At 47.8% G+C, this 141678-nt stretch overlaps 4 protein-coding genes and 1 pseudogene across 39 annotated transcripts; 4 read left to right on the top strand and 1 right to left on the bottom strand.

Moving 5' to 3' along the window:
- Window positions 1-58385: 58385 nt before the first annotated feature.
- Window positions 58386-59309, top strand: LOC108593637 (small ribosomal subunit protein eS26-like; annotated as a pseudogene).
- Window positions 59310-63558: 4249 nt separating this feature from the next.
- On the top strand, window positions 63559-74372 carry JPH4 (junctophilin 4). 2 transcript variants are annotated; one of them, XM_002753645.6, is made up of 7 exons: window positions 63559-64204; window positions 64371-64496; window positions 64744-65294; window positions 65912-66683; window positions 70819-70937; window positions 71996-72528; window positions 73433-74372. In XM_002753645.6, exons 3-7 carry the CDS (start codon window positions 64916-64918, stop codon window positions 73514-73516), a joined length of 1887 nt encoding a protein of 628 aa, XP_002753691.3. In that variant the 5' UTR covers window positions 63559-64204; window positions 64371-64496; window positions 64744-64915; the 3' UTR covers window positions 73517-74372. The 2 variants fall into 2 exon arrangements, with proteins under 2 accessions (XP_002753691.3, XP_078190702.1); XM_078334576.1 differs by lacking the exon at window positions 64371-64496.
- Window positions 74373-75079: 707 nt separating this feature from the next.
- Window positions 75080-131545, bottom strand: THTPA (thiamine triphosphatase). 25 transcript variants are annotated; one of them, XM_078334590.1, is made up of 7 exons: window positions 131111-131455; window positions 130652-130769; window positions 128132-129727; window positions 86514-87065; window positions 84722-84862; window positions 81615-81691; window positions 75080-77738 (listed from the first exon to the last, which is right to left on the bottom strand). In XM_078334590.1, the coding sequence occupies exons 4-6, from the start codon at window positions 87058-87060 to the stop codon at window positions 81657-81659; spliced, it is 723 nt and encodes a 240-aa protein (XP_078190716.1). In that variant the 5' UTR covers window positions 87061-87065; window positions 128132-129727; window positions 130652-130769; window positions 131111-131455; the 3' UTR covers window positions 75080-77738; window positions 81615-81656. The 25 variants fall into 25 exon arrangements, with proteins under 25 accessions (XP_078190716.1, XP_035116039.2, XP_035116044.1 ...); XM_035260148.3 differs by lacking the exon at window positions 130652-130769 and having other exon boundaries at window positions 129574-129727; window positions 131111-131545; XM_035260153.2 differs by lacking the exon at window positions 81615-81691 and having other exon boundaries at window positions 129574-129751.
- Window positions 75402-83978, top strand: AP1G2 (adaptor related protein complex 1 subunit gamma 2). The gene is given in 24 exon segments (XM_035260160.3): window positions 75402-75451; window positions 75867-76071; window positions 76511-76635; window positions 76778-76919; window positions 77036-77132; window positions 77304-77380; window positions 77495-77590; window positions 78001-78081; window positions 78866-78964; window positions 79139-79194; window positions 79360-79473; window positions 79651-79791; window positions 79868-79922; window positions 80000-80054; window positions 80057-80121; window positions 80901-80990; window positions 81075-81202; window positions 81422-81526; window positions 81847-81952; window positions 82034-82152; window positions 82154-82167; window positions 83137-83300; window positions 83514-83612; window positions 83710-83978. Coding segments are annotated over 23 exon segments (2334 nt in total). The 5' UTR covers window positions 75402-75451; window position 75867; the 3' UTR covers window positions 83812-83978.
- ZFHX2 (zinc finger homeobox 2) lies at window positions 87882-122946 on the top strand. Of its 11 annotated transcripts, none has more exons than XM_078334573.1 (10): window positions 87882-88052; window positions 108528-110614; window positions 110815-111332; window positions 112189-112429; window positions 113725-113799; window positions 114127-114185; window positions 116031-116231; window positions 116857-116983; window positions 117159-120632; window positions 120895-122946. In XM_078334573.1, the coding sequence occupies exons 2-10, from the start codon at window positions 108577-108579 to the stop codon at window positions 121872-121874; spliced, it is 7713 nt and encodes a 2570-aa protein (XP_078190699.1). In that variant the 5' UTR covers window positions 87882-88052; window positions 108528-108576; the 3' UTR covers window positions 121875-122946. The 11 variants fall into 11 exon arrangements, with proteins under 11 accessions (XP_078190699.1, XP_035116034.3, XP_078190697.1 ...); XM_035260143.3 differs by having other exon boundaries at window positions 108525-110614; XM_078334571.1 differs by lacking the exon at window positions 87882-88052 and adding an exon at window positions 92140-92181 and having other exon boundaries at window positions 108525-110614.
- Window positions 131546-141678: the final 10133 nt, after the last annotated feature.

Below are 141678 nucleotides of genomic sequence, written 5' to 3'. Positions count from 1 at the left end.
ACAAGGAACGTAAGGGACCTCTTCAAGGAAAACTACAAACCACTGCTCAACGAAGTCAGAGAGGACACAAACAGATGGAGAAACATTCCATGTTCATGGTTAGGAAGAATTAATATTGTGAAAATGGCTATACTGCCCAAAGTAATTTACAGAATCAATGCTATACCCATCAAGCTACCATCGACTTTCTTCACAGAACTGGAGAAAACCACCACGAACTTCATATGGAACCAAAAGAGAGCCCGCATAGCCAAGTCAATTCTAAGCAAAAAGAACACAGCGGGGGGCATCACACTACCGGATTTCAAACTATACTACAAGGCTACAGTAATCAAAACAGCATGGTAGTGGTACCAAAACAGAGATATAGACCAATGGAACAGAACAGAGGCAACAGAGGCAACACAACATATCTACAACCACACAATCTTTGATAAACCTGTCAAAAACAAGCAATGGGGAAAGGATTCCCTGTTCAACAAATGGTGTTGGGAAAACTGGCTAGCCATGTGCAGAAAGCAGAAACTGGACCCCTTCCTGACACCTTACACTAAAATTAACTCCAGATGGATTAAAGACTTAAACATAAGACCGAGCACAATAAAAACCCTAGAAGGAAATCTAGGCAAAACTATCCAGGACATAGGAGTAGGCAAGGACTTCATGACCAAAACACCAAAAGCATTGGCAACAAAAGCCAAAATAGACAAATGGGACCTAATGAAACTGCACAGCTTCTGCACGGCAAAAGAAACAGTCACTAGAGTGAATCGGCAACCAACAGAATGGGAAAAAATTTTTGCAGTTTACCCATCTGACAAAGGGCTGATATCCAGAATTTACAAAGAACTCAAACAGATTTACAGGAAAAAAACAAACAAGCCCATTCAAAAGTGGGCAAAGGATATGAACAGACACTTTACGAAAGAAGACATATATGAGGCCAACAATCATATGAAAAAATGCCCATCGTCACTGGTCATCAGAGAGATGCAAATCAAAACCACATTGAGATACCATCTCACGCCAGTTAGAATGGCGATCATTAAAAAATCTGGAGACAAAATTCCATTTGACCCAGCAATCCCATTACTGGGTATATATCCAAAAGACTATAAATCGTTCTACTATAAGGACACATGTACACGAATGTTCATTGCAGCACTGTTTACAATAGCAAAGACCTGGAATCAACCCAAATGCCCATTGATAATAGACTGGATTGGAAAAATGTGGCACATATACACCATGGAATATTATGCAGCAATCAGAAATGATGAGTTCGTGTCGTTTGTAGGGACATGGATGAATCTGGAAAACATCATCCTCAGCAAACTGACACAAGAACAGAAAATGAAACACCGCATATTCTCACTCATAGGTGGGTGATGAAAAATGAGAACACATGGACACAGGGAGGGGAGTACTAAACACTGGGGTCTATTGGGGGGAAAAGGGGAGGGCCAGTGGGAGGGGGAGGTGGGGAGGGATAGCCTGGGGAGAAATGCCAAATGTGGGTGAAGGGGAGAAGAAAAGCAAAGCACACTGCCATGTGTGTACCTACGCAACTGTCTTGCATGCTCTGCTCATGTACCCCAAAACCTATAATCCAATAAAAAATTAAAAAAAAAAAAAAATCTGGAGACAACAGATGCTGGAGAGGATGTGGAGAAAAAGGAACACTCTTACACTGTTGGTGGGAGTGTAAATTAGTTCAACCATTGTGGAAGTCAGTGTGGTGATTCCTCAAGGCCTTAGACATAGAAATTCCATTTGACCCAGCAATCCCATTACTGGGTATATATCCAAAAGGCTATAAGTCGTTCTACTATAAGGACACATGTACACGAATGTTCATTGCAGCACTGTTTACAATAGCAAAGACTTGGAATCAACCCAAATGCCCATTGATGATAGACTGGTTTGGAAAAATTTGGCACATATACACCATGGAATATTATGCAGCAATCAGAAATGATGAGTTTGTGTCATTTGTAGGGACATGGATGAATCTGGAGAACATCATCCTCAGCAAACTGACACAAGAACAGAAAACGAAACACCGCATATTCTCACTCATAGGTGGGTGATGAAAAATGAGAATGCATGGACACAGAGAGAAGAGTACTAAACACTGGGGTCTATTGGGGGGAAATGGGGAGGGCCAGTGGGAGGGGGAGGTGGGGAGGGATAGCCTGGGGAGAAATGCCAAATGTGGGTGAAGGGGAGAAAGAAAGCAAAACACACTGCCATGTGTGTACCTATGCAATTGTTTTGCATGTTCTGCACATGTACCCCCAAACCTAAAATGCAATAAAAATTTTTAAAAAAACAAAAACAATAAAAAAAGAAAAAAAAGAAAGTAAACAGTAGTGAAGATAGGCAGTTTCAGTCATTATAGACCCCAACACAAGGCAGTGAGGCAGCTCCAGCCTGAGCCACATCCTGCCTGTCCTGGGCAGTGATGATGCTGGCCCAGGCTTACCTGACTGTGTACTTGTCTGTCTGGAGCGCTGGTCAGGAGCGCTGGTCAGGAGCCCTCTGTCAGGCAGTCTGCAGCTGAGTGTGAGGATGTGAGTGAGCAACAGGCTGGGTTTAAGGCTCTGCAGATTCTATCTTAACAACTCAAAGATTTCTAGAATATATGGTCCCAGAATTCAGAAAGATGGGAGGAGTGTTTCGGAAAAGGCCTCACCCATGGCTAGGGAGGAAACCTGGGGAAAGTGCAGGACCTGTTGTCTGAGTAATATTCTGCAAAGTGCTGCACATACTACTGGACAAGCATAACCAGCAAAAATGTCCAGCTTTTTGCCACTTGTGCAAAGAAGTCAAAATGATAATAGTTATAATAGGTTCCCAGGAACAAGATTTCTTTACTATCCATGCTAGCAGGGGAAGAGTGGAAAGCAATTCCACTCTTCAATTTGTGGAGGGAACATAGGGGTTTTCAAAGAAAGGGTTTGGAATGCAGAATATGACTAGTTACATAGTATTGATAATATAATAATTATTAAATTATTTAAATCATTATCACTAGGCTCAAACACATTTTTAGTAATCAAAATAGGAACCATTGCAATCAACACATTTTTGCAAACAAGAAATAAGTTTGTTTATTCCTGTTGCATAAAAATTCATGTTTTGGGAATCAATGAACTCTTGGAAAGCATTTTCTGCATCCTGCTGGTTGTGGAAGTGTTTTTCCTGCAAAAAGTTGTCGAGATGCTTGAAAAAGTGGCAGTCAGTTGGCGAGAGGTCAGGTAAATATGACAGATGAGACAAAACTTCAAAGCCCAGTTCATTCAACTTTTGAAATGTTGGTTGTGCAACGTGTGGTCGGATGTTGTCATGGAGAATTGGGCCCTTTTGATTGACTGATGCCTGCTGCAGGTGTTGCAGTTTTCAGTGTATCTCATCAATTTGCTGAGCATTCATCTCAGAAGTAATGGTTTTGCCAGGATTCAGAAAAGCTGCAGTGGATCAGACCAGCAGCGGACCGCAAAACAGTGACCGTGACCCTTTCTTGGTGCAAGTTTGGCTTTGAGAAATGCTTTGGAGCTTCTTCTCAGTCCAACTGCTGTGCTGGTCATTGCTGGTTGTTATATAAAATTCACTTTTCAGGCCGGGCGCGGTGGCTCAAGCCTGTAATCCCAGCACTTTGGGAGGCCGAGGCGGGTAGATCACGAGGTCGAGAGATCTAGACCAACCTGGTCAAGATGGTGAAACCCCATCTCTACTAAAAATACAAAAAATTAGCTGGGCATGGTGGCATGTGTCTGTAATCCCAGCTACTCAGGAGGCTGAGGCAGGAGAATTGCCTGAACCCAGGAGGCAGAGGTTGCGGTGAGCTGAGATCGCGCCATTGCACTCCAGCCTGGGTAACAAGAGCAAAACTCCGTGTCAAAAAAAAAAAAAATTCACTTTTCATTGTACATCACAATCCAATTGGAAAGTTAGTTCATTGTTGTTGCATAGAATGAGAGAGGATGACACTTTAAAACAATGTTTTTTGTTTTTATTTTCAGTCAGTTCATGAGGCACCCACTTACTGAGCTTTTTCACCTTTCCAATTTTCTTCAAATGCCAAATGTAGAACAGTCAGCAACTTCTAGTTTCGTTGTAAGAGGATCGGCTTTAATAAGTGCTCTCAGTTTGTCATTGTCAACTTCCAAAGGCTGGCCACTGCACTCCGCATCCTCAAGACTCATCTCCTTTGCAAAACTTCTTGAACCACCACTGCACTGCACATTTGTTAGCAGTTCCTGGGCAAAATATGTTGTTGATGGTGTGAGTTGTCTCCACTGCTTTATAACCCATATTGAACTCAAGAAAATCACTCAAATTTGCTTTTTGTCTGACATCATTTCCATAGTCTAAAATAAACATAAAATAAACAGCAAGTAACAAGTAATTAGAAAAAAGTGCAAAGCAAGAAATGCACATTAAAATGATGTATAACATAAGTACATTTATTTAAGAATGCATTCCAATATCAAACAGCAAATTTCAACAATGCAAAAACCGCAATTATGTTTGCACCAACCTAATAATTGAGTCACTCTTCAGCTAGGAGTGAGTTCTGTCTTTGATATAATCTTTTTTTTTTTTTTTTTTGAGATGGAGTTTCGCTCTTGTTACCCAGGCTGGAGTGCAATGGTGCAATCTCGGCTCACCGCAACTTCCGCCTCCTGGGTTCAGGCAATTCTCCTGCCTCACCTCCTGAGTAGCTGGGATTACAGGCCCATGCCACCATGCCCAGCTAATTTTGTGTATTTTCAGTAGAGACGGGGTTTCACCATGTTGACCAGGATGGTCTTGATCTCTTGACCTCATGATCCACCCGCCTCGGCCTCCCAAAGTGCTGGGATTACAGGCTTGAGCCACCGTGATATAATCTTTTGTTTGAGAGAAAATTCCAGACCTTTCTGTCCCTATCAGGGTCTGAGCCTTGAAGCTGTTAACACTAGGGAACATATGAGCCACATTGCACCAAAGTATGTTAGCAACAGCAAATCCATATGGGTCTGCAGCAACCTCAGTTTTTGCCTCCTCAGAAGAAAGAATTTGACTGAGGGGCATAAAGCAGAGTAAGAAACTGAGGGAACTTTTGGAACAAGAGTGAAAGTTTATTTAAAAGCTTTAGAACAGGAATGAAAGGAAGTAAAGTGAACTTAGAAGAGTGCCAAGTGGGTGACTTGAGAGATCAAGTGCCCGGTTTGACCTTTGACTTGCTGTCTTATATGTTGCTGTGTTTCTTCTCCCTGCGTTAATTCTACCTGATTCTTCCCTTGGATTGGGCTGTCCGCCTGCACAGTGGCCATCTGCAAGCAGCACTTGGGAGGGGCTGCATGCAGTGTGTTTACTGGAGTTGCACACATGCTCACTTGAGGTGTTCTTCCTTACCAGACAAGTATTCCTAGAAGAAAGTCATATACTAAACTCCAATATTTTGCCTCTTGATGTGCATGCTTCAGCCCACTCACCCAACTCCTGAGGTCTTATCAAGAAGCTGCTGATCACCAGCTTCAGGTGTTTCTGTCTGTTGGGAGACAGCCTTTCCTTGGCACCATCTGTGACCAATTATTATTTTAGAGACAGCATAACAACTGCATGACCATCACCTGATGCTTTTCTGACATTCCCAGGTGCTTGGGGAGGGGGAGCTCTCCTATCCTGTTCATGTCTACCTGACTACCTACTGTAAACATTTCCCCCATCAAGAGTCCAAGACTCCAATTCTTTGGGGAATTGGACAAAGGCCAGTCTTCTGTAGCTACCTCCTGCTGATGGATGGGCAGTGGTGGTGGTTCTGTGAGTCTTGGCCTCTTGCTAGCTGTGAGGGCAGGGGGCTCTGTGGGTTGGTGAAAGCAGTATTCAGCCAGGTCCAAGGGAGACAGGAGCAGAATTTTGCCTCTGTTGTGTCCCACTGATGAGCAGTCTAGGGTTCCTCTTTAGAAGGGTGACTCCTGAATATCAAGAGGATGGTATTCCTCACTGAGAATCATCTGGAGCTTGATATCCCATTCCTCTTGTTTCTTCTGAGCTGCAGCCAGAGATCACTGGTTGGTCACAGGATAAGCAGGGTCAGTCTAAATTGCAGGGGAAAAAAAAACCTCAAAAGCAATTGATAAGACTAGAATCTAATAACAGGTGTACCATTGTTCTTGAAACATAATTTTTCTCTCTCTAAACTCCCATTTTTACTAAAAGCAAATCATGGGAAGACTGATTTGTTTACAAAATAAGCTTTAGTCTTATTCTTCTTGGCCTGATTATTTACATAAAGTACAGCAAAAAAAATTATTTGCCATATAGTCTCCTTTTAAAATGGGCTTTGATGAAACTTTGTTCCACAAGGAATCTCAGATAAGACTTTTTTTTTTTTTTGAGATGGAGTTTCGCTCTTGTTACCCAGGCTGGAGTGCAGTGGCGCGATCTCGGCTTAATGCAACCTCCGCCTCCTGGGTTCAGGCAATTCTCCTGCCTCAGCCTCCTCAGTAGTTGGGATTACAGGCACGCGCCACCATGCCCAGCTAATTTTTTGTATTTTTAGTAGAGACGGGGTTTCACCATGTTGACCAGGATGGTCTTGATCTCTTGACCTCGTGATCCACCTGCCTCGGCCTCCCAAAGTGCTGGGATTACGGGCGTGAACCACTGCACCTGGCCCACATAAGATTTTTTTTTTTTAATTTTTTATTGGATTTTAGGTTTTGGGGTACATGAGCATAGCATGCAAGACAGTTGCGTAGGTACACACATGGCAGTGTGCTTTGCTTTTCTTCTCCCCTTCACCCACATTTGGCATTTCTCCCCAGGCTATCCCTCCCCACCTCCCCCTCCCACTGGCCCTTCCCTTTTCCCCCCAATAGACCCCAGTGTTTAGTACTCCCCTTTCTGTGTCCATGTGTTCTCATTCCAAGCCATGGGTCTGGGCCATCAAATACCTGTATGAGTTGGGTAAATTCCTCTCCTCTAGAGGTCTGAAGAGAACTTGAACCTCCTGGACCTGTCACAAAGTGGCAGTCTTTGCTTACCACAGTCAGGAACCCTGTACAGGAACTGTGTAGACTAGCTGTCAGGGAAGTGTTCCCAAGGGGCTTTTTTTATTGCATTTTAGGTTTTGGGGTACATGTGCAGCACATACAAGATAGTTGCATAGGTACACACATGGCAGTGTGATTTGCTGTCTTACTCCCCTTCACCCATATCTGGCATTTCTCCCCATGCTATCCCTCCACAGCTCCCCGCTCTGCTGTCCCTCTCCTATTCCCCCCAATAAACCCCAGTGTGTAGTGCTCCACTTCCATGTGTTCTCATTGTTCATCACCCACCTATGAGTGAGAATAGGCGGTATTTCATTTTCTGTTCTTGTGTCAGTTTGCTGAGAATGATGTTCTCCAGATTCATCCATGTCCCTAGAAAGGACACAAACTCATCGTTTTTGATGACTGCATAATATTCCATGGTGTATATGTGCCACATTTTCCCAATCCAGTCTATCATTGATGGGCGTTTGGGTCGGTTCCAGGTCTTTGCTATTGTAAACAGTGCTGCAATGAACATTCGTGTGCATGTGTCCTTATAGTAGAATGATTTATAGTCCTTTGGATATATACCCAGTAATGGGATTGCTGGGTCAAATGGAATTTCCATTTCTAGGTCCTTGAGTATTCACCACTCTGTCTTCCACAATGGTTGAACTAATTTACACTCCCACCAGCAGTGTAAAAGTGTTCCTATTTCTCCACATTCTCTCCAGCATCTGTTGTCTCCAGATTTTTTAATGATCGCCATTCTAACTGGCGTGAGATGGTATCTCAAGGTAGTTTTGATTTGCATCTCTCTGATGACCAGTGATGATGAGCATTTTTTCATATGTTTGTTGGCCTCATGTATGTCTTCTTTCGTACAGTGTCTATTCATATCCTTTGCCCATTTTTGAATGGGCTTGTTTTTTTCTTGTAAATCTGTTTGTGTTCTTTGTAAATTCTGGATATTAGCCCTTTGTCAGATGGGTAAACTGCAAACATTTTTTCCCATTCTGTTGGTTGCCGATTCACTCTAGTGACTGTTTCTTTTGCCGGGCAGAAGCTGTGGAGTTTGATTAGGTCCCATTTGTCTATTTTGGCTTTTGTTGCCAATGCTTTTGGTGTTTTGGTCATGAAGTCCTTGCCTACTCCTATGTCCCGAATGGTTTTGCCTAGATTTTCTTCTAGGGTTTTTATGGTGCCAGGTCTTATGTTTAAGATTTAATCCATCTGAAGCTAATTTTTGTGTAAGGTGTCAGGAAGGGGTCCAGTTTCTGCTTTCTGCACGTGCCTAGCCAGTTTTCCTAACACCATTCATTAAACAGGGAATCCTTTCCCCCCTTGCTTGTTTTTGTCACGTTTATCAAAGATTGTATGGTTGTAGATATTTTGTGTTGCCTCCAATGCCTCTGTTCCATTCCATTGGTCTATATCTCTGTTTTGGTACCAGTACCATGCTGTTTTGATTACGGTAGCCTTGTAGTACAGTTTGAAGCCTGGTAGTGTGATGCCTCCCACTGTGTTCTTTTTGCTTAGAATTGACTTGGCTATGTGGGCTCTCTTTTTGTTCCATATGAAGTTCAAGGTGGTTTTTTCCAGTTCTGTGAAGAAAGTCAATGGTAGCTTGATGGGGATAGTGTTGAATCTGTAAATTACTTTGGGCAGTATGGCCATTTTCACAGTATTAATTCTTCCTAACCATGAATATGAAATGTTTTACCATCTGTTTATGTCCTCTCTTATTTTGTTGAGCAGTGGTTTGTAGTTCTCCTTGAAGAGGTCCCTTACATTCCTTGTTAGTTGTATTCCTAGGTATTTTATTCTCTTTGTAGCAATTGTGAATGGCAGTTCGTTCTTGATTTGGCTCTCTTTAAGTCTATTATTGGTGTATATGAACGCTTGTAATTTTTGCACATTAATTTTATATCCCGAGACTTTGCTGAAGTTGCTTATCAATTCAGGAGATTTTGGGCTGAGACGATGGGGTCTTCTAGATATACTATCATGTCGTCTGCAAATAGAGACAATTTGGCTTCCTCCTTTCCTATTTGAATACCCTTTATTTCTTTTTCTTGCCTGATTGCTTTGGCTAGAACTTCCAATACTATATAGAATAGGAGTGGTGAGAGAGGGCATCCTTGTCTAGTGCTGGATTTCAAAGGGAATGCTTCCAGTTTTTGCCCATTCAGTATGATATTGGCTGTTGGTTTGTCATAAATAGCTTTTATTATTTTGAGATACATTGCATCAATACCAAGTTTATTGAGGGTTTTTAGCATAAAGGGCTGTTGAATTTTGTCAAAGGCATTCTCTGCGTCAATTGAGATAATCATGTGGTTTTTGTTTTTGGTTCTGTTTATGTGGTGAATTACATTTATAGACCTGCATAGGTTGAACCAGGCTTGCATCCCCGGGATGAATCCTACTTGATCATGGTGAATAAGCTTTTTGATGTGCTGTTGCAATCGGCTTGCCAGTATTTTATTGAAGATTTTTGTGTCTATGTTCATCATGGATATTGGCCTGAAGTTTTCTTTTCTTGTTGAGTCTCTGCTGGGTTTTGATATCAGGATGATGTTGGTCTCATAAAATGATTTGGGAAGGATTCCTTCTTTTTGGATTATTTGGAATAGTTTCAGAAGGAATGGTAACAGTTCCTCTTTGTGTATCTGGTAGAATTTGGCTGTGAACCCGTCTGGACCTGGGCTTTTTTTGTGTGGTAGGCTCTTAATTGCTGCCTCAACTTCAGACCTTGTTATTGGTCTATTCATAGTTTCTGCTTCCTCCTGGTTTAGGCTTGGGAGGACACAAGTGTCCAGATATTTATCCATTTCTTTCAGGTTTACTAGTTTATATGCATAGAGTTGTTTGTAATGTTCTCTGATGATGGTTTGAATTTCTGTGGAATCTCTGGTGATTTCCCCTTTATTGTTTTTTATTGCATCTATTTGGTTATTCTCTTTTCTTTCTTATGGGTTTTTCGTGTCTCTATCTCCTTCAGTTCTGCTCTGATCTTCGTTATTTCTTGTCTTCTGCTAGGTTTTGAGTTTTTTTGATCTTGCTCCTCCAGCTCTTTCAATTTTGATGTTAGGGTGTCAATTTTGGATCTCTCCACTCTTCACATGTGGGCACTTATTGTTATATATTTTCCTCTAGAGACTACTTTAAATGTGTCCCAGAGATTCTGGTATGTTGTGTCTTCATTCTCGTTGTTTTTGAAGAACTTCTTTATTTTGCCTTCATTTCATTGTTTATCCAGTCAACATTCAAGAGCCAGTTGTTCAGTTTCCATGAAGCTGTGCGGTTCTGGGTTGGTTTCTGAATTCTGAGTTCTAACTTGATTGCACTATGGTCAGAGAGAATGTTTGTTATGATTTCAGTTGTTTTGCATTTGCTGAGGAGTGATTTACTTCCAATTATGTGGTCAATTTTAGAGTAGGTGTGATGTGGTGCTGAGAAGAATGTATATTCTGTGGATTTGGGGTGGAGAGTTCTGTAAATATCTATCAGGTTTGCTTGTTCTAGGTCTGAGTTCAAGTCCTGGATATCCTTGTTAATTTTCTGTCTGGTTGATCTGTCTTGTATTGACAGTGGAGTGTTAAAGTCTCCCACTATTATTGAGTGGGAGTCTAAGTCTCTTTGTAAGTCGTTAATAACTTGCCTTATATATCTTGGTGCTCCTGTGTTGGGTCCATATATATTTAGGATCACTAGATCTTCTTGTTGTATCAATCCTTTGACCATTATGTAATGATCTTCTTTGTCTCTTTTGATCTTTGTTGCTTTAAAGTCTATTTTATCAGAGATGAGAATTGCAACTCCTGCTTTTTTTGCTCTCCATTTGCTTGGTAAATCTTCCTCCATCCCTTTATTTTGAGCCTTTATGTATCCTTGCCTGTGAGATGGGTTTCCTGGATACAGCACATCAATGAGTTTTGGCTTTTTATCCAATTTGCCAGTCTGTGTCTTTTGATTGGTGCGTTTAGTCCATTTACATTTAGGGTTAATATTGTTATGTGTGAATTTGATACTGCCATTTTTATGCTAGCTGGCTGTTTTGCTCATTAGTTGATGCAGATTCTTAATTTTGTTGATGCTCTTTAGCATTTGGTATGTTTTTGGAATGGCTGGTACTGGTTGTTCCTTTCTATGTGTAGTGCCTCTTTCAGGAGCTCTTGTAAAGCAGGCCTGGTGGTGACAAAATCTCTGAGTACTTGCTTGTTTGCAAAGAATTTCATTTTTCCTTCACTTATGAAGCTCAGTTTGGCTGGATATGAAATTCTGTGTTTAAAGTTCTTTTCTTTAAGGATGTTGAATATTGGCCCCCACTCTCTTCTGGCTTGTACAATTTCTGCCGAGAGATCTGCTGTGAGTCTGATGGGCTTCCCTTTGTGGGTAACCCGACCTTTCTCTCTGGCTGCCCTTAGCATTTTCTCCTTCATTTCAACCCTGGTGAATCTGACGATTATGTGCCTTGGGGTGCTCTTCTTGCAGAATATCTTTGTGGTGTTCTCTGTATTTCCTGGACTTGGATATTGGCCTGTCTTGCTAGGTTGGGGAAATTTTTCTGGATAATATCCTGAAGAGTATTTTCTGGCTTGGATTCATTCTCTTCCTCACATTCAGGTACACCTATCAAATGTAGATTAGGTCTCTTCACATAGTCCCACATTTCTTGGAGACTTTGCTCATTCCTTTTCGTGCTTTTTTCTCTAATCTTGGTTTCTCATTTCATTGAGTTGATCTTCGACTTCTGATATTCTTTCTTCTGCTTGGTCAGTTCAGCTGTTGAAACTTGTGCATGCTTCGCGAAGTTCTCGTGTTGTGTTTTGCAGCTCCTTCAATTCAATCATATTTCTCTCTAAGTTGTCCATTCTTCTTATCATTTCCTCAAATCATTTTTCAAGGTTCTTAGTTTCTTTGCATTGAGTTAGAATGTGTTCTTTTAGCTCATGGAAGTTTCTCATTACCCACCTTCTGAAGTCTGATTCTGTCATTTCATCACACTCATTCTCCGTCCAGCTTTGTTCCCTTGCTGGTGAGGAGTTGTGGTCTCTTGTAAGAGGCAAAGTGTTCCGGTTTCAGATGTTTTCCTCCTTTTTGTACTGGTTTCTTCCCATCTTTGTGGATTTATTCACCTGGTGTCTGAGTAGTTGCTGATTTTCCGATTGGGTCTCTGAGTGGACATCCAGTTTGTTGATGATGAAGTATTTCTGTTTCTTAGTTTTTCTTCTAACAGTCTGGCCCCTCTGCTGTAGGACTACTGAGGTCCACCCCAGGCCCTGCTTGCCAGGGGTACACCTGTAGCAGCTGCGGAACCATGATGGTTGCTACCCGCTTCTTCTTCTGCTATCTTTGTCCCTGAATGATGCCTGCCGAATGTCAGTCTAATCAGTCCTTTGTGAGGTGACTCTTTGGATATACGGGGGTCAGGGAGCTGCTTGAGGAGACTGTCTGTACTTTATACTTGAGGAGACAGTCTGTACTTTATAGGAGCTCAAGAGCTGAGCTGTGAGCTCCATTGTTCATTCAGGGCTGCTAGGCAAATACGTTTAAGTCTGCTGCAGCAGAACTCATAAAGCCCCTTTTTTTTCCTCAGGTGCTCTGTCCCAGGGAGTTAGGGCTTTATTTATGAGTATCTGTTGCACTGTCCTGCCCAGCAAGGAGGCAGTCTAATCACTGCTTGCCTGTAGTGGCTATGCTGAGCTGCCATGGGCTCTGCCCTGTTGCCGTGGGCTCCGCCCTGTTTCTGTGGGCTCCACCCTGCTGCCATGTGTAAGTCTCTGTAGTCCTGTTTATATGGGTGTGGTTAGAGCTACTGTGGTGATGATGGCCCACCTCTGTAGTGGCAGACTCTCTCTGTTATGGCGGGTTGCCTTGGCAATGGCGGGTTGCCTCAGCAATGGCAGGCTGCATCAGCAATGGCAGTGTACCTCCATAGGGGTTGAGTGCCTCGGTAATGGTGGATGCCCCTCCTCCTTCGAGCTGCACTGTCCTGGGTTCAGCTGTGCTTGCCATGAAACTCTCAATCCCGAGTGTTTCCAATTGCTGTTTTTTGTGTTGTTTTTTTTTTTTTTTGTGGAGGTGGGACCTGCTAAGCCTGATCACCTGGCTCCCTGCCTCAGAGCCCCCTTTTTTTTTTAAGTTGAACAGTTGACTCTCTCCCAGGTGTTCCAGTCGCCTGCTGAAAGGGTGCCGGGATCTGTGTGATTTCCCATGCAGCAACCCACTGCACTGGCTGGAATCACGTTGCTGCCCAGGAATCTCCTGGCCTGGTTTTCTGTTTAAGTCCCATTTAATCAGATGAATGTGCTAATCTGCCTTCCAAAATCTCCAATTGCCAGTTTAACAGGGCAACCAAACCAGTGTACTTTGTACAGAGTGCCGCTGCACTGTGGCCCCAGCCCAAACATCCATGCCAGCCAAACAGCCAGGCTGGCGGCCCGTGCGGCTCCTACATCTGGGAATCTCCTGGTCTGTGGGCAATAAAGATAAGTCTGGAAATGCGGCATCCACTCACCATCTGCGGATTCACTGGGAGCTGAAATCCTGAGTTGGTCCTACAGCGCCATCTTCAGCACACCCCCAAGGGGCTTTTATTGGCTCTGTAAGTCAAATTTGATTCCTTAAAGGAAAGCACACCATTCTAGTCAAAGTCTTGGTAAATAATAATTTTCTCCAATTGTATCCCGTTGCAAAAGGAAACAGATTCTTATTGTACTTTTGCAAATAACAATATTGCCATAACTTAAGAATGCTCACAAATAATTTCCAAATTCTAAAGAAATGAAGTAGAAAGAAACAAATATTCTCCATATTTTGTTTTTAGGAGTATATTTTACTTAATTGTTAAAAGCTGTAAACAGCTCAGACAAAAAGTTTTCTTGGCTCTGAAAAACAAAGGATCAGCAAAGTTTTCAGCAAAAGTCACAAAAGGATTATTTTAGTCTTCTATTAGTTCAGCCCATGCAGTTAACTCCATTCTGTTTGATATTCATGAACATTTCAGCTCTCCATGAGAGTCTTGAAAGTTTTTTCTTCTATTCTAATGTCACAATCTCCAAAGTTATTAGAAACCTGCATTTAAGAGCACCTGTTATGGTCCTATAGTGATTATAAAACCACCTTTTACAGAGGTTCAAAAAAAGATAATAATGGTCTGTAAATAACAAAAAGTCTTAGGCAGCCATGGCCAAAGGCACAATTGACAAGGGAATTTGTTATCTCTGTGGCATAATAATTACAATTATATTAACATAATAATTAAAATTATCATTGGTAACATATACTATGTCATATCAGTTTTACACAATTTTGGCCAAATATTACTTTTGCATTAGTGTACTATTGATGTTAAATATAATTCTTTTAAAACCTTTTAGGTAAATCTGTCCAATCTTAATCAGTTTGACCATAAGTTCAGATTTTTATAAACCTTTTATAACCCTTTACAATTTTCTGTTAAAGAACAGAACAATGCTCTAAGAAAACCATGTTGTACTCTTATTCCAATGTCCAATTTGTGGATAAACTGAATAATGTCCCTTTAATTTTTAGATACTATGTTCATACACAGACTTTCTTTTACAAGATTAGTCTTTCACAGACCTTCTACAACTTGCTCAAAACTTCAGTTTTATTCTGTCTAACTTAAAACCATTATTTAACCCTCTAAACTAGGCAAAAATATCTATATTCCCATGCCTTCTTATAATGTTTTACCAAAAGTACATTCTATTTTCCTCATACACCTTGCATGTAAAACTGTTTTTCAGCCAGGGGCGGTGGCTTACACCTGTAATTCTAGCACTTTGAGAGGGTGAGGTGGGTGGATTATGAGATCAGGAGTTCAAGACCAGCCTGGCCAACATGGTGAAATGCCTTCTCTACTAAAGATACAAAAAAGTAGATGAGCATGATGGCAAGCACCTGTAATCCCAGCTACTCAGAAGGCTGAGGCAAGAGAATTGCTTAAACCTGGGAGGCAAATGTTGCAGTAAGCTGAGATCACATGAGCCTGGGCAACAGGGCAAGACTCCATCTCAAAAAATAAATAAATGAATAAAAGCATCTGCTTTTCCAGACATCTTACACAGTTAACTCAGAAACTTTTACTTTTGGTAAAAATCCTAGTAAGTAAGCTATTCTAATTATGTGCTAGGTTTGAAGCCTAGGACACCAGACAGAAGTGCAGATAAGGTTTGACTTTCCAGCACAGCTAGGGGGCATGGCTAATTCTGTATGTCAGCAGAGCTTACTTAGAATTCAATAGCTTTAAAGCAGGCAAGTTGTACAATTAAGAGTCATAGTAGTTGCTTATGACTTTAAAGCATTTAGTAGACCTACTAACTTTTTAAATTAGTTAACTTTTCTTTCATAAATTTCCTTTCAGAAATCTTTTTACAACTCACACAAACCATTTACAACATTCTTGGACTTTCTGACTCATCCTAAATGTCTCTTTTTCTAAACAACAAGTCATCTTACAAGATGACAAGAATTTACCATACAAGAACCTTTCTCATATAAAATCTCTTTTCTTTATAACCTTCCTCACCAAAAATACCTCTTTATCTTTATAACCTTTGAATTAAACAAAAGTAATTTTCCTTTGTTATAAAGTTAACGGTTGTACTGCATATTGCTGCATGAGTGCCATGAAAAAGGAGCAGATAAAAAGATTGTCTACATACTTTAAAAAGTTATCCCTCTCAAAAGATTGCTCAGTTAGATTTTTTTTTTTTTTTTTTTTGCTAGGGCTTGTTTCAGTAAGAGAAGGCTATTTCTAAACCCCTGAAGTAGAAGTGTTTAGATTGAAGTTATTGGTTAAAGATTTAGGTAGCTTTTTTGGGATAAATAGGGCTGTTAGAGGGAAAGATGAATTCAAAGATTGAGTAAATATTAAGACATCCACCTTGGAAAGTATATTTTTGCCCCAAGGAGATGTGGAGTGTTTAGACATTACCAGAGATTGGTGAGAGAATGATAATTGGTCCCTCAAGTAGTATAAACGTGTGTGGATCCCAACAGGATTTGGAGAAGAGTTGCTTAGAGAAGGAGATTAGTACAGAGTAGTCAGCTCTTAAACTCAAAAGGGAAACTTTAAATTTTACTTGCCACCTTCAGAGTTGCCCTTGGCTTTGTCCTGCTGTTGACAATGTCTGATCTGGAAACCAGCTGGAGTGGAGATCCTTTACAGCTCAGGGCCAACAGGGGTTGGGATTCTGTCTCAGGGGCCCTTCAGCCTTCAGGACAGTCCCATCTCCAGTGGTCAAGCTTGTGGCAGACAGATCAAGACATGTGGGCCCTTTTTCCCATTTATCCCATTGAGGCAGTTTGCCTTCCAGTGACCTGGCTTTCTGCACCAATAGCACTTACCTGGAGGAGTATCCTTAGGGCGATCTGGAGGGGACTGGTGGGCTTGCAAAGCAGCCAGTAGTTGAGCCTGCCTCTAGTCCCTGCATTTCTCTTTCTCCCTAGCCCTATTCTCCTTATTCTGCTCTCAGTTATAAAAGACCGAGGAGGCTAATTTGAGGATTTCCTGCATAAAGGCACTAAGTTCTAAGGCTGACTTTTATAATTTTCTTCCAGTTTATGTTTAGACCAAACAATATTATAAAGAAAAACTAGGTTTTTTTGTTTTACAGCTTAGGAGAATGAAACTTTTTCCAGTTTGGCAGATGCATCTGAGGGGCATGTCCTGTGGTCTGGAGACACAATTACCCATCTGCAAAGAGAAAAAAGAGGAGGAAAAAGTAAAAAGATGGCACCCTTTCTTACTTTTCTATTATCCTGAATAGGGTGTCTCCCATTTGTCCTTAGGGTTCTGGAATAAATTGGTCTTACCATGTACCCTTAACCTTGGTCCCATCTTATCACAAGTACCCACTTGTGAACAGAGGAGATACTGGAGTGAACAGGGGCCCCCTGTTCATCTTTGGGGTTCTGGAATGAACTGATCTTACCATGGACCCCTAACCTTGCCTTTGTCTCTGTTCTAATGATAATCTGTTAGCCTAGGACCAGCTTTCATCTATGTCCTGTGGGTCTCTTGCTCCTGCAGTTTTGGGCTGGCCTATATCCTTGTCTCATGACCTTATAGTGACTCTTGCTCAGAACATTCCAGCAAAAGAATGATTATCTCTTTTCTCAGACTTCCATTTCCCATGTTCTTTAAGTAGACGGGAAGCCTGGTTTTCAGCTAACTGCTACAAGGGGCTGGACTTCCCTCCCTTTGAATATGACCTTGAAGGTCTTGATATATCTTGACAAGGGTGTGGATGTGATTAGAGAAATGGAGGCTACAGGAGGAAGTAGAAGGAAGCGAAGAATACTCAGGGAAAGCCTTTTTATGTTCACAAAAATATCAGCCCTTGGATTTGAGAGGGCAACATTTATTTGCCCTCTTGACATAAAAAAGTAATCCCCGCAGGACTTGGAGCTTGGGGTAAGAACATATAAATGGCAAAAGAAGAATTTCCCTCTTCCCAAAGGAGTGCTAACTAAAAAAAAAAAAAAAAAAAAAAAAAAATGCAGGCAGACAAACCAGAAAACTTGGCCCTGGGGTGTAAAAGGAATGGAGAGCATATGGTAAGTCATAAGGAGCTGGCAGAGCCAGAGTTCCAATTAATGTCTGTCCCAGCAATGAGCTGGCAGACAGGGGAAGGGTTGGAAGTCATCTGTGCTGGTAGAGTAAAAATGAGTATAAATCTCAGAGGATAATCACAAAGAGAGCCCATGTCTTTGCTGCTGCGCAGTTGCAGCAAGAGCTGGGGGCACACAAATAACAGGGAGTCTGTGTTTTAAGGCAGAGAAAACAGTAACATAGCATACGAAGTGAAACCAGAGAAGAGACAGACTTGCCCCTGAGGCGGACAGTCAGTGGGTGTGCAAGGCCATTTCAGAATACACACAGGAAAAACAGGAGAATAGACAGTGCAGATTTTTTTGAAAAGAGTGGATTTTAGTTGAAAAAGCAGAGGCAACCCCAGATATTGCACAGTTTCAGGCTTTAGCCCTGCCACTCTTGTGAGCTTCCTCTCCAGGAGGGTCATTACTACCTCAGATCTACTCAGTGCAGACTCCAAGGACCTTCCCACTCCCTCGAGCCACCCGTCAGGGTGAGCTGAGAGATCAGCTGGGGTAGCAGAGCCTCTGTGGCTGAGAGGAATCATTCTGAGGGTTGGTTAGTAGGCAGGAGAGTGAAAGGAGAGAAGGAAACAGGGGTTGAACACCTCCAGCTGAAGAAGGTGAGATGTAGAGATCTCTTACCACTAGAGAAGGTAACAGAGCCACATGGCACCAAATTATGTTAGCAGCAGTGAATCCATACAGGTCTGCAGCAACCTCAATTCTTGCCTCCTCAGAAGAAAAAATTCAACTGAGGGACATAAGGCAGAATGAGAGACCAAGGCAAGTGTTAGAGCAGGAGTCAAAGGTTTTTAAAAAGCATTAGAGCAGGAATTAAAGGAAGTAAAGGTCTCTAGAAAGAGGGCCAAGTGAGCAACCTGAGAGATCAAGTGCAAGGTTTCACCTTGGACTTGGGTTCTTACTTATTGATATTCTGCAGGTGCAGTGACCTCCCAGCACCTGGGAGGGGCTACATGTGCAATGTGTTCACTGGAGTTGTATGCATGCTTACTTTAGGCATTCTTTCCTTACCAGTTGAGTGTTCCTAGAAGGTCGTATACCAGTTAAACTCTGCCACTTTGCCTCTTGATGTGCTTGCTTGAGTTCACTCACTCAACTCCTGAGGTCTTATCTGGAAGCTGCTGATCACCAACTTCAGGTGTTTCTATATACTGGGAGATGGCCTTCCCCTGGCACCATCTGTGGCCAATTATTATTTTAGAGACACAGTGTAACAACTGATATTTCTGCTGTGGGGTGGGGAGTCCTCTCCTCTGCTCACGTCTGCCTACCTACTGCAACAAAGCTTCTAAGGAAATATATGACCAGATAAGAGAGTATGGTGTGTGCTTAACAAGCATTTTGGTAAATAAATGTGCAGTAGGCATGGGAGCATAGCATGGGAAAGGAAAGGGAGCTGAGGTTCACAGCACATTCTGAGACTGTATTTCCAAAGGAAAGGTAAAACATATACAGTTTGTCTCCAAGTTACATCTTGAGTCTGGGTGGAGGAAGAGGGAAAGGAAAAGAAGGAAAAAAGCACAAAGCACAGTTTGAGGACCCATTCTTGGCAGTCTGGCTGTTCCTAAAGATGCTGTCACACGATGGAAACAGATGGACCCATGAGTCCACAGCCCCAAACTCAAGCAGGCTCCAGACTGCACTTCATACTAGGCATCCAGTACACAAAAATAATGAAGACATAGTCCCTACCCTCAATAAGCTTATATAAATAAATAAACATCAGCTTACCATCTAATGTAGGAATCAGATAAATGCAATGCAGGGATACATGTCAAAATAGAAGTAGGTCTAAGGTTCAGGGGCACCCCAGTAAAGCATAGTAAAAGCCATGGAGATCACTATGGGATATTTCAGAGGAAGTACCCCTGCAGTTGGATAAATAGTTCTGGAGCTCAAGACTGACTGATAAGTAGAATGATTTGGGGATTATTGGTCATAGGTAGAAGCAGCCTCATTAAATGGATGAGTGCTCCCAGGATCATGAATAAAGTAAAATGAGAAGAGAACCAGGATTTGGAACTGTGGGAGCCAGCCTCTAGATGGCTGCTATGATCCCTGCCCAAGGGCACTCACACCCATGTAAGCTCCTCACACCACACCAGAGTTGCCAGAGGTAATGATCCATCAAGTCCGAGGTTAGGATGTAAGAAAAGGAGTGTTCTGTGCTGTCTCTCTTTCTTCCTCTCTCTCTCTCTCTTTCTCCACTCTGGCTCCATATTGGGAGCATCCCTATTGCAAACCCCTGTGGCAAAGACCTCAGTCCTCCACCCTACAGCCAGCGAGGAACTAAGGCCTGTTTGCTCAGTCATTTGAGTGAGATTGGAAGCGCATCTCTCAGCCCCAGTGAAGTATTGAGACAACTACAGCCCTGCTGACAGCATAGTTGCAACCTCGTGAGAGATCCTAAGCCAGAGCCACCCAGCTACACTGTTCCCAGATTCCTGACTCTCAGAAAGTATGAGATAACACACTTTCAAGCTGTTAGGTTTTAGGATAATTTGTTATGCAGCAATAGATAACTAATATAGGAACCTTGGGGAGAGGTAACCCATTGAAGAGACAGAGCAGAAAATTCTAAAACATGAGACATTTTAAAAATAAACCAAGCATAATTAAAAGAGTATTGTACTGAGACATGAATAAACACATCAAAGGAACAGAAAGGTGGCTCCAGAAATACACCCAAGCACACTTGGGAATTTAATATATGATAAATGTGGCATTTAAACCAACGAGAAAAAAAAGATACCTTTATCAATAGGTGATGTTGAAACAACCAGGTAGCTCTCTGGGAGAAAATAAATGAAATTAGATCTGTGCCTTTCACACACTATGCCAAAATAAATGTCAGGTGAATCCAATTTAAATATTTAAAAAACTAAAAGTACAAAAATTCTTTTTACTCCCACATGAGGAAAAAAAGTACATAAAGTAAAAAAAAAAGAACAATTTATGTAAAGTTCTAGGATAGACAAAACTCAGCTATAGTGACTGATTCCCAAAAACAAGGAATTTTTGCTAGAGTGATGAAAATGTTCTATATCTTCATTGGGCAGTACACCTCAATAGAGTTGATTTTTAAAAGAAGGAAAACTGAGAGCAAACACCAGTAGTTCTGACATTTTAAAAAAGCAAAATCTCTCCCTGAGAATTAAGAGCCCTGGATCCTGACCAGCCCCAACCACTGACTTCTCCAATAGTGACCTTTCCCAGCCTCCCCTAAGCCTAGATATTCAAGTCTGACTTCCTACTGCAGGAGGGACTGTCTTCACAGAGCTGAGGTCTGTACATGATACAGTATTACTTTGCTTTGGTCTCTGTACCAGTTTCAAGCATTTCTTCCGATCTTTGTCTCTGGGATGAGTTAGTTGACTGACTGAGTAGCTGGCTGATTGGCTGGTTGGTAGATTGGTTGGTTGGTTCACAAATTGGAGAGATGAAAAAGCAAGAGATTTCTCTATGGCAAAATTTGAAAGAGAGAAAAGAGGTAAAAAACTAAGGAAAGAAGAAAAAATCCTAAGAAAAAAAAACTAAGGGTTTATACATTTGAGGAAGTATTGACTATGGTGAAATTTCATAAGACAAAAAAAGTGTGGAAAAGCAAGAAGTGGGGGAAATGGTGTATGCACATCTCCCTGAGGGGGAGAAAATAAGGTGGGAAAAAAGTTCGTGCAATAACCTTTTACCAACTCAAGAAAATAGTAGCCATGAACTTTGATAGCCATGGAGTAATGTAGAAAGATAGGGGCCTATTAGAGCCCAGAAACACAGGAAATATTACCAACCTTATGGTGGCTACAGGAGAGTTATGCAAGCGTAACTCCAAGGGTTACATTTTGTGCAAGACTTGTATGTGTTTAAACACAAAGCCAAATGCCAATTGCAACATTTCACAACCTTCCTCCAACTCTATCCCCACTCTCATTATTATAATATCTCACTAACTTGACCAGCCACAGAGACATTGATGAGGAGAAAAGTTGGATTGCCAACATGACTTTGCCCCCAATATCCTCCTGACAGAGCTTCCTTATCCCCTGGTGAGCTCTGGCTGTCAAAGGTGGCATATGACACACGTTGGTTAACATCAGCAAGTTGCCAATGGATCTGGGTTCTACTCCACATCTCAGCACAAAAGCCCCCCTCCATATCCCCTTTATAAAGTTGCCAGGCATGCAAATCGAAATACAGAATGCCAGGTTAAATTTGAATTTCATGTACACAACAAATAACCTTTTTGTACAAGTATGTCCCCAAAATTGCATAGGGCATACTTATACAAAAACAAAACAAAACACCTGATTTGTGTTTTATTTGCAAACTTAACTAGGTATCCTATATTTTATCCAGCAACCATACTCCTTTTCCCTAGTAAGGATTCTGCAGAGAACAATAACAATTAATTGATCTAAAAATATATCAAAATTATATAAATTTTGTACATCATCCAGAAGAAAAGTGAAGACAAAATACCCTTTATGAAATAGATTTAAATGACATCAGTAATACTAAGTACATTCTCCTTGTAACCATTTAAAAAATGTAGATAAAGCAAAAGTTATCCAACATTAAGTCAGCAGATCCCTGTACTCTTCCCAAAAGTAAGCACAGTTAATAGTGTGTTCTTCTAGACCTTTTCTATGCATTTGAAAATATATATATATGTATGTATATATATATGTATGTATATATATTTATATATGTAAGTATAGAATATGTAGGCTTGTTCTGTGTATATCATACTGCAAACACTGTTGCATTGTTGTACAACTTGTGGCATGTCAGTATACATCTACCTCATTGATTTTTAAAGCTGTGTAACATTCCACAGAATAAATATTACCCTTCTTTTTTTTTTTTTTTTTTTTTTTTTTTTTTTTTTTTTTTTTTTTTTTTGAGACGAAGTTTCGCTCTTGTAACCCAGGCTGGAGTGCAATGGCGCAATCTCGGCTCACCACAACCTCCGCCTCCTGGGTTCAGGCAATTCTCCGGCCTCAGTCTCCTGAGCACCTGGGATTACAGGCACGCGCCACCATGCCCGGCTAATTTTTTGTATTTTTAGTAGAGATGGGGTTTCACCATATTGACCAGGATGGTCTCGATCTCTTGACCTCGTGTTCCACCTGCCTCGGCCTCCCAAAGTGCTGGGATTACAGGCTTGAGCCACCGCACCTGGTCAATATTACCCTTTTTTAACAGTTATCAAAGTGTGATTAGGAAATCCCTTAGGGAACCCTTTGTAGTGTTCCAAGAGGTCAAAATTATTTTCATAATAAGAGCAGGACATTATTTGCCTTTTGCACCCTCACTCTCTCTCAAATGTACAGTAGAGTTTTCCAGAGGCTACTTGGCAGGTGATGATGCCTCTGCTCTGACAGCTAATGAAATATGTATGTACATGTTGTTTTCCAAAGTTTTCTAAAGAAGTAGATTTAGGGTACAAATATATGCATGTTTGGAGATAACTCAGTTTCTTGCATTCTTACTGTGTTCTTCTTAGCTATCTTCATTTATACTTGCTATAACTGCAATACTATCATCCAATTAATTTTTTAATATATTTTATTGCATTTTAGGTTTTGGGGTACATGTGAAGAACATGCAAGATTGTTGGATAGGTACATACATGGCAATGTGGTTTGCTGCCTTCCTCCCCATCATCTATATCTGACATTTCTCTCCATATTATCCCTCCCCAACTCCCCAACACTGCTCTCCCTCCCCTACTTCCCCCCCCACAGACCCCAGTGTGTGATGCTCCCCTCCCTGTGTCCATGTGTTCTCATGGTTCAACACCTGCCTATGAGTGAGAACATGTGGTGTTTGATTTTCTGTTCTTGTGTCACTTTGCTGAGAATTATGGTTTCCAGGTTCATACATATCCTTACAAAGGATACAAACTCATTGATTTTTATGGCTGCATAGTATTCCATGGTGTATATGTGCCACATTTTCCCTGTCCAGTCTATCATCGATGGGCAATTGTGTTGGTTCTAAGTCTTTGCTGTAGTAAACAGTGCTGCAATGAACATTCATGTGCATGTGTCCTTATAATAGAATGATTAATAATCTTTTGGATATATACCCAGTAATGGGATTGCTGGGTCAAATGGAATTTCTATTTCTAGGTCCTTGAGGAATCGCCACACTGTCTTCCACAATGGTTGAACTAATTTACACTCCCACCAACAGTGTAAAAGTGTTCCTATTTATCCACATCCTCTCCAGCATCTGTTGTCTCCAGATTTTTTAATAATCACCATTCTAACTGGCATGAGGTGGTATCTCAATGTAGTTTGGATTTGCATTTCTCTAATGGCCAGTGATGATGAGCATTTTTTCATATGTTTGTTGGCCTCATATATGTCTTCTTTTGTAAAGTGTCTGTTCATATCCTTTGCCCACTTTTGAATGGGCTTGTTTGTTTTTTTCTTGTAAATCTGTTTTAGTTCTTTGTAGATTCTGGATGTCAGCCTTTTGTCAGATGGGTAGATTGCAAAAATTTTTTCCAATTCTGTTGGTTGCTGATTTGCTCTAATGATTGTTTCTTTAGCTGTGCAGAAGCTCTGTAGTTTAATTAGGTCCCATTTGTCTATTTTGGCTTTTGTAGCCAATGCTTTTGTTGTCTTAGTCATGAAGTCCTTGCCTATGCCTATGTCCTGAATGGTTTTGCTTAGGTTTTCTTCTAGAGTTTTTATGGTGTTAAGGCTTCTGTTTAAGTCTTTAATTCATCTGGAGTTAATTTTAGTGTAAGGTGACAGGAAGGGGTCCAGTTTCTGCTTTCTGCACATGGCTAGCCAGTTTTCCCAACATCATTTATTAAACAGGGAATCCTTTCCCCATTGCTTGTTTTTGTCAGGTTTGTCAAAGATCAGATGGTTGTAGATGTGTAGTGTTGCCTCCAAGGCCTCTGTTCTGTTCCATTGGTCTATATCTCTGTTTTGGTACCAGTACCATGCTCTTTTGATTACTGTAGACTTGTAGTATAGTTTGAAGTCTGGTAGTCTGCTGTGTTCTTTTTGCTTAGAATTGACTTGGCTATGCGGGCTCTCTTTTGGTTCCATATGAAGTTTAAGGTGGTTTTTACAGTTCTGTGAAGAAGGTCATTGGTAGCTTGATAGGAATAGCATTACTTTGGGTAGTATGGCCATTTTCATGACATTGATTCTTTCTAACCATGAGCATGGAATGTTTTACCATCTGTTTGTGTCCTCTCTTATTTCCTTGAGCAGTGGTTTATGTTTGTAATTCTCCTTGAAGAGGTCCTCTACATTCTTTGTTAGTTTTATTCCTAGGTATTTTATTCTCTTTGTAGCAATTGTGAATGGCAGTTTGTGATTTGGCTCTTATAAGTCTGTTATTGTGTATAGGATGCTTGTGATTTCTGCACATTGATTTTGTGTCCTGAGATTTTGCTAAAGTTGCTTATCAGTTTAGGGAGATATAGGGTGGAGACGATGGGGTCTTTTCAATATACAATCATGTCATCTGCTAATAGAGACCATTTGACTTTCTCCTTTCCTAATTGAATACCCTTTATATCTTTTTCTTGCCTGATTGCTCTGGCTAGAATTTCCAATACTATATTGAATAGGAGTGGTGAGAGAGGGCATCCTTGTCTACTGCCAGATTTCAAAGGGAATGCTTCCAGTTTTTCCCCATTCAGTATGATATTGGCTGTTGGTTTGTCATAAATAGCTTTTATTATTTTGATATATGTTCCATCAATACCTAGTTTATTGAGAGTTTTTAGCATAAAGGCTGTTGAATTTTGTCAAAGGCCTTATCTGCATCTATTGAGATAATCATGTGGTTTTTGTCTTTGGTTCTGTTTATGTGGTGAATTGCGTTTATAGACTTGTATATGTTGAACAAGCCTTGCATCCCTGGGATGAAGCCTACTTGATCGTGATGGATAAACTTTTTGATGTGCCATTGCAATTAGTTTGCCAGCATGATGTTGGTCTCATAAAATGATTTGGAAAGGATCCCTTCTTTTTGGATTGTTTGAAATCGTTTCAGAAAGAATCATACCAGCTCCTTTTTGTATGTCTGGTAGAATTCGGCTGTGAACCCATCTGGACCTGAGCTTTTTTTGGTGGGTAGGCTATTAATTGCTCCCTCAACTTCAGCCCTTGAAATTGGGCTATTCAGCGTTTTGACTTCTTCCTGGTTTAGGCTTTGGAGGATGCAAGTGTCCAGGAATTTATTCATTTCTTCCAGGTTTACTGGTTTATGTGCATAGAGTTGTTTGTAGTAATCTCTGATGGTGGTTTGTATTTCTGTGGAATCTGTGGTGATATGCCCTTTATTATTTTCTATTGCATCTATTTGATTGTTATCTCTGTTCTTTTTTATTAATCTGGCTAGTGGTCTGTCTATTTTGTTGATCTTTTCAAAATACCAGCTCCTGGATTTATTGATTTTTTGAAGTTTTTTGTGTGTGTGTGTGTGTCTCTATCTCCTTCAGTTCTGCTCTGATCTTAGTTGTTTCTTGTCTTCTGCTAGGTTTTGATTTTTTTTATCTTGCTCCTCTAGCTCTTTTAATTTTGATGATAGGGTATCGATTTTAGATATTTCCTTGCTTCTCATGTGGGCATTTATTGCTATATATTTTCCTTTAGATACTGCTTTAAATGTGTCCCAGAGATTCTGGTATGTTGTGTCTTTATTCTCTTTGGTTTCAAAGAACATCTTTATTTCTGCTTTCATTTCATTGCTTATCCAGTCAACATTCAAGAGATCCAGTTAAGTTTCCATGAAGCTGTGTGGTTGGTTCTGAGTTAGTTTCTGAATTCTGAGTTCTAACTTGATTGCACTGTGGTCTGAGAGACTATTTGTTATGATTTTTGTTCTTTTGCATTTGCTGAGCAGTGATTTACTTCCAATAATGTGGTCAATTTTAGAGTAGGTGTGATGTGGTGCTGAGAAGAATGTATATTCTGTGGATTTGGGGTGGAGAGTTCTGTAAATGTCTATCAGATTTGCTTAGTCCAGGTCTGAGTTCAAGTCCTGGATATCCTTGTTAATTTTTTGTCTCGTTGATCTGTCTAATATTGACAGTGGAGTGTTAAAGTCTCCCACTATTACTGTTTGCGAGTCTAAGTCTCTTGTTAGTCATTAAGAACTTGCTTTACGTATCTGGGTGCTCCTGTATTAGGTGCATATATATTTAGGATCGTTAGCTCTTCTTGTTGCATTGATCATTTTACCATTATGTAATGCCCTTCTTTTTCTCTTTTGACTTTTGTTGGTTTAAAGTCTATTTTATCAGAGACTAGGATTGCAACTCCTGCTTTTTTTTTGCTCTCCACTTGCTTGGTAAATCTTCCTCCATCCCTTTATTTTGAACCTCTGTGTATCCTTTCATGTGAGATGGATTTCCTGGATACAGCACACCGATGGGTTTTGGCTTTTTATCCAATTTGCCAGTCTGTGTCTTTTGATTGGGTCATTTAGCCCATTGACATTTAGGATTAATATTGTTATGTGAGAATTTAATCCTGCCATTTTGATGCTATCTGGTTGTTTTGCCCATTAGTTGATGCAGTTGCTTCATTGTGTCAATGCTCTATACCATTTGGTATATTTTTGGAGTGGCTGGTAATAATGGCTGTTCCTATGTTTAGGGCTTCTTTCAGGAGCTCTTGTAAGGCGGGTCTGGTGGTGATGAAATCTGTGAGTAATTGCTTGTTCATAAAGGATTTTATTTCTCCTTTGCTTGTGAAACGTAGTTTGGCTGAATATGAAATCCTAGGTTTAAAGTTATTTTCTTTAAGGATGTTGAATATTGGCCCCCACTCTCTTCTGGCTTGTAGGGTTTCTGCTGAGAAGAGATCTGCTGTGAGTCTGATGGGCTTCCATTTGTGGGTGACCCAACCCAACCTTTCCCTTTGGCTGCCCTTAGCATTTTCTCCTTCATTTCAACCCTGGTGAATCTGATGATTATGTGCCCTGGGGTTGTTCTTCTTGAGGAATATCTTTGTGGTGTTCTCTGTATTTCCTGGACTTGAATATTGGCCTGACTTGCTAGGTTGGGGAAGTTTTCCTGGATAATATCCTAAAGAGTGTTTTCCAGCTTGGATTCATTCTCTCCATCACATTCAGGTACACCTATTAAACGTAGATTAGGTCTGTTCACATAACCCCATATTTCTTGGAGGATTTGTTCATTTCTTTTTACTCTATTTGCTCTAATCTTGCCTTCTCATTTTATTTCATTGAGTTGATCTTCGACCTCTGATATCCTTTCTTCTGCTTGGTCAGTTCAGCTACTGAAACTTGTATGTGCTTTGTGAAGTTCTAGTGTTGTGTTTTTCAGCTCCATCAATTCATTTATGTTCTTCCCTAAGCTGTTTATTCTTGTTAGCATTTCATCAAACCTTTTTTCAATGTTCTTAGTTTCTTTGCATTGGGTTAGAGATGTTCTTTTAGCTCAGAGAAGTTTCTTATTACCCACCTTCTGAAGCCTGTTTCTGTCAATTCATCAGACTCACTCTCCATCCAGCCTCGTTCCCTTGCTGGTGAGGAGGAGATGTGTTCTGGTTTTGGGTATTTTCATCTTTTTGCACTGGTTTCTTCCCATCTTTGTGGAGTTATTTACCTGTGGTCTTTGTAGTTGGTGACTTTCAGATAGGGTTTCTGAGTGGATGTCCTGTTTGTTGATGATGAAGTTATTTCTTTCTGTTTCTTAGTTTTCCTTCTAACAGTCAGGCCCCTCTGCTGTAGGACTGCTGGAGGTCCACTTCAGACCCTGCTTGCCTGGGGCTCACCTGCAGGGGCTGCAGGACAGTGAGGGTTGTTGCCAGTTTCTTCTTCTGCTATCTTTGTCCCTGAAGGATACCTGCCAGATGTCAGTCTGAGCACTCCTTTATGAGGTGACTTTTTGAATACACAGGGGTTGGGGAGCTGCTTGAGGAGGCAGTCTGTCCTTTATGGGAGCTCAAGTGCTGAGCTGTGAGCTCTGTTCTTCCATTCAGAGCTGCTGGGCAGGTATGTTTAAGTCTGCTGCAGCAGAACTCATAACAGGCTTTTTTCCCTAGGTGCTCTATCCTGGGAAGGTAGGGCTTTATTTATAAGTTTCTGTCATGCTGCTGCCTTTTTTCAGGGCTGCCCTGCCCAGCAAGGAGTCAGCCTAGTCACAGTCTACCAGCAGAGACTTTGCTGATCCACTGTGTGAACTTCCCTGCAGTCCTGTTTATAGGGGTATAGTTAGAACTGCCTCGGCAATGGTGGCCCACCTCTGTGATGGCAGACTCTCTCTGTAATGGTGGACTGCCTCGGTAATGGCAGATGCCCCTCCCCCACAGAGCTGGACCATCCTGGGTTCAGCTGTGCTTGCTGTGAAACTCTCAATCCAGAGCATTTCAGATTGATGATCTTTGTAGGGGTGGGACTGTCCATGCCTGATCACCTGGCTCCTTGCCTCAGACTCCTTTTTTTTCAGTTGAACTAAAAAAGACTCTGTCTCCCAGGCGTTCCAGTCATCAGTTGAAACTGCACCCAGATTTATGTGAGTTCTTGTGCAGAGACCCACTGTGCCAGCTGAAACAGCCACGCTGGGGGTCGTGGTCCTTTTTTGCCCAGGAATCTCCTGGCCTGGCTCCCTGTTTCAGTCCCCTTTTTACAGTTGAATGGGCGACTCTGTCTCCCAGGTATTCCAGTCACCAGTTGAAAAGGTGAAAAGGTGCCTGTATTTGTGTGAGATTTTGTGTGGAGACCCATTGCACTGGCTGTGCTGGAGGCGCTTTTCTGCCCGGGAATCTCCTGGCCTGGCTCCCTGTTTCAGTCCCCTTTTTATATGTTGAACGGGCAACTCTATCTCCCAGGTGTTCCAGTCACCTGTTGAAATGGTGCCCAGATTTGTGTGAGATTTTGTGTGGAGACCCACTGCACCAGCTGAAACAGCCACACTGGAAATTCATGGTGCATTTTCACCCGGGAATCTCCTGGCCTCGCTCCCTATTTCAGTCCCCTTTTTATCAGTTGAATGAGCGACTCTGTCTCTCAGATGCTCCAGTCAACAGCTGAAATGGCGCCCAGAGTGATGTGAGTTTTTTGCATGGAGAGCTGCCGCTCCGGCCGAAACAGCTGCACTGGAGACCCATGGCGTTCCTCCACCCCGGAATCTCCTGGTGTGGGCAATAAAAATCCATCTGGAAATGCGGCAATGACTCACCCTCCAGGTGCTCGCTGGAAGCTGCAATCCAGAGCTGCTCCTACTTGGCCATCTTGGATCCCCTCCCTCCCAATAAATTTTTATTTTGAAATTCTGAAGTTTTTCTTACACCTGTCTAAACACACAAGAAACAATACACTTTGTCTTGTTTTATAATAACATTTTTAAATATTGTTTAAACTAATGATTGTGTAATTTTATCCAAAATTGTTATCAGACCATTTCTTTATAATATTTATTCTTATAGTCAAGAATTTATCATTGGCATGAGATGGATCAATTAGATTTGCTTTCTCAATCCACAGCTGCACTCTTCCAGTATAAAAATGCTGGAAAAAAATGAAACTAGACCAGGCAGAGTTGCCTACACCTGTAATCCTGGCACTTTGGGAGGTGAAGGCAGGGGGATTGCTTAAGGCCAGGTGTTCAAGACCAGCCTGGGCAACATGACAAGACCCCACCTCTATTTATTTTTTGTGTTGATTTAATTAAAAACTAAAATAAATAAATGATAAATTTTTTAAAAGACTAAATCAGCATGTCAGAGTTCTCTAACTAGCTAAATGGAGGGACTTACTCCAAAAAAACTGTGAAAAACTGAATAAAAAACAGAAATATAGTGTTATCTATATTTCCCTCATCTACATGTATAATAGTTTTATTATGTCTTATTCAGCAGAATATTTTGAAGAGTATTTTAGCAATACTATTACCAAACTTAATTGTTTACCATTAATAGTAAGTTACAGCATCATTTTGAGACCAATCATTCAGAGTTTAGAGAAAGGAATTAACTACGTTAAATGTAGATATGATGAGGTCTTCAAAATCCAAAAGTTGTTAGCTTTTCAAACTGGCCATGAAAAAGTTACTGAAGCTTCTTACAGGATAAGTTAGTGTATTGCATTAGCTGGAGAAGCCTACACAAAGGCTGAGAGATAATAAAGCCTTATTCACTGACATCACTGAAGGCCTGCTGGATAAAAAGTCAGTGAAAGAAATCCTGGGGGCTGCCACTTTTCAATGACACAATCACTTGTCAAATTAAAGATGTAGCTGCAAACATGAAGACTGAGTTAACCTCTTGTTTAAAGAATTGTACTTGTGCCTCACACATGGAGACTTGCGGGTTTCTTGTATTTATCCAGTATCGGCACCAACTAATCATTAAAGATCTTTTATGTGAATACTTGGCAAAAAAACAAAAACCTGCATAGGATGGTAGAATTTTCAGTGCTGACTTTTTAAATTTTTATGTTTTTTTCCAGAACAGCAGTTTTGATATTTTCTTTGATGACACAAAAGCAATGGTGGGTAAAATTGCTGGCATTTAGCACAAATCCAAGCAGTGGCACCAAACTGTCCCAGTAGTCATCTTATTCCTTACTACCACACACTTGCAATGAGGGGGGAAAAGCCAGTTTCACTCCTGATTATTTTCTTAAATCTTGATCCATGAGAACATGTCTTTTCAACAATCTTTGTGAATAAATGGGAAGTATGCACCACTAAACGTTTCTGCTGTGTACTAAAGAACAATGGTCTCTCAAGAAACAGTATTTGTGCAATCATGTGAGATGGCTGAACTGTCTGCATTTTTTATGAAACACTTTTTACTGGAAAGAATGATGAACTATGATTATTCAGGTCTGAGTATTTGGCAGGTACTTTCTTAGAAATGAAAAGAGACTCTCACTTCAAGGAAATTAGTTGAAAATATTTGCTGCCAATGATAAAATTTGAACGTTCCAGCAAAAATTAGAATTGTGAAAAATTTGTATTTGCCATCATGAACTTGACAACTGGCTGATTCTTCCAATGAGATCTTCCAGTGAGTTGCAGTGGTTTGTACATGTGAAGCACCTAGCAGTGTACCTGGAACACAGCAGATAGTGATAGGATGGTAAATCCCTCTCTCCTCTTTCTCTCTTTCTTTCTTTCTTTTAGTTAGTTAGTTAGTTAGTTAGTTTTCAGACAGAGTCTTGCTCTCTCACCCAGGCTGATATGCAATTGCACAATCTCCGCTCACTGCAAAGTTTGCCTCCCAGGTTTAAGCAATTATCCTGTCTTAGCCTCCTGAGTAGCCGGGATTATAGGTGCCTGCCACCACACCCAGCTAATTTTTATATTTTTAGTGGAGATAGGGTTTTGTCATGTTGACCAGGCTGGTCTCAAACTCCTGACCTCAAGTGATACACCTGCCTTGGCCTCTCAAAGTACTGAGATTACAGGCATGAGCCACTGTGCCTGGCCCTTTCTCCTTTCTTTCCCCATATATTACATGCCTCGCCCCAAATACTTCTGGCCACCCCACACCAGAGCATAAGACCCAGTCCCAGACTCACTTGTATGCCCCACCCTGGCACTCACAATCCCGGGGTGGTAAGGGATGGCAAGATGAGGGAGGCTGGTGCCTTACAAAAGATGAGAGAAGGGAATCTGGCAACATCACTCCCAAACTCCCAGGGACTCATTTTGAGGGGCATTCCAATTTCACTAAGCCTTTAACCTATTTCCCAACCTGTACCTGCACACCTTCCTGAACCCACATGACCCTCTCCCCTACAATGCCTTCCCACCCTTAGCCTCCCAGGTCTGAGTCACCCACTTGGCAACCAGAGGGGCAGAGCAGTAGGTTTGAGATTGCCCTGGGGGCATCCAGGGCTGGCTGGGCATTGCCATGCAGAGCAGAACAAATAAATAGGCCCCTGGACAGAGTTTCCCCAGATCACCATTACCTTGCCCTGAGGAAATTGACACAGAGAGCCCTCCCACACAGCCACCCACTTCTCACCATCCCATGCCAGCAGGCAAAGAGCCCCAGTTTCTTCCTCTGGGACACCCCACCTAACCAAGGGTCTATCAAATTCTATCCACCCCCAAGTCCTCACCAGGTGAGTACAGCTCAGGCTCCTGGAAACTAGAGGTTAATCTATGGAAAGATTGTTGGTATGTCCTCCAAGGCTGCATGCCAAGGACCTTTAGGAGCCTTTTCTCTCATCTTCTTTCCTGAGGATATGTTCTTAGTCCTAGCTATTGATTCAATAAACTGTTCCCAAGTCATAAATTATCTTTCTAGGAATTGGTGAGGTGTTTATTTCATAATATAAAACACAGAATGTCCCCGGGACTCTCCTCCACCCACTGTGCTCCTTCCTGCCCTCCCTCTCTCTATGCTCCCTCCTGGGTTCCAGTACCAGGGGTGTTGATTAAGTCGGCCTCCCCATAAACCTCACACATTACACAGAAACTAACTCAATATGGAGCAGACTTAAAGGTGAAACATAAAAATATAAAACATTTACAAGAAAAAATAGGGTGGGGAGCAGTGGCTTACGTCTGTAATCCCAGCACTTTGGGAAGCCAAGGCAGGTGGATCATGAGGTCAGGAGTTCAACACCAGTCAGGCAAAGATAGTAAAACTGTGTCTCTACCAAAAATACAAAAATTAGCCAGGCATAGTGGTGGGTGCCTGTAATCCCAGCTATTCAGGAGGCTGAGGCAGGAGAATCACTTGAACCCAGGAGGTGGAGGTTGCAGTATGCTGAGATTGTACCACTGTACAATGTACTGAGATTATACATACTCTGTTGCCTGGGCAACAGAGCAAGATGCCATCTCAAAAACAAAAAAAAAAAAGAAAAGAAAAAATAGTCTGTTAGTATGGTAAATTGCATGGATTGGTTTTTGAATATTGAATGAGATTTGCATGGTTGGCTATGGTATGTACTGCTTTTTATAAATTGTTGAACTCTATTTGCTAATATTTTGTTAAGGGTTTTTGCACCTATATTCATGAAGGATATTGGACTATGGTTTTTTTCTTCTTTTTTTGTACTGTTTTTATTTGGTTTTAATATCAGCATAAAAATAGTTTTATAAAATGAATTGGGAAGTATTCCCTCCTCTTTCATTTTCTGGAAGAGATTATGTAGAATCCGGCAGATCTCTCTGGTATATTCCAGAAGGGACAACTGTTTTTTTCTTTCTTTGTTTAACAATGGTTAATGATTATCTTATGTAAATGAGCCACTTATCTAATATAAGGGTCATTTCAACCCTATTTGTTTGTTGGCATTTTGAGATGAGGTCTCACTCTGTCCCCCAGGCTAGAGTGCAATGGCATGATCATAGCTCACTGCAACCTCAAACTCCTGGGTTCAAGCAACTCTCCTGCCTCAGCCTCCCAAGTAGCTAGGACTACGGGCATGCATCAGCACAATGGGCTAATTGTTTAACTGTTTGTAGGGACAGGGTCTTGCTATGTTGCCCAAGCTAATCTCAAGTTCCTGGCTTCATACAATCTCCCACCTCAGCCTCCAAATGTGCTGGCATTACAGGCATGAGCCACCACACCTGGCCTATCTTATTTGTTTTTATATATCTATAATTCTAGTATAGCTTTACCATGTGCCAGAAACTAAGGCACTTTGTAAATATTAAATCTTTTATTCTTTATACAACAATTTGAGATAGGTACTAAGATTGTTCTGAGTTTACAGATGAGGAAACTGAGACACAGATAAAGTAACTGGCACATCACATAGCTAGTAAACAGCAGAGTTGAAATGTAAGCCCAGGCATCTCTCCCCTTAACCACAGTGCTCTTCTGTCTATTATTGTTTTCATACTCTAGATAAGGAAACTGAAGCCCAGAGAGCTGAAGTGACTTGCTCAGCTGAACATAACCAAAGTAGAGTTCTTGATTCCCACCCACCCTCTCTCCACATCTCCCCATCTCTGAAAGATGTTCTAGACAAAAATTTGAGACTTGCCCTTGAATTTTCTCTTTACTTTACCTTCTGCTTCTAATCCATCAGTCAATCTTGTGGATTTTGCCTCTAAAATATGCATCAAGTTCTCCACTTCTCTCCATCTCTGCAGTGCTCTCTCATCTGACCCCATCATTCCACTCATACACATTCACGAGCTATTCTCCCTCCACCTGCAGACACCATAAGCATTTTAAACATCAGTCTCTCCTGCTTAAAACTCTGCAATGGCTTACCATTGTACTAAGAATCAAATCTAAATTATTTCCCCGACTTAAAAATCTTCCATGGTGTCTGGTTCCGAGCTCCTCCCAGACCATCTCCTGCACTTTCCCCTCCACCCGCATGCTCCAGTCTCAGCCGGCCAGCTCAGGCATACCTTCACAGCCCCTGTATCTGCTGGTCCTTGAAAGCTCTTCCCACAAATACTTCATGGCTGCTAAACGTCACCCCCTCATAGAGACATTCCCTGGCCATCTGGCACAGACAGACCCTCAGCAGCACTCTCACCCACCTTTCTCTTTTATTTTCTTCATGGCACTTATCACTGCCTAATATTTTTCTTTTTTTATTTGAGTTATATCCTCACCTATTAGAATGTAAGCTCTCCAAGTTGATACTAATAACTAACACTTATGTAGCCCTTATTTTGTACCAGACACTGTTCTAAGTATTTTACATGTGTGAACTCACTTAGTCTCCACCACTATCCTGAATAGTTGCACTCTGAACATCTCCGTGTTTCAGAAGATAAAATTGAGCAACAGAGAGCTCAGGTAACTTGTCTATGGTCATACAGATTGTAAGTCATGGAGCTGGGATGCAAGCCCAGGCAGTCTGACTGTGGAGTCTGTGTTCTTATTTTTTTTTTAGATGGAGTCTCGCTCTTGATGCCCAGGCTGGGGTGCAGTGGCATCATCTTGGCTCACTGCAATCTCCAACTCCCAGGTTCAGGCTATTCTCCTGCCTCAGCCTCCTGAGTAGCTGGGATTACAGGCACCCACCACCATGCCTGGCTAATTTTTGTGCTTTCAGTAGAGACAGGGTTTTGCCATGTTGGCCAGGCTGGTGTCAAACTCCTGACCTTAGGTGATCCACCTGCCTCGGCCTCCCAAAGTGCTGGGATTACAGGCGTGAGCCATTGCCTCCAGCCAAGTCTATGCTCTTAACCCTCACCCTTTATGGCCTTCAAGGGAGTGGGGTGCCTATATGTATTGTTTTTCACCAAATTTTCAGCACCTGTAAACAGTGCCTGGAAGAGCAAAAGCACCAATAAATATTTGTAGAATAAGCAAATAAGGTTGCATAACTGATTTAAAGATAAAACTCAACACCAGCCCATAAAAGCAATTGGGAGGCAGGCTGTACCTTGCAAAGCCACAGATTGGTCAGGCTCCAGAACCATACTTTCCAGAGTATGGGATTGTAGTATTTCAAGTTTCAACTCAGAAATTCACTGAAGCTTGCCCTCTACTCTAAAGATGTTTATAGTCCTGTGGGGAAGGCATATTTTAAAAACTACAAACCAGGTAGAAAAACTATAGTGCCACAAGTAAGGGGCACACAAAATGCCATGAGGAGGTGATAACTTTTAACTAGTAGATCAAGGAAGTATTTGGTGAAAGTGGTATTTGCACTGGGTTTGGAAGACTCTGGGCAGGCAGAGATGTGAAGAAGCATGTAACTGAAATGACGAGTTGCCCCCTAATGCCTGTTTGCTCCTCTTCCGCAGTAATCATATTCCAAAATTTTAGCTGTGCAGTTGACCACTGAGAATAAAGACTACATTTCCCAGCCCCCCTTGCAGCCAGGCATGGCCATCTGACCACATTCTGCATAAAAGGTTAGAGAGAAGTCAGGTATGAAACTTCCATGAGATGTTCTCAAGTGGAAGAAGCATGCCCCCTCTTTCTTTGTCCCCGTCACTGTCTAGAATGTGAATCTGATGACAGAGCTGAGGCAGCTATCTTTGGCCTCAAGAGGAAGACGCATGTTGAGGATGGTAGACTACAATGTTGAGGCAATCTGATCATGAAGGCATGATATGAGGCCCACTACAATCTTGTTTAAGGCACTGTTACAAGGGTCCTAAGTTGGGTTGTCAGAGCAAATCCTGAGACGAGGCTTCATGTTTAAGTAGTTTCTTATTAAACAAATGCTCCCAGCAGGGCTCACTGGCTCATACCCATAATCCCAGAATGTTGGGAGACCAAGAAAAGAGGATTGCTTGAGGCCAGGAGTTTCAGACAAGCCTGAGCAACATAGTGAGATCCTTGTCTCTATAAAAATGTAAAAATTAGCTAGTCAAGTCATGTACACCTGTAGTTCCAGCTACTCAGGAGTCTGAGGCAGGAAGACAGGAAGATCCCTTGAGCTTAGTAGTTTGAGGTTACAGTGAGCTATGATTATGCCACTGCACTCTAGCCTGAGTGACAAAGCAAGACCTTGTCTCAAAAATACAAATTAAAAACATGCTCCCAGGAGAAACCAGTAAGGGAGTATGGAAAGTAAGACAGGAAAGGGAGGAGGACAAGCAAGAGAATATTTCAGCAAAGCCCTAGCCTTTGCCTGTTCCCAAAGGTCAGCTCTGGAGTGTAAATTACACCTCAAGGTTTGCTCAGATTTCAGACAATGGAACTAGGTGTTTACCTAGCTCAGCTAAAGGCTGCCTCTGCTGCTCTGGATATGCAGAACCTGCAGGGGATGATTAAATGGGTCAAAGGGGCTCTGATGCAACCTCAATGGGCCCCTTACACTGGGTTTTCTGTCACTCATAACTGAACCTAATCCTAAAAAGTACCAAAAACATTCCTGGCAGAGGGGAGAGTATAAATAAGTGCATAGAACCTGAAGGAACAAGAGGCTATATGAAAGAATTGGAAAGGAAGAGGATAGGAAAGAAAGAAATAGGAAACAAAGTTGGAAAACTAAACTGTAGTCATTGGGACTTGATATGGTTTGGTTGTATCCTCACCCAAAGCTCATCTTCAATTGTAGCTCTCCACATTTCCCTCTGCACTGCCCTAGCAGAGGCTCTCCATGAGGGCCCTCCCCCTACAGCACACTTCTGCCTGGACATCCAGGCATTTCCATACATAGCAGTGGGAGCCTGGAAATGTAGGGTTGAAGCCTCCACACAGAGTCCTCACTGAGGCACTGCCTAGTGGAGCTATGAGAAAAGGATCACCATCCTCTGGAACCTAGGATGGTAGATCCATGGTGCAGCTTGCACCACACACCTGGAAAAGCTGCAGAAACTCAATACCAGCCCATAAAAGTAATCAGGAGAGACTGCTGTACCTTGCAGAGCCACAGAGGTAGAATGATATGGTTTGGCTGTGTCCCCATGCTGTTCTCATTGTAGTGAATAAGTCTCACAAGATGTGATGTTTTTATAAGGGGTTTCCCCTTTCGCTTGCCTCTCTCTCTTGCTTGCCACCGTGTAAGAAGTCCCTTTGTTCTTCTTTGGTCTTCTGCCATGATTGTGAGACCTCCCTAGCCATGTGGAACTGTGAGTTCATTAAACCTCTTTTTCTTTATAAGTCACCCAGTCTCAGGAATGTCTTTATCAGCAGCGTGAAAACAAACTAATACAAAACAATGTAGAATGTTTTCAATTTCTGACTAATGCATAGATAAAGCAAAGCCAAAAGGAATTTGAATCTGGTGGTTCAGAAGATTAATCTGTCAACTATGTGTGAGATGAATTGGAATGAAATTTGTGTGGGGCAATACCTATTACAAGGTCATATCTATAATCTGGGCAAGAGGTAATGGTGGCACAACCCCAGGTGAGGGTGCTGGGAAGGGAAAGTAGAAAATAGTTACAAAGCCTTGCAGAGAAAGAGCTGGTGTGTCTTTCTTTCTTTCTTTCTTTCTTCCTTTCCTTCTTTCTTTCTTTCTTTTCTTTTTCTTTCTTTCTTTCTTTTTTTCTGAAGTCTCACTTTGTCGCCCACGCTGGAGCGAAGTGGCGCAATCTCAGCTCACTGCAACCTCCACCTCCCTGGTTCAAGCTATTCCCTTGCCTCAGCCTCCTGAGTAGCTGGGATTTACAGGCACGCTACCACACCCAGCTAATTTTTTTGTATTTTTAGTAGAGATGGGGTTTCACCATGTTGGCTAGGCTGGTCTTGAACTCTTGACCTCAGGCAGTCAACCTACCTCGGCCTCCCAAAGTGCTGGGATTAGAGGCGTGAATCACTGCGCCAGGTCAGAGCTGCTCTTTCTAAGTGTTTTGATGTGGAAGAAACAGAGAGGATCCAAACATGAAGCCAGGGAGAATGGTGGCATTGCCAACAGAAATTGGTAACAGAGGAGAAGAAACGAGGTTGTTAGAAAATATGAATTCTACCTATTCACATGGTGATTTTGAGATAAAGGGAAGGCTTCTAAATGGAGTTGTCAAGCAGGCAGTTAGAAATGCAAGACTGATAAAAGAAGTCAAGCATGGAGCTGTGGATCTGTGCATTATCTACAGAGATGTGACAGAAGCCATGGCTGTGGATAGGATTACGAAGGGAGGGAGGGCAGAAACAGAAGAGGAAAAGGCCAAGGCAAGATACTTGTAAGTTGGAACTTGGAAGTTGTGCTATTTGTCTGTTGTCTCTTAGCCCCATGCCACCCTCCTCTGTGGTGCAAGGGCCAAGGGGCTGCCAACAGGCTTTCCCAGACTCTGTCTTGCCAGCTGGCTTCCTATTCAGTTTTGCTACTTAGAGACACTGAGACATGGCTGAAAAGACATAGGGTGTGAGAGGGGTCTTCCTCCTGTTTCCAGCTCCTGTCAACCTCCCTCCAGGAGGGCTCTAGCCTAGGGCTTGGCAAACTTTTTCTGCAAAGAGCTGCCTATTAGGTTATGTTAAGCTTTGCAGGCCACACACTCTCTGTCATAACTCCTCAACTCTATCATTGCAAGGCAAGAGCAGACATAAACAATGTATAAATGAACAAGCATGACTGCATTGCAATGAAACTTCATTTATGGACACTGGAGTTTGAATGTTTTATAATTTTCATGTGATACATCTTCCTTTTCATTATTTTTCCCCCAGCCGTTTTTTAAATGTGAGGAATATTCTCACTCTCTTTTTTTTTTTTTGAGATTAACTTTTGCTCTGTCACCCAGTCTGGAGTGCAGTGGTGTGACCTCAGCTCACTGCAACCTCCACCTCCTGACTTTAAGCTATTCTCCTGCCTCAGCCTCCCAAGTAGCTGGGACTACAAGTGTCCACCATCATGCCTGGCTAATTTTTTTTTCTTTTCTTTCTTTTTTTTTGTATTTTTACTAGAGACAGCATTTCACCATGTTGACCAGGCTGGTCACAAGTTCCTGACCTCAGACCATCTGCCTGCCTCAGCCTCCCAAAGTTCTGGGATTACAGGTATGAGCTACCAGGCCCAGCTAAAATGTGAAGAACATTCTTAGCTTACGGGCCATGGAGAAACAGGTGGCAGCTGGATTTGGCCTGTAGGTTGCCTGTGCTAACTCCTAATTCTTCAGACACTCCTGCCAGCAGCTGAACTGCACCTCCAGGAGGTACCAGCGCCCCAGAGGTCCACATCCCATCACAGGGCATCCTCAGTCAGGAAAATGGCTTGAACTCAGGAGGTCTGCTGAGCTTAGAGGCTCTGGTGGTACCACTTCTTGTCTTCTGTCCCTCTGGCCCTGAGGAGGAACTCCTGTCATTACCATATCTGGTCACTGTGGCATCACCATTTGCCCATCCAACCCTCCAACACTGGAGTAGTCAGTTCCCTGAATATATCCCCTCTGTGAGAAATGCTTGCATGGAATCGTTTTCCTGCTTGGACTCTGACTGACACAGACATCCTTCCATTTTAGGAAGAGGAAGAAGAAAGGGAAGCCAAAAAGGAGAAGTCAGAGAGAAAAGAGGCAAATTAGGAGTGTCCCCACACTGAAGGGAAAAGAAGCTCAGGAAGAAGGGCATGGGGGCAGCAGTTGCCACTGCTAAGAAGTGAAGAGGATGCCTGTGAAGAGGGAGATGAGCTGAGGAGCTACCAGAAGTCATCCTCAGGGGATGGCAGGGGCCCAGGAGTGAGCTGGAGGCAGACACAGCCTCCTCTTGTGAGAGCCTATGGAGAGGCAGGGTCTGAGGCGGTCCCTTATGATGCAGGAGAGAAGCATGGAGTTGACTCTGCCCATGTCAGGACTATCAGTCCTTCCTGTTGGCAAACATGTGGAACTCAGGGGTGGCCGTTGACTCTGCCCATGTCAGGACTATCAGTCCTTCCTGTTGGCAAACATGTGGAACTCAGGGGTGGCCCCCTCCCCTCCTGATAATCCTCCCTACTCTGCACTCTCCCGGCCCTGCCTCTGATTACAGAACACACTTGGGCACTGGCTGAGGGTCCCTGCTCCTGTAGATCTTCTTGCGATGGCCTATGCCCTCCTGGGTAAGCAAGCGCAGGTGAATTACCTCTGGCCACCTCAGCCCTTGCAAAGGGCTGACCAGAGTATGACAGCCAGGGACACTTCTGCAAGAGCTGTCTTGTGGGTACAGAGGACTGTGGGTGTTTAAATGTCTTCAAGACATTAATTAATCCAGCAAATATTTATTCACCACCTCCTATATACCGGGCACTACTCTAGGTGCTATGGATAAAACAGTGAGTTTAAAGAAAAAAAAAGTCTGTGCCTTTAAGGAGATTACATTCTTGTGGGAGAGACAGGTAATAAACAAGTAGACATTAAAATGGCAGATGCTGAGAAGTGCTCCGAAGGAAAATACAACAAGGTGAGGAGGACAGGGAATGGGGGATGTGAGTGATTTTTTTTCCATGGGCCAAATCAGGATGGCCTCTCTGAAGAGCTGACAGGTGAGCAGAGGCTTAAATAAGTGAAAGAATCAAGAAGGGCCCAGGCAGTGCGAAAAACCAAGGCAGAAGCAGGAGGTAAGAGGCTGTTTGGCATAGTTTGAGGAACAGCAAGGAGGCTTCGTGTACCTGGAGTGAATGGGCTAAAAGAAAGGGATAGGAATTAACTCAGAGAGGGTTAGGGTTTGAGTCACAATGAGGACTTAGCTGTTACTCTGAGCAAAGGGGTTGAACACATCTAATTTTCATGTAAAAGGTTGACCATGACAACTATGGGGAGAAGAAACTGCAAGATGACCCACCCTCTGTTCTGAGAACGACGGTGCTCTTCTAAAAGTAGGGCTAGAAAGTCAAATCCCACAAGTGTAGGTTGGTGCTCCAGTGGCTGAGTACCAGAATAACAGAAGAAAAGCTGTGAGTCAGAGCTGGCCACACCTAAACATGAATTAGGAGTGTCATCCCATGGGAAAAGCCCAAAATCCAGACAATCCTGGCATGCGTTGGTATAGCCATCGAGCACGCAAAGACTGGGACAGTGACTCTGCGCGTTCGGCATAGATGGGCTTCCTGCCATGCCTTCTGTTTGCAATGCTCCCCACCTGTCCTGCAGCCCTGCTTCCCTCCACAAGCGCTTCCTCCCAGTGTCTTTCCTCCTCTTCTGGCTGTGTCTTTTGTGCTGTCATTTGTTCAGCAAATACCATGTATAAAACTTAATGAGCAGTGCCATGGGAGAGTCTCTGTTTAGTGCTTGGAGCTCAAATCCTTTGTTAACTGCATCTAGAGAGCTATGCCTGCTGTTGGCACAGATCTCTCGTTTGCCCCTTCAGGTTTATCCTCTCACTGTGGGCTTTTCTCCACTTCTTACAACTGTACTCTTGGTGGATTTTCCTATTTATGAAGCTCTGTGGAATATATGCCCTGCCAGAAAAAAGGTCTTCTCTACTGTCAAGAATCGCTGGATTCAGTTGGGTCAGGACTGACAATCTAGCCTCTTTGTGTAGACAGTGAAGACAATCAGGGCTAGGGCTGGCAGAATTGTTCAGGGAGTCAATGTGTCGTCTTTAATGCCTCTACGCTCACCTCTGAGTTGGACCCTTTTTTTCTAGCAAGCAAAGGCCCTATGTGAATCAGTGCAAGGCTTAAGCTTGAAGTACCTATAGTGAATCCCTGTCCCCTTTCCTAACAGGTAATGACATCCAGAAAGAATGAAACCTTCAAGCAGGAGACATCGGGTGGCTGAGTCTGGGTGTGGGACTTGAGCCAGTTTCCACTCAGCAAAGATCAAGAAGTAAGCACCCTCTCCCTCTTCCCCAGTTTGGAGATGCAATGAGGACTCAGAGAGGTCTCTGGCCTGGCCCTCAGCCTCCCTCTCCAGAGCCCCAGGGAGAGTACTGGGGACTGGAAGCACCAAGCCAAAGGCTCTGAGAGGCCACACAGTAGCTGGGGATTGTGGCTCTGAGCCCAGAAACTTTGACAGAGAGCTACATGGTAGCTCCGTAACCATCAACTCCCTGGAGCTACAGGAAAGGAGTGAAGAAAGGCCAGGTCCAAAAACTCCTAGACCGGTCCTGGTGGTGCACATCCTCAGGTACTTTCCCATGTAATTCTCTTAACAACCTGTGAGGTATTATCAGAGGTATTTGAACCAGAGCAACTCCATCTTAAATAGGGGCTGAGTAAAATAAGGCTGAGACCTCCTGGGCTGCACTCCCAGGAGGTTAAGGCATTCTTAGTCACAGAATGCCAGAGAAGATCAGCACAAGAGGCCGGGCGCGGTGGCTCAAGCCTGTAATCCCAGCACTTTGGGAGGCCGAGGTGGGTGAATCACGAGGTCAAGAGATCGAGACCATCCTGGTCAAAATGGTGAAACCCCATCTCTACTAAAGATACAAAAAATTAGTTGGGCATGGTGGCGTGTGCCTGTAGTCCCAGCTACTCGGGAGGCTGAGGCAGGAGAATTGCCTGAACCCAGGAGGCGGAGATTGCGGTGAGCCGAGATCGTGCCATTGCACTCCAGCCTGGGTAACAAGAGCGAAACTCCGTCTCAAAAAAAAAAAAAGATCAGCACAAGATACAGGCCACAAAGACCTTGCTGATAAAACAGGATGCACTAAAGAAGCCAGCTAGGCGGGATATGGTGGCTCACACCTGTAATCCCAGCACTTTGGGAGGCCTTTTACCCTTTTCGGGTAACAGTATCATGACACCCTTTTTAACAGGTAAGAAAAACTGAGTTTCAGCGGGGTTGCACAACTTCCATAAAGACACACAAGCTATACAATCTGGCAGGGCCCGCCTGACTCCTGAGCCTGCTCAGATGTACTGGAAAGAGCCCTCAGCAGCTTCATTAGGGGCCCAGTAGCCTGTGAGGAACTGGTGGATAAACTCAAACCTAACACAAAAGCTGTGTCTAGAGAGGCAACTGCCGTCTACAGAAGATAGGTTGCCGGCCTAACCACAAATTTCACCTTTGCTTCCTCCGCTTCAGATACCCTACACCTCTGACCTTCCCACCCTAAAGCCCGTCAGGTCCCAAACCCAATTGACATGGGATTGGTATCTCTTTTTCTTTTCTTTTCTTTTCTTTTTTCATAAAAACACTATGAACCTCTAAATCTACTTTATGACATGGTACTAATTAGCATAAATGCATTCCAAAGGGTGGGTGGGTCCAGCTCAGATGGGCTTCCAGAAACCTCTTTCCTGTAACTTCTGGTGCTTCGGGTACCCCTCCCCAACACCTCCCTTCCTTTCTGACCAGATTCCTTTTGCCAGAGCCTGGCTCAAGGAACGGCCCTCTGCTCCTAGCACAGTTCTGCAGAGCTCCTGCCCTCCATCTACCCTCTCCCTGATGGCCTCCCTGCCCACTGTGGCCATTCAGCTACAATAGCTTGAGCTTTGAATTTCAGGACAAATCTAGAAAACCGGGAATCTAATACCTGGACTCTGGCAACCCAGTGGGGCCTGAGGCAGGGCTAGCAGCCCCCAGGGTCATGTAACAGCCTGTAGCTTTTTTTTTTTTTTCTGAGATGGAGTCTCACTTGGTCACCCAGGCTGGAGTGTAGTGGCATGATCTCGACTCACTGCAACCTCCACCTCCTGGATTCAAGCAATTCTCCTGCCTCAACCTCCTGAGTAGCTGGGATTACAGGTGCCCACCACCACACCTGGTTAATTTTTGTATAGTAGAGATAGGGTTTTGCCATGTTGGCCAGACTGGTCTCTAACTCTTGATCTCAGGTAATCCACCCACCTTGGCCTCCCAAAGTACTGGGATTACAGGTGTGAGCCACTGCACCTGGCCGACAGCCTATAGCTTTTTAGTCATCACTGTCAGGCTTTGCTTAGCACTGGAAATGGGCCCCTGCCCCCTAGGGTATAGGGGTCAGGTAGGGGCAGCACAACCACAGATAAGACAAGGTAAGAAACTCCTGAGCTGCAGAGGAACCAAATCCCGTGGGATTCCAAAAGGGAGAGCCACTAGTTCTGCTGGGAGAGTGAGCCAGAAACTGGTGAGAATATCGTAGGAAAGAGAGGTGCTCACGGTAAGCTCATGGAGACGAGGTCAAGAAGTCAGATCTGAACAAAAGCAAGGACCAGAGGGCCCTGGTGCATCATCAGTCAAGGCAAAAATGGTCAGAAATCTTTCCAAAGTTGTTCAGGGTCTCTTGCAGAGGGTTTGGGGCCCATCCTACTGCTGCCAACCCTTCAACCATCCTTCCTGTCCACAGCCTGAGGTCACCACTGTCACTGATGTCTGAAGGCCAGAAATAGAAATGAGTCACTTGGCCTTCTAATGTGCTTCATCTAATGCTTGCTTTATTAAAGATGAAACAGTGGCCTTTTGCAGTGGGAGCCTTACTAGGCACCTGAGCTGCTGCATGTGGTGTCTGTGTCCCAGCATTCATGTTATGCCTGCATGTTCGTTCTGCTATAAAACGGTCACCCTACCTCTTCAGTCCAGCCCCAAGACTTTGCTCTTGAGCTGCAGAGGAACCAAGTCCCGTGGGAGGGGTACCAGGATCACCACTAAATATTAGTGCAGTTAAAGTTAACCTACTTTCCATCTCCTGTAGCTTATAAGCAAGGAGACACAGTAGTTGTTGGAGGTGAAGGGAAGCCCACCTCCAAGAATGGGATTATGGCCTTAGACATGCACCCCAGAGGAAGAAATCCCCACAGTCACTTTCAACATATTCAGGACAGCTCCTGTGTCAGCATAAACAGAGTGCTGGTCAAGCAGGAAGAGACCTGTCAATACCAGTCAGCAGGAGGTCAGTACAAAAGAGTGTTGATGTCAGGGACCCACAAGCAGTATCTTCAGTCATTATGTGATCTGGAGCATGAAGCCACACAAGGTCAGATCCAGAGGCACGAAAGAGCCCCAGGATCATCACAAGACCAGCAGCCACATGGCCTTGAAGCCAAACTATCAAATTACTCCTGTGGGTTCCTTTCATCCACTAGGTAGAAGCAGGACGGCCCTCAGAATCAAGGACAGAGGAGACGGTAGAATGGTGTCATTAGGAAGATATTCCTCATAGGGTAACAGAGTGTCTTAGTCTGTTCAGACTGCTATAATCAAGTATCACAGATTGGGTGCCTTACAAACAACAGAAATTTGTTACTTTTTTTTTTTCTTTTTTGAGACAGGGTCTCACTCTGTCACCCAGGCTGGAGAGCACTGGCGCAATCTTGGCTCACTGCAACCTCTGCCTCTCAGGTTCAAGAAATTCTCCTGCCTCAGCCTCCAAAGTAGCTGGGACTACAGGTGCACACCACCATGCCTGGCTACAGAAATTTGTTTCTTATAGTTCTAGAGGCTGAAAGTCCAAGATCAACGTGCCGGCAGACTCTGTGTCTGGTGAGAGCACACTTCCCAGTTCACAGATGGCACCTTCTCATTATGACCTCCCATGGCAGAAGAGGCAAGGCAGCTTTCTAATCACCTCCCAAGCCCCACCTCCTAATGCCACCAGGAGATTGGAGATGAGGTTTTAACATAAAAATCTGAGGGGGACACATTCAGACCATAGCACAGAGCCGTAAGGAAAAAGAGCTAGGAGGCTAGGGCAAGTCTTCCCAGAAAGAGAGAAAGCTATAGGTATAATTAGGGTGAACAGAGGGAGGCTGGCTGCCTGCTTCACTCAGTTCATCTCCCACCAAGGATAGGATTTGAGGGAAGCTACATAGAAAAGTCTGTAATGAGGGCAGCATGTGCAGTGGTTTAAAAAACATAGGTTTTAGGGAAAAAAAGGAACATGACCCTATACTTCTCAGATGTATGGCCAAGGGCAGTGTTCCTCAAAGTGTAGCCAGTAACAGCAGCCTCACCTGGAAATGTGCTGCAGAGGAAAATTCTTGGTCCCCACCGCAGACTACCGAATCACACTCTGGAGGTGAGGTCCCACACACTGTTTTAACAAGCTCTGCCACTAATTTCATTGTACGCTAAAGTTTGAGAGCCATTGACCTAAGACATAGCTGCCAACCTCTAATCCACAGTGTTCTCATCTGTAAAATAGGTTTATGTGTAAAATGGGCTCAAATATAAATAGTGCTTACCTCATAAGGCTTTTTTGAGAATTAAATGAGATAGTGCAAGTACAGAACTTAGCACAGGGCTTGGTTCATAGTAAGCCTTCAGTGGATGCCAGTTATTATCGCTATTATTTTCCACCTAATCTGCAAACCAAAAGAATCCACAGCCTAGTGGTGTCCTCTTCCTGGGGCGTCTGGTCAGCATCATCTCTCAAGCACTCATAGCATTGACAAGAAGACATGGGGCATATCTCCCTACCATGTAGTGAGAGAGGGAGAGCTGAGAACTTCTGAGAGGTACCGTGGTTGAAGCCCCACTCCAGAACTACCAGGTGCGTGGAGCATGACCTGCCAGGTGTGACACCCTTTATGTCTCCCACACAAGGGAACAGGGCACATGCTGGCTTCTCAGTCCTCACTGAAGGGTGAAATAAACCTCAACTTCGAGAACAATCCAAGATGGCCGATCGCTAACATCCCGGGATTGCAGCTCTCAGTGAAGGCGCGGAGAACTAGAGGATGCCACACTTTCAGACAAATTCTGGTCGCTCACGGAGCAGAAGAACCCCCAGTGGAGGAATCACATGGGTGGCCAGCGCGACTCTCGTGGCCGGCGCAGTGGTTCCGCCGGCGCCTCGGCGCGGCAGCTCTCGGAGCAGAGTAAACAGGTTCGGAGGACCCGCATGGGTCCCCAGCAGGACACCAGAGCCCGGCACAGCGGCTGTGACGGCACCTCAGCGCGGCAGCGCTTGGCGCAGAGTAAACGGGACCAGTCCCCTTCTGACCGAGGTTTGGAGCCCTGGGAAGGCAGAGTCACCTACTACGGACACAAGAAGGAAGCCCGACAGGAGAATCCTGGGCAGAAAAACACCATCAGTTTTAACGCAGCTGCTCTGGCCCTGGGAACTAACAACCTGGACATCCACTCAAGAGACCTAATCTGAAAGTTGGTAATTTCAAAGACGACAGGAGGATAAATTTACAATGACGGGAAGAAACCAGCATAAAAAAGCTGAGAATACTCAAAGTCAGAACGCCTCTCCCTCTAAAGATGATCACAGTTCCACATCAACAATGGAACAAGGCTTGATGGAGAACGAGCGCATCCTGATGACAGAATCACTCTTCAAGGAATGGATAATAACAAACTTCGGTGAGTTAAAAGACTATGTTGTAGCCCAACGTAAAGAAACTAGGAACTTTGAAAAAAGGTTTGATGAAATCCTATTGAGAATAGACAACTTAGAGAGGAGTATGAGTGAATCAATGGAACTGAAGAATACAATACAGGAACTCCGAGAAGTATGCACAGGTTTAAACACTCGAATTGTTCAAGCAGAAGAAGGGATATCAGAGGTCAAAGTCCAACTTAATGAAATAAAACATGAAGAAAAGATTAGAGAAAAAAGGATAAAAAGGAATGAGCAAAGTCTTCAAGAAATGTGGGACTATGTGAAAAGACCAAATTTACGTTTGATAGGTGTACCTGAATGCGACAGAGAGAATGAATCCAAGCTGGAAAATACCCTTCAGGATATTATTCAGGAAAATTTTCCTAAACTAGCAAAGCAGGTCAACATTCAACCCCAGGTAATACAGAGAACACCACAAAGATATTCCTCAAGAAGAGCAACCCCAAGGCACATAATCGTTAGATTCACCAGGGTTGAAACGAAGGAGAAAATACTAAGGGCAGCCAGAGAGAAAGGTCAGGTTACCCACAAAGGCAAGCCTATCAGACTTACAGCAGATCTCTCAGCAGAAACTCTACAAGCCAGAAGAGAGTGGGGGCCAATATTCAACATCCTCAAAGAACAGAACCTTCAGCCCAGAATTTCATATCCAGCCAAACTAAGCTTCACAACTGAAGGAAAAATAAAATCTTTTATGAACAAGCAAGAACTCAGAGATTTTATTACCACCAGGCCTGCTTTACAAGAGCTTCTGAAAGAAGCATTACACACAGAAAGAAACAACCAGTATTAGCCTTTCTAAAAATACACCAAAAAGTAAAGAGCACCAACATAAAGAAGAATTTACACCAACGAATGGATAAAACAGCCAGTCAACATCAAATGGCAGTAACCCTAAATTTAAATTGACTAAATCCCCCAATCAAAAGACACAGCCAAAACCCAACGGCATGTTACATCCAGACCTGTTTCACATGCAAGGATACACAAAGACTCAAAACAAAGGGATGGAGAAAGATTTACCAACCAAATGGAGAGCAAAAATAAATAATAAATAAATAAAAAGCAGGAGTTGCAAATCTCGTATCGGATAAAATAGATTTTAAAGCAACAAAAATATAGTGGTAAAAGGATCAATGCAACAACAAGAGCTAACGATCCTAACACCCAGATACATAGAGACTTAGACTCAATGAGACAGAAAATTAATAAGAATATCAAGGACTCGAACTCAGATCCGGAACAAGTAAACTTCATAAATATTTATAGAGCTCTCCACTTCAAATACACAAAATATACATTCTTGTCAATACCACATCACACCTACCCATAAGCTTAAATGAAACATTGATTGGCCATCATTAATACCCAATTTTTTTCAAAATAAAGAAATATTTCCATTTACTCTCCCTCTTTCTCTTCCTCTTTCTTCCTCTCCTTTACTTATTTTCTTTTTTCTTTCCTCCTCTCAAAAAAAAAAGAAATCAACTTGTAAACCTCTAGATCCAGGTCGGCAATGTCTCTCTCATTGCTTGATTTCCTTCCTTCCCTTCCCTCCCTCCCTCCCTCCCTCCCCACTTCCTCCCTTCCTTCCTTCCTTCATCCCTTCCTTCCTCCCTACCGTCCTTCTTCCCTCCCTTCCTGCCTTCCTCCCCCCCCCAAAAAAAACAGAAAAGAAAAAGAAAAAAAAAAAAAAAACCTCAACTTCTCCATATTCCATGTAATGGTCAGCCTTTACCACCACCTATTCCAGGGTTGTTGGAAAGCCATGTAGTCAAATAACTGATTGGAAAAGTCGATGAACTTATGCAAACAAAGATTTCATTAGGGAAATGGAAGGCTAAGCGTTAACCTCACAGTGTGAACACCTTACGTTTGTACAAGGGCAAATACTGGTCGACAGCTGCTTGAGTATAAACAGCAGGAGCTGAGTTCACAGTAGCCTTGTCTGGAAGCAGGCATCACACAAAGGCAAAGGGAGGAAAGGGGTGGGGCATCTGTTGGCCCATGGGGCAGAAGATGAAGCTTTGTTACCTGAAAATGGATTTCACAAATCCTGAAATTTCCTGCATTTATTTTTGGCACACACCATTCTGAACAGCTGTTCCCATTTTTCTTCAAATATGTTGCTTTAAAAATATGTTTTTCAGTTCTTCTCTTTTTATCAGTCAACTAGATGTTAATATGTCTTTAACATCTGCTAATTTCTTATTTTATAAGGAAGTTCCATGCAAAGTACAGCCGCAGCTGTAAGAAGTAAAATTCTGGCCAGGCACAGTGGCTCACACCTGTCATCTGTAATCCCAGCACTTTGGGAGGCAGATGCACATGGATCCCCTGAGGTCAGGAGTTAAAGACCAGCCTGGCCAACACAGTTAAACCCTGTCTCTACTAAAACTACAAAATTTAACTGGGTGTGGTAATGCATGCCTATAATCCCAGCTACTCAAGAGACTGAGGCAGGAGAATCACTCAAATCCGGGAGGCAGAGGTTGCAGTGAGCCAAGATAGCACCATTACACTCCAGCCTGGGCAACAGCATGACTCCATCTCAAAAAAAAAAAAAAAGTGAGATTGAGGTGGCCAACCAGCTTCCCCAGTATCTTGGATTCCCTGGCAGGAGATCTGTCCCTGTTTCAACCCAGGGGAAGCACTGGAAGTCCCCAGAGGGAGAAATATCTCAGAGACAAAGTGGACAGGTGGTACTAGCATCCCCAGACACCGAAACTCTGCTCTGTAACTCAGCCAAAGGAGATATCAACTAAGAGTAGCTGTTCAGCAGCACCACACCACATTCTTTAGGCAGCCTTCCTACACTGCACTACCTTTGAGACCTCCCCCATTCTTAACCTACACAATAGTACCAAAAAGGAGGCAGTGTCCAAGCAGGGAAAAAAGAAGTAAGAAAATCAACAGGTAAATTACAAAGAATTTATAAGCAAACATAATCGATAAAAACCAAAACAGTGAGAGATAAAATATCTTTAGGAGGAAAAAAAAAGGCAGACAGAGAAGACTGGAATAATGAATCATTAAATGCTTAGACATAGACATACACACATAAGAAACAACAACAAACTGAGAATCATGACCTCCTCAAATGGGCAAAGCAAGGAACCAGTGACTGACCCTAATGAGACAGCAGTATGTTTGAACTCTCTGGCCAAGAATTCAAAATAACAGTTTTAAGGAAACTCAGTGATCACCAAAATAACACAGAACAACAATTCAGAATTTTTTTCTTTTCTTCTCTAATCCATTATGACTGATAACAATTCTGAAATTTATCACAGAAAATTTACAAGAGTTTGAAATAATAAAAAGCAAATAAATCTTTAAAGTGAGAAATACATTTGCTAAACTGAAAAATTCAATAGAGGCTCACAAAAGCTGAATGAATCAAGGAGAGGAAAGAATCAGTGAGCTTGATGACAGGTTATTTGAAATTACAATCAGAGGACAAAAAAGATAAAAGAATGAAAAGGAACAAAGATCACCTATAAGATAGAGAAAATTGTCCAGGCCCAGTGGCTCATGCCTATAATCCCAGCACCTTGGGAAGCCCAGGTGGATGTATTGCTTCAGCTCAGGAGTTCAAAGACTAGCCTAGGCAACGTGGTGAGATCTACATCTCTATAAAAAATTGTAAAAATATGGTAGCACATGCCTGTACTGTAGTCCTACCTACTTGGGAGGCTGAGGTGGGAGGATCACTTGAGCCCAGGAGGTCAAGGCTGCAGTGAGCCAAGTGCCACTGCATTCCAGTCTGTGTAACAAAGTGAGATCCTGTTCCAAAATAAGTAAAAGATACAGGCTGGGCGCAGTGGCTCACACCTGTAATTCTAGCACTTCAGGAGCCTGAGGCAGGCAGATTGCCTGAGCTCAGGAGTTAGAGACCAGCCTGGGCAACATAGTGAAACCCATCTCTACTAAAATACAAAAAATTAGCCGGGTGTGGCGTGTGCCTGTAGTCCTAGCTACTCAGGAGGCTGAGGAAGGAGAATCACTTGAACCAGGGTGGCAGAAATTGCAGTGAGCCGAGATCACACCACTGCACTCCAGCCTAATGACAGAGTGAGACTCCGTCTCCAAAAAAATATATATATATAGAAAATTACCTCAAAAGATCAACCAAATCTAAAAATTATTAGTGTTCAAGAGGGAGTTGAGTAAGAACAAGGGGTAGAAAGCTTATTCGAAAAAAAATGACAGAAAACTTTCCAAAACTTGAGAAAGAGATAAATACTAAGGTACAAAAAAGTCAGAGAACACCAAAGAGATTCAACCCAAACAAGACTACTCCAAGGCATATAATAATCACTCTGAAACACCAAGAACAAAGAGAGGATCCTAAAAACAGCAAGAGAAAAGAAGTAAATAACGTATAAAGGAATTCCAATTTACCTGGCAACAGACTTCCAAAACAGAAACTATACAGGCCATACAGGTGTGAGTCATCCCTGGCCAACTATTTCTACTTTTTGATATTGATTTTTTTTTTTTTTTTTTTTTTTGCTATTAGCACTGCTTTTGCTGTGTCCCATAGGTTTTGGTATGTTGTATTTTCATTTTCATTTGTTTCAAGAAATTTTAAATGTTGCTGGGCGCAATGGCTCAGGCCTATAATCCCAGCACTTTGGGAGGCAGAGGTGGATGGATCACGAGGTCAAGAGATCAAGACCATCCTGGTCAACATGGTGAAATCCCGTCTCTACTAAAAATACACAAAATTAGCTGGGCATGGTGGTGCATGCCTGTAATCGCAGCTACTCAGGAGGCTGAGGCAGGAGAATTGCCTGAACCCAGGAGGCGGAGGTTGCGGTGAGCTGAGATGGCGCCATTGCACTCCAGCCTGGGTAACAAGAGCAAAACTCCATCTCAAAAAAAAAAAAAAAAAAAAGGAATTTTAAATGTCTTTCTTAATTTCTTCATTGAAAATTGACTGTTTAGGAGCGTGTTTAATTTCCTTGTGTTTGTGTATTTTCTGAGGTTCCTGTTGTAATTGATTTCAAGTTTTATTCCATGGTGGTCAAAAAGGATATTTGATATGATTTCTACTTCTTTTAGTTTGTTAAGACTCGTTTTGTGGCATAAGGTGTGATCTATCCTGGAGAATGTTTCATGTACTGGTCAAAAGAATGTGTATCCTGCAGCAATTGGGTAAAATGTTCTTTAAAAAATATTTTGTAGAGATAGGGTCTTGCTATGTTGCTCAGGCTAGGCCTGAACTCCTGGGCTCAAGTGAACCTCCTGCTTCAGCTTGCCGAAATGTTGGTATTACAGATGTGAGCCACTGCACCTGGCCAAAATGTTCTTTAAATGTCAGTTAGGCCTGTTTGATCTAGTGTATAGTTTAACTCTGATATTTCTTTGTTCATTTCCTGTCTGGATCATCTGTCCATTACTGAGAATGGGATGTTGAAGTCCCTGCTATTTTTGTATTGAAGTCTATCTGTCCCTTCAAATCTATTAATGTTTGCTTTATATTCTTGGGGGAGCTCCGTTGGTGAGTGCATAGACATTTATAATTGGTTTTTTTTTTTTCAAGCCAGTGTGCACTCCAGCCTGGGCAACAAGAGCCAAACTTTATCTCAAAACAAAACAATAATAGCTCCAAGTACCAGCATACCAAGACCACTGGCCATGGTGGCCATACCGTGGGTGTGTCCAAGAAATGTCTGTAGGCCTTATCTGTTAATAAATGGTTTTATACCACCCCCCCAAAAAATAGCTACAAGAGAATAATTTAAATGTTTCTAGCATAAGAAAAAGACAAATATCTAAGGTGATGGATAACCCAATTATACTGATTTGATTTTTATAAATATGTAAATGTATTAAATTATCACATGTACTCCCCCGAAAAATGTACATATATTCTGTATCAGTAAAAAATAAAATAATTTGCTGGGCATGGCGACTCACACCTGTAATCCCAGCACTTTGGGGAGGCTGAAGTGGGTGGATCACCTGAGGTCTGGAGTTCAAGACCAGCCTGGCTGACCTGGTGAAATCCTGTCTCTACTCAAAATATGAGAAAAAAAAATTAGTTGGGTGTGGAAGTGGGCACCTAAGTCCCAGCTGCTTAGGAGGCTGAGGCAGGGCAACTGCTTGAACCCCAGAGACAGAGGTTGCAGTGAGCCAAGATCACACCACTGCACTCCAGCCTGGGCAACAGAGTGAGACTCTATCTCAAAAAATTAACTAATTAATTAAATTAAATAATTTTTAAAAGAAACTAAGAACTCCAAAACCTAAAGCTGAGTTTCCTGTACTCACATATGTATGATAACTGTGGTTAACCAACAGGCCTCTACTATCTGCCTACTCCTCTTCATGCAGCTGCAAAACAGGGATTTGGGTAAATCACTACCATTTGCTATAATGACCATCACCATTTGCTGTGTCCTCAAGTTATCTGTTTTTTTGCTCTTGTTTCCCAGGCTGGAGTGGAATGGTACAATCTCGCTCACTGCAACTTCCACTTCCCAGGTTCCAGTAACTCTCCTGCCTCAGCCTCCCAAGTAGCTGGGATTACAGGCATGTGCCACCACACCCAGGTAATTTTGTATTTTTAGTAGGGATAGGGTTTCTTCATGTTGGTCAGGCTAGTCTGAACCCCCAACCTCAGGTGGTCCCACCACCTTGGCCTCCCAAAGTGCTGGGATTACAGGTGTGAGCCACCACACCAGGCCTTTTTTATTTTTATTTTTTTTAAGAGAAAGGGTTACCTCAAACTATGGGGCTTAAGTGATCCTCCCACCTCAGCCTCTGGTGTAGATGGGACTGCAAGAGCACGCCACCCCTGGCTAGTTTTTTTCTTAATTTTTTTGTTTTTGTTTTTGTTTTTGTTTTTTGAGACAAAGTCTCACTAGAGTGCAATGGTGCAATCTCAGCTCACTGCAACTTCTGCCTCCCAGACTCAAGCAATCCTCCCACCTCAGCCTACTAAGCAGCTGAGACCTCAGCTATGCATCACTACATCCGGCTAGTTTTGGGGGTTTTTGTAGAGATGGGGTTTTGTCATGTTGCCCAGGCTGGTCTCGAACACCCGGGCTCAAGTGTTTTCTTAAATTTTTTGTAGAGATGGGATCTCACCATGTTGCCCAGGCTGGTCTCAAAGTTCTGTCCTTGAGCAGTCCTCCCACCTGTATCTCCCAAAGTGCTAGGATGACAGGAATGGGCCACTGTGCCCAGCCTTAGTTTATGTACAAATATAAATCATTGCTATGAGATAAAATGAAGCACTAGTATGGGATTTAGAAATGCTCAGATTTTTTCTTCATATCTGGTGTGCTGAACAACTCTGGCCTTGACCCTCAGCCTCGCCAAGCCCCCAGCTCCTCTTCTTGCTGTAGAGCAAGCCTGCATTGCTCTCAGAGTCTTGTGAGTTCTAACCACACATCCCACCCACACTTGCACAGGAGTTAATACTTAGATCAAGTTGTAGCAAATAAGTCTTTATTTTGCTTTATTAAGACTAAAATAACAAAATAAGCAGTACCCCAGCAGAAAGTAACCTGGATGCTTGTTACATTTCAGGCATCTTGCTCATGCCACTGCCCAGGGCTCAGAGATATAGGCTCCAAGACCAGTAGCTTGAGATCAGCCTTCTTCCCTTATCCTCTGCTCCCTGGACCTAGTCATTAACGGCACACAAGCATGTGCGCATCAGTATGAGGCAGGGCACCTCATTGTCTACCTATATCCAGTATAGCCCCGATGGTTGCCCAGGGGGTTGATAGTATTGTCCACTTCCCCTTTACCAGTCCATCCCACCCCAGGGAAAATTCACATTCTTTTGTCAATTCCATTGGGTGAGGAGGAAGGTCCAACCCCTTAGCCTGACCCCCAAGAGCACCTGTTTCCAACAGCAAGCTGCTCCCTTTGCAGCCATCATAGGAACCAAACAGGCTTAGGAGGGAGGAGGGGTACCAAAGATGCTAGACTTTGGGGGCCATGAATCTCACAAAGCTATTGTTCTGTCCCCAGTTGGAGAAAAAGGCGATGCATACCCTATTTGCCCAATTTCAGAGGGTTCACAGTCCCTAGGGCCTGTCCTTGGGTCTCTCAGTTCATGGATCTCAGGTTAAAAATCCCCATGCCATAGTGAACCCAGTCCACAGAGATGTGTAGAGAAACAAAGCAAAACCAAGTTATACATCCAGGGTGGTATCTGTCAGGCAGGTTCCCTTTTCAGCAAGCCAAACCTGGGAGCAGTGAGAGGAGGGGACAGTCAGACAAGGAGGGCCAGCCATGAAGAACATTCTGGAATAATGAGCTGATGAGCAGAGGGGAGCTGTGAAACCAACCGGCAGTGGCCAGAGGAAATGCAGTGTCTGGCTGCTGGCCATCTTCACCCTCTCCCATCAGCAGCATCTCTGGCCCCATCCTGACCCCTGGTGGCTGCTGGTGAGATGAGGAGGAAAATCTTTTCAAGCTCCTCCCTGCTCTAAGGGTAGGGGGAAGCCTGCAGGTCCTGGCGCAGATGAAAAGCTGCATCCTCCCACCTCCACCCCTGTAAGCCTCAGCTGGGGTCCCCAGGAGGTGCCAGCATATTTAGGGCACCCTCAGGAGGATTTGCTCCACTGGAGTCACCAGATGCCTTCTTGATATAAGCCCAGTATACACAATCAAACAAGTGTATACTGTATAAAGCACTTTTCGGCTCACCCCTGTAATCCCAGCACTTTGGGAGGCTGAGGCGGGCGGATCACCTGAGGTCAGGACTCAGAGGCCAGCCTGGCCAACATGGCGAAACCTGTCTCTACTAAATATACAAAAATTAGCCAGGAGTGGTAGCATGCACCTGTAATCCCAGCAACTTGGGACACTGAGGCAGAGAGAATCACTTGAACCCGGGAAGCAGAGGTTGCAGTGAGCCAAGATCGTGCCATTACACTCCAGCCTGGGCGACAGAGTGAGACTCTGTCTCAAAAAAAAAAGCACTTTTCACCTATCGAGTTAGCAAAACTGTGTGTGCGTGTGTGTGTATCTGTGTATCTCTCTCTGTGTGTGTGTTACAACTAAAGATCAATGCAAATCAAGGTGCAATAAGACCAGTACTCTCATGAACAGTTGGTGAGAGTGTAAATTTGTACAACCTTTCTAGCAGTAATGCTGGTGAAATAAAGCCCAAATCTTTCAGTGTTCCTATCCTGCGACCCTATGTTAAGAATCCAGCCTGAAGAAATCTGTAGACTGATATAACATGATACCTGGAATTTGAAATAAATGAGGGAGGAGAAAACAAGATTGACCAAAAGCGAGAATTACTGCAGCTGGGTAATAGGCACATGGGGGGTTCTTTATTCTATTTTGTTTACTTTGGTATATGTGTGAAATTTTCCATGACAAAACTTTTTTTAATAAGACTTTTTAAAGAAAGTATCAGAGGCTGGACATGGTGGCTTACACCTGTAATCCCAACACTTTGGGAGGTCAAGGCAGGAGGATTGCTTGAGCTCAGGAGTTTGAGACCAGGCTGGGCAACATGGCAAAACCCTGTCTCTACAAAAATATATATATTTAAAAAATTGGAAGCATCCCTGCAACCTGACCGCAGCCGGTCTTCCCTGGACACCATGAACCACACTGTCCAAACCTTCACTCCCACCAGCACCGACCGTCCCCCAAACTATGAGATATTGAAGGAGGAACATGAGGTGGATATGCTGGGGGCGCTCCACAACACTGCACCCTCGACATCCACCGTTATCCACATCCAGAGTGAGACCTCCGTGCCCGACCATGTAATCTGGTCGCTGTTCAACACCCTCTTCATGAACTGCTGCCCGGGGTTCATAGCATTCGCCTACTCAGTGAAGTCTAGGGACATGAAGATGGTTGGCGACCTGACTGGGGCCCATGTCTATGCCTTCACCGCCAAGTGCCTGAACATCTGGGCCCTGATTTTGGGTATCATCATGACCATTCTGCTGATCATCATCCCAATACCGATTCTGCAAGCCTATCAGTAGATCCAGAGGAATCATCCCGACCAGGGCCTCTGCCCGTGACCTGTCTCCCATGTACTCCAGCTTCCATTCCTTGCCCTGCCCCCAGCCAATCCTGTATCAGCCTTTTACCCTCACACACTTTTCTACAGTCGTGTTCAACAAAGTGCACGTGTTCCTGGTAAATATATATATATATAAAGTTATCCATGCATCATGGTGCACACCTGTGGTGTCAGCTACTTGATCCCAGGAGGCTGAGGCGGCAGTGAGCTATAATCGTACAACTGCACTCCAACCTGGGTGACAAAGCAAGACCCCTCAAAAAAAAAAAAAGAAAGAAAGCTCTCTCTGGTGCATGTCTTCAAGATGACAAAGAAAAGAAGGAACAACAGTCGTGCCACAAAGACCATGGCCACATGCAGCCTATTCGGTGCACAAACTGTGCCTGATGCATACCCAAGGACAAGGCCATTAAGAAATTCATCATAAGGCCGGGCGCGGTGGCTCATGACTGTAATCTCAGCACTTTGAGAGGCTGAGGCGGGTGGATCACGAGGTCAAGAGATCGAGACCATCCTGGTCAACATGGTGAAACCCCGTCTCTACTGAAAATACAAAAAATTAGCTGGGCATGGTGGCGCGTGCCTGTAATCCCAGCTACTCGAGAAGCTGAGGCAGGAGAATTGCCTGAACCCAGGAGGCGGAGGTTGCGGTGAGCGGAGATCGCGCCATTGCACTCCAGCCTGGAGTGAATGTAACAAGAGTGAAACTCCGTCTCAAAAAAAAAAAATAAAGAAAGAAAGAAAAGAAAAAAAGAAATTCGTCTTTGGAAACATAGTGGAGGCTGCAGCAGTCAAGGACATTTCTGAAGCGAGCATCTTCGATGCGTATGTACTTCCCAAGCTCGATGTGAAGCTGCGTTACTGTGTGAGTTGTGCAATTCACAGCAAAGTGGTCAGGAATCGATCTCATGAAGCCCGAAAGGCCAGAACACCCCCACCCTGATTTAGACCGGCAGGTGCTGCCCCACGACCTCCACCAAAATCCATGTAGGGTGCTGAATCCTTAAAGACTGAAGATGAGTATTCCCTGGAGAAAAATAAAATGGAAATTGTACTTTAAAAAAAAGAAAAAAAGAAACCATCAGAGATACAAAGATTTGTATACAAACATGTTAATTTTTAATAGCAAAAAAGTACAAACAGTGTAAAAGTGTTATGCTAGAATAAACAAATGATTGTGCATCCAAACATTGGAATATTATTTAGCCATTTAAAAATCAAGGATGTTTTAATGACACGGAAAATGCTTACAATGTGCCTGGGCGCAGTGGCTCATGCCTGTAATCCCAGAACTTTGGGAGGCTGAGGTGGGCAGATCACTTGAGGTCAGGAGTTTGAGATCAGCCTGGTCAAGATGGTGAAATCTTGTCTCTACTAAAAATACAAAAATTAGGCTGGGTGCAGTGACTCACACCTGTAATCCCAGCACTTTGGGAAGCCGAAGCAGGTGGATCACCTGAGGTCAGGAGTTTGAGACCAGCCTGAACAACATGGTGAAACACCATCTCTACTAAAAATAAGAAGTTAGTCGGGCTTGGTGGTGCCCGCCTATCATGCCAGCTATTCAGGAGGCTGAGGCAGAAGAATCATTTGAACCTTCAAGGTGGAGGTTGCAGTGAGCTGAGATTGCACCATTGCACTCCTGCCTGGGGGACAAGAGCAAGACTATGTCTCAAAAAAAAAAAAAAAATTAACCAGCCATGGTGGTGGGAGCCAGTAATCCCTCCTACCTAAGAGGCTGAGGCAGAATTGCTTGAACCTTGGAGGCGAAGGTGGTAGTGGGCCAAGATCGCACCATTGCACTCCAGCCTGAAAGACAGAACGAGATTCCATCTTCAAAAAAAGAAGAAAAAATGCTGACAATGAAAAGCTAAGTGAATAAGTAGGATACAAAGTTGTATATGCAGCATTTAATTAATTATGTTAAAAGCACATAGAAGACTATATAAAAATATACTAAAGTGTTTGTTACACAATGAAACCATGGGTGGTTGTAATTTTTATTCTTGATATTGTGCTGTTTTCCGAATTCTACAAGGAGCATGTTTTACTTTTATAAACAGAACCTTCAAAATCGCATCTGTTAAAGCATACTAACTTGGGAGTCCGATATATACCGAGCTGCAAGGCCTGCCGTATATTAGCTGTGCAACATCAAGCAAATTAACCAACTGCTGGGTCCCAGATTTCACCCCTATAAAATTGGCATATTGCCAACCTATTTTAGAGCCACCATTTACTGGGCACTTACTATGTGCTGGGCACTATGCCAAGTGGCTTTCCCTCCATGTATTATTATATATACTATGCATACTTACACTTCATATATGATTGATTTGATCCTCAAAATAAGGCATGGAGTAGGTGATAATATTCCTATTTTAGAGATACACAAACTGCAGCTCAGAAAAGTTAGGTAACATGTTCAGGTTCACCCAAATAGTAGGTAGAGTCAGGATTCAGACATAGATCTGACCATCTTTGGAAACCCAGCTCCAGGCCTCCAGCCTGGACTGCTCACAGTGGGAGTTTTGTTGTGAGGATAGAATGAGGTCATACAGATGGAGTGCCAAGCACAGAACCTGGCTCCAAACTCAGAGCCACCCCATCGAACATTACCTTTCATTTCTCTGACACCTGAATGTTGGTAAATTGTGGCAAAACAAAACAGTGCACTCTCTGAAAAAAAAAAATGCCCCTGTCCTAAAAGAGGGAGTTGTAGTAAAGCTGGCAAGGACAGACCAGAAAGGGGCTGGAAGGCTGGCTCACTCAGGGAGACATGGGGGGCTGTGACTGTGCATCCCGTATGCTCCAGGGTACTTCTGTCAGAGATTTCCTCAGGGCTTCATTGGACCCTACACTTAATTTGCAGCTCAGAATACAGTATAATCAGGCCAGGCATGGTGGCTCATGCCTGTAATCACAGCTCAGGTGGGAGGATCATGAGGTCAGGAGTTCAAGACCAGCCTGACCAACATGGTGAAACCCCATCTCTACTAAAAATACAAAAATTAGCTGGGCGTGGTGGCACGCATCTGTAATCTCAGCTACACAGGAGGCTGAGGCAGGAGAATCGCTTGAACCCGGGAGGCGGAGGTTGCAGTGAGCTGAGATCAGGCCATTGCATTCCAGCCTGGGTGACAGAGCAAAAATTTGTCTCAAAATAAATAAATAAATAAAAGAATACAGTAAAGACAGTATAGCATCCAACAAGGCATCGCTCCCCAACTTCCACTTACCCTTGCCACCTCTTCCCCCTAAGAAACAAAGTGTGGGAGTTCCAGGACCATAGATTGGTTTTTCTTTTCTTGTTTTCCCTTTTCTTGGAGAAAAGGGGAATTTTAGAGGTCAAGCGAGACAAGGTACTGTGTGGAGAAGGAAAGGCTGACACCTTATGCTGAATAACACAGCTTGGGTAAGCAACACAGCTTGGCCTGCCCTGGAACTCCCTTCTGGATTCATCTCAAATGCCTCTTTCTCTTGGGTGCCAGCCTCAGGTGGATTCCATCCCTATTCCCTATTCCCACCCCACAAACTTGTTGTGGCAGTAACCACATTAGACTTGCTTGTTGGTTGTCTGTCTTCACTACTAGATAGTAAACTCCATGAGGGCAGGCGCCACGGTGTTCACCACTGTGTCTCTAGCACCTGGCTATGTACCTGGTACTCAGTAAACTGTGTAGATACTTGATGAATAGAGAAATGAGTGAATGAATAAATGGACAAACTCTCCATCAACAGTTATGTCTCAAGTGGACACATAGCTGACCTATTCTATGCTAAGCACTTAGATGTGGTCCCTTTCCTAGAGGCTTAAATTTTAATTTCTCCAACCTCATATAAATTGTAGGAAAACACTCCACAAGGGAAATCCCTATTTATTCCAAACCTCATGCTCTTTATTTCACCAAAGTACTCAAAATGGAGGCCCTGAGCCTCAGGGAGGGTCCCCAAATTCACGAAATCCTGGTAGGAATTACAGGGCTCAAATGGTCTGAAGTCTAGTGTTCTCCTCCTAGCTCTGCCAGTTCTGTTGTATCACCTCTGGTGAGTGACTTCCCCCTCTGGGCCTTAGTTCTCTTCTCTGCAAAATGGGGGTGCAAAGAGGGAGGAGTGGCGGACCAAACCTTGTATGATAAAAGGGGCAGTGGCTGGGCGCGGTGGCTCATGCCTGTAATCCAAGCACTTTGGAGGCCAAGGCGGGCAGATCACCTGAGGTCAGGAGTTCAAGACCAGCCTGACCAACATGGTGAAACCCCATCTTAAAGAAAGTGAGAAGGGGCCTTTGAGTGCATTTGACTAGGTACTCTGTTGCATGCAACTGCACACAGTGTCCTCCTTCCTAAAGGCTTAGTGGCAGGGACAGAACTAGATGCAGAGTCTAAGTAAACTGAGGGGGGTAGACAGTGCCTACTTCTGTCTGTAAACAGCAAAGTCAGGATGTCCTGGCCCTTTAGTGAGAGGACAGGACAGAGGGGTAGTGGGCTGGAGGGGTCCTTGCCACAGTAAGTCCCCTCCCAAACATGTCTGTGTGTCTGTGTGTCTACCTCTAGGTTTGCAAAAGAAAAGACTCTAAAGCCCTGGGATCTTCATGCCGTCACTAAGCATGATGCCCTGCTCCCCATTCAAAAGCAATACACCCCCTTCCCCTTCAGAGAGACAACTAGGGAGAAATCGGTGGTGGGGAGAGGATGGGGAGGCCTGGAGAGGAACTGATGGGGCCAGGCTTCCCAGCAGGGTCGCATTTCAGGCTTCTTCAGAAAGTACAAGAGCATGAGCCTCCTGGTCCCCCTCCAGTGCTATCTTCGGGAGGATAGTGGACTCAGTGGACACCTGCATCTATGCCCCAAGCCTTCCTGGCTTCAGTCCAAGCAGCTGGCAGGTTCATCCTTCTCCCTAGGGCCTGGCAAACACCACTTCCGGCCCTCCTGCCTCTATCTGGGCTCTTCCTGCCTGGATCTCTATACCCACGCCTGCCCTTTCCTCTGCAGAGCTTTCTCCCTCCCTTCACAACCCTTATTTCGTTCTCTCAGTCTCCATATCTATTTCTTTCCCCCTTCTTCCCTCCTCCCCTGCTTTTCTCCTCCTTGCCATCCCTCCCCAGACCCATAATGGGCCTCCCCGCCTTCCTCCCTCTCAGGCTGCATCTCCTCCCTCCTTAGTCCTCACCCCTGCACCTCTTTCTTTGTATTCTTCTCACCCTCTCCCAGCCTCGCCAGCATCTCTCCTCCCCCGCCCGGCTTCGGCCTCCCCCAGCCTCCCCATCTTCAGCTTAGTCTCCTCCCCCTCACTCCTCTCCCCTCCCCTCCGCCTCGCCCCACTCCTAGCCCGCATGCCAGGATTTCTCTCCTCCCTGGGGGTCTCAGTGCTTCTCCTCCTCGCTGCCTGCCTCCTCCCTCACCGCAGGGTTAGCAGACACCCATCCTTTTCTGCTTGGGGACCCCCCACCACCACCACCATCCGCATCACTGCCCCTGTCTCTTCTTCACTGTATCCTCCTCTACCCACCCTCTTTTCTCTTCTCTTCTTCCTGCCCCTTTAAATCTGCCTGGCCCAGCCTCCCCCGTGATGCTGGGATGGAGCAAACATTGATTTGTGCTGGGATGGAATCGGAATTTTGATTTATTTTTCCTCTCCCAACCATAAGAAGAAAAAAATAATAAAAACACCCCCTCTTGATAGCCCCCTCCCCCTTTGCATCCAGCTCCCAGCTCTTCTTCCCTATCTCCAATCCAAGGCAGATTTTTTTCCCCTACACTATTCTCATCTTCCCCCACCCCTGCCACTACCTCGCCCCCCCACCCAGCCTGCTCCTCCAGCTGGGGAGAAAGGGGACTCTCTCCGAACTCCCCCACCTTTTCTCTCTGGGTTGAAGCAGTCTCTCCGGAAGGGGAGGGGGCTTGGCTTGTCCGGGCGAGGTGGGAGTGGAGGTATCCTGCCATGGATGCTGTGCCGGGGAGGCAGCCTGAGCCCCAGCCCACATGGTGAGTAAGCTGCCCCCTCCCTTCTGCCTGTCTGCCTGTCTCCACCCTGGCCTTTCCCCTGCAGAGCTTCCCCTGGGCCCCATCCATTGCCCCCGACAAACCGTCTGCCCACCTTGGTCAGATCTCCCCGCTACATTTTCTACCCCCACCCCCATCCCTTTGCCAGAGACGCCGAAGAACCGGGGCTGAGGGGTCCTGACAGAAGCCAGGGAAGCTGGTGGCCTACGATTCTGCCCACCCCCCTCTCAGGACCCCCAAACTGCCATCCACACTCGACACTTCGGGGTTCTAGGTTGGAGAATTGGGACTGCCGCTTGGGGTTGGGGCCCCAAGTCCTGGGAGGGGCCCGCTACACAAATAGAAAAATGGGGGAAGCCCCCATACCCCCAAAGCTTGGGAGCTGCTGGATGGAAGATGCTGCCGAGGCAGGGGGTGGATTGGGGGGCGGTGCTGATGCCCCAGAGCCACCGGGCCAGGGAGCGGTGGGCCAAGAGGAGGGGCCTCTCTCGCCACTTGCCCCCCTCCCTCTTTCTCCGCAGCCACTCAGGATGAGGGTCCGGCCCTGCCTGCCCGCGCTGGGGCCCCCCCGCCCGGCCCCGGTCTAACTGCCCCCGCCCCCAAGGCCTCGCCCGGCTCCAAGGCCCCCAGCCGGCTCTCCAGCCCCAGGATGCGCTGAGCCGCTGGGGGGCTGAGGCCGCGCCAACTACATGCATGTCCCCCGGGGGCAAGTTCGACTTTGACGACGGGGGCTGCTACGTGGGGGGCTGGGAGGCGGGGCGGGCACATGGCTACGGCGTGTGCACGGGCCCCGGCGCCCAGGGCGAGTACAGCGGCTGCTGGGCACACGGCTTCGAGTCACTGGGCGTCTTCACGGGGCCCGGCGGACACAGCTACCAGGGCCACTGGCAGCAGGGCAAGCGCGAAGGGCTGGGCGTGGAACGCAAGAGCCGCTGGACGTACCGCGGCGAGTGGCTGGGCGGGCTGAAGGGGCGCAGCGGCGTGTGGGAGAGCGTGTCCGGCCTGCGCTACGCCGGGCTCTGGAAGGACGGTTTCCAGGACGGCTACGGCACCGAGACCTACTCCGACGGAGGTGCGGGGCCGGGTCCACCAGTGTTTGTCTGCTAGTCCACGTGCGCCTTCCTCAGCCTTGTGCCTTCGCCCTCCATTTGCGCCCCTGCACCCATCCATCTGTCCCCCACACCATTCCGCATCGATGTGACCCCTAGCCCCCAATTTCTGCTCTCTACCACCATGATCATGCTTTCTTCATTTGTCTGTCTCCTGCTCGCTTCTCCGTCACCCCTCGCCCCTTCCCTGTCTGCCAGCTCTCACACCTCCCTCTCTACCTGCCTGTCCCTAACACCTCTGCTCTCCGTAGGCGTGCCCCTCGGAGTCCTGTTTGCCTATCTAAACACCCCCGCCAGTCTGTCCTTCGCACACCTGCCGGGCCCTCCCGGTTTCCCCCATCTACCCGCACTGCCAAAATCCACTTAGGGCTCCTGCTACCTGCCCGTCTTCACTCTGCTCTTCCACACTTTCCCGCTCAGCCTGACCTGTCCCCGGCTCCCAGCGCCCTTCCCCGACTTCCACGCTAAGTGCCTCTACCTCTCCCGCCTGACGCTTGGGCTTCCAGGAGTGCTTGGGACTTGGGGTGCAAGGAGCCCAGCGGTACGTCCTCACTTTCTCCCACCCCTCCGCCCCCCGCAGGCACCTACCAGGGCCAGTGGCAGGCAGGGAAGCGCCACGGCTACGGGGTGCGCCAGAGTGTGCCCTACCATCAGGCGGCGCTGCTGCGTTCACCCCGCCGCACCTCCCTGGACTCGGGCCATAGCGACCCCCCGACGCCACCCCCGCCCCTGCCCCTGCCTGGCGACGAGGGAGGCAGCCCCGCCTCGGGCTCCCGGGGCGGCTTCGTGCTGGCTGGGCCAGGGGACGCCGACGGCGCGTCCTCCCGAAAGCGCACCCCGGCGGCCGGCGGATTCTTCCGCCGCTCGCTGCTGCTCAGCGGGCTCCGGGCGGGCGGGCGTCGCAGCTCCCTGGGCAGCAAGCGAGGTTCCCTGCGCAGCGAGGTGAGCAGCGAGGTGGGCAGCACCGGACCGCCCGGCTCGGAGGCCAGCGGGCCCCCGGCCGCAGCGCCGCCCGCCCTCATCGAAGGCTCGGCCACGGAGGTGTACGCGGGCGAGTGGCGCGCAGACAGGCGCAGCGGCTTCGGCGTGAGCCAGCGCTCCAACGGGCTGCGCTACGAAGGCGAGTGGCTGGGCAACCGGCGGCACGGCTACGGGCGCACCACCCGCCCCGACGGCTCCCGCGAGGAGGGCAAGTACAAGCGCAACCGGCTGGTGCACGGCGGGCGCGTCCGCAGCCTCCTGCCTCTGGCCCTTCGGCGGGGCAAAGTTAAGGAGAAGGTGGACAGGGCTGTCGAGGGCGCCCGTCGAGCCGTGAGCGCTGCCCGTCAGCGCCAGGAGATCGCCGCTGCCAGGTGGGCATCCAGTTCAGAGGCCAAGGCTGGGCTTAGGGGGGGAGGGGGGAGTGCACTGGGGACCGGGAAGGGAGGTGTGCCTAAGGTAAGACCAAGTTCCAAGGCCTAGGGCTTGGTGGGGAATAGCAGGCCTAAGGCCAAGTAGTTGTGGTCCTGGGCATTCTCGGTGTTTATATCTGAGGCTACAGGTGGATGTGGGTGTAACAGTGGGTGGCTGGGTATTTGAGGGAGGTGGTGTAAGACTGTACATGTGTCTTGGTGTCTTTTGTGTGGAGATGTGTGTCTATGGAATCCATTGTTGTATGTGGGAGTAGCAAGGAACCTGTTTTGTGCAGCCCCAGAAATCTCTTGGAACTCAAACATGTCCCTAGTCTTCCTCTTCTTGCAGCTGATCCAGCCTCCAGGCCTCAGGCTGGGAACATCAGTCCTGGATGGAATAGGGACTGTCCCTTCCTAACCACTTCCCAGCCTGACACCATTTCAGCCTTGGGCCTTTGGGAAGTCTAATTTGTACAGCTGACCTATACACCTGAAAAGATAGTCTCTCCCAGTCTTGTCTCCTTTGCCTTCTTTTACGCAACTGATCAGAGGCTTCAGGGGAAGAGGCTTCCCTGTAAATGAAACTTTTCTGTTAATCAAATTGCATTTCCTTGCATCAGGAACCTTGCTATCTAAAGCAATGCTGTCTAACAGGAATATAATACAAGCCAAATAGGTAGTTTTAAATCTCCTAGTAACCACACTAAAAAAAAAAAAAGAAGCAGCCAGGCATTGTGGCACACACCTGTAGTCCCAGCTACTTGAGAGGCAGGAGGATCACTTGAGCCTATCAAGACCAGCCTGGGCAACATAGCATGACCCTGTCTCTAAAAAATAAAAAACCAAACAAACAAAGGAATAAAAAAAAATAAGCAGGTGAGATGAATTTCAATATTTTAATTTAAGCCAGTATATCCAAAACATTATCATTGCAACTGGTAACCAATATAAAATTATTAAGGCATTTTACAAATTCATTTTGAACTAAGTTTTTTAAATTTGCAGCTCCCTGGGCAGCAAGTGAGGCTCCCTGCACAGCAAGGAGGGCAGCACTGGACCACCCCTTAAATTTTACACTTAAATCACATCATTTCCATTCAGACTAGACGAATTTCGAATGCTTAGTAGCCACATATGGTTTGTAACTACTGAATTAGATAGAAGAGATCTAAAAGAAGGCTGGGCATGGTAGCTCACACCTGTAATCCCAGCACTTTGAGAAGCCAAGGCAGGGAGATCACCTGAGGTCAGGAGTTTGAGACCAGCCTGGCCAACATGGTGAAACCCTGTCTCTACTAAAAATACAAAAATAAGCTGGGTGTGGTGGCAGGTGCCTGTAATCCCAGATACTTGGGAGGCTGAGGCAGGAGAATCACTTGAACCCAGGAGGCGGAGGTTGCAGTGATCGTGCCACTGCACTCCAGCCTGGGCAAAGAGAGCAAAATTCTGTCTCAAAAAAAAAAAAATCTAAAAGAAGTCAAAAATCCTCTTGTAATGAGATTTATATTCCCCTCATTTATACAACTCACATATTTGAATTTTTACATATTAGATTTTCTTTTAAAGGGATGGGGGGTTTCATTTAAATTTGAGACTTTTTCAGTAGGTCAGAGATCAGGATATGTCCAAATATGCTTAAATGTGTTTGTATAACAGGTGACAGAGTGTATGAGAGAGAGAGAGAGAGACAGAGAGAGAGAGAGAGAGAGAGTGTGTGTGTGTGTGTGTGTGTGTGTAAGAGAGGGAGAATATAAATATGCCAAATGCAGAGTAGATGTTTGAGCCAGAGAATGTACATCTATAGATGTGTCTGGGAGTCTGGATGTTAGAGTCCAGGGCCTTAAGCCAGGGAAGGGGGAAGGCAGAGCACCAGGAAACATTTTAGGCTAGATAGGGTGGAGACATGTGCAGGAAAAACTGATCTCAGTAACTAGAGGATCAGGCAGTGGGAGGAGGTTGGTTGGTCTCCCCAGCAACAGGCCTGGAAATCCTGATTGGCTGCCAGCTGCCATGGAAACAGCAGAGCCTCAGCAGCAGGTGCCTTTGCCAGGTAGCCTGAGCCTGCCCTGAGTCTGATGCCGGAGCACAGACTAAGTCTACTGCATAGGACTTGATCATCCATACTCTTCGTACACAAAAACAGCCCTCATCAGTGCACCAGTTTCAGGCCACCAAAATAACAATACAACCCAAGACCACGATCCCCATTCTCACGGCTCTACAGGTGCCCTTGACAGCCCTGTCCACCTTCTCCTTAACCTTGCCCGGCTGAAAGGCCAGAGGCAGGAGACTGCACATGTGTCTGCTGTGCACCCTGAGACCAGCTCAGTTTCAGGACAGGGCTAGTCATATTGAGTCTGAAAGTCCTAAGACAGAAGAACCACATTATCTGAGATCCCACCAAGCAACCTCTAAAGATCTTTGACCCACGAGGTTTGAGGAGAAGGGGCTAATCATAGCTCCCAAAAACATAAATAACAGACTAAATACTAAGAATATGGACGGTAGATATCACCATCCTTTTCCTCACCCCCATACCAGACTGCTTTCCTAAGCCAGAGAGAACAGACCTGTGGCCAGGGCAGTCATGGGGTGTGATCCATTCAAGCCCATGGCAAGCTCATCTGACTGCCTCTGTCCTGGCTCCTTTGTGTCCCACCCTCAGAATTACAGAACTTATTTGAGGATGACTAGGCATCTATGATTAACAGCAGAGGGTGAAAGGGAAGAGAAAACTGCGGAAGGATCTGACATCAGAGGGAGAACTGAGAAACAACAGTGGGAAAGAACTGATCAGACTCCCGGGCTGCCTGCACCTAAGGAGCAGGGAAGATGGGAGGGGGCTGTGGAAAGGAGACTAAGGGTTTAGCCGAAAGTGTAGTCACAATGGTGAGAAAGCATGCATATTAGCAGGGAGAGGGGATGGGATCATTACCCAAAGGGGAGACCCACACTTATTGCAGTTCCAGAGCTCAGAAAGCATGAGTTGGAAACAGTGGGGTGGTAGCAGAGACACAGGGTGGGAGGGGACAATGTGACAACAAAAGAGGCCAAAGGAAAGCAAGATAGGACATTCTCATGCCAGGATATCTGCACTGGTAGAGATAGGATTAATAATAAGGAGACATGGTGGTAGAAAGGGAAAGAGAGGCAGAGACTGTTAACATAAGGGAGACGGTGGATCCAAACAAGGGGGCAGGGCAGGGGTGAAGCTGCTAAGAGGGCAGGATCGAGGTATGGGACCCCATGCTGGACCCCACAGAGAGGCTGTGACCCCAGTGGAGGTGAGAGGGGTTGGTAACAACAGGAGGTGCCGACTGCAAAGAGGGTGGTAGGTATAGCTAGTGAGCACCAAGCAGGACTACAGGAGATGTGCTAAAAGAGTAAGGTCTCAACTGTCACTAGGAAGGGGGCAGGACAGGAATGGAATGACAAAGTTCCAGGAGGGCCCAGCCTTGCAGCTGGAAGAAGTGTTACTACAGGACATAGCAGTAGAAAGGTGTGAGAGGAGCAGGAGGGTGTGTTTGGTGGCAAACGTAGCCCAGGTCAGAGGGAGGAAACCAAACCGGAGCTGCCCTGGCCTGCCAGGAAGGGGAACAGCTGGCAGACTGTGGGGAAGGGTGAAGACTCCAGAAGAGAGCTCATCTCACGAGGATGTGATATAGAGGGGACAGGGGCAGCCAGACACAGTGACTCACATCAGTAATCCCAGCACTTAAAGAAGACGAGGCAGGCAGATTGCCCTAGGTCAGGAGTTTGAGACCAGCCTGGCCAACATGATGAAACCTCGTCTCTACTAAAAATACAAAAATTAGCTGGGTTTGGCAGCAGGCACCTGTAATCCCAGCTACTCAGGAGGGTGAGGCAGGAGAATCTCTTGAACCCTGGAAGCAAAGATTGCAGTGAGCCAAGATTCTGCCATTGCACTCCAGCTTGGGTGATAACAGTGAGGCTTTGCCTCTAATAAAAAAAAAAAAAAGAGGGGAAAGGAACTAGAGGACAGGGACTGGGGGCTGGAGCATCTGAGCAGGGGCTATTTTGAAGTGGGGGAAGGTCTGCTAAGTCCCCATCTAGTCCCTGTCTCTGGATCTAACAGGGCAGCAGATGCCATCCTAAAGGCAGTGGCAGCCAGCAGTGTTGCTGAGAAGGCTGTGGAGGCAGCTCGAATGGCCAAACTGATAGCCCAGGACCTGCAGCCCATGCTAGAGGCCCCAGGTGAGGCGTGGGCAGCTGGGGGAGGGAAGTGGGGCACCTGGGGAGCTACAGAGGCCCCAGGTGAGGCATGGGCAGCTGGGGGAGGGAAGTGGGGCCCCTGGGGAGCTAGAGAGGCTCAGGTGAGGCATGGGCAGCTGGGGGAGGGAAGTGGGGCCCCTGGGGAGCTAGAGAGGCTCAGGTGAGGCGTGGGCAGCTGGGGGAGGGAAGTGGGGCCCCTGGGGAGCTAGAGAGGCTCAGGTGAGGCGTGGGCAGCTGGGGGAGGGAAGTGGGGCCCCTGGGGAGCTAGAGAGGCCCCAGGTGAGGCGTGGGCAGCTGGCGGAGGGAAGTGGGGCCCCTGGGGAGCTAGAGAGGCTCAGGTGAGGCGTGGGCAGCTGGGGGAGGGAAGTGGGGCCCCTGGGGAGCTAGAGAGGCCCCAGGTGAGGCATGGGCAGCTGGGGAAGGGAAGTGGGGCCCCTGGGGAGCTAGAGAGGCCCCAGGTGAGGCATGGGCAGCTGGGGGAGGGAAGTGGGGCCCCTGGGGAGCTAGAGAGGCCCCAGGTGAGGCATGGGCAGCTGGCGGAGGGAAGTGGGGCCCCTGGGGAGCTAGAGAGGCTCAGGTGAGGCGTGGGCAGCTGGGGGAGGGAAGTGGGGCCCCTGGGGAGCTAGAGAGGCCCCAGGTGAGGCATGGGCAGCTGGGGGAGGGAAGTGGGGCCCCTGGGGAGCTAGAGAGGCCCCAGGTGAGGCATGGGCAGCTGGCGGAGGGAAGTGGGGCCCCTGGGGAGCTAGAGAGGCTCAGGTGTGGGAAAACAGATGAGAAGACCTGCAAGGGAACAGGGGAGGGAAAAAACAAGGAATGAGGGTGCAAGGAACACAGGGTGGGGCCAGACCCGGTTGTCTGGGGAATGGGACTGGAAATGTATGTAGTAGGATAATGGGGGGTTTGGGGTTTGGGGTCTGGTGGTGAGAGGCTCTGAGCCTGGGGATTCCAAAGTCCTGGGAAGTACCAGTCAAGGATAAAGCTACAGCCACTCCAGCCCAAGGCCAGTTAGGCCCTTCTGATTCTTAGCTATCCCTACCCAGGCCGCAGACCCAGGCAGGACTCAGAAGGTTCTGACACGGAGCCCCTGGATGAGGACAGCCCTGGGGTGTATGAGAATGGACTGACCCCCTCAGAGGGATCCCCTGAACTGCCCAGCAGTCCTGCCTCCTCCCGCCAACCCTGGCGACCCCCTGCCTGCCGAAGCCCACTGCCTCCTGGAGGGGACCAGGGTCCCTTCTCCAGCCCCAAATCTTGGCCTGAGGAATGGGGGGGGCCAGGTGAGCAGGCAGAGGAACTAGCTGGTTATGAGGCTGAGGATGAGGCTGGGATGCAGGGGCCAGGGCCCAGAGATGGTTCCCCACTCCTCGGAGGCTGCAGCGACAGTTCAGGAAGTCTCCGAGAGGAGGAGGGGGAGGATGAAGAGCCCCTGCCCCCACTGAGGGCCCCAGCAGGCACGGAGCCTGAGCCCATCGCCATGCTGGTCCTGAGGGGCTCATCCTCGAGGGTTCCTGATGCTGGGTGCCTGACAGATGAGCTCGGGGAGCCTGCTGCAACCGAGAGGCCAGCCCAGCCGGTGAGATTCTCTGTTCCCGCTATGTGCCCTTTTCTCCCCAAAACCTTGCCTCCCACCCTTTCCAGTCCTGTCTGATCCCCAGGGGGCTTTTATCTCGACTTGGCTTCCTCTGCCTGGCCAGTTTTGGACCATATCCCACCTCAAAAAAAAAAAAGTGGTGTTGAGCTGGAAGGAACCTTACACACCTGTGAGCCCAGCGCCCTCATTTGACAGATGGGGAAACTGAGGCCCAGAGCACTTAATTAACTTGTCCAGGGTTATAAACTAGTAATTGATGGGAGAGCCAAAACATTTTTCCCCGTTCTCCTTCCATATCATTTCCAGCTCTCAGTTTCCTACTCTACCCCCACCCCCACCTCCGCACTTTCTCTCTTTGGTGCCCAGAAATAAAAAAGGAAAAGATTGTTCCCTCCCTACCCTGACTCTCCCTCCCTCTCCTGGGAAGAAGTTGAAATAGGGAAGAAGGCCGAAAAACCAGGAGAGGCGGAGTTTCCCCAGAATCCTCTACTCTGATTGGGCTCTAGGCCTTCTGTTTCCTAGCAACCACATCCTCACCCCTTCATCCCTCTGCCTTACTGCAGTACTGGCTGCTGCTGCCAATGTCTGCTACTAAGGCCAGGCACCTCCTGCCTGGGACACATGATATGCTGATGGGAGGGGACTGTGGGGGAGGAGAAGGAAGGGCTGTCCCTGTATTGAGGGTGCCAGAGGAAAGGTGGGACCCTGCCTGGGAGAACAGGGGTTTTGCAATCCAAAACAAATGTTGGTGATACCCGCCCCCCCCCAACAGCTCCAGGCTCTGCAGGGAGGTGCCTGAGACCCTTCAGCTCTGCCACCTCAGCCAGGGCAGGAAGGTGGGCCCTGTCCTCAGGGACTGAGTTGACTTACCTCTCTGTCTCTCTAGGGAGCTGCCAACCCCCTGGTGGTGGGAGCCGTGGCCCTCCTGGACCTCAGCTTGGCGTTCCTGTTCTCCCAGCTCCTCACCTGAGGCTACTTCCTGGCCTTGTTCTGGCTTTGGTTGCCTGCCTCTTCACCCCTTTGACCTGCCTTTTTTCTCTTTTCCTCTTGTTGGCTGTGTTTTCTCCTATCTTTCTTTCTCTTCTTCCTTTCTTTTCTGTCCCCTCTTTTTTTTCTCTCTTGCTTTTTCTTTCCCTCTCTTCTTTCAGATTATCTCATTTCTTCTGGATCTGTCTCTGTATTCCTCACTCCCTTTCCCATCCCAACCCCTTCTTTCTCTAGATTGTTTACATATGAAGGGCTTTTCTCTCTCAGAGTTGCTGTCTTCTCTGAGACACACAAATCTAAGTCAGACCATTGCCCCACGCCCTCCCCACCTTTTCTTTAGACCTCAACTTCGATGCGGGTGGGGGTTTGGTATCCTAAGGAGACTCCTGGAAGCTGAATGGAGAGGAGGAAGAAAATGAAGAAGGAGTGACTGAATGCCGGGCAAGGCACTGGCTGAGCTGCTGTGGCTCCCTGGCCTGAGGGGCCTGGTGTCCCTCTGAGGCCTAGTAAAAAAGCTTCAGGAGGTGCAGCCTCCACCTATAATCTTGGAGGCTATTATCTCACCTTCAAGCACTGAGCTGGGTTCCTGCCCAATTCCATCCTTCCCTGAGGGAGAGAAGGGAAGTGAAAAGTAGAATAACTCCCAGCATCTCCCTCTTTCTCTCCTCATCAAGCCAGCCCCTCCTCCAGCCCCTGTGGTGGCATGCCATGCCAAGAGCAACGTGTAAAGGAACAGAGAACATCCAATGCAGTCAGGTCCACCCCGCCCAGACCCTGCCACTGACTTCTCCCACCCTTCTGTTTCCCCTCACTCCAATAGTTTATTTGGTTGGTCTGGACTCACTTGTGGCCTTTGATTAAATTCCTAAGGGGCCTGAAGAAGACATTTCTACTGCAGAGGGTTAGAGGCACTTGAGCAAGGCACCCACACCCCAACTCTAGGAGTTGGGGTGGGGGGAGGCACTTCTGGGGGATAGGACCAGACAAGATAACAGGAGCTCACAAGGAAGCAGAAGCTGTGACAAGTTTAGTAGTCTCAAAATGGGTTGGTTATGTCCCTTCCCCGATCACATCAGAATCTTGTGAAATGGGAAAACAACAGAAGGAGGGGATCAAAGAAAGCTGATCTCACACGCTACCCAGGCAGGGCAGAGGTGGGAGTCAAACCTGGGTGACAGGTGGGTGGAGAGCCCTGTTTGAGGTTGTGGCTGATCCTTCCCTGGTATTAGCTTTTCCCCTGGGAGCAGGAAGCCCTAGGAAGAGGGGACTATAGGGTCCCCAGGGGAATCTTTCCTCCCTCCCCTGCATGAGGCAGAGGCAAGCTGCCTGCCAACCCCCTCCCTCAAGGAATGGCCTTGCCCGGGAATGCCCACCACATACCCTCTTCTTTTTTTCTAGTCAAACTCTGTTTATTCCTTGGCTTGCCTCCCTCCTTCCTCCCCTCTTAACCTTTACTTCTGATTTCTATTTCATGGAATTTGGGATTGAAGTTAAACTACAACAGTGCCGCCAACACCAAGTCTTGCAGGAAAAAAATACAAAGAAATTTAACAAAAAAAAAATATATTAATAAAAAAGTTCAAAAAAGGGGGGGGACTGTCATCTCCTTTTGGGTGCGATGGCTTCGAATCCAAGCTGAGGCCCTCCGGGTGGTGAGGACGTGCAAGGAGGCCTCTTGGGAGAACTCCAGGACTATCGTGGTGTCTCCCCGCCCCTCTGCGATAAGAGATCCTTCCCCTTAACTCTAAAGCCTGAGGCCCGAGGTCAGAGGATTCTGGAAGACTGCAGTCGGCCCAGAAGGGCGGGGTCCCGTGGTGGAGGCGGGGAGAGGGAAGGACCGCACCGAGCACCAACCCCAGCTCGGCCCCGTACCAGGAAGCGCTGGGGGGCAGAGGAGCGGAGTTGAGACCGAAGCCAGGTGAGGGTGGCGTCCTGGGGAAGGCAAGCTGTCGCTGCTGCCGCCTGAGATGGGTATGGGGGGAGGAAGCTCGCGGAAGAAACAGCGGAGGGCCGTAGAAAGAAAGCAATCGGCTGAGTTAGGGATGGGGTACCAGGTAGGTGAGGAAACCGGGGAGAGATAGGTGGGGCTCCGGCGCATGCTCAATAGGAACGTGCGCGGCTGGGGTGGGGACGCATGCGTAATGGACTTCTCGGGGGGTGGGGGTGGGCGCGGAATTTGGAGACCCACTTGGGGAAAGGTAAAATGCGGGCGCAATTTTAGGGTACCTGTGGGACCCGGGCTCTTAGGGTCTTGACACAGGATAGGCCTGGGCCGAAAGCCCAGGCACACCTGGCCAGAGAGTGTTTCTCCACTCCCGGGCTTCGCTCGTCAGGATGGTGGTGCCATCGCTGAAGCTTCAGGACCTCATCGAAGAGATTCGCGGGGCCAGGACTCAGGCCCAGGAGCGGGAGGTGATACAAAAGGAGTGCGCCCACATTCGGGCCTCCTTCCGCGACGGGGACCCAATGCTCAGGCACCGGCAGCTGGCCAAACTGCTCTACGTCCACATGTTGGGCTACCCCGCCCACTTTGGACAGGTATCGGCCAGGAATACTTCCCTTCTGAGCTTGATGAAGGCTAGAGGGGCAGTCTCAGACGCCCTCACCTGCTTAAGCCCTGTTTTTTGTTTGTTTTTTCATTCATTGTACAGTTTTTGAGTCTCACAGCCTGCACTGCAAACCTCTTTCCCCATTGCTACCCCTACTGGTCATCATCTGGCCTGAGCCCTTCATTCTCTGGCCAGCCTTGCTTAGGGCAGGCACCTCCGCCACTCCTCTCCCCTCCCATCCTCCTCAGCTCCTAGTTCCTCCTACCCACTAACACCTGAATCTCCTAAGCTTCTCCTCTTTTTGAAGGGAGGGTGATGAGATATGATGCCCCACAGGTTAATCTGGTTTTAAAGAGGAAGATGGAACAGGGATGTGAGTGTCTCTGGTTTCACCCCTGCCTCTTCCTGGTCTGCCCCCTTCTCCATAGATGGAGTGCCTGAAACTGATTGCCTCCTCCAGATTCACAGACAAGAGGGTGGGCTACCTGGGGGCCATGCTTCTATTGGATGAGAGGCACGATGCCCACCTGCTCATTACCAACAGCATCAAGAAGTGAGAGGTTTCTGGCAATCACTTGGAATCAGGGAGATGGGAGAGTGGGGACCTTGAAAATCCCAGGGGACTGCCTGTTGTGGGTATTGAAAAGGACTGATTTTCTCAGAGGCCTGACTGACCGTCCTCCCAAACCCTGCAGTGACCTGAGCCAGGGGATTCAGCCAGTACAAGGCCTGGCCCTGTGCACTTTGAGCACCATGGGCTCTGCTGAGATGTGCCGAGACCTGGCCACAGAGGTGGAGAAACTGCTTCTGCAACCCAGCCCCTACGTGCGCAAGAAGGTGAGATGGTGGGACTCTTGGCACTTGCTCCTCCAAATACTGCCCACTGTGTGCCATATAGTAGAGGTATAGGGGTCCATCCCCTCTGACCTGTCTGAGGGCCCTGACCTCTGCAGGCTATTCTGACTGCCGTGCACATGATCCGGAAGGTCCCTGAACTCTCCAACATCTTCCTCCCACCCTGTGCCAAACTGCTTCACGAGCGCCACCATGGTAAGGCTGTGGGGCTCCCCATCCTTTGCTTCAGTTCTATGGACAAAAGAATTGAAAATTGGATGGGGACACCAGCCTATAGGAGACGGGTAGCACACACACACAGGCACACATGCAGTAGACTCTCTTGCCCCTGGCCCCCACCGTTCACTTCTCCGACCCTGACCCCAGGCATCCTGCTGGGCACCATCACGCTGATCACAGAGCTCTGCGAACGAAGCCCTGAAGCCCTCAGGCACTTCCGAAAGGTGGGCTGGTGAAGGGGCAGGCCCTGGGCCTGGAAGAGAGGGTCAGCGGGGAAGGAGTGGGACTGTAGCTGGAGAGGATTAGGAAGAATGCCCAAAGTAATGCCCTCCCTCCAGGTGATACCCCAGCTGGCACAGATCCTCCAGACTCTGGTGACAACGGGATACTCCACAGAACACAGCATATCTGGAGTCAGCGACCCCTTTCTGCAGGTGGGGTGACTTTTCACTGCTGTATCCCTGGAACAGAGGCCATAGCAGTAAGACCATGGCCAGTGGTCTTCTCCCAGAGGACACTAGCTCTGTCAGTGTCCTGGGCAGCGGAGTAGCAGGCACGGAATTGCCTGGGTCATCCCAGGACCTGTGAGGAAAGAGGAGATGCCTAAAAGTCAGAAAATACAGTCTGATAATTTTTTTTTTAAGCCTGTCCTAAATTCCCCTGGCCTCACATGCCTCTGTTCCCCTCCCAGTACCAAGGGACCTGTGGAGGTGAGGGGCAGGGAGGCTCTAGGGAGCGAGCCGGACCCTCACAGTGCTCTCTTCCATGTTGGAGTTTTCTCTTCAGCCCCGTGACTCCTTATCCTCTGAACTCCTCCACCTTTCAACTTTCAACCCAACCTCAGGTCCAGATACTTCGTCTGCTTCGGATCCTGGGCCGGAACCATGAGGAGAGCAGTGAGACCATGAATGACTTGCTGGCCCAGGTGGGGGCTGGGAAGAGGGCACTGGTTAGCTGTGTTGCTTAGACTCTACCAGCCCTGGGCACCCATCACATGACCCCTCACTGTGCAGTGACCATATAATCGCCGCTCCATCTCCTCTAGACAGTGAACTCCATGAAGAAGGGACACAGTCTGTTTTAGTGCTATTGCCCCAGAGCTCAGGCTGGCTCTGGCACATAGTGGAGGCTCAGGGAACTTTGTTGGATGGTTGAAGGATGGACAGATGACATGGTGAAGATCTTCAAGAGACCTGAGGATTAGTTGGGCTTGTTGGCATGTGCCTGTAGTCCCAGCTACTCAGGAGGCTGAGATAGGAGAATCACCTGAGCCTGGGAGGTCAAGGCTGCAGTGAGCTGTGATTATGCCATTGCACTCCAGCCTGGGCGACAGAGTAAGACCCTGTCTCAGAAAAACAGAGACCTGGCCAGGCATGGTGGCTCATGCTTGTAATCCCAGCACTTTGGGAGGCTGAGGTGGGCAGATCACAAGGTCAGGAGATCAAGAATGTCCTGACTAACATGGTGAAACTGTGTCTCTACTAAAAATACAAAAGATTAGTTGGGGCATGGTGGTGTGCACCTGTAGTCCCAGCTACTCGGGAGGCTGAGGCAGGAGAATCGCTCGAACCCAGGAGGTGGAGATTGCCGTGAGTCGAGATCGCACAACTGCACTGCAGCCTGGGTGACAGAGTGAGACTTATTCTCAAAAAAAAAAAACGGAGACCTGAGGAGGGCCCTGAGCAGATACATCTCTCTCATCCACGCAGGTGGCTACTAACACAGACACCAGCCGAAATGCGGGGAATGCGGTTCTGTTTGAGACAGTACTCACCATCATGGACATCCGCTCTGCAGCTGGCCTACGGGTATTATTTCTTACGCCTCTCCCACCAGGACCCCACCCACCACCTCACCCACACAGATCCTGATTGCCGGTTTCTTCCTCCTAGTCCCATCATCCTGTGCCAACGTGTTCCCACTCCTCAGTGGATGAGCAGGTTGCTCTTTTCCTGGCTAACCCCAACTTCTGTCTCTCATAGGTTCTAGCTGTCAACATTCTTGGCCGTTTCCTACACAACAGTGACAGGAACATTAGGTAATAGGGCCAACTGTCTACCTAGGCTGTGCCACTGATCCCTTGGCCCTCTGTCCTTCCTTCAGAGCCTCCTGATCCATTTCTCCCTTACCCCTATACCCAGGACAGGACAGGGGGTGGGGGCTGATGGCCATGGCATGATAGAGCCTCCCCAATCCTGACCAGGTATGTAGCCCTGATGTCACTGCTTCGGCTGGTGCAGTCTGATCACAGTGCTGTGCAGCGGCATCGGCCCACTGTGGTGGAATGTCTACAGGAAAATGATGCCTCCCTCAGCCGGTGAGCAGTGAGAGGGGACAGGAGGGCAGGGCAGAGGTTCCCAGTGCCTGGTGGCCAAGCCCCAAGCCAGCTTAGAGCAGCTGGAGTAAGGGGACAGATTTCTGGGGAAGGGGATGGCCTGAGGCATGGACCAGGATGACCTGGGCTACCTGCAAAGAAACCTCTTTCTCCTGCCAGGAGGGCCCTAGAACTAAGCCTGGCTCTGGTAAATGGCTCCAATGTGCAAGCCATGATGCAAGAGCTGCAGGCCTTTCTGAAGTCCTGCCCTCCTGACCTACGGGCTGACTGTGCCTCAGGCATCCTGCTGGCTGCAGAGAGGTGAGGTGTCCAGGAGTTGAAGAGGGTAGAATCTGAGGGGGTCAGTACTAGGACTGATGAGCCATATGTCCCCTAGGTTTGCTCCAACGAAACGCTGGCACATAGACACCATCCTGCATGTGCTGATAACGGTGAGACAGGGGCCAAAGAGCTGGGCAGGAGCAGTCAGGATTCACCACACTGACTTAGCCACGTCCACACCTTCCAGGCGGGCAGCCATGTGCGGGATGATGCAGTGGCCAACCTGACTCAGCTGACTGGGGGGCCCAGGAGCTACATGCCTACTCTGTGCACCGCCTCTACAATGCCCTGGCAGAAGACATCTCCCAAGTACCATTCCCACCTACCCAGACCCAGGGCTGCCCAACCATTCCCTCGCCCATCCTGGGCCACCTCCTCCCTACACTAGATTCCAATTTTTCTCTCAAGTTGACAGCTACCTACATAGTGCAGAAAACATCCAAGCACAGAGCCCTGTCTTTAATAAAATCTGGGCTTTTGTCCTGACTCTGATACCTCCTGGCTGTATAACTACAGATAACTAACTTCTTTTATGCTCCATGTACCCTGACTGCCTATTAGAGCTGCCTTGAGATTAAAGCTCTTGTGTTTATGAGGCTTTATTATTACTTTGCTGAATGCCGAATGAATTTACAGATGCCAGCTAGTATCTATATCCCCCTTTTTCATCTTAATTAAGTAGGGTGGGCAGAAAGCATCCACCCCTTCCACAAGGGAGCGACCCTCTTAGATTTACATCCTGTGTGGTTTGGCCATGTAGTTCTGATGCTTGGCCACCAGAGGGCAGTGGGAGCCAGGTAACAAACTTTCCTTTCCCCGCCCCTCCAACCCCCACCATCTCTGCACTGCCTAAAGAGATGTTGCCAGGTCTGGACGTGAGGAGGGGACCTCAGACACTCGCCCAGCAGTGTTTCTTTCTTTCTCTTTCTTTTTTTTTTTTTAATAGAGATGGGGTCTTGCTATGTTGCCCAGGCTGGTCTTGAACTCCTGGTCTCAAGCGATCCTCCCACCTCAGCGTCCCAGAGTGCTGGGATTACAGGCGTGAGCCACCTTGCCCGGCCAGCTCAGCAGTTTCTTATCCCATGTAGCAACCACTGGTGCAGGTGGCAGCCTGGTGCATTGGGGAGTATGGGGACCTCCTACTGGAGGGGAACTTCAAGGAGACTGAGCCCCTTCAGGTGAGACCTTATTGGGGGTATTGAGGAGGGACTCATCAGGGGGGCAGAACTTACACCAGAGTCACTAACTATCCATGTCTGAAGGTGGAAGAAGAGGAAGTGCTGGCATTGCTGGAAAAGGTGCTGCAGTCCCATATGTCCCTGCCAGCCACCCGAGGATATGCCCTCACAGCCCTCATGAAGCTCAGCACCCGCCTCTGTGGGGACAACAAGTAAGAAGGGGTCCCAGCCTCTTGAGAGATGGCCTTTCATTGGGCTCACCCATTTCTGAGTTTCTTTTCAGGCATACATACCCAGCCCTCCCTACCCTAGCCCTTAGGTTCTTGTTTTTGAGCCAAATCTGGGTATTTCCCTGCTCCGTGGGCCTTTCCTTCCTGCCACATCCTGCAGTGGCACACCGCCATTGCCACTTACATACTACACTGGCACAGCCGCATCCGCCAGGTGGTGTCCATCTACAGGAGCTGCTTGGATATGGAGCTGCAGCAGCGGGCTGTGGAGTATGACACACTCTTCCAGAAGTACAACCACATGAGGTGCGTCCAGCACTGTGCTGCAGTGTAGGACCCAAACCCCTGCCCGATCCCAAATGCCCTTTTCTAGATACGAGGGCCTCATCCTTACCTGTGTTCTTCCACATCCAGGGTGAGAGCTTCCCACCCACTGTTAATTGAAGCTGGCTTCCAACCCTCCTTGCTCATCTGAAAATCAGCAACAACATGTCATTTTAGGAAATCAGAAGGCCACTTCTGAGCCATATGCCCAGGGCTCTCCATGCTCCTAGTCCTCATCCTAGATGGCTCTTGTGAAAGACCCAGAGACCACGCAGAGGCACACTTGCATTCCACCCTCTCAGGGCTGCCATCCTGGAAAAAATGCCTCTTGTGGATCGAGGTGGCCCTCAGGTTGATGAAGAAGCAAAGGAAAGCAAAGAAGCAGCCCCAGTGCCTAAAGAGTCCCAGGTGAGGAGGCCGGAAGCCCCAGGGTAGGAAGACGGCTGAGCTTCCATACCTAGCCCTGCCCCTTCTGTCCCTTTCCCCAAGGCCTCACAGCTCCTGGATCTGCTAGATCTCCTGGATGGGGCTTCTGGGAATGCCCAGCATCCTCCCCTTCTGGACCCTTCTCCAGGAGGTGCCCTGGTACACCTGCCTGACCTTCCCTGCACCTCCACCCCCAGGTAAGCCTAAGCAAAGGGGATATGTCTTAGAGAAGGTAGGTGGAAATGTGCTGCTTCTCCTCCTAAGCCAAGGGCTGAGACTCATGGGCCCTGTTTCCCCCTGTGTGTCCCCCATCCCATCTCTATCTCAGGAGGTTAAAGAATGAAGTCAATCATGGTCACCCATGTCTTCCCTTTATTCCAGACTTCTTCCCCTGGCCTGCAGAGCCCTGCTTCCTCCCCAGCCCTTCTTATACCACTTTCCCACTACCCACTCACTGCCCCCCTCTCAGCTCCTCACACCCTCCCACCCTTGGCATTTCATGTTCTTTTATACATGGAGTGTTCTTTTCCCAGCACATCAAATGACCAGCTCCTTCTCACTCTTCAGGCTTCAGCTAAAATGTCAGATGCCTTCCCCTACCACTCCTATTTAAGTTAGTTCTTCCCAGTTATTCTGGCATGATTTATTTCCTTCATAGCATCTGTTATGGTCAGTAATTATCTTGTTTATTTTTTTTTTCCTTTTTTTTTTTTCTGAGATGGAGTCTCACTGTGTCACCCAGGCAGGAGTGCAGTGGCATGATCTCGGCTCACTGCAACCTCCGCCTCTTGTGTTCAAGCTATTCTCGTTATCTCAGCCTCTCAAGTAGTTGGAACTACAGGCAGGAGCCACCATGCCTGGCTAATTTTTTGTATTTTTAGTAGAGACGGGGCTTTGCCATCTTAGCCAGGCTGGTCTCAAACTCCTGACCTCAGGTGATCCACCTGCCTCACCCTCCCAAAGTGCTGGGATTACAGGCGTGAGCCACTGTGCCTGGCCCTTGTTACCCTCCCCCATTATAGTAAGCTCCAGCCTTATCTTCTTGTCTACCTTGTCACTAGCCTCTTAAGCAGTGCAGGGCCAATAGGTGTTCCCTCAATTTTTGTTGAATGAATAAACATATTCTCTCAAACCGGCCCACTGAGCTGCCTGTCTCCTTACTCCAGCTCCCATCCCAGATCTCAAAGTGTTTGAGCGTGAGGGAGTACGGCTGAATCTGTCTTTCATTCGACCCCCTGAAAACCCTCCTTTGCTGTTAATCATCGTCACTGCCACCAACTCGTCAGAGAATGATGTCACCCATTTCATCTGCCAGGCTGCTGTGCCCAAGGTTTGTAAAGGTCAGGGTTCAGAGGTGGCCTGGGGACTCCAGGAGAAAAGGCCACTAAGTGGAGGTGGATGGGTGGCAGTGCGAGAGAGGAGTGAGTCATCTGGAGACCAGCTTGGGGAGTTACAGGAAAAGGGTGTGCAGCCACTGGGTGTGGAGAGGCTGCCTGAGCCTCACCTACCACCATACTGTGTTCTGCTAACCTCCTGTGTTCAGAGTCTCCAGCTGCAGCTGCAAGCCCCCAGTGGGAACACAGTTCCAGCTCGGGGTGGCCTTCCTATCACTCAGCTCTTCAGAATCCTCAATCCTAACAAGGTGAGCTTCAGGAGCCCTCTCCTCCACCTGCCAAGACAAGACCCAGGGATAGGAAAAGCTGTGGATGCCAATCTGATCCCCGCTCTCCAATTCCTAGGCCACCCTGCGGCTAAAGCTGCGCCTCACCTACAACCACTTTGGCCAGTTGGTGCAGGAGATCTTTGAGGTGAACAACTTGCCTGTGGAATCATGGCAGTAACTATCTTCACTCACAGCCTGAAATTCTCCTGTTGTCCCAAACCCCAGGGGGCCCCAGCAGTTTGGAACCTACCCCTGAGGGCTACCAGCAGGTGGCACTCTGGTTTTGCACTGCAAAAATTAGGGACCAGCCCCTTTCTCCCACAAATAAAGCCCAATAAAGCCTGAGAGGGGAGGAAAGCCATATTTGGGTATATTTGAAGTAGAAAATGTGTATGAATAACAGCAAGGGAAGAGCCTTCTTACATCTCTTAGGTATGCATCTTCCCCTGGCCTTGAGAACCTGTCTCAACATGGGTGGGATTGGGAGGGGTTGGTTCTTTCTACCCCTCTCCAGGTCAGGGAACAAATTTTCCCCCAGACTTCCAGAGGAGGCACTCTACCCTCTGGGCCAGAGCTGGGCACAGTGGCAAAATCAGATTCAAATTTCTAGAGTTCTAACAGGGATTTCCCAACCATTTCCTCAACTTGCTTCTATTTCCCAAACCCCAAAGCAGGGAAATCCCTGCTGCCTCCCCTCATCTCTAACTCAGCTGTAAGGCGGTTTAGGAGCCGCTGGCAGAATCAATGGCATCGACCAAGGGAGGGGGGGTGGCAAGGGATTTTCCTGTGCTTAACTACTGATCACGGCTAAGTGGAAATCCTATAAACACGAGCGGAAATCAATGGAGGCTGCTTAGCGGCCAGGGGAGAGGAGCGGCCCACAGATTGCATCTGACGGATGAGGGAGAGAAAGCAGCCAGGGAGGGCTCAAGGAACAGTAGCTTAGAGTAGGGGAAAGAAACAGGCAGAGCTGGAGAGACAGGAGTCACTGTCAGAAGGGACGCCGAGGGGAGAGGCACAGTGGGCCCAGGAGTGGACCCCGTTAGACTCAGAGTTCCCTTCCCCTTCTACGAAGTAACACCCCTAACCCAAGCTGTTGTCAGGATGTCCAGTCCCCTGCAGCCTCTCTCTGGAGCTGTTCACTTCTAGCAGGCGCTGATAGTCTTGAGGCCGGAAACGCTGTAGGTACACAATCAGCTTGGATGGTGCTGTCTCCTGTGCTGGCACACCTACAGGTGAAAGGACAACAAGGAGAGAAATGGACAGAGCCACAAGCAATTTGACTCTGCTCCCTGCCCACCTAGCCAGGACCCCATGGATGTTTCCAAGGCCACACTGCGGTTCTGAATGTCACCCACCCAGCTTCTATAACCCACCAGTCCACTCCCTGCCTGCGTGTGGAAGTGGGACCTAGAGCAACTTCAAGCAAGAGTGGGACTAGGATGCCACACCTGAGCCTCTCCAGAAAGGAGAAATGGTGAAGAGGAACTCAGGTACCATGAAGACAAAGGATGCCTCAACGCCAGCTCATTTCAGTTATTACCCCATGCCCCAATCAAGATTAAAGCCCATCTAGGCAGGCCAAAGCTCATTAGCTTGGTAATGAAGCACATGCAGAGACATACACATAGAAACCAGGGCTATAGCCATGTGTGGGATTCACATAGATTCTCACTTCTATGTAGTGAGGTGAGAATGGAACTGCCTACTACCAGTATCTGTTGTTAGTGCCTGGCAGCGTGCTGCACATAGTAAGGAACTGAGCGAGTTTGCCGAGGAGGCTTAAACAGCACTGCAGGGCTGTTAGCAGGCCCCATGGGATGCACAAGTCCACAGTAGTATAGATGAACTGTCGACAAGGGAATTATGCTTGGGAACAAATCTGCCAAATCCTACCCCACTGTCTCAAATATAATGTTATTGTCCTTTACAAAAACCCAAAAGGACAAATTAAACGAGGATCTAGCTAATTGTAAAAACAAAAGGACAGCAGATCAGTTGGACTCTTGATTCAGTGTATCAGTCTCATCATCTAAAGTTCCTGAGTTCAAGCTTCAAAGAGGACAACTTTTGTAAAAAGGCTTATTTTCCTTGTTTTGGAGGAGTGGCAACTGGGAAAAGAAAAAGATTGGGAGAAGGAAGAATCAAAGCAGGGAACTGAGAAATGAAAGTGAAGGAGACCTGGCTATAGGTATGAGATCTAAATGAGACAGATTGACTGGGATTTGACACATAGAAGGACTAAATCCAAATTAGCTACTCTTAAAGAGATTTCACAGAACTGTAAGCAAACTTAGAAAACTGCTAAAATAATTCCCATTATAAAATTAATCCAGGCCAGGCACGGAGGCTCACACCTGTAATCCCAGCACTTTGGAAGGCTGAGGCAGGGCAAATTGCTTGAGTCCAGGAGTTCCAGACCAGCCTGGACAACACCAAAAAACATCATCTCTCTTTAAAAAAAATTTTTTTAGGCCAGGCACGGTGGCTCAAGCCTGTAATCCCAGCACTTTGGGAGGCTGAGGTGGGTGGATCACGAGGTCAAGAGATCGAGACCATCGTGGTCAACATGGTGAAACCCCATCTCTACTAAAAAAAAATACAAAAAATTAGCTGGGCATGGTGGTGCGTGTCTGTAATTCCAGCTACTCAGGAGGCTGAGGCGGGAGAATTGCTTGAACCCAGGAGGTGGAGGTTGCAGTGAGCTGAGATCGCGCCATTGCACTCCAGCCTGGGTAACGAGGCTGGGAAACTCTGTCTCAAAAAAAAAAAAAATTTTTTTTTAATCCAGAGGCCCTCCCCCACTACATAGTCCAGTGGGTGCTTCCAAAAGAGGAAAGTAGGGAGCAGGAAAAGTACAAAAGGGCCTGTTTCCCTCACCAAGCATGCTGCTGAGCCTGTGGATCTTCTCTAGGGCAGCTGGTACTTCCGCCTCCTCATGCACCAGGGCCTCTACCTCACCCACAGCGTAGCCAAAGTCGGCTGTATCCAAGTCCACCCTGAGCTGTGGCTCCTCTTCATCAGCTCCCAAGAGCACCAGCTTCCAAGCACTCCGCTTAGTCACAAAACTAGCTACTTCCTGCAGCCCCAGTGGGCCCAGCACAGCAGCCACACCTCCAGCCCCCACGTCCTCAGCCGCCAGCACCTTACAGAGCTGGGCCACAATTGCAGGTTCCGCTGTGACTTCCTTATACTCAGTGTGGGGTCCTAAGACACCTGCTGCTCCAGGACATTTGAGCTCCCATCCACTATACTCTCGTTGTCGCAGCCAGTGGTTCGCCCGCATGAGGCTCAGCTCAGAGGTGTCATAGTAGGTATCTCGGAAGGTGACCCGGTGCTCCAGGGTGCCTCCCAACTCCTGCAGCCGCTCCTCTGTGCCAGGCCCTGGAAGGAACTTCCGCTCCACCTCAATCAAGCCCTGGGCCATGCTACCTGCAATTGATTGAACAAACGTTTGCTGAGCTCCCGAGCATGCAAAGCCTGGTGCTCAGCCCCTGGGGCGACAACTCGGGACAGACGCCCTCCCTGGAAGAATTTATGAGGCACACACTGTGTCGCAGTAGTCTCTAGGGCTACTGCCCTTTTCTCTAAGCCTCGGTGACATTAACGCCCCGTTGGTGATATTTTAAGTCTCTGACAGTGACAGATCTCCAGTAAAATCCCTTCCACTGCCGATGATGTCCTCAATCCAAAGGGCCCCCTAGAAAGCAGGCCGGGTGGCGGATGTCTTTTCAACGCCCCCTTCTCTACGCCTTGCTACCCAAGGAGGCCAGTGGCTCACGACCCGGGATGACCTGCCCTTTCCTGCTACAGTACCGGCCAGCGGAACCTCAGGTCTCACCTCAAAGCCCGAGAGTCTCCTCGCGGGACCCGGAGAGGGGGAAGGGAGCCCACGCCATACACCCGCGAGGAATGCCGGGAGCAGTTCCTGATCGCGGACCTCTGCCGGACTCTCCACGCGCCCGGCCGGTCCCAGCACCAGCGGCCATATTAGGCCCGTTGTGGCGGTGCCGAGGGCAGGCCAGGGCTCCAGAGATCCGCTATGTTATGGGAGGCCACGATCCCCGCGATGGGCAGGGGAGCGAAGCCGCCTCCTTAAGCTCTGCTCCTCATTGTCCGCCCCGCGGGGCTCCGGGGGATTGGAACAGGTCTCAAGCCTGAGGCTGAGCCAGGCACCCTGGGGAGCGGGTGCATGACGGGAGATGTAGTTCCAAAGGGAGACTTTGCCCTCCCGCCCCACCCGTCACTGTGGTGACAGGAAAGCTGCAATTGGTGCTTGTGGCACTATACCTAACAGGGCGGCGGGGGAGAGTAGGATGCAAGGATCTCAAGCCCCATTCCCGTCTCCAACGCCTCCCCGCTGGACCCCCAACGCAGGCAGATGGCCCTGGAATACAAGCCACTCACACTGTCCGGCAGGTATCTACTATAGCAGCCAGCTAAGTGCAGGCCAGTGGCAATGGCAATGGTGGCGAAGTTGGGGGGAAGGGTGGCGGTAGCACATAATTAAGTTTAGTTTAGCTACTCTGGAGTATTAGAGGGGATCTAATACCTCCTGGCATGAACCTTTAGGGTAAGGGTGGGTGAGAAACTTTCTGTCAGAGAATAAAGTGTTATTTTGCCCGGGACTAAAGATGTGATGTGATTTCAACAGTCGGAGACCTAGATGGAGACAGGAATAGCCTAAGCAAAGGCCCAGAAACGAGAGCACCTGGGCAGTATGTAAGTAAAAGACCAGGCTAGAAATCCAGTTGAGAAAAAGACCTTGAGTGCTAGACTGAGGAGTTTGTCAGAGTTTCCAGCGGTCCCTAAAGAGTTTTTGTCAGGTGTAGAACTACTCATGTTCATTTAAAATACAGAAAGGCTGGTGCGGTGGCTCATGCCTGAAATCCCAGCACTTTGGGAGGTCAAGGCGGGCAAATCATCTGACGCCAGGAGTTTGAGATCAGCCTTGCCAATATGGAGATACCCGGTCTCTAGTCAAAATGCAAAAACGAGCCTAGCGTGGTGGCGCACTGTGTTCCCAGCTACTCAGGAGGCTGAGGCATTAGAATTGCTTGAGCCTGGGAGGCAGAGGTTGCAGTGAGCTGAGATGGCGACACTGCACTCCAGCCTGGGCGACAGAACGAGACTCGATCTGTCCCCCAAAAAATAAAATACAGGCAGACATGGGGTTAACCCTTTGAATGCTTTGGGAGACAAAATATTAATTCCTTCTTACTCTCTCTGAGGACTTAACCATAGTTCTGGTTATCTGGAGATTCTGTCTATATGTCTGACCTTCCGTGTGAGGAAGCTCTCTGAGCTTTTAACTCCTGAACTCCTTCCTATGATGGGTGAGAAGTGCCATATTCTCAACACTTGCCCTCTCACCAGTATGTTTCTGGAAACACATGGCCCATGGGAGGTATTATGGGGAGAAGGACGCTGGTTTAAAGACATGGCATTGGCCAGGCATGGTGGCTGATGCCTGTAATCCCAGCACTTTGGGAGGCTAAGGCGGGTGTATCACCTGAGGTCAAGAGTTTGAGACCAGCCTGACTAATATGGAGAAATCCCATCTCTACTAAAAATACAAAATTAGCCAGGTGTGGTGGTGTATTCTAAACTACTCAGGAGGCTGAGGCAGGAGAATAGCTTGGACCTGGGAGGCGGTGGTTGTGGTGAGGCAAGATTGCACCATTGCACTCTAGCCTGGACAACAAGAGCGAAACTCTGTCTCTAAATAAATAAAATAAAGTAATGGCATTTTGGCCAGGTGCACTGGCTCACACCTATAATCCTAGAGTTTTGGAGGCCAAGGCAGGAGGATCACTTGAGGCCAGGAGTTTGAGACCAGCCTTGGCAACATAGCAACACCGTGTTTCTACAAACAATTTTATTTATTTATTTAAAGATGGGGTTTCACCATGATGGCCAGGCTGGTCTTGAACTCCTGACCTCAGGTGATCCACCCACCTTGGCCTCCCAAAGTGCTAGGATTACAGGTGTCAGTCACTGTGTCCAGCTACAAATAAAAAAAAAATTTTTTTTTAATTAGGTGTGATCTCAGCTGCTCAGGAGGTTGAGTCAGGAGGATAGCTTGAGCCCAGGAGGTCAAGGCCAGTGAGCTATGATCCTGCTACTGCCTGCACTCTAGCCTCAGCAACAGAGCAAAACCCTGTATATAAATAAATAAACAAATGGTATCTTGAATTTGGGATAGCTTAGGTGGACCCCTGGCCCCACTCCATGTTAAGCATCATTGGTTAGGGAGGGAAGCAACCCCAGCTCCTATGGCCTGCTTTTCATCCATTTTTTTGCTTTCCAGTTTTGTTAACCTGGGATGGAGACCTAATTTTTCCCGTGTTAGAAGGTCCAATATAGTGGGGTAAAGGCAGCAGTTTATTTGAATGGAAAGACCAGTTTTTGGAGCCAGACCAGGGGTTGACTCTCAGCTTCACTTTCTAGATGTGTGGCCTTTGGCAAGCTACTCCACCTCCCTAAGCCTCTGCGGCTTTTCCCTTTTTTTTTTTTTTTTTTCTGAGACGGAGTTTCACTCTGTCACTCAGGCTAGAGTGCAATGGCGTGGTCTCAGCTCACTGCAACCTCTGCCCCCCAGGTTCAAGCGATTCTCCCGTGTCAGCCTCCCAGTTAGCTGGGACCACAGGCACACCCCCACACTGGGCTGAATTTTTTAGATGGAGTTTCGCTCTTGTTGCCCAGGCTGGAGTGCAATGGCAGGATCTCAGCTCACCACAACCTCTGCCTCCCATGTTCAAGCGATGCCCCTGGCTCAGCCTCCCAAGTAGCTGGGATTATAGGCATGTGCCACTGCACCCAGTTAATTTTGTATTTTTAGTAGAGACAGGGTTTCTTCATGTTAGTCAGACTGGTTTTGAACTCACAACCTCAGGTCATCTGCCCGCCTCGGCCTCCCAAAGTGCTGGGATTACATGTGTGAGCCATAGTACCCAGCCAGCCTCTGCTTTATCATTGAGAAGATGTGCCCTGCCTCAGTTATCTGTGAGGATTCAGAAATAAACTGTCACATAGTATAAACTCCAAATGTTCATTTTCATTTCTTTCTCTCCCTTTTTTTTTTGAGACAGAGTCTTGCTCTGTCACCGAGGCTAGAGAGCAGTGGTATGATCTCAGCTCACTGCAACGTCTGCCTTCTGGATTCAAGCGATTCTTCTCCCTCAGTCTCTCAAGTAGCTGGGATTACAGGTGCCTGCCACCACACCCTGCTAATTTTTGTATTTTTAGTAGAAACGGGGTTTCACCATATTGGCCTGGCTGATCTCGAACTCCTGACCTCGTGATCCACCCACTTCAGTCTCCCAAAGTGCTGGGATTACAGACGTGAGCCACCGTGCTCGGCCTCTCTTTATTTTTCATGTGAACTTCAGGGTTTTGTTGTTGTTTAAGACCAGTAGGCTATAGCTGCTAGTGTGGGCCCTGGAGCCAGACCATGGAGGTTTTTGAGTCCTGGTGCTGTCACTCACTTATTGGCCATTGGACCTTGGGCCAGTTAATTCATTTGTTTGTGCCTTAGTTTCCTCAACTTTAATGTGACTAATAAAGGTATCTACCTCATGGGATTGAGAGGAGTAAACAATGTACGTAAAAGTGCTTGGAACTGTCCCTGTGCATTCAAGAAATATTAGAAATTATTGTTATTAGAATACAGGAGCAGCTGGGCATGGTGGCTCACACCTGTAATTCCAGCATTTTGGGAGGCTGAGGTGGGTGGATCACCTGAGTTCAGGAGTTTGAGACCAGCCTGGCTAAGATGGTGAAACACCATTGCTACTAAAAATACAAAATTAGCAGGGCGTAATGGTGGGCACCTGTAATCCCAGCTACTTGGGAGGCTGAGGCAGGAGAATCACTTGAACCTGGGAGGCTGTAATCCCAGCTACCTGGGAGGCTGAGTCAGGAGAATCACTTGAACCTGGGAGGCAGAGGTTGCATGACCTGGGATCGAGCCACTACACTCCAGCCTGGGCGACAGAGTGACTCAGTCTCAAAATAAATTAATAAATAAATACAAAAGCACTTAATGAGCTGATAAACTGAAGATGAGAAGGAGGAGCCAGAACCTCTCCTCCCCCTATCCAGTTCAGGGGACTGTGTAACTGCGTGGAGGAGGCAGAAGCTATCAGAGACTAAGGAGTAATTGCTGTGCTAGAGAAGGTTCTAGTACCCAATAGGGAGGGAGGGGGAATAATCAGGCAGGAAAAAGGGAGTGTAAAAAAGGAAACCTTGGGCGGCTCAGGGCTTGTTCTAAAGCTGATTTAAAACAAAACAAAACACATGTATGGTTTCTGCAGGCCACCGGATGAAAAGAAGAGGAGACAGGAAAGAGTTTAAAGAGGTCTGCCCTCCTTGCAGGAACCGGCTTGAAACTGGAGCTAGAGTAGAGGAGGCGGCCTGGTGGGCTGGCCGGCCTGCCCCGGCCCCGGTTCCAGCGAGGCGGGCGGACGCAAACAGACTACAACTCCCGGCATCCGCCGCGGCGGGCGGGCCGCTGCACCTGCTCAGTGGGGCCGCCCCGGGCGCCTGGGTATTGATTATTCCATTGTGTGGGACGCCACGACTCCAGCCAGTGAATGAGGCGGAGGAGTGAGGGCGAGGAGGAGGAGGAGGAGGAGGAGGAGGAGGAGGAGGAGGGCGAGGAGGGCGAGGAGGAGGAGGAGGAGGCAGGGAGCGAGCGAGTGCCCAGGGTGAATCAATGGAAACCCCCTCACGAAGCCGGGGAAACACTTCAGCCGCAGCCAAATAGCATTGATTATTTTCCTTCACTTCCCTCACCTCCGTGAATTTATTTATTTATTTATTTTTTCCATCTCCGTCCCCGACGCCCCGGAGCGAGCGCTGGAGGGAGGGAGGAGGAGGGGAAAAAAAGAGGAATCAACACATCGGAGAAGTCCCTTCCAAGAGCCGCCCCCTCCCCTCCCCGCCTCGCGCTGCTTGGCGGCCGCGGTTCGACTCCCGTCCCTGCTTCCAGCTGAGGTGTAAGTGCATCGATTTCCGATGCTGCTGGGTTGTTTTTTTTCTCCTCTCCCTCTCTCTCTTCTTCCCTTCCTTGCTCTTTGGAAGCTCAAGTCGGGAGAGGAGGCGCTCGGAGACTGCTGCTGGAGGGGACGGAGAGGGACGGGAAGGGCTGGGGGAGGGGACAAGGACAGACGGACCGACAGACCGAAAGCCCTGAGAGAAAGCAGACAGGGGTGTGGGAGGAAGAGGGCGTGCGCGGGGATGGGGGGGAAGCGAGAGATGCGGAGGTGGAGGGAGAAATGGGAAAGGAAAAGGCAGAGGCCCGCCGGACAGACGGAGGGTATCGAAAGCCTAGACGGACCGCGCCGAGCTGTGCAGGGAGCGGGGGTCCTGGAGGGAAAGGGAGGCCCGGTGAGTGTGAGGGCTTGCAGCTGTCAGCCTGGAGGGGCCTGGGTCTCGGCGGCCCCCCGCCGGCTGTGGGAAGGGAGAACCGCGGCCGGCGGGCTGATGGATGGGCTAGCACGCTGGGGCGTGGAGTGGGAGGGGTCGTGGATACCCTCAATCTTCGTTGGTTTTTGGCTGAAGTTGGGCTTTTCTTTCCTTTTTTTTGAAAGGGTTGAGTAGGTGAGGGGAGGCCACAACCCCATTCAAGGTGAAGCGTGTCTCTGTCCTGCTCGCCCACCTCCACTACCCCCATCTGCTCTTGGCTGCCCCTCTGAGTAGCCCTATCATTATCAAGCACAGGACCAAGCTTCTCTCTGCGCCTGTAGCCCCGCTGATCTCTGTCCATGTGTCCCTGACTTTTGATTTTGCTGTTATTCATCTCATCTCTTCCATCCCATCCATCTCTGGGTCTGTATGTCACTGTCTCCGCTTGTGACCCTTCCCATCCGAGTGATCCTCTCCTTCTGTGTCCCTGTCACTATGTGTCATGCCTTGGCTGCCTGTTCTGTCGGTCTTGGACTCCATGCCTGCTCCTTCAGAATCTGTTTGGATATCTCTGGCCGTTTCAGGTTACTTTGGAATTTGCTTATCAGTCATGTTTGTGGTGGTCACAGTTAGGGCCTGGAGGAGTGGGATGGTGGACCAAATGTATCTCCCCCAAAGCCTCTAGTGCCTTCAGCATGGCCAGGACAGCTTCCTCTTCCACCTTCACGAGGGAAGCTTTGGAACTTCCTAGCATTGTTGACTATTCCCTTTGCCATGTGCCCGACTCCCTCATCAGAACCTCACCTTCTGGTCTCCTGTGTCATCTGCCTTTCCAGGAACTTCCCACCACAAACCTTTTCCCTGCTGACTTAATTTTACTCCCTTCCCCCACTTTATCATTGTATATTTTTTATTTCCCCATCTTGCTTCATCCCTTTTTTTCATCTGTCTCCCATCATCTCTCAAGAGTTTCCACCTTTGTTCCCATAATCTGCCCTCTTCCTACCTTTTGTACTTGATCACTCTAAGTTTCTTTTATCCCTTTCCCTCTTACCCAGCATTTTAACCCCAGCAGCAGAAGGTACCAGCAAGCAAGGGGCTGGGAGAGGTGCGGGGTACGGTTTGTGAAGGCACATTAACAGGCCAAGAAATAAATTTAATTGGCTTCCAAGGGCATATAACCCCTTCATCAATCAGTGCCATTATGTCAGTTAACTGTCAACTTTGATTTTGTAAGGGGACATTCCCTAGGACTCTAAGCTCCTCCCTGCCTAGCTGCCCCTCATCCTTCAGTTCATTCTAGATATCAGTTGCTTTTTCTTCACTTTTTAGTTCGTCTTCTTCCTTGGCCCCTGCTATTATCATAGCACCATTTTTTTTATGAGGCAGTGTTTATTAGTGTCATAAAAGATATCGTATCTGAGGAGCCAGGTTCATTTCAGCCTGAAGAACAGTAAAGGTAGATAAAGGATCTAGAGAGTTTACCTTGGTTTTTAGCCCATCATTGTTTTTCCAAATCTCAGGGTCTTGGAAAGGCAAGAGGAGGAGGGAGAAATGGGCAGAAGATAGATGATTTCAGAGGTGAACTGAATTACAGAAAGGAAGCGGTGGTCAGTGCAATAAACACATGAGGTAGAGAAATGTATGATGTGAGGGAGGAAAATCTGTGCAGACTGGGGGCAGGGGAAGAACCAAGGGGTGATCAATAAGAAATTGGAAGAATGAAACAAAACGTGTTGATAGCAATACAGAAGGTAAAAGGAAGAGAAATAATAGAATATTCCTAAAGAGGAGGTCAACAGAAAAAGCACTGTGAAATTAATACAATGGTAAAGTGGGGGAAGGGAGGAACTGCTGAACAAGATGAGGTGGGAAAAGACTATGGTACAAAGGAGGTAAATGGATGGCAAAGGAAGGAGTGCTGAGGCAGATCAGAGCTGCGCAGAGCTTGGTAGGGGGAAAAGAGGAGAGGATGAGGTATCAAAGGAAACAAATGCCTCTGGTGTGAGGAGGACACAGCGTGACTGATGCAAAGAGAGTGAGAGCACTGCAGGGGGTGGGGCGGGTGGGGGAGTGGAAAAAAAGCATAGCAGAAATAGCAGAAATACCACTGGGCGAAGCCCCAGAAGAGAGAAATGCCCAAGAGACGGAGAGAAGGCAGAAATATCTGGAAGAGAGAAGGAGAGAGAACCTCATGAGCATTCATTTCATTGGCCTAATCACTCACTACCCTACCAAAGCCTTTGTATTTCATTCCCAAGCCAGAACACAAGCAAAGAGATGAAAAAGTAGAATTCCTATATACTTCAGCTGAGAGGAGCTTGAATCTTCCCAGCCCCTGAAAATCAAAGACCTCAAGGCTCTGATGTCATAAACTGCTGGTATTGCCTTGGCAACCTGACAGGGTTCCTCCCTCCATGATGTCAGAGGCAGCTGGTGTTACCTTGAGACCCATACAGGAACAACTTGCTGCTTTGCTGGGGTGCTGTATCACCTATGGGGCCAGGGCCTGGGTTGAATTTGTAGGATTTCTGACCCTGGTAGCTTGACGTTGCCTCCCTGGAGCTGTTCTCAGCTCAGAACAACAGTTGTCACAAATAACTTGCTTGTGAGTGCCTGAGGTTTGCCAGAGCCTGACAGGAGAAAGAGGAAGGAACCTAAGACAGAGCATTGACGTTGGGATGGTTGGATGAAAAGGCAGGCAGAGATGGCAGAGGAGGACTAGAAATGGCAGGTACGGATTGTGAAAGAAGGGCTTTGTGAGCAGGGAGGAGAGTTGTTGAAAATGTAATGGCTTTGGGTTTAGGAATGAAGACTAAAGCTGGAATGCAGAGAGAAAGGGTCAGGGCTGTGTGAGAATGTAAACTCATTTAGGGATTGAGAAAAGGGAAGGTTTGTGAAATGCCAGAGGGCACAGTAGAATCTGGCTATACAGGAAGGGGGAAAATGGGACAGAATCCCCTAGTCTGAGAGACTAAGCTGTCTGGTGAGACACTCAGGGTTGGTCACATGGGCATCTGAGAAGTGGCTACATCTGTCTAGTTTCTGATTGTTTTCCAGCACCTAGCACAGTGTCACACAGAAAAGGCTCAATAAATATCTAATGATCAGATGTTGAATTAGTAGGGAGAGGCTGGGGAAAGAGTTACCACCTAACTTTCACCAACATCCCCACTGAAGTCTACATTAACAAGCAAATTGGGAAATCAGAAATTGGAGGGAATGGCTAGAGGGTAGTTAACCAGTGACAGTGAGATCTGAGGCAGAGAGGAGAGACTAGGTTAGGGTCACACTTGGAGGCAGCCAGGGGAACACTCAGGGCTGATGTGTAGTCTTTGTAGAGATATTTGGAGAAAAATATGAATGAACAGCCCTAGGAGCCCAAGAGGAAGATGTGGAGGAGGGAAGAGAAAGGAGGTGGTTTCCAGAAAAGGTTGAGAGTTGTTTCCAAAGAGTTGGCACATTTGAATTAAAAGTAGCATCCCCGCCCCATTCCCAGTCATGAAACTACAATTGAGTTGGTCATACCCATATATATATATACACACACACACACACACACACACACAATGGCCACAAATAAAGGGTTCATAAATCAATACCAGACCCATTCTAAACACCTATCCCCATCCAGGTGATTATTAATACAAGGAAGTCAGCATTGGCCATGTGGGCCAAAAGGCCAGAGGAGGCAGAAGTTACTGCTGCCCAGATCTTGAAGTAAAGAACCCTCTGAGGGTTCTTTGACACTTGACTGTTCATTGTTGAAAGACTCCTGAGATATCTAGAAGAGGGGGAGGCAAGAGATGTAAAGCTCACCACAACTCTCAGCGAAATCTGCAGAAAGAGGTCTAAATACATAGAAGCTATAGAGAAGAAAGATGCACCCAATCAAAAATCATGAGGTTGACAAAGGGCTGAAAAGACCCTGAATGGGTTGAGAAATGTAGGAAAGAAGATGGGAAAGAGCTGGGAGCACTGGAGGACAATCTGGCTATAAGAAGAAAGGCCAGGGCAGCTAGAGAAGGGGCTGGTAGGCGGGGGGCCTGAAGGAAGGACAGTGGTGGCTGTTACACTGTCAGCCGCCGCCACGGAGTTGGGCAGCTCATATTTTGCAGCAGGCGACAGGCTGTCGACACAGTGGTCCGTTACCTCACCGTTAGAAACTCATTTCATTGATTTTTCCATCTTTCTTCTCGAGCTCCTCACACTAAGCTCGGTCATCCCACCACCCACGTTCCCAGAGCCCCTTGCCTCTCTGGGGAAAGTCCCAGGGAACTTCCTGCCCATTCTTCCTCCCCAGGCTGCCAAGGCAGGGGTGAAAGATTTAAAAGTAACTTCAGGACCTCTAGGGTAATCCCATGGGCTCTAAGTGGCTTCCTCAGGTAGGAACTAGTCCAGAGACCAGGGCCCCCATGTGCAGTTGTTAAGGGGTAACAGGGCTGATGTCCACTCACAGTCCTGTCACCAAGCTGAACCACTGGCATGGTGGCTGCATACACCTGGAGGAAGATCTCTTTTTCCAATTCCTCCTGAGACAGCTCAGCACCCCTCAGCAATTTTTACCCCCAAGTCTAATGAGAGAATAGGAGCCCTCTTTCTGTATTTGGCAGGAACACGAGATTACATCAAAGCTAAAGTTCAGGCCTTGGAATTTCCAGCAGGGCCAACCACTGGAATGTCACATGCCTAGGGTCCTGTGCAATCAGACATGAATGTCCCGGGGTGTGCAAGACCTCTCTGCAGAGACAAGGTTTATGCATGGAAGGTCTGGTCTTGTGAAGCATGTTGATATGATGCAAGTGGGTGTGGGCAGGAATTTAACTTCATGTATGCACATTTCCCTAGTGCCTCCTCCAGTCATTGCTAACTGCCCTGGACCTCTCCCTTTGGGACTGGGCTTGGGCTAGCGGTCAAGAGTCAATTTCCAGTCATTTGGCTTCTCACTGAAGGAGGGCAGAGGGTGGGCCAGGAGTGTTAGATTGCGTTTCCCCGAGGACCTAATGGGGCAAATGCCATTTCCATCCTCAGACTTCATTCCTTGTTGTGTGATCCCCTTTCCTTCACCTCATCTCAAGCCTCTGTCTTCTTTTTTCCTGGGCCATGAGAGATTTTGCTGCTCTCCTTTACTTGCAGGCCTCTTGCCTCCATCACAGTTGTCTGCCTTTCTCCCCATCATCTCTGTGTTCTGTATTACTGGTCTGCTTGGGCCACAGATGCCTTTCTTCTTCTGATTTCCAGCTTCTTCAGGCTATGTGGTTTCCACAAACCTACAGATAAATACTGCTGCTTTAGGGAAAGAAGTGCGCTTGAGGTTAGGATGAGAGAAGGCCAGGGAAAGATAAGAAAGAGGTTCAGGGAAGATTTAGGCAGGGAGAAGTTGGGGGACGGTATGACAGAGATAGGAGTCAAAGGTGAAAAACCCATGACTTGGAGATGGCCACAATTTAAATGAGAAAGGAAGGCAGTAGGCTGTGAGGACTAAGAAATTGGAGAGAAAACAGGGAGCCTGACCCCCCACAGGAAAATGAAAACAGCTGAGGAGGGAGGACGAGTGCGCTCCTCCCTCCTCAGGCCGTGGTCTCAGCCTACGTGTCAGTCCTGAGTTCAAGCCGTGCTGGCTTTGACCCTTACAGGAGGAACTGAAGTGGCAAATTAATGACGATAATGAAGTCACTGCTCCTTGTTTGTCTTTGCTGGTTTCCCCTTGAGATTTGTCCTTTGGCCAGACAGGGCAATGTGGGGGAGGGGAGAGACAGGAGCCGTGAAGGGCGGGGGAGGTGGAGGGAAAAGAAGATGGAGAAATGGCAATGTGGAGGACAAATCGACTAGGGGAGAAAAAAAGGGAGCGTTCTAAGTGAAGCCAGGAATTGAAGAGAGGAGCGGGAAGGGAGACAGGAAAAGAGAATGAAAGAGGAGAGGGGTGCATAAAAACGGCCAGAGAAAAGAACAGTGGGGGACAGGGAAGGGAAACCTGGAAGGAAGAGCAGAAAAAAAGGAGGGAGACGGAGAAGTGGAATGGAGAAATAGCGAGCCAGAGGGAAAGAATGTGGCCAGGGCTGCAAAAGCTGCAGCTGGCAGGGCCAGTGGGCGGGGCCTCATCTCCATCTCTAATGGCTGTGAAATGAGGTTAGCTCCATTAGAGGCAGGGAGAGTGTAACGAGATCACACTCATTAGGGCTGGGCCATCCCAGTAATTACCACCACCCTAAACACACCCGAGACAGCCAGCCTGGCCAACCACAGGCTCAAGGCAACACACACTGAACAAGACACCCTGCTACTAAACGGGAAGCACAGGCAAGTGTACACGGAGGACCTGGGAAAATCCAGCCAGGGAAAACAAGCACCTTCACCAACCCCAAAGAAGTACTGGGACAAAGCTGTAGCCAGGTTACCAGCTTCCCCACATACAATAAAAAACAACAAACATACCCCCAACACAGGAAACAAGGCACATGGATGAATAATTATTTCCATTTATTGATTACATCCAGAGTGCCAATCTCAGTGGACACAACTTCATGAGGTACTATTCCCCCGTCCCTTTTTTTTGTTTGTTTGTTTCTTTTTTTTTTTAAAGACAGGGTCTTACTCTGTCACCCAGGCTGGAGTGCAGTGCTAAGATCTCAGCTCATTGCAACCTCTGCCTCCCGGGTTCAAGCGATTCTCCTGCCTCAGCCTCCTGAGTATCTGGGATTACAGGTGTGTGCCACAATGCCCAGCTTATTTTACTGTAATTTTAGTAGAGACAGGGTTTCACCATGTTGGCCAGGCTGATCTCAAAACTTCTGACCTCAAATGATCTGCTGACCTCGGCCTTCCAAAGTGCTGAGATTATAGGTGAGTACCCGGTCTGCCCCATTCTCTATATGAAGGGACTGAATTGAGAGTTTAAACAACTTACCTGAGGTCATTTACATATTAAGGTACAGAAATAGAATCTGATTCCAGGTCTGTCTGACTCTAAAGGCTATTGGGTTTTTCTTTTTTTTTTTTTTTTGAGACAGGGTCTTGCTCTGTTGTCCCAGCTGGAGTGCAGTAGTGTGATCTCAGCTTACTGCAACCTCTGCCTCCCAGGTTTTTAAGTGATTTTCCTGCCTGAGCTTTTTGAGTAGCTGTGACTACTGGCATGTGCCACCAGACCTGGATAATTTTTCTATTTTTAGTAGAGATGGGGGTTTCACCAGATTGGCCAGGCTGGTCTCAAACTCCTGGGCTCATTATCCACCTGCCTCAGCCTCCCAAAGTGCTGGGATTACAGGCATGAGCCACCATGCCCACTCAACCCCTAAAGGTTGTTTTTATTTTATTTATTTACTTTTTTATTTTTTTCAAGATTTTTTCTTGCACTGTGGCTCAGGCTAGAGTGCAGTGGTGCGATCTCAGCTCATTGCAACCTCAGCCTTCCGGGTTCAAGCAATTCTCCTGCCTCAGCCTTCTGAGTAGCTGGGCTTATAGGCATGTGCCATCATGCCTGGCTAATTTTTGTATTTTTGGTAGAGACAGGGTTTCACCATGTTGGCCAGGCTGGTCTCAAACTCCTGACCTCAAGTGATCCACTGCTTTAGCCTCCCAAAGTGCTGGGATTACAGGCGTGGGCCACTGCACCTGGCCCTAACGGCTGTTTTTAAATAACATCAGACTGCTTGTTTGATGAAGTTCATATGCTAATATGGATACACAATATCTTCAACTTTAGGAGATATTGTCACAAATGGGTATGTATATCATTCAAATAACACTACCTGCCATTATCGATCCCTCCCCTCCCATCCCTTCCCCTCTTTCCCTTCCTTCACACAGGGCATGGCCAGTGCCCCTGCATAGACTGGAGTGTGAATGACACACCCTGGAGTCGCACAAAGCAGTGGTCCTGTTCTGGCCCATCTTATACTAAGAACAAACCAAATGGAAGACAGCCATCTAGCACCTGCAAGCTCAAAGAGGAGCATGATAGTACTTATGCTGAAGTTGACACACAGAGTAACACAATCAGACTTAGAAGGCCTCATTCAAAATGCATACCGGCCAGAGTTCAGCAGCTTACAAATTAACCCAAGAGCAGAGGCACTGACATCAGGGTACCTGAGTTCCAATCTCAACTCTAGTTCTTTTTAAGCGGGAGATCTTAGAAATTAATTAACCCATCTAAGTCCATCTCCATGTTTATAAACTAGGAATGAATACATAGCTGCATCTATTGCATCAGACTGTAGTGGAGGATTAGGTGATGTGATACTTGCCGAGGGCCTAGCACAGTGTCTGGCCATGGCAAACATTTAAAGATGTTAGCTGTTAACTATTATTACAATTAGTTGTTTGTAATAGCATTTAAATGTGGTCATTACATCACACAGGTTCACAAAATAAAATAACCAGAAAGACTTATTTACATACACGATCACTTAGGATGGTTTCTTTCCAAGTTCTGGGAGACCAGATTCTTTAGCAGTCTCCCATGCCAGGAGCAGAAAGGATTCTGATTCTGATTTTAAGGGCACAACTCCCTGTCTCTTCTTCACCCAGTGCTCATATAGAAGGGGGGACTCCGAGCTGGCTTGTGGTTGTCTAAGCCTGCGGTGTGTAGAACATGAGAACCACATCTAGCAGGATGTGAGTCTCTCCAGTGTACTATAAAATCACACAGATCTGTGCAGCACAGCAGCTCCATACTGCTGTCCTAACACATCCAACACTTTCCAAGTCCTCAAGGGAGACACTGCCCCCACTAGTAGCAGACACTCTGCAGCACACCTCAACAAATCCGTGCAAATGTGAACGGGTGCGATTTCAGTCTGCCGCTTCCCTTGTCCTGTCTGCTCCCTACTACCCCCATCTTCTCCCTGAGCCTGCCCTTTTCTCCTTACACCTCACCCAATTTCCTCATGCCCACCTTAAGCATCTTGCAAAAGTATAAGACACAGCCTCCTTGCTACCTCCCTCTCACTGAGGACAAGCCACTATCCCAATCTGGTGCCAGAGCTGGGAGGCCTGGAAAAGATTTAATATATGCAAATCAAGACTTAACTTCATCTTCCTCCTCACTTCCTGACCTTTCCCTCTCTCCTTCCTTTCTTCCACCCTCTTCTCTGCCTTAGCGATCTTTCTTTGCCCTCTACAACACTCCTTTTCCTGCTTGTCTCATTCTCTGCCATACTGGTTCTTTCTCTCTCTTTTGGACAAAACTTATCTTGCACAAAGTAAGCACTGCTTAAATATTTATAGAAGAGGAAAGTTCTAGGAGAGATAGGTAGAATTAAAAGGGAAGAATCAAAGTACTGTTTGTTTTTCTTTTTAAATATATGTTAAGATGTAGAGATAGAGAAAATGATAGTTTTAAATGCAGGGATGACTTGAATAGGATCTTTGGAAAAAAGGAGACATGCAGGGAAAGGCCAGAATAGTTTTGATCCAAGTATTAACTGCTTCTGTGCAAGTGTGAGCCTGGGCAAAACTTCTACTCTTTGCTCTGGAATAATGGGTATCTCTAGGCCAACAATTAAGAGGGATAAGTAAGAAGTGAACTCCATGGCTGAGTAGACGAGATTTAAATCCTGTCCACCTAAGATTTTGCCCTCAGTTGAAAAGGGTAGAGATTAGAGGATGAGTCGGTCAAGAAAGTGGTGAACAGAGGCCAGGTGTGGTGGCTCATGCCTGTAATCCCAGCCCTTTGGGAGGTCGAGATGGGTGGATCACCTCAGGTCAGGAGTTTGAGACCAGCCTGGCCAACATGGCGAAATATACTTCAAACACTAAAACATGCTTCAAATACTAAAATTAGCTGGGCGTGGTGGTGGGCACCTGTAATACCAGCTACTCAGGAGGCTGAGGCAGGAGAATCGCTTGAACTTGGGAGGCAGAGGTTGCAGTAAGTGGAGATCGTGCCATTGCACTCCAGCCTGGGTGACCGAGTGAGACTCTGTCTTAAAAAAAAAAGTGGGGGGGTGAACAGAAGGAAAGTTGTCAGCCTCTGTGCAAACACTGTGCTCTACTCTATGATGGGAAAGAGCCAAGAGAGAGGGAAAGGACTACCCTCATTGAACACCCAGTAAATGCACTTTACATAATTACCTATTCTGGTCTTCACAACTGAGTCAGGAAAATATCATTATTCTGATTTTCCCAGATAAGGGGACTAAGGCTCCATAAGTAACTTCCTAAAGTTTCACAGCTAGTGAGTAGTGGAGCAAGGATTGAACCTGGCTCTCTGCATGGATCCAAAGCCCGTATTCTTCCATTGCCCTTAAAAATGAAGCTCATCTAGTTATAGTTTACTTGCTGTTTATATCAAACAATCTCCCTTACTAGGGGTACACATATCTCATCCTTCCTGTTCCTCTTCTCTCCATGGTCACCTCCTCTTATAATCAACAGGTTGAGACAAAAAGGGGAGAAAGGTGAGGACAGGGAGAGTAGGGAAGAGTACAATGCCTTAGGCAATAATTTAAGAGGAATAAATAAGAAAAAGGTTCTAAAAGTGGCTCTGAGTAAGGGAAAATAGGTAAACAATTAGAAAAGTAAAAGGCAAAACTGTTTGGAAGGCCAGACTAGGTGGTTTATGCCTATAATTCCAGCAGTTTGGGAGGCCAAGGTGGGCAGATTGCTTTAGCCCAGTAATCTGAGACCAGCCTGGGCAACATGGTGAAACCCCGTTGTTGTTTTTTTCTTTTTTTTTGAAACCCTGTCTTTACAGATGTTACCTGGGCATGGTGGCACATGCCTATAGTCCCAGCTACTGGGAGGGAGGCTGAGGTGTGAGGATCATCTAAGCCTGCGAGGCAGAGGCTGCAGTGAGACAAGATGGTGACACTGCACTCCAGCCTGGGAGACTGAGCAAGACCTTGTCCCCAAAAATAAAATGCTCACAATTGTTTGGAAGGCCCTGAAGTGGAAATCATTGTATGCAAACTTGATGGTGCCCTGATAGTCTTTGCTTGGAAAGCCTTTGCCATGGAGTTGGATTTGGAGAAAGGGGAGAGGAGAGGAGTTGTTTTGTTTTGTTTTTGGTGGGGTACTAGGGAGGAAAAAGCCAGTCAGGCCCCATTAGTCCTGCCCTCTCCTTGGTGATAGTCCCTCTGTAACCACTAGGGAGCAGTAGTGTGTCTTTTCCTCTCTTCATCAGCCAGAAGTGGGAGGGGGCTGTACCAACAGGAGTCCTGGTCTCACTGAGGGATCGGAGGAAGCACACCTTGTCAGCTTTGTCTCCAGCTCTGCCCACCAGCCTGAATCCACGACCTGGCTCCTCTTCAGTGAGGAGCAGATTTTGTCCTTTCTCACACTTCAATTTTGTGGTTCTTCCTTTTGCCCATGCCCTTTGGCTCTTGTAATTCTCTGGTTCTTAAGTCTCACTGTTTCCCCTGTCTTGCTCAGTCAGAGCCTGCCTTTTCTGCTTTCCACCTGTGTTTCTGCAACTTTACATCTGAGCCTCTTATCTCTGTCTCGTCACATTTCTCTCTCTCTGTAGCTTTCTGGGTCCTAATGTGTATCTTCCCACCTCCCATGGAAGAATATTTGCAGCTCAGTAATTATGACTGTGTATGTTTTTATTTCTAGGGCATTAACTCCCAGGCTGAGTCTTGAAAGTAGCACTTCCATCCTCCCTTTCTCATCCTGAAGAGTAAACAGAGACTTGGGTCTCGACAGAGGAAGAGGGCAATACCGAAAGGAAAAAATGTCTTCTATTTCTCCACACCTTTATCTCTGTCGTCACCTTCCTCCCCTCCTCAGCCTTGTGAGGAAACAGTGCATTAGGGGAGGAAGGTGGAATGAAGGGGCAGCAGGGAGCTCTGGAGACTAAGGGCCATTTTGGAGCTGCAAGATTCATCTCAGGGGTTGACTACACCCTCAGAACTCTCCACCCTCCCTTGGCTCCAGGCCTCCCTCCTCCCCTCCCCCTCAGTGGCAGCAGCCTTGTAATTTAAAGCTCTCTCTGTCGCCTCTAATGTGATCCTCTCGTTTTATTGACTCTCTCTGCCGTCTGTGGCGCCCCTTCACATCAATCTCCTCTCTAATCACACCGCCGCCACAGCCTTCTCTGTCTCCCCTAACCCCTCTCCTTCGCAGAGGACCCCCGGCCCTTGACTCTACCCAGGTTGTTCCTGGACCGTCCCAAACTCCACCCTACACCAGATCCACCTTCTTCCTCCTTTCTCCTCTTGCTTCCTTCGAGGCAGGAATGTCCGGGCCTTTCAAGGGTCACCTTGTCCCTTTACCCACATGTGAGATGTATCCCCAGGGTTAGAGGATGGCCTTAGGAAAGCCGGGAACTAAAGGGAAAAATGGTGATGGGTGAGGATGAGCAAGAATCTTGGCCTGGGGGTGGCAGGAGTGGGATGACTCTTAGGCCTGTCCATTTCTGCGCTGTCTCTAGTTCAAGGTAGGAAGGGCAAAGAAAGGGACCTAGAAATTCAGAGAGGGAAGGAAGGAAAGATGGAGAAGTGAAAATGCAATGAGGGGGAAAAAAAGTGAAAAAATAATTGCTGCAGCTAAAGGTTTGTAATAAATAATGGGTGATGGGAGAAGCTCCGAGAAGAAAGGGGGAGGAGGAATTGGGGTGGGAGGAGGATGCACTGAGGCAGAGATAAATTTGCAATTGAAATTCTTTCCTGAAGAGGAGGAGGGTTAGGTTGGGAGATGGGGAAGAGATTTGCAATTTTAAATAGCTGTCAATCTACCCTTGGCCGGATCGGAATCTCACCTACAAACTAGCCAAAAGCTAAGCTCCTTTGGCTTCTAGCTATTAATCAGCTGTATATTTTCCCAGTTCTAGGAAATAGATGCTTTGAGAAAGGATCTAGGAGTTACTACAGGATTTGGGTCTTAGGTCTGCCTAGCCCTACTCTGAGCTGTGATCTAGCGTTGTGAGTCAGGAGCCAGGAATGAGCTGGTAGGTGTAGACAGGGTGAACTCTAGCATTTGGGCCGGCTGGGAGAGAGCACCCACCTGTGTTCAGCTCTTGGCGGCAGGGCCTACGACAGAGTCCCCTAGCCCAGAGTCAGTTATTCCCCCTAGGTGGGGATGTGGAAGGGCGTTGTGGCCCACCCTGTGAGTGACAATAGAATGGCAGACCCTCACAAACCAGCACCCTTACCCCCTCCCCCACCACAGATTCTGCAGGAAGAATGCCTTTCTCAGTCAACATCAGGACTTCTGCTTTCTGGTTATCTAGAAATCGGCTCTCCTCAGTCCAATTCCTTCACTTCCCTTTTGGTTCCCCAACTCCCCACCTCCCCATCCCTTCCACCCCTTTCCCAGGTGCTGATTTGCATTTTAATTAGCATGGTAATCCCACCCCACTCAGTGTTCCTTAATGGCTCTGACTTCTTGCCAGGCTAGACACCCCCAGGAGGAGGGAAGCAGGAATGGGGCTTTCATGCTAGGTGGGGCCAGACCAAGGACCCATTCCAAATAAAAAAATCTGGAGGTGAGGGTTACAGGTAGCCCAGGAAAAGAGAGACCATGCCATTCATCCCTTATCCAAAGCACTACCAGTTTAATCACTAAAGATCTGCTAATATGAGAGCTAGAGAGGATGTAGATGGGCCAACTGGGACCTTAGGGGAAGTTTAGGATGGTGAGGTATGGGAACTGGTGAGTTTGAGGGGGAGGTTTCTGATTTAAAAAAAGAAAAAGGATGGGAGACTTGGTGCTTCTGTCAGCTGGGGGCAGCCCAGGAATCCTCATTTCATTCAGTGTGTGTGTGTGTGTGTGTGTGTGTGTGTGTGTGTGTGAGAGAGAGAGAGAGAGAGAGAGACAGAGAAAGAGATGGAGTTTCATTCTTGAAACTCCCAGGCTGGAGTGTAATGGCGCAGTCCCAGCTCACTGCCACCTCCACACCCCTGCATCAAGCAGTTCTTCTGCCCCAGCCTCCCAAGTAGCTGGGATTATAGGTGCGCCAGCACCCAACTAATTTTTTTGTATTTTTAGTGGAGATGGGGTTTCACCATGTTGGCTAGGCTGGTCTCAAACTCCTGACCTCAGGTGATTTGCCTGCCTCAGCCTCCCAAAGTGCTGGGATTACAGGTGCGAGCCACCACGCCCAGGCTGGAATCCTCATTTCTAGTCCTTTGGAGTCTCATTTTGCCTGTATTGTGTGTGAGGGACAGTCTAGCTGGGTGGAGTCTAGACCAAAGCTCTGGGGTTTACTTAGTGCCTCATCACTGATTTCTAGTTTCACCATCTTGGAGCTGTGTGACCCTCAGTAGCTTACCTGACCTGTCTGTTTCTTGGCTGCCCCATCTGTAAAATAAGGTTGCTGTGAGATTAAATGAGATGATTAATATAAAGCATTTAACACAGTGCCAGGACCACAGTATATGCACCTTCATAGCTATTAGTAATATTATTACTATTACTTATTATTTGTTATCTCTTTCGGGAGGAGAAGGCAACAGACTAGCTGTTATCTTTTAACTGACCAGAGAAGCTCCCATCTTTTCCATGTGCTGTGACCAGAGATGGATCTGGAAGGCACTGGAGAGAAGCATGGTACCTGCATGCCAGGGGAAATCAGTTGTGCCCTATCTCTGGCAAGACTTAGGGAATTTACCTCTTCAGGGTATGGAAAAATCCAAGGATCTTTCCTAGAATTCTGCCATTCAAAAGACACTGTGACAGCATTGACTGTGGCAGCATTGTTTTCTGTGCTAAAAATAGAGCAATAACTAAAGTCCCCATCATTCTGGCTGCTGGAATGGAGAGAAAATACATTGTAGGAGGCAGCAGTGGAAATGAGAGGCCAATGTGGTGTCTGTTGCATTAGTTCAGGAAAGAGATGATAATGGGTTGCCTTCTGTGCTGCCCGGTTTCAGTAGGCCTCAGGATGATGTTAGTGAAGGAGATAAATGGAGGCATTGACATGTTTTAGAGGTCACTGTTGAATTGGATATGTCCAGTGGGTGAGGGCAAGAGAAAACTTTGGGTTTTTAGCCTAAGCAACTAGATGAATGTTGGTACCAACTTTTGAGATAGCAAAGATGGGGAGGAGCAGGTTCAGGGGACAAATAGAGTTAGTTCTAGGCCAGGCACGGTGGCTCACGCCTGTGATCCCAGCACTTTGGGAGGCCAAGTCAGGTGGATCACCTGAAGTCGGGAGTTTGAGACCAGCCTGACCAACATGGAGAAACTGTGTCTACTAACAAAATTAGCCAGGCATGGTGGTGCATGCCTGTAATCCCAGCTACTCAGGGGCTGAGGCAAGAGAATCGCTTGAACCCGGGAGGCAGAGGGTGCAGTGAGCCGAGATTGCGCCACTGTGCTCCAGCCTGGGTGACAAAGCGAGACTCCATCTCAAAAAATAAAGAGTTCTGATGTTGGACATACTACGTTTTGAAGCCTGTCAGACACTAAGTGAAATTTCAGGTTAGCAAAGTGATTAAGTCTGATGTTCAGGGAAGAGGATGGGGCAGGAGTATCCAGAGATCCAGCTGCCTGGCTGGGGTCCCTGCAGCCTCATCGCACTGCTCTCTTTGTGTCTCCCAGCAGGGTACTGGCTGTCACGCTGACATGAGCCCTCAGCACTCCTCCCTCGACCATGGCCACCCTTAACTCAGCCTCTACCACTGGCACCACCCCCTCCCCTGGGCACAATGCCCTGTCCCCACCTCCGGACACCTCCTCCTCCAGCACCTCCTCTGATCCTATCACCAAAGATCCTCCTGCTGCCCCCTCCACCTCTGAGAACATGAGGTCCTCAGAGCCAGGGGGACAGCCCCTGGAGTTGGGCTGTGGCCTTGTCCCACCAAAGGAGATTGGGAAGCCCCAAGAAGGGCCTGGCTGTGGTCACTTCTCACCAAATGACCTGGAGATGGAAAAGGACAAGGAGCAGGAGGAGGATGAAGGGCTCCCTCCCGTGGATCTGAGCAACCACTTATTCTTCACAGCTGGAGGTGAGGCCTACCTAGTGGCCAAGCTGTCCCTGCCAGGTGGCAGTGAACTCCTGTTACCAAAGGGCTTTCCCTGGGGTGAGGTGGGCATTAAGGAAGAGCCCAGCCTGCCCTTCCTTGCCCATCCACCCCCCTCACACCTCACTGCCCTTCACATCCAACATGGCTTTGACCCAATCCAAGGCTTTAGCTCTTCTGACCAAATTCTGTCCCATGATACCTCAGCACCATCTCCGGCTGCCTGTGAGGGAAGGCATGGAGCTTTCTGGAGCTACCAGCTGGCTCCAGACCCAGCCGGAGATCCCAAAGATGGCCCTGTGGGGAACAGCGGGGGCAACCACGTGGCAGTCTTCTGGCTCTGCCTTTTGTGCCGCCTGGGTTTCAGCAAGCCCCAGGCCTTTATGGGTCATACACAGTCTCATGGGGTGAAGCTAACCCCTGCCCAACATCAGGGCCTGTCAGGTAGCCCAGCTGTGCTCCAGGAGGGGGATGAAGGCTGCAAGGCCCTCATAAGCTTTCTGGAACCAAAACTCCCTGCTCGCCCCTCTTCTGACATACACCTTGACAACAGCAGCACAGTGAACATGGAGGCAAATGTGGCCAAGACAGAGGATGGCCCTACTGAGGCAGACGTCCAGGCCCTTGTCCTCTTGGATGAAGAAGTCATGGCCCTCAGCCCACCCTCTCCACCCACAGCCACCTGGGACCCCAGCCAAACCCAAGCCAAAGAATCGCCAACATCAGCAGGCGAGGCAGGGCCAGATTGGTTCCCCGAGGGGCAAGAAGAGGATGGAGGGCTCTGCCCCCCACTCAACCAAAGCTCACCCACCTCCAAGGAGGGGGGCACTCTCCCTGCCCCAGTGGGCTCCCCCGAAGACCCCAGTGACCCACCCCAGCCCTATCGCCTGGCTGATGACTACACCCCAGCCCCTGCAGCCTTCCAGGGCCTCAGCCTGTCCAGCCATATGTCCCTGCTCCACTCACGCAACTCCTGCAAGACACTCAAGTGTCCCAAGTGCAACTGGCACTACAAGTACCAGCAGACCCTGGATGTGCACATGCGAGAGAAGCACCCTGAGAGCAACAGTCACTGCAGCTACTGCAGTGCTGGGGGTGCCCACCCCCGCCTCGCTCGTGGAGAGAGCTACAACTGTGGCTACAAACCCTACCGGTGTGACGTCTGCAACTACTCCACCACCACCAAAGGCAACCTCAGTATCCATATGCAGTCTGACAAACACCTGGCCAACCTGCAGGGCTTCCAAGCTGGCCCTGGTGGGCAAGGAAGTCCCTCAGAGTCATCACTCCCACCCTCTGCAGGAGACAAAGAGCCTAAGACCAAATCACCCTGGCAGTGCAAGGTGTGCAGCTACGAGACAAACATCTCCCGCAACCTGCGCATCCATATGACCTCTGAGAAGCACATGCAGAATGTCCTAATGCTGCACCAGGGGCTGCCGTTGGGCCTGCCACCTGGACTGGTGGGGCCAAGCCCTCCTCCCCCACCAGGGGCTGCCCCCACTAACCCCCCTGAACTCTTCCAGTACTTTGGGCCCCAGGCCCTAGGGCAGCCTCAGACTCCCTTGCCTGGCCCAGGGCTGAGGCCAGACAAGCCCCTGGAAGCCCAGCTGCTTCTCAATGGTTTCCATCACCTTGGAGCACCTGCCCGCAAGTTCCCTACACCTGGTAAGCTTCTGAGCTTCTTCCCTCTTCTCTCCTCCCCAGGGCCAAAACTCTATTCCTTGTTTTCTCCCAAGGAGCAACTCCCCAATTAGGTAATCATAAGTCCCTCTGAGCACTGTCCCCTTATTAACCCACCTCCCCACATAGTGAACCGACCCTGCCCCATTTGTTTCTTGGGCCACTAATCTCTTTCTGTTCTCTAGCACCTGGAAGCCTATCCCCTGATGCCCACCTGCCTCCAAGTCAGCTCCTGGGTTCCTCATCCGACAGCCTGCCCACCTCACCACCCCCAGATGATAGCCTGTCCCTGAAGGTGTTCCGCTGCCTAGTGTGCCAGGCCTTCAGCACAGACAGTCTGGAGCTGCTGCTCTACCACTGCAGCATAGGCCGGAGCCTCCCAGAAGCTGAATGGAAAGAGGTGGCTGGTGACACCCACCGCTGCAAGCTTTGCTGCTATGGCACCCAGCTCAAGGCCAACTTCCAACTCCACCTCAAGACTGACAAACATGCTCAGAAGTACCAGCTGGCAGCCCACCTGCGGGAAGGGGGTGGGGCTGTAGGCACCCCTTCCCCACTGCCCCTGGGAGATGGGGCTCCTTATGGGTCCATCTCCCCGCTGCACCTGCGCTGCAACATCTGTGACTTTGAGTCCAACAGCAAGGAGAAGATGCAGCTGCATGCCAGGGGTGCAGCCCACGAAGAAAACAGCCAAATCTATAAGGTGAGGCTGGGTCAGGAAGGGCCACTGGAAGAGGAGAAGGGAATGGGGATGGAGGGAAGAGATGCAGAATGAGAGAGTGATAGAAAAACCCAGGGTTACAAATGGAGAAAAAGGAAAGTATGCACCAGGGTAACAAAGTGAGACATGGAGAAAGAAACTAAAGGATAGTAGACTCTGACAAGTGAAACAGACTTTATTTAGCTCTTCTGGTGTTTGGCCCTGGAGGGAGGGGTTGTGTCAGCTCAGTCTGTCATGTCACCAGAGGTTCAAGAGGATGGAACCAGACTCCATTCCCATGCTGGGAGGGAGTCCAGGAGTGGTAGGAGAAAGAAAAGGTTGGGAAGTAATACTTCCAGCCTCCCAGTGGTAGAGCAGTAATACTCAGGTGGCCACAGGAGGAAAAGAGGCAGTTTCGGGAGGAGGAAGTGAGGGGTGAGGAGGGGGCTGCTGCTAGTCAGTCTCTCTTGGAGGAGGCAAAGAATTCCCCTGAAGCTGGGTGTGGTGGCTCATGCCTGTAGTCCCAGCACTTTGGGAGGCCGAGGTGGGAGGATCACTTAAAGTTAGTAGTTCGACACCAGCCTGGCCAACATGGTGAAACCCCATCTCTACCTAAAAAACATAAATTAGCCAGGTGTGATGCACATGCCTGTAAGCCCAGCTACTCGGGAGGCTGAGGCATGAGAATCACTGAACCCAGAAGGCGGAGGCTGCAGTGAGTGAGATCATGCCACTGCACTCCAGCCTGGGCAACAGAGCAAGACTCTGTTCTCAAGAATATGTATATGTATGTAAAAAACTCCCCTAAGATCTGGGGTGTCCCTTCTGGGCCTGAGCCAGCCTCTTCCCATGGTTCTAGTTTCTGCTGGAAATGGAGGGAGCGGAGGCAAGGGCAGAGCTGGGGCTATACCACTGTCTGTTGTGTGTGTGGGAGACACCCTCCCGCTTGGCTATGCTACAACACCTGCGCACACCTGCCCACCGAGATGCCCAGGCCCAGAGGCGTCTGCAGCTGCTACAGAATGGCCCAACTGCTGAGGAAGGACCCGAAGCTCTTCAGAGCATCCTGAGCTTCAGCCACAGGCAGCTCCAAACTCCCGGTGAGGAAGAGGGGACTGGAGAATAAGGGCTGGGCTGGGAGGGCAGCAGGATGTGGGGAGCAGGGGGGCTGCGGAGTTAGGGATACAAGGAAGGAGAAGTGGGCCTGTGGGCCATCTATAGCAAATGGGAAGAAGCTGTGAAGGTTAAGACAGAATGGGGGCATCAGGCACCATGGAGGCTACCTTGAGAGGAAGGGCAAAGAAGGGCAGGGGCTTTGCTGGGTGGATGACATAGAACGGGAAGGTGGTGAGGAGGAACCACCTAGTGATTCTGAGGAGTGATTAGTGTCCTCGTAATGCTGGGGGGTGGCAGGCTGGAGCTGGGTGGGAAGGAGAGGGAAGGTAGAAAAGAATGGAATCTGGTTCGTGCTGGGCCAGGGCTTTTTGGAAGGAGATAGGAGCTGTGGGCATGATCCAAAGGCAGCAGGGATGGGAAGAGGCCCCTGACAAGCTTCCCAGCCTCTTCCTGTCTCCTAGGAGGTCTTCAGCCCTAAGGCTGGGCTTAGAGTCACCCTTAGGCAGCTGAGGTTGTACCAGCAGAGGCCGGGAACAGCCAGCCAGGCACCATTGATCCAGAGGGTGCAGGAGAAGAGCCTGGAAGGGGCTGCCAGAGGTGGGCATGGGCGTCGGGCTTTGTAGAGCCAGTGGTGGGCAAGGGTGAGGGCATGGGGAGCAGGAGCCAGGAACACACAGCATTGACTGTTGCTAATTGAATTGCCAATATGCTGGCTGGAGTTAAGTGCCGGAGGGGCCCAGATCAATAGCTAACGATCCTGGCGCAGGGCTGAATGGAGTTAAGGAACTTTTAACACTTTAATTAGGCTGCCACCGAAAATAAATTCCTACACATCTGTCAATTCTTACTTGAGTGGTAATCTCCTCTCCCAGCTAGATCTGCCACTTCCTGCTCACCGCAGCAGCTGCTTCCATTCAACTGAGGCTTCCTTCTTCAGTGCTTCTCCCACATTTCTGGGGCTTCCCACTTCCTGGGTCAATTAAGACTGGGAGCTGAGTTTGGTCTTGTTTCTGCTGTCTACTGCTGGACTTCTATAAAAGGACAGGAGCTGGACTCTCATAAAATGATCTCCTAGGCCCTACCAGTTCAATTACTGTAATTTTCCCTCTACTTTCTGTGTGGGTATTTCTTTTTGTTGGCTTTTCACTCTCCTGCCTGTTGATTGATCCATCCATTTTCTCCTTCATTGACTTGCTGCTTGTCCTGCTTCCTCTGCCCTATGTCCTCCCTTCCCTGATGCTGACTCTCTTTAAGCTGACTCTCTCCCCATCCTACACAGGGAAGGCTCCTGTCACCCCCACAGCTGAGCCACCCATCCCTGAGAAAGATGCCCAGAACAAGACAGAACAATTGGGTGAGTTGTTCATCTGGTCTTTTTTCCCTCCCTTTCCCCCAAGTCCTCCTACATTGAGATGCTCATGGGGCCTTGCAGCAATGTCTGTGCTGAAGGAGCAAAACTGATTAAAGAAAGGGCTCATCAGGGGGAAGGGAGGACATAAGGCAGATGGGACGCCAGGCACTTCTGCCCTCTTTGAGGACTCAGACCTGACCATCCTACTGACCTGGAGTCATCCCTTGACAAGCCTCACCTGCTTACTGAGTTTCCTTTCCCTAGTTAGTGCCCAACTCCCTACCCTGGGGGCTGTCAGAGTTCCTTAATCTCCTCTCCTTTCATCCTCAGCTTCAGAAGAGACAGAGAACAAGACTGGCCCTTCCAGAGACAGTGCCAACCAGACCATGGTCAGAACTGGGGTAACTGGGGTGGGGGCCTGGCTCTGATATCTGTTCATATTCGGAAGGCAGACCTAATTTGTCATGTTTTGACTTATTTCGCTCAGAATAGCAGTTAAGAAATTCCACCCAGGTCCAGTTCCACATGTTCAGCACCATGTGGGGCAGAGCTGGCCCAGAAGGGTCAAACACAGAGGGAGATGACAGGAGGGAGACAGGAACTCGTGGGAAAAATGAAGAAAGGAATTGTGCTGAGAGTAGGAAAGAGTGAGGGTAGATGCTAGAAGGAGGGGAGGAAAGCAGTAAAGAAATGATAAGAGAAAGGCAAAACCAACCAACCAGCTATGCCCAGCTCTTTATCCTTCAGTAAGGAGCAGAAAGACAAGACACCGGTGTTCCTACCCTACAAAAAGCCCTGAGCCTAGATGCCAACTGTCCTGGCACCCCCTTACTAAGGGTAGAGGCACCAACCAAATGATTCACGCTGACAGCATGTGCCACAAATCTCTAAATCACCAGGACTCAGAGCTAGGCAGCACCCAGGAATGGCAGCTCTGTGGGCTGCAAATTGGTTCTGAGGGCATTCCCAGCCCCTGGTTTGAGATGCCATCCTATGCCTCACAGCTCTCTAAACTGGACTGCAATATGTAGCATTTATTGTTATTGCAATATTCAATTTATTGCATTACTGCAAGCTGAAGTAATGCCTTATGTCCTCAGCATCTTTTCTTCCTAACTCCTGCTCCTGCCAACAGACCTCTCCCAGATGTCTGCTCCAGGGGCTAGGTGCATTAAGATGAGCATATGGATCCCCTTCCCTTATGGCCATGCCCTCCCTGACATGCAGGCCTGTGCCAGCCTGGATGCAGACTGGGCAGGTCTGGCAGTCAGGTGATGATGGGGCCTCTGGCAGCCTCACCCCTCTGGAAGTATGGCTGAGAATGAGCTGAGAGGGCTGGGCCAGAATTTTCCTGGGCCACTGGGGGAGCTGTGGTGTTTATTCACATTACGATGAAGGAAAAAGAAAGATGGAAAATAAGGTGGGAGCTGCTGAGCCTGAGGGAGGATAAACTGGCTTCTGAGCAGACAGGTAGCCCCTCTTCAGGAGACAGTTCACAGAGGCAGAGTGGCCAGGGACAAGGGAGCCTCTGGGTCCAGAAAGTGCCCAGAGGAAATGGAGTCATTTCACAGGGAAGACACAGGCAGGATAGGGTAGGTAAGAAAAGAAAACTAAATCTGAGGTGGGGGCAGGTAGGTACAGAGCCATCTGTTAGCTGGAGAGTTGAGGCCAGCAGCAAAGACTTGGAAAGACACACCAAGGAAAGGCAAAGAGGCCAGGATGGTGGAAGAGGGCCAAAGAAGGAGTGCAAGGTAGCGGCCTAAGCTAGGCCTTTGTCCCAATCCAAGGGAAAGTGGGAAGGAGCTAGCTCTCAGGACTGTGGCTGGAGGCTTGGGTCCGCTGTAATGCCTTCCTATCTGGCTAGTTCCTCTTAAATTAGGAATGAGACGCCAGGCTCACACCTGTAATCCCAGCACTTTGGGAGGCCAAGATGAGTGGATCGCCTGAGGTCAAGAGTTCGAGACCAGACTGGCCAGTATAGTAAAACCCTGTCTCTACTAAAAATACAAAAATTAGCCAGGCTTGGTGGCACATGCTTGTAATCCCAGCTGCTTCAGAGGCTGAGGCAGGAGAATTGCTTGAACCCAGAAGGTGGAGGTTGCAGCAAGGTGACAGACCCAGCCTCTGTCTCAAAAAAAAAAAGGAGTGGGGCCAGTGCTGCATCCAAAGGACTATGTGATGGTGGGTCGCATCCTTCCCTGACACTTCCTTCACTGCCCATATGTACCCTCCAGGTCTACTGCTGTCCATACTGCAGCTTCCTGAGCCCAGAGTCCAGCCAGGTGAGGGCTCATACACTCTCCCAGCATGCAGTGCAGCCCAAGTACAGATGCCCGCTGTGCCAGGAGCAGCTGGTGGGCCGGCCTGCCCTGCACTTCCACCTTAGCCACCTTCACAATGTGGTGCCGGAGTGTGTTGAGAAGCTGCTGCTTGTAGTGAGTACAGGCTGCGTGAGGATGGTCCAATGGGGCCCTTATTAGGGCTGTGCAGTGGGGGAGGAAGAGGCAGGGGCATTCCGGCAAGTGCGTGTGTTGGGGGAAGGGGGCATTTGGACAAGTGCGTTTGTTGGCTGGGTGAGGATGGTCCAACTTGGCCATGTTAGGGCTGTGCAGGAGGGGAGGAGGAGGCAGGAGCATTCAGGCAAGTGCATGTGTTGGTGACAAAAGCAGCATTTTGTGGATTCAAAGTTGGATTTTAGAGAAGGAGCCTCAGAACTGAGTTTGTCTAGCTGCCTCTACTCAGAGATGAGAAGACTAGGCTTCTGTTTCACTTTCATTAAGTCCTGAGAAGAGCTGCTGAACAGCAGGCCTGCCAGACCAGGGAGCCTCAAAGAACAATGACTTCCGGCTTGGGGAAAGAGGGAGCCAGATAGCAGCAGCCCAGGCTCTCCCATCTGTAGCAAAGCAGCAATTAGGTGGGAGGTTTGTCCAGACAGGAGGCTGGATCTGTGGAAAGGGAGCTCAGCACAGGTACAGGTACAGGTGCAAGGCAGATGGGTCAGGAGTAGCGTAGAGGCAGTGGGTGGTGATGGTGATGCCACTAGGCTCTTTCCCATTGCAGGCTACAACCGTAGAGATGACATTTACAACCAAAGTGCTGTCTGGACCCACATTAAGCCCTCTGGATGATGGCCAAGAACCCCCCACTCATGGGCCAGAGCCTACACCCAGCAGAGACCAAGCAGCAGGTAAGGAAGGGAACAGTAAACCTCCCAAGGTACCAGGAAAGGGGTACCTTGTTGGCTCCATGGGCCAACAAGGTCTGAAGATGACTGAGGCCAAGGCCAACTCCCTGGCATTGAGTGGGTGGAGTCTGGCTTAAATGAAGTTCCTGCTCATTGTACCTTCTTCTCTCTCCCTTAGAAGGCCCTAACCTGACCCCAGAAGCCAGTCCAGATTCTCTTCCTGAGCCTCCCCTGGCCTCAGCTGAGGCCCCAGACAAACCCTCGGGAAGCCCTGGTCAACCCCCTTCTCCAGCCCCATCTCCAGTCCCTCAGCCTGATGCCCAAGTTGAAGATGTAGCTCCTCTGCCCACCATGGCTGAGGAGGAAGAGGGGACCACTGGGGAGCGCTCTGCAGAGCCAGCTCCAGCTGACCCTCGCCATCCTCTGACCTATCGGAAAACCACCAACTTTGCCCTGGACAAGTTTCTCGACCCTGCCCGGCCCTATAAATGCACTGTGTGTAAGGAGTCCTTCACCCAGAAGAATATTCTGTTGGTTCATTATAATTCTGTCTCCCACCTTCATAAGATGAAGAAGGCTGCCATTGACCCCTCCGCCCCTGCCCGGGGAGAGACTGGTGCCCCACCTACCAGCACTGCTGCCACAGACAAGCCCTTTAAGTGTACAGTCTGCCGAGTCTCCTACAACCAGAGCTCCACCCTGGAGATCCACATGCGGTCAGTTCTGCATCAGACTCGCTCTCGGGGAACCAAGACTGACTCCAAGATTGAAGGGCCAGAGCGAAGCCAAGAAGAGCCCAAGGAAGGCGAGACAGAGGGGGAGATGGGCACTGAGAAGAAGGGCCCAGACCCCAGTGGCTTCATATCTGGACTGCCTTTCCTGTCCCCTCCCCCACCGCCCTTGGACCTGCACCGATTCCCAGCCCCTCTCTTCACCCCACCACTCTTGCCCCCATTCCCTCTGGTGCCCGAATCACTGCTTAAGCTCCAGCAGCAACAGCTGCTCCTGCCCTTCTACCTCCACGATCTCAAGGTGGGGCCCAAACTGACGTTAGCTGGGCCTGCACCCATGCTGTCCCTGCCAGCTGCCACTCCTCCTCCCCCACCGCCACCTCCAAAGGCTGAGCTGACTGAGCAGGAGTGGGAGCGGCCCCCCATGGCCAAAGAGGGTAATGAGGCAGGGCCTTCCTCATCCCCTCACCCACTGCCCAACGAGGCTGCCCGCACTGCAGCCAAAGCCCTTCTAGAAAACTTTGGCTTTGAGCTGGTGATTCAGTACAATGAAGGAAAACAAGCTGTGCCCCCTCCCCCTACCCCACCTCCACCTGAGGCCCTCGGGGGTGGGGACAAGCTGGCCTGTGGGGCCTGTGGGAAACTCTTCTCCAATATGCTTATCCTAAAGACACATGAGGAACATGTCCATCGCCGCTTTCTGCCCTTTGAAGCCCTGAGCCGTTATGCTGCTCAGTTTCGAAAGAGCTATGACAGCCTATACTCACCCCCTGCAGAGACCCCCAGACCTCCTGATGGGTCTCTGGATTCACCTGCTCCCCAACTGGCCCCACCTTTCCTGGTCCCAGAGCCTGAGGCAGCGGGGACCCGTGCCCCTGAAGAGCAAAGCCGAGCAGGGGGACGCTGGCCTGCAGAGGAGGAAGAAAGCTCCAGAGGGAATATTCCTCCTCTGCTGCCTGCCGGCCGCCGGTTCTCCAGAACCAAGTTCACAGAGTTCCAGACCCAAGCCCTGCAGTCTTTTTTTGAGACTAGTGCCTACCCCAAAGACGGAGAGGTGGAGCGACTCGCAAGTCTGTTGGGTCTGGCTAGCCGTGTGGTGGTGGTGTGGTTCCAGAATGCCCGCCAGAAAGCACGTAAAAATGCCTGTGAGGGTGGGCCCATGCCAACCGGAGGAGGCACTGGGGGAGCCTCTGGCTGCAGGCGTTGCCACGCCACTTTCTCCTGTGTTTTTGAGTTGGTGCGCCACCTCAAGAAGTGCTATGATGACCAGAACCCTGAAGAGGAGGAGGAAGAGGCAGAGAGAGGGGAAGAGGAGGAAGAGGTGGAAGAGGAAGAAGTAGAGGAGGAACAGAGCCTTGAACCCCCAGCAGGGCCTGAGGGTCCATTACCAGAGCCTCCAGATGGGGAGGAGCTGAGCCAAGCAGAGGCAACAAAGGCAGGAGGCAAAGACCCTGAAGAGAAGCCTACTCCGTCACCTTCCCCAGCCCACACCTGTGACCAGTGTGCCATTTCTTTCTCCAGCCAGGACCTCCTGACCAGTCACCGCCGACTACATTTCCTGCCATCTGTGCAGCCCAGTGCTCCCCCGCAACTACTAGATCTGCCCTTGCTGGTGTTTGGGGAGAGAAGCCCCCTGGTGGCAGCCACCTCACCAATGCCAGGGCCACCTCTTAAACGGAAGCTTGAGGATGGCAGCTTGTCTCCCACAGGCAGTGAAGCAGGGGGAGGAGGGGAGGGCGAGCCCCCCAGGGACAAGCGCCTGCGCACCACCATCTTACCTGAACAGCTGGAGATCCTGTACCGTTGGTACATGCAGGATTCCAACCCAACACGCAAGATGCTCGACTGCATCTCTGAGGAGGTGGGGCTCAAAAAGCGAGTGGTACAGGTCTGGTTCCAGAATACCAGAGCCCGGGAGAGGAAAGGCCAGTTTCGAAGTGCCCCTGGAGGGGTGCCTAGTCCAGCAGTCAAGCCCCCTGCCACAGCTACCCCTGCATCTTTGCCCAAGTTCAACCTCTTGTTGGGCAAGGTAGATGATGGCACTGGGAGGGAGGCCCCAAAGAGGGAAGCACCTGCTTTTCCCTACCCCACAGCCACCCCTGCTTCTGGGCCCCTGACTTTTCTGCCACCTGGGAAAGAGGCCACCACCCCAACACCAGAGCCACCTCTCCCTCTACCACCTCCCCCTCCACCCAGTGAGGAAGAGGGCCCAGATGACCCACCTAAAGCTTCTCCAGAGAGTGAGGCTTGCAGTCTGTCTGCAGGAGATCTGAGTGATTCGTCTGCTTCCAGCCTGGCTGAACCAGAATCCCCTGGGGCTGGAGGGACCAGTGGGGGACCTGGAGGTGGGACTGGGGTTCCAGATGGAATGGGGCAGCGGCGCTACAGGACCCAGATGAGCAGCTTGCAGCTGAAGATCATGAAAGCCTGCTATGAAGCTTACCGTACCCCCACCATGCAGGAGTGTGAGGTGCTGGGGGAGGAGATTGGGCTGCCCAAGAGAGTCATCCAGGTCTGGTTCCAGAACGCTCGTGCCAAGGAAAAGAAGGCCAAACTACAGGGGGCAGCCACTGGGAGCAATGGGGTCAGCAGTGAGGGCCCCTTGGCAGCCCAGCGCACCGACTGCCCCTACTGTGATGTCAAGTATGATTTCTATGTCTCCTGCCGAGGCCATCTCTTTTCCCGTCAGCACCTGGCCAAGCTCAAGGAGGCAGTCCGAGCCCAGCTGAAGAGTGAAAGCAAGTGCTACGACTTGGCCCCGGCACCTGAGGCTCCCCCAGCTCCCAAGGCCCCACCCGCCACCACACCTGCTTCCATGCCCCTCGGGGCTGCCCCAACCTTGCCTCGCCTGGCCCCGGTTCTCTTGTCTGGTCCAGCTCTGGCTCAACCCTCGCTGGGCAACTTAGCTCCTTTCAATTCAGGTGAGTGGGGAAGCTGGGAGGAGCTGGGCTTGAGAGAACATCCCCCTCTAATGACATGCCCTTCCTTTTCCTTCCTGATTCTTCCCATGTCCAATCTCCTGTGGCCTTCCTTTGCTTCAGGCTCTTGGGGGAAAGAAGGGAGGGAAGGGGCATGGAAATCCAGTGGTGGGAATGGGAGTTATGTGTCTGGAGGTGGTCTACGGCAGGAAGAATGATGGGACAGGAGGTGGCTAACCCTTCATCCCTCCCTTCATCTTCCTAGGCCCGGCAGCCTCCTCAGGCCTCCTTGGCCTCGCCACTTCGGTCCTGCCTACCACCACAGTAGTCCAGACTGCTGGCCCAGGCCACCCCTTACCTCAGAGACCTGTGCCTGAGCAAACCAACACCTCCACAGCAGGCACCACTGACCCGGTCCCCGGCCCTCTTGCTGAGCCCTTGGGGGACAAGGTCTCCGGTGAGCAAAAGCCAGTTGCAGCCCCCACCACCTCCTCCAATGATGCCCTCAAGAACCTCAAAGCATTGAAGACCACTGTCCCAGCCCTATTGGGGGGCCAGTTCCTGCCCTTTCCATTGCCCCCTGCAGGGGGGACAGCACCGCCAGCTGTCTTTGGCCCCCAGCTACAAGGAGCCTACTTCCAACAGCTCTATGGCATGAAGAAGGGGCTATTTCCCATGAACCCTGTGATACCTCAGACCCTCATTGGGCTGCTCCCCAATGCCCTCCTCCAGGCACCACCCCAGCCCCTTGAGCCCACAGCCACAGCACCTCCAAAGCCTTCTGAATTGCCTGCTCCAGGGGAGGGGGACGCTGGTGAGGCTGACGAGCTGCTGACAGGCAGCACTGGCATCTCCACCGTGGATGTAACCCATCGCTACCTGTGCCGCCAGTGCAAGATGGCATTTGACGGGGAGGCCCCGGCTGCTGCCCACCAGAGATCCTTCTGCTTCTTTGGGCGGGGCCCTGGGGGCTCCATGCCACCCCCATTGCGGGTGCCCATCTGCACCTACCACTGCCTGGCATGTGAGGTGCTGCTGAGTGGGCGTGAAGCCCTGGCCTCCCACCTGCGCTCCTCGGCCCATAGGCGCAAGGCAGCCCCGCCTCCAGGGGGCCCACCCATCTCTGTCACCAACGCCGCCACTGCTGCCTCGGCTGCTGTGGCATTTGCCAAAGAGGAAGCAAGATTACCTCACACGGACTCCAACCCAAAAACTACTACTACCTCTACACTTCTAGCTTTATAAACAGATAAACCAAGATGGGGAGAGGGGAGGGCCTCAGGGCTCCCTCTTTTACCCCAAGGGGTGTTTGGTGGGAGCTCAAATCCCTCACCCCCCCCCCCCGGCCCTGCCCACCTCATGGGAACTATTCAGTTCCCACCCTCAGTGGGCACCACACACCCCACCTCCAGCAGAGTCCTGCCTCCTCCCAGTCCCCACAGGCACACACACTGATCCTCATCCTCAGCTCCTTGCAAAGTAGCCCTTGCCCATCTTGGCACCGTGATTGTTCATACATGTCTGCCTACCACACACAAAATATATCCTTGGTTCTATCTTCCTTTTCCTCACTGAATTCCCAGTCCCCCCACCCCCATAAATGCATATACACACATACACATGCACACACACATTATCCCATGACGTTCCACTGAGAAAACACCAAAAAATTTTGAAAAAGAAGATAAAAAGAAGAAAAAGGAGAAACAAAAACGAAAACCCAAGGCAAAGAAGGGGGAAGGAAAACAAACTTTGCCACTCCCCCTTCTCCTTCCCCTTGTCTAGAGCGCCATACCGCTCACAAACTCTTTCCAAATACTCAGTTGGCTCCCAATGTTGGAGCCTGGGACGGGCAGGGAGCCCACAAAACTCTAACCAAACTGGAGGCTGGCAGGGGAGAAGTGCTTCCGGTTCACTCTCCCTCCTAACCCTCTCCTTGCCTGACAGGGGAGCCGCTACGGCCTGGACTCTAGGGGAAGCCACCGCCAGAAACCCCTCTGCCAACCCCTACCCTGCACCCTGGGAACTGCAGTAACTTATTCTCAAAGGCTTTAAACACAGAGATACTCTCAGCAGCCGTGGGCCCGCCCCTTGTCCTAGCCCTGCCACTTGAGGGTCCAGCCTCCAGGGGCAGGCACTGCCCACCAACGGCAAATCCAAAGTTCTTTAAAAAAAAAAAAAACTGAAACACAACCAAAAAAAAACGAGAGTGAGAGAGTGCGTGCACATGCGCACGAAAGAGAAATGGAGAGACCAGAGGAATGAACTAAAGATAAACTTGGAAAATACAGAGAAAAAAAACAACTCTCCGATCAAACAAGTGGTTTTTCCTATTTGTGTCACTCCCTATGCCCTGTCCCACCCCCACCCCCCAGTTTGAGGTTTTCTTTAAACCACCTCATCTTTGGAAGATCAAACAGCTTTAACTCCTTGCTTTGGGTCTGGTGGTCCTCGAAGGACTGAAGTCAGTGCAACCTTCCCCTGACTATACAGTCTCAGAGGTGGGAGCTGGCAATATAGGGAGAAGAACCTGAACTCAGGGGGAAAGACATGTCCCAGTTCCCTGAATTGAGTATTTATTAGAAGAGGTAATAGCCCTTCATTTCCAGCTTTGAGTTAGAAAAGTCAGTGTCACCACAAGTATTTTGGCAGTCCCAGGAAGAAAGGGGTGAGTGGGATATTTAATTTCTGAATCTGAGATCTGCTGCTCTTTCATCTCCTACCTTTTCCTCGCATTTACTTTTTTCACAAATCCCTAATCCTGCTGCCCTCCCTAGAGGCCCACCTTTGCTGGGTCCCTTGTTCCCTTCCCTCCAATCTCCTTTTCTTCCCACTTGTCCTCTGCCCTTGCTCCTGCTCTCTCCAGTCCAGCCCAGCCCAGCTCTTCCATTAAGCAGCAGCTGTTGGGAGGCATTCCCAAGGGAGTTGGGAGTCTGTCCATGAGGCTCATGGGGGTCTAGAGCTGATACGAATTGAGGGGATGGGGTGGGCAAGGAAATGACTGAAGCACAGGTCAATCTTTGATAGGGTGATATCACCAAGGGAACAGACAGAACCCAGAAGAACGTTCCCTATACCTAAGCAAATGGTTTCTATAGCCACTGCGCCCGGCCCTCCAATTCATATTCTCATACAAATTCGCCCAGCCCTGGAATTTAGATTTTCTGCCGTCATTCACATCACATTCTGTGAACATGTTAATACTGAAGCAGTGGCTTATATGCAGATGGGATGGGAGGGAGGAGAAAGTTCAGCTCAATCAGTGGCCCCCATATATTCTATGAGTCTCACTTTCTGTCCTATTCACTCCTAAAATACTCCCAACTCTAGCAAATTAGGGGTGGGGTAAAGTTAGTTTTCTAACCTACAGCAAATTAGGTGGAGTTAGTTTTCTAACTCCACCCCAATTTCTGATACCAAAAATGCCAGTTACAAATGTAGGCAACAGGAGAGAAACTGACCACTGCGGTCTTGTGCTTTCTGCCACATTTCTTTTCTCGCCTCTCTTGTACCGCTCCCCCGCTGTCCTTTTCTCTCTCGTGTTGAAATTCTGTGTATAAAACTATTTTTTTAGCAGCATGTATATGAAAAGAAAGGTTTTTCATTTGTGCTTTCTGGGAATGTGACTTGTGTATAAAAGTTGAAAACCAAAAACAATTAGAACAAAAACGAGAAAAAGGAAACGGTTTAAAGAAAACATCAACAAACACCTGGCATGGAATGATTAGAGGTGTGGTGTCCTGCATCTTAGGGATTTACAGCCAGGGTAGGTTGGCTTTAGTTTGAACTCTGAGTGTTTTCACCAAGAGCTAATGTAACCAGAAGTCCCCGCTCCTCTTGTCACGCAACATGATCTTTTACATCCAACACCCTGGCCTGGCAATACCACATGCAGCCCCAACAGTAGATAAGGGCTGACTCTAAGCAACTGTACTGCTTGGAGTCAGCTCTTATCTACTGTTGGGACTGCATGTGGTATTGCTGGGCTTAGAAATGCTGGAATTCTGGGGGCAAAAGAGCCTGGCTGACTCTGCTGACTTAAGTCAATCAACATGCTTCCTGAGGGGGCACCATTCCATGCTCCCAGCAGCTGGAAGCATTCCTCCCCAACCCCTTTCTTAGACCAAAAGTCCTCAGCAGCAGCACTCCTGCTCCAGAGAGCAATGCCACTGGGCATTCTGATGGACAGAAGGCTGAGTCAGCACAATCCTTTACAGAATCCTAGAGGCAAATACCAAGTCACCAGAATTAAATCATGGTACTTCTCCTGTGGAGTAAGAGCCTTAACTCAAGCACTTGGCACAATAACACCTATTTTACAGTACCTACATCCCCCACCCCCAGCCCTAGGGTTTCTAACATAGGTCCTTAAAGAGGCACCCAAATTGAGCTCCACCCTACTTAACGACCAGGGTCAGACTGAGAGGCAGGGGGTGAAAGTGATCCTGGCTATTTTCGCTCTAAACCAGAGTCTGTGTGAGGATGGTGTAAGGTGTCCAATCCTCAACTAGGAATAAAAATAAAGACAGCTAAAAGAATGTAAGAAAATTTGAAGCCTTAATGGCCAAACAGGACAGAGTTTGCAACAGGACCACAAAAAAGAAATCTGTTCCTACCCCACCTCTAGCTCTGGAGTATACTTAAGAAGCATCTTTGAGAACTAAGCAAGCCTTTTATTCCAGGCATAATAGTGCCCTTCTGCTTAAATTCTTTATATTTGTTTCTTTAAGCCACTTTCAGGGCTTATAGACCAGATCACTAATTCTCCAAATCTCCAACACCATGATCTGTTTTAAGACAGTCATTCACCCCTGGAAAGATATGTAAATCTGAAATACAGAGCTCCATGTATATGACTGTACCAGTGAAACAAGCAAACACACCCTCAGAAACAGCAGCAGACCCCAGTAGAGAGGGCTGCAGGGAAACACACCAATGCTAGCAAGGACAGGGCCCCATGGGCATATGTATAAGTACAAGGGACATACCCCAAGACCATGACCTACACTCCCATAAGCAGAAAAACCCTCCAACACATGCTAATTTTCATCACACAAAAGTAGGTAGAAAAAGCTTATACACAGATAAAAGTGAGAGGAAAAAGTAACCAGTCAGAGGAAGAGTGACCAAATGTTGAATATCAAGTTACGGGGAGAGGATCTGCTAAGGAGTGTGTAACAACTCACCTGATGAAACAACCAGCCCTGAAAATGGATGGGCGCTGGGCCCATACCCAGCCATTGCTGGAGTCAAGAGGGAATGGAGGGGATGGAAGCAGTGGGGGCACGCGCACGCTGCTCGCAGTCACAAAAAAACAAACAAAAACCCCATACGTAAGCCAACCAACCAAACAAAAACGCTGTGGGGAGAGGAGAGGACCTTAAATTATTCTGGACATCAGGGAAGAGATACACAGGAGGCAAATTAAGAGGAACATTTTGGGAAAACTCATATGATATCACCATGAAACACAGGGTAAACCGCTGGGAACGGCCAGGTACTGGGGACGATTTCTCTCAGAAACAACTAGTCAGAAACTTATCAGCCATGAGAGCATCATTTCTAGAAGACTGAGTAAGGAAGAGAGGCCTTTATACTGAGAAAGCTCTTGCTACAAAAGGCCTTTATACTGAGAAAGCTTCGGGGTCTACAGGATTATAACTCAGATACACTCTGAAAAGATCAGATGAAGGCAAATTTGAGAGAGGACATTTGCAGAAGACCTAGACCATGACCCATCATGTTTGGGGAAAGATGGGAAGTAATCATGAAGGTAATTCCTCTTGAGGGAAACTACACTTTATGAGAAGAACATAAAATTGCGTGACTCGATTGTGTGGCCACCCATGATGCTCCTTGATATACGGGACCCAGACAGCCCTCACACAAAGCACAGACAAGTAGTAAATGTCATTAGTCTGAGTATGGTATTTCTCGCCAATTCCTAGCCATGGAGAGAAGCCTGGCCAGAAGCTAATGGAGAAGCAGGTTGAGTGTAGGTAGACCAGAACAAGCTGAACCTGTCCAAGGAGAGGGGGAAAGGTGATGCAGCACCCGTGGTTGCCTCATAATCCCATCCAACTGCACATATATTCTTACACAAACAACGGTTAAGACACCACAACCAGCAATCAGCAGTGGCTCAGTACTGCCCCACATCTACAAGTCCTCCCTGATACCAAACCCTGTACTAAGTCTTCTCAATTGGACAAGAAGAATAACCCATGCTGTGCTTATTTCTACATGTCCCCACCAAGTGCTCAAACAACAGCATCCTCTGCCATTTGCTGAGTATCAGCAGTAGGCTGAGCTTGTACTCTGCCAATCCTTACTTCCATTACCCAGGACCCAGGCCTGCCTCCAGGACCCATCCTGTACCTAGCCACAAAATCTACACAATTATGACTGGATAACAGAGGATAATTTCTTGGCAATGTTCCTAACCTAGTGATTCTCAATGATGAGGTTTCAGAAACCCATGGGCAGCCAGCCATCAGAATCTTGTGGAGGAAAGAAGAGTGAATTTTGAAAAGGTACCCTAGGGCCGGGCGCGGTGGCTCACGCCTGTAATCCCAGCACTTTGGGAGGCTGAGGCGGGTGGATCACGAGGTCAAGAGATCGAGACCATCCTGGTCAACATGGTGAAACCCCGCCTCTACTAAAAATACAAAAAATTAGCTGGGCATGGTGGCGCGTGCCTGTAATCCCAGCTACTCAGGAGGCTGAGGCAGGAGAATTGCCTGAACCCAGGAGGCGGAGGTTGCGGTGAGCCGAGATCGCGCCATTGCACTCCAGCCTGGGTAACAAGAGTGAAACTCCGTCTCAAAAAAAAAAAAAAAAAAAGAAAGAAAGAAGGTGTTCCCTAAAGGATTCTTCTTCTGTGGTAACTACTGCCAATGAGGATCATTGTTCTAACAAGTTACATTTGTTGGATTCAACCTCACAATCTCTCCTTTTCCTCCTACTGCTCCCACCCAAAGCACATACACACACCCCACAACACGAATATCCCAAACACGACAGCATAAAGACATGAGTAAGTTTGGGGAAGACAGATGCAAAAGGCAAGGGAAACCCTGATTGTATCGACCATCCTACAAGGTGACTGCCATCTCTCAGAACAGTGTTTCTCAAAGTTTCAGGTGTCCACTTGCAACATGAATGCTTATGTAAAGTACATATTCCTGGACCACACCTTAGACCAACTGAATCAGAAACTCCTAAAGTGATTCTATACCCTCTGAAGTTTGAGGAGCACTGGCCTAAAAAGCTCAGCACCATGTATATCTGTGACCTGCCCCCATCTCTCCTGCCCCTAAGGACAAACCCTGCTACCCCAGGGGCTACCACACCAGGGCTTATCAGAACCTCAGATTCGTCGCCTTCATTACTCAGACATCATCCCCACCCCCACCCCCAACATAATGGAAATTGACCATAGTCTTCTGTTTAATGTTGGCTGTTCTTGAACAGGAGAAAAGATATAAACATTGTCCACTCACCACTTTGACTGAGTGCCTCCCTGCTTTCTCCTCTGCTGTGGAAAACACCTTGTTTCTTCTGAAGTGGCCATATTCTTCCAGAGATGCTGAAATCAGAACTCCCCCTGCCCTGAGCAGCTCAACCCAGCATGGACTTTACTCCCCTCTGGGCAGGCCCTATCTCCCAGAGCCACCCAGCCTCCCCTCCACATCACCCACGGTCAAATCTTCCAGATCTCCTGAAGATCTGCCCAGTTACTGGGAAAGCCAAACCTACTGGAAATTCTTTCAGATGGGGACCCAAGGTCTAGTTTTGTGGGGGCTGGTCTGCATTACCACCACAGATGCTGGGGATTCTGCTCCTAGGGCCCTTCTCTTCTACCAGGGATCATTGCTGATCCTCAGTCTCCTTCTTGGGGTGGATTTCAAAGATACGGAAATCTATCCAACTCTAACTGGGTGCCTTGCCTAGTCTTTCTGGAAGGACAAGTCCCTTTGTCTTCCTAACACCTATCTACCTCTCTAGGCCTAGAGCACTTTTCCATCTTTTAGGACTACTATGGAATATGGACCTTTTAACAAGGGAGAAAGAACCAGTTCATCTCAACCACAGCTCAGCAAATCACAAGGCAGAATGAAATACGCAGGTACAAACCACTCCATCAACCAAGAGCAAGACCTGAGTGTCACTCCTTCCTACTTCTTCCCTTCAAATCTCTTCTTGTGCCATCTTGGTAACAACATAGCTGGTGTTCCTCTCTCAACCTCCTTTTGCCCTCCTAGGGTTTATTTTTTTATTCTTGTTGTCCAAGGATATGTATGGTCCACTGGCCTGGATCCTTAGATGTGTCTACAGCCTGTGCTATAGCCTGTCTCTCTGTGCTCGTTTCCTTTTGCATGGTGCTCAAACATTCAGTATGGTACCATCTAAATCCCTTTCTTGGGGGCAGTAAGGGTAGGAGGGAGGTGGGTATCTAGCTGGGAGGAAGGCAGAGCTGGTTGACCAGGGAGTGCTGACTCAGCCCAGCTGTTAAGGGCATCCTCTCATGCCACTTCCTTGCACAGAGCTCCACCCAATGCCTGGCACTGCTATGTGCACAGCCCCCTCTCTCTGACTGCCGCCAAGTGGCATCGTGAACATGTTTGGTGGCTTTGGGTTTGCCGCAGTGCCAGGATCTGAGACACTGTTCACGTGCCAGTGCAGCACCGCCAAACGTGGCAGCATCTAGTTGGTTGGGTGCCAAGCAGTAGGACCCAGGTGGTGGTGACGAGAGATTAAAGGGGGGTGAGGTGCAGGGAGGGGGAATAGAGGAAGGTACCAAAGAGGAAAATCACACATCTCACTTGTTCCAATTGGAGAGTCCAAATGGGATCTGCAGAAAGTTACCCTTCCCATTCTAGAGCCCAGCTCAGCAAGCCAGCCCTTCCCTCCTTCCACCCCAGCAAAAGTGGCATATACAGACCAGGCAAGGGGATTTGGCCATCTTCAGCAGGGAACTGGCTGGGGGCCAGGCAGGACTGCCAGCGCTCTCCATCCTTCCTCGGGGTCTTGGCAATGGTGTGCTTCCTCCTTTGTGTCCTCATGACACCCTCTGTCTGTCGCTCCACTCCCCATGCCTAAGAGGGAAGGGGAAGGAGGTCCTGGCAGAAAAAAAGTCTGGTCTCCCAAACACCCCGCCTCCCAAAATGTTTCACCTCCTTCCTTCTCACTCCTGGCACAACAGCCCTCTCAACCAGATTGGCAAGAGGCACCGTTATACTCCCCTGTTCCACACAATGCCAGAGCCTGTGCCAGGTGCCATGGGCAGTGCCAGCACCCACCCACCTCACATCTGGTCCCTTTGCTGTCTCCTTCAATGCTCTGACAAAGGGCCAGGTTGCCAGCCCCAACAAGTTCTCCCTGGGTAGCGGTGGCACACTCCCTCCTCCCCTGCTCGTAGACTGTTTCTTGGTGCTTCCCTGGCTACTCTCTCCACCATTTTACTTCCCCAAGCTGGAAGAGCACGAATCACCTCAAACTCCAACCATTTTTCAGAGCTGAGCTTCTAGAGGGACAGCAACATCAGAAACACAGTCCTGCCCCTCCTCTCTGCTTCCTGGATCCCCCAGTCTCCACTGCCTCAGTTCTGGGCACCAGCCTGACAGATGGGATGCCAACAGCTCCCATGTAGGGAGCCTTCCTCCCAGAGCACAGGACTCCTGCCACTGCCCTCTCCACTCGCCTCCTCCCATCTCCGTGGGCACAAGGGTGGCAGCTGCAATGCCAATGCCAGTAAGCAGGCAGCATGAAGCAACTCATGCAACCTCTTCTCCCCTCCCAGGCCCCAAGCCTCTCCCCTCCTTCTTCCATTCCATCCCAATGTCCTTCTGGTTGGACACTAGATTGGCAACCGCAATGCCAACCCCCACCCATGCCCAGGAGGCTCACATACAGCACGCGCTCTTGCGTACACGTACAGGCGCGCACACACACATACACACACGGCCCCATGAGTGCCAGGCAGCGGTGGCAGACACACAGCAATGCACAGTGACTGGTACCCGAGGAGGCAGCCGGATTCAGCACCTGATCCAGCACCCGTTTGGGATTGGGTGGGTAGGCGGGCAGGCGGAGGGGTGATGGAGGCAGACGATGGCCCTAGGTTGGCAGCCGATGGAGCTGGGAGAATGGAGGGAACAGATGCTCTTTGCCCAGCCTCCCTCCCTCTCTCTCCCCGAGATCAGTGCCAAGCTGGGGGGATGGGGAGAGGGGAGGATGGGGGAAGGGTGGCATTTGGAGAGCTGGCAGGCGGAGGGAGCTGGGTCCGCCCAGGCTGGGCAGTGCCGGCACTGGCTGCCGCCTCTCCACTCTGCCATCTGTCTTGCTTCTCTCCCCACCCACTTTCTCTCTTTTTCGCTCTCTCCTTCATCCACAGCAAAACGAAGAGGAAAACAGGGTCTTCATTCCGCCCACCCCCAACCTCTGCCAGACCCCCCTCTCTTTTCCTCCCCACAACTCACCACACCATACCACCACCAAGCCATCTGCGCTCTCCTCCTGGCTCAGTCACCTTCTTTCACTCGCCTTCGCCCTCACACCAGAACGGGTGCAGTTTAAAAAATGTATTTTCATATATATATACATGCATATATGCATGTGTTTGTGTGTGTGTGTGTATATATATACACACACACACACACACACAAACACATATATATTTTTTAAAGCAACTTAAAAGAAAAACTCTTTTCTTTGGGAATGTCCTATCCTTCTGAGTCTGGGTCCTCAGTACCAATATTTATGGCAGGCAGAGGGAGGGGACCCCGTCCTCAGCTGGTGCCCATGAATCCCATGCCAGGAAGGAGGGGTGGCTGGGGTGGGGTGGGGTGGGGTGGGGTATCGGGAGAGCTGTCTTCTCTCTGCGCTTGTGGTTGTTCTTTTTTTTCTCCTCTTCTACTTCCGGAGCAGATTCAAATAGATCTAGAGCCTTCCCCACCCCCAGCCCCACAGCCCCAGTTCCCAGGGCCCCTCTGCCCTTCTCTGCCTGCTTTTGATTTGATTCCTCGATCACCCTTTCCTTTTTTTGTGTGTGTGTGTGTGTGTGTATACGTGTGCGTGCGCGCAAGTGTGTTTGCATCCATGGCGGTGGGCACTGTGCCAGCCACCGCACAGCCATCTGCGATGCCTTCTGCAGCCTCCGCTATTTCTCCCTGTCACCTCCAGCCCCCAACCCCCTGCACCCCAGCTCACCAGCCCCCAGTCCCCAATCATTAATTAGCTACTGAATTAATTAAATCGTGGATGCTAATTAACATTCCTACAGGGCAGGCTGCCAGGCTGGGGGTGCAGAGGGGATGTGAAGAGAAGTAAAGATTGGGATGGGGGAGGAGAACGGCGAGCCAGTTTTCTTAGAAGAACAGAGGGGAGGAAGAGAGAACCCAAATGAAGGATGGAGGAAGAGAGCTGAGTGGTGACGGACAGGTCAGAGCAGGGAGAGGTAGAGAACAGGCATGGAAAATGGGATGTAAAACTGCTATCCAAGTGAGCGCCACCCAGCCTTCTTACCCAGATTAAGACCCAGCCAGTTCCTTGTCTTCGAGCCCATTTCCCCACCCCAGCCCAGAGTTCAGAGTCCAAGCCCAGCCTAGTGAAGTATATTCCTCAGGCAGCAGACTCCCGGCAGTTGCTTCTCCTACAGAAAACCAACCCCAAACCAGGGAGTCAACAGCTACTACTTGTCAATCCAGCCACACTGACCCTCAGACCAGGTCACCAAGAGAAGGTTCTGGGCTCAGAAGGGCCCCTGTTGACTTGCCCTTGTCTACTTCTCTGTCAAGGGGAAGGGGTATTCTAGGAACATCTGCTGCAGAGAGACATGAGAGATCAATACAGGGAACTGTGAGGGGTATATTATGAATAGCAGAGAATTGCTGGCACTGCCTTCAAGGCTGCCTTAGGAAGACCACAACATAACACTGCCTGCCTCTGGAGTTCCAGAGTAGGAGAAGTGCATACTCTTACCCACCTCAAAGGCCAAGAATTTAGGAATATGTGAGTAAGGGCTATCTAACTTTGAGTTGTTATTTTTTTTTAAAGAGGGAGATACCAGTATAGTGAAACTTTTTCCTGGGTATGCACTGTGAAACATTCATCTGATGAAATCCTCCTCAAGAAAAAAAGGACCCTCAATCAAATTAGTTTGAGAAACACTGCATATTGCCTATTTTAAGAGATTCACATGTATGCTGGTATATTAAAGACTCTGGGGAGCTGGTTAAAAAACCCGAATGGTTGACCATGTTTAACCCACTAATTCTCAAACTTATTTAGCCATAGAGGTCTTACTTTTTTAAATTTTATTTAATTATTATTTTTTTTGACATAGGCTCTTGCTCTGTCACTCAGGCTGAAGTGCAGTGACCCAATCATAGCTCACTGAAACCTCCAACTCTTGGGCTCAAGCAATCTACCGACCTCAGCCCCCTAAGGAGCTGAGACTACAGGCATGTACCACCATGTCCAGCTAACTTTTAAATGTAAACTTTAAATTTTATTCCCACAGAAACAGTATTCTGCTTTGGGGAAAGCCCTATCAAGTACTCAGGGCTGTTTCTGACCAGGAAGCTGGCAGATAGATAAGCCAGCCCCACCCAGGTCGGCACATCCTAATAGTCCATGAACAAAATCCAGCTCTATATCCTGTAGGGGAAGGGGATGGGGACAGGAGTTTGTGTTTTTCGAAATCTCCCCTAAATGTTCCTGATATCTTGGATTCAGAACTTCAGGTTTTTTTTTTGTTTGTTTTGTTTTGTTTTTTTGAGATGGAGTTTCACTCGTTACCCAGGCTGGAGTGCAATGGCGCGATCTCGGCTTACCGCAACCTCCGCCTCCTGGGTTCAGGAAATTCTCCTGCCTCAGCCTCCTGAGTAGCTGGGATTACAGGCACATGCCACCGTGCCCAGCTAATTTTTTGTATTTTTAGTAGAGACGGGGTTTCACCATGTTGACCAGGATGGTCTCGATCTGTTGACCTCGTGATCCACCCACCTCAGCCTCCCAAAGTGCTGGGATTACAGGCTTGAGCCACCGCGCCCGGCCCAGAACTTCAGTTTTAAGCCATCTCTGCCCTCTCTTCTAAAACATTCTTCACTATAGACCATTGGTATCAACCCAAAGCTTCTATTCCTATCACCTCCTCAATCCCATTCTGGTCCAGAAACTACAGATGTCTCCTGGGACATCTCCTGCTGCATCCCTAGCAACCTTCCCTTTTCCTGTCCTAACTTGGACATCTGGAGTCCCTGAGGTCTCTCCATCAGAGTCCTCAAGAGGATAGGCTGTCTGAAACCTGCAGGGACACATGACTCACCTTAAATTTAATTTTTAATTTTATTCCCACAGAAGCAGGTTCCACTTTGGGGAAAGCTTGTCAAGTGACCAGGGGTGGTTCTCCAGCTCCCTGAGCTTCAGGACATCTACCCTCATGATGACTGGCCTCCCTCTGCCACAATGAGCCCACCTTCCATTGCATGGCCCTTTGTAGAGCTGAAGAACAATGGTAATAAGTGGAGACCAGCTCATTTTAAAGGTTGAAGAATATTACCAATTTTTCTTCACTTTCTGGGTCCTACTGTGGGCCCATCCTACTCCATACCCACCTTCCCAGTGTCCAACCCCCAACAACTTAACAAGAGTGATGACTCTTTACAAGAAAACTCACCATACCATTTCAAAGACGGAACAGCTTTAAAATACAATTTTGATTTGCCGAAGAGATCTACATTCATATTTCCAGGTGATAAGGTCCCTCCAAACACTGAAGGTCCATGAATGTGCCATATGACCCTAACTCCTCCTTCCCTCTCTATAGCCTCCTGTAGAAATCCCAGGCTCCTCACAGCCCTGTGGCACTGGGCTGACAGAGCCATTATAGAGTGTGACTCACTGTCCACCTGCTGACTACTCTTCTAGATGAGAAACCATAGGATAAAGGGGGACAAAGTGACGTCACTCACCTACTCAGAGTATAGAGGCATAACTTAAACTTCTCAGAGGACACACTTTTTTAAAGAAAGCATTTCAGGGCTGCTTTTATCATTCAGTGATATCTTTGCTAAATTATCCCCTTGTGGTCAGTGAGAAAGGCTAATGTTCAGCTTGCCAGGGTTGTAGATTCCAACCTGGTTAGATTCCTCACTTTCCCTTCTAGAGCCTGTTTTATCTCTCCAACACCCAGACACTGAGTGGCTGTCAGTAGCAGAGGTACTCCAGAGCCACAATATAAATGATGATTATTATATTATCAAACACTGCCAAGCCTGGCCGGATCCCTACAACGGTGGTGATAGAGGCGAGCTACAAAATTCAGTATTTGATAAACTGTATATTGTCTTCTGGAACCATCATTCTGCCTGACAGCCACTCTCCAAGCTCCCACCATTAGCAGCAAAGAAACCAGAGAGACTACTCAGTGGTAGCCCTTGGGGATGAAGAGGCTGTGCAGAAGGAAAACCAGAGGCCAGGAAACCTTGAGGAAGACGAAAAGTCCTCAGCATCCACCACTTCTACATCCCCCCTGCAACCCAAACCAGCCTACTCCAACCTTTCAACTGAGATATGGTCTGCACCTAGGGTTGCTGCACTAGCTGGCCCCTGTGCCTGGTATTCATTTCCCTGGATAACTGGGTGGTAAGCTCCCTGTCCTCCACCTGCTTTTTGCTCACTGAGAATATGCCAATCAGGAGAACCTGGATGTTTCAGTGGGATGTTTTCTGGAACTCTAAGCACCTTCCCAACTTGCACTCAATGCAGTTGCTTAGTACTCTTCCACAAACTTCAGTCCCCTACTCTGGGCTATCCCAGACTAAAATACAGCCTTCTAGAGCCATGGTTTTCCAATTGAGTAAGCGTAAGAATAACCTGATAAGTTTGCTGACAATGCTTATTTCCAGACCACATTCCAGAGACTCTGATTCAATAGGGCAAAGAGAAGACCCAGAAATATGCATTCTAATAACTCTCGTCACCCACAAGGCATTTGTTATAACAAGTATTGTTTGGGAATAGGGAAGACTGGGTCACTCAGATATGATACAGCTAGGTCAGACTCTAAGACTAGGGGTTGTAAAGGAGCCCTGGGTTCCCTCTCCCTCTACTAGGTTAAGGTCATGTCACCTGGTCTCCAAAGGCTAACTTTATTTCCTTCAACAATACCAATAACAATGTTTGCTTGGCATTTCCTTTATATCAGGTGCTATATTAACTCATCTAATTTAACAGCTCTGTGAAATAGGGTCTATTATTACACCTATTAACTGAGGCAAGGAGAGATTAACTAGTGAGAGGAACAGCTGAGATTCTAACCAGGCAGACTGGGCTCCAGAGCCTACTCTTTTTAAAAATTTTACTTATTTGACAAATAAAAATTGTATATATTTCTTGTGTACAACATGATGTTTTAAAATATGTATGCACTGTGGAATAGCTCAATTGAGCTAGTTAATATATGCATTACTTCACATACTTACCATTTTTTTGTGGTAAGAACATTATATCTTTTTTGAGATGGAGTCTTGTTCTGTCACCCAGGCTGGAGTGCAGTGGCACCATCTCGGCTTGCTGCAACCGCTGCCTCCCAGGTTCAAGTGATTCTCCTGCCTCGGCCTCTGAGTAGCTAGGATTACAGGTGCCCACCATCATGCCTGGCTAACTTTTTTGTGTATTTTTAGTAGAGACAGGGTTTCACCATGTTGGCCAGGCTGGTCTCAAACTCCTGATCTCAAGTGAACTGCCCACCTTGGCCTCCCAAAATGCTGGAATTACAGGCGTGAGCCACTACACCCAGCCTTTATTTTCAATACGATACATTGTTATTAACTATAGTTATCATTGTGTACAATAGATCTCTTGAAATTATTCCAAAAACTAAATTATTGATTTTACCCCTAAACCTACTCCCCTCAGTTTCTCAAGTAAATACAGAGCCTACTCTTTTAACTACATTGCAAATTCACTGATTCTGAGCCCATAGATGGCCAGTTAGTTGCTCCAAGTGACAGATCCAACACTAGGTCTAAGTCTCCCAAATTCCGGGACAGTGCTGGGACATCAGTCCCTCACCATAGAATCAAGAGCAGAAACAAATTTTACGTCATTTGGGTCCACATATCCCCTCAGTTCAGGAAATTTTAAGCTTTGTAGGTAAGCTGGTTCCCTAGTTTCCTATTCTAGAAGCTCTGAACCTGGAATACTTCTAGTCCATGCGATTTCACATTTATGTATTTCACTATCAATCAACATATAACTATGAGTACCTACTCGATGCCAAGAACTGTGCTAGGCCTGCAAAAGCACAAAAGTGAACACAAGGAACTACAAGTAGATTACTGCTGTGCAGCAAAAAGTATAAGGCGAAGGGCCAGGCACTGTGGCTCATGCCTGTTAATCTCAACACTTTAGTAGGCCAAGGCAGGAGAATTGCTTGAAGCCATGAGTTTAAGACCAGCCTGCGCAACATAGTAAGATCCTGTCTTTACAAAAAATAAAAATAAAAAATAAGCCAGGCGTGGTGATATGCACCCGTAGTCTGGGCTAGTCAGGAGGCTGAGGCATAAGGATTCCTTGGGCTCAGGATTTCTGAGGCTGCAGTGAGCTATGACTGCACCACTGCACTCCTGCCTGAGCAACAGAGTGAGATCTTGTCTCTTTAAAAAAGTATAAAGCAAAGATATGCAGAAGACAGCACAGAAAGGGCTTTCTGTGTATGCTACATTAAGAAATTTAAATGTTATTCTGAAGGCTACTAAGAAAAATTGAAGGATTTTAAGCAGGGGAGTAATGGTAAGATTTATGCTTCAGATAGATTACTTTGGTGGCTAATTGAACAGATTTGAATAGGAATAATACCAGAGGCGGGGTAAGAGGAGGTTGTGGGTGGTTCAGGTTAGAGGTCATTAGAAACTAAACAAAAACAGGGGTAATAGGTAATAGGAAGTACTATTAGCTTTCCTTAACGGATGGTGTATAGGGATGAGTGGAGGAAAAAATCCAGAATGATGCTCAGATTATGAGCTTGGGTGATCAGGAAGATAGTGAAACCACCAACTGGAAAGTGACTAAAAGAACTAAATGCTGGGAACTAAGCTATGATGATGAAAAGGCCTAAGAATGACATAATAGATTTTGGGGACTCAAGAAAAAGGGTAGGAGGGGAGTGAGGGATAAAAGACTACACACTGGTTGCAGTGTACACTGCTCAGGTGATGGCTGCACCAAAATCTGAGAAATCACCACTAAAGAACTTATTCATGTAACCAAACACCACCTGTTCCTCAAAAACCTATTGAAATGGTAAAAAAATTTTGTAATAAAAAATTTCTGCTCTGCCAAATAGTGTGTGTGTGTGTGTGTGTGTGTGTGTGTGTATGTGTATGAAGAGAATGAGAACACAAGGAACAGACTGGGAGAGAATATGTGCAAATGATACATCTGATAAAAGTCTATGATCCAAAATATACAATGAACACTTAAAACTCAACAATATAAAAACAACCCAATTTAAAAATAGGCCAAAGATATAAACAGATATCTTACCAAATAAGATACACAGATGGCAGGCTGGGCACAGTGGCTCACACCTGTAATTCCAGCACTTTGGGAGGCCGAGGTGGACGGATCACCTGAGGTCAGGAGCTTGAGACCAGCCTGGCCAACATGGTGAAACCCCATCTCTACTAGAAATACAAAAAAATAGCTGGGCATGGTGGTAGGCACCTATAATCCCAGGTACTTGGGAGGCTGAGGCAGGAGAATACCTTGGATCTGGGAGGCTGAGGTGCAGTGGGCTGAGATCATGCCATTGCACTCCATCCAGTATTGATAACAAGAGCAAAACTCCATCTCAAAAAAAAAAAAATACACACAAGGCAAGTAAGTATATAAAAAGATGCTCAACATCATATGTCATTAGAGAATTGTAAATACAAATAACAATGAGATACCACTCCACATCATTAGAATGGCTAAAAACAAAATACAACATCAACTGCTATTAAAGATGTAGAGTAACAGGTACACTTATTCATTGCTGATGGGAATGAAAAGTGCTACAGACACTTTGGAAGACAGTTTAGCAGTTTCTTAAAAAAATTAACATACTGGCCAGGCACGGTGGCTCACGCCTGTAATCCCCAGCACTTTGAGAGACCAGGGCAGGCAGATGATGAGGTCAGGAGTTGAAGACCAGCCTGGCCAAGACAGTGAAACCCTGTCTCTACTAAAAATACAAAAATTAGCTGGGCATGGTGGCAGGCGCCTATAATCCTGGCTACTCAGGAGGCTGAGGCAGAGAACTGCTTGAACCCAGGAGGCGGAGGATGCAGTGAGCCGAGATCAAGCCACTGCACTCCAGCCTGAGCGACAGAGCTAGACTCCATCTCAAAAAAAAAAAGAACATACTTTTACCATACAGTTCAGCAACTATGGTCCTTGGTATTTACCCAAAAAAGTTAAAAACTTATACATGCACAAAAAAACTGAAAATAAATATTTATAGAAGATTTATTCACAATTGTCAAAACTTGGAAGCAACCAAGATATACTTCAGTGAGTGACTAGATAAACAAACTGTGGTACATGGAATAGCATTTAGCGCCAAAAATAAATGAAGTTTCAAGCCATAAAAAGACATGGAGAAAATTTAAATGGATATCATTAAGTGAAAAATGCCATTCTGAAAAGGCTACACATACTATAGGATTCCAACCAATGACATTCTGGAAAAGGCAGAATTATGGAGATAATAAAAAGATCAGTGGTTGCTAGGGGTCAGGAGATGAAAGGGATGAAGAGACAGCACACAGAGGACTTTCAAGTCAGTGAAACTATTCTGTATGATACTAATAATTGTGAATACATGTCAGTCTACATTTAACAAAATCCATAGAATGTACAACACCAAGAGCAAATCCTACTATAAACTATGGACTTTAGGTGATGATAGGTTAATATAGGTTTGTCAACTGTAACAAATGTACCACTGTGAGGCTGGGTGTGGTGGCTCACACCTGTAATCCCAGTACTTTGGGAGGCTGAGGTGGGAGGATTGCTTGAGCTCCTCAAAGCAAAACAAAAAAACAAAAAATAACCACCAAAAACCCCAAATGTACCACTGAGGTGCAGGATGTTGATAATGGGGGAGGTTGTGCATGTGTGGACACAGGGATTACAAGGGACATGAGAACTCTGTAATTTTCAGTCGATTTTTCTGTAAACCAAAAATTTCTCTAAAAAATAAAGTTTAAGAAAAAAAGGAAGTAAATGTGGTAGAGGAATAACATAGTGGCTTTAGAAATGTTAAGCTATGGCTGGGCACACGGCTCACACCTGTAATACCAACCCTTTGGGAGGCTAAGGCTAGAAGACTGCTTGAGGCCAGGAATTTGAGACTAGTGTGGGCAACATGGTGAGACGCCATCTCTACAAAAAATTGAAAAAAGAAAAAAAGAAAACAAAGAAAGGAGCCAAAGCAATCAGGCAAGAGAAAGTAATAAATGGCATCCAAATCAGTAAGGAGGAAGTCAAACTGTCACTGTTCACTGATGATTTGACTGTATACATAGAAAACCCCAAAGACTTATCCAAAAAGCTCCTATATCTGATAAATGAATTCAGTAAAGTTTCAGGATACAAAATCAATGTACACAAATCAGTAGTACTGCTATACACCAACAGCAAGCAAGCTAAGAATCAAATCAAGAACTCAGCCCCCTTTATAATAGCTGCAAAAAATAAAACAAAATACTTAGGAATATACCTAATCAAGGAGTTGAAAGACCTCTCCAAGGAAAACTACAAAACACTGCTGAAAGAAATCATAGGTGACACAAACAAATGGAAACACATCTCATGCTCATGGATGAGTACAATCAATATTGTGAAAATGACCATATTGCCAAAAGCAATCTAAAAATTCAATGCAATTCCCATCAAAATACCATCATCAGCTGGGCACGGTGGCTCACACTTGTAATCCCAGCACTTTGGGAGGCCAAGATGGATGGATCACTTAAGGCCAGGAGCTCCAGATCAGCCTGGCCAATATGGAGAAACCCCATCTCTACTAAAAAGAAAATACAAAAATTAGCCAGGTGGGTTGGCACACATCTGTAATCCCAGCTACTAAGGAGGCTAAGGCATGAGAATTGCTGGACCTTGGTTGGCAGAGGTTGCAGTGAGCCGAGATCGTGCCACTGCCCTCTAACCTGGGCAAGAGAGTAAAACTCTATCTCAAAAAGAAAAAGAAAAAAAGGCTCGGCACGGTGGCCCACACCTGTAATCCCAGCACTTTGGGAGGCCAAGGCGGGCCTCAGAATTTCACCTGAGGTCAGAAATTCAAGCCCAGCCTGACCAACATGGTGAAATCCTGTCTCTACTAATAATACAAAATTAGCTGGGGGTGGTAGGCACCTGTAATCCCAGCTACTCGGGAGACTGAGGCAAAAGAATCACTTGAACCCGGAAGGCAGAAGTTGCAGTGAGCAGGGACTGTGCACCACTGCACTCCAGCCTGGGCAACACAGCAAGACTCTGTCTAAAAAAGAAAGAAACAAACAACAAAAAAATACCATCATCATTCTTCACGGAACTAGAAAAAATAATCCTAAAACTCATATGGAAACAAAAAAGAGCACCCATAGCCAAAGCAAGACTAAGCAAAAAGAACAAATCTAGAGGCATCACATTTCCCCTCTTCAAACTGTACAGGCTACAGTCATAAAAACAGCCTATTACTGGTATAAAGTAGACACATAGACCAATGGAACAGAATAGAGAACCCAGAAATAAAGCCAAATACTTATAGCCAACTGATATTCAACAAAGCAAACAAAAGGATAAAGTGGGGAAAAGACACCCTTTTCAACAAATGGTGCTGGGATAATTGGCAAGGCAAATGTAGAAGAATGAAACGGGTTCATCATCTTTCACCTTATACAAAAATCAACTCAAGATGGATCAAAGACCTAAATTTAAGACCTAAAACCATACAAATTTTAGAAGATAACACTACCAAACACTGGCTTAGGCAAAG

This window comes from Callithrix jacchus, chromosome 8, assembly GCF_049354715.1.
Source record: "Callithrix jacchus isolate 240 chromosome 8, calJac240_pri, whole genome shotgun sequence".
In the NCBI taxonomy this organism is placed as follows: domain Eukaryota; kingdom Metazoa; phylum Chordata; class Mammalia; order Primates; family Cebidae; genus Callithrix; species Callithrix jacchus.
The sequence above is the reverse complement of the archived record's forward strand: the minus strand, read 5'-3'. Positions and strand labels throughout refer to the sequence as shown.

Excerpts from the sequence above, each read along its gene's own strand:
- JPH4 (XM_078334576.1), top strand. The coding sequence starts at position 64,916 with ATGTCCCCCGGGGGCAAGTTCGACTTTGACGACGGGGGCTGCTACGTG. Across the intron at positions 70,938-71,995 it reads GCCCATGCTAGAGGCCCCAG|GCCGCAGACCCAGGCAGGAC; the intron begins GTGAGGCGTGGG and ends ATCCCTACCCAG. Across the intron at positions 72,529-73,432 it reads CCGAGAGGCCAGCCCAGCCG|GGAGCTGCCAACCCCCTGGT; the intron begins GTGAGATTCTCT and ends CTGTCTCTCTAG.
- ZFHX2 (XM_078334573.1), top strand. The coding sequence starts at position 108,577 with ATGGCCACCCTTAACTCAGCCTCTACCACTGGCACCACCCCCTCCCCT. Across the intron at positions 112,430-113,724 it reads CAGGCAGCTCCAAACTCCCG|GGAAGGCTCCTGTCACCCCC; the intron begins GTGAGGAAGAGG and ends CATCCTACACAG. Across the intron at positions 114,186-116,030 it reads ACAGTGCCAACCAGACCATG|GTCTACTGCTGTCCATACTG; the intron begins GTCAGAACTGGG and ends TGTACCCTCCAG.
- THTPA (XM_078334577.1), bottom strand. The coding sequence starts at position 131,134 with ATGGCTTGGTGGTGGTATGGTGTG. Across the intron at positions 84,863-86,513 it reads CAGGCTCAGCAGCATGCTTG|GTGTGCCAGCACAGGAGACA; the intron begins GTGAGGGAAACA and ends TTTCACCTGTAG. Across the intron at positions 77,739-84,721 it reads ACATCCTGACAACAGCTTGG|GTCCTGGGATGACCCAGGCA; the intron begins GTTAGGGGTGTT and ends CTTTCCTCACAG.